Source organism: Lepus europaeus, chromosome 23, assembly GCF_033115175.1.
Source record: "Lepus europaeus isolate LE1 chromosome 23, mLepTim1.pri, whole genome shotgun sequence".
NCBI classification, from domain to species: domain Eukaryota; kingdom Metazoa; phylum Chordata; class Mammalia; order Lagomorpha; family Leporidae; genus Lepus; species Lepus europaeus.
In genome coordinates, this window is record NC_084849.1 from 19,753,060 (window position 1) to 19,890,425 (window position 137,366).

The following is a 137,366-nucleotide window of genomic DNA, read 5'->3' on the forward strand; positions in this document are numbered from 1 at the left end:
GCAGCGGTGCGTTCTGCTGAATTTTCTTGGGGATTCTTCCCCTAATAGTTTCCCACGTGGGCCACGCCCACCGCACTGGGAGGCCGGAGCGCCAATGAGCACCGCCCTTGTGCTGAAGGTGCCCCGTTGCTGCCCATTGCTGGCGCCCCTCCAAATCCCAGTGTTTGCGAGAGACGTGCAGCCCGCCCGCCCTCCCTCCCGCGCACAGGCAGTTATGTAAAAATCAGCAAGAAAATCCAGAGCTCCTAAGATTGACACCCCCGAGCGAGGACATTGCCAGCCGATGAGGATGGAACCACCCCTTGCCAGAGCCGGCTCCCTGGCACGGTGATCACACGTGCCCGGCAGCCGTCAGTCACCGCACCTGCCACACTGCTGGCTCAGAAGTGGGAGTGCTGACGATGGGTTGGAACGAGGCCATGGTGACGTGGAGAAGAACAGGAGACAGGCCCCAAAAAATGCTACAGGGAGGGCGGTGGGAGAGGGGGACCAACTTCAGCCTCATCCTTCTGCTCCTCCATCTTCACGAGGTCAAGTTGACCGGATCAGACAGAGCCCCAGAACGCCAGTGATTTGGCCATCGCCGTTAACCCCTACACTGACACGCAACTCCCTCGGTAGCTCTTCTGTGCTGAACCTGTCACCGCCTCTTCGAAACATTGCTGGTTTCCATGGAAACCCAAAAAGCACTGGCTGGAGGAGCTGCTGGAGATTTCAAGTCGAGATGTCCAAAGCTACCCGCTGCGAGAGATTTTCTAAGACCTGATTGGAAAAGAGACACAACAGCCCGGCTGTGCCAAGGGCACAAAGGAAAGCGAGTGACCCGTAGAGGAGCCGCCTGACCCGGCTGCTGAGAGCCAGCATGGCGTCTGCATGGCGTCCTTTGCAATTCAAGCTCAAGGGAGCTCTTGTCTGGCGCATCCTCGGGGCGCGCATGTTTTTGTTGGGGCCAAGGAGCCACTTGGCTGTCCGCAGAGTGGAAGCATGGACAGCACAGGCAGCCACATGACTGTCAGCAGGCTCGCTAAGTGAACCCAGCTCTCCTGCACGCCAATCTGCCCTCCCACTCTCGAAACTAAAAAAGAGCGCCTCGGCTCCTCTGATTATACAGCTCTTTTATTTTTTTAATCTACTCTGTAAGGCAGGAATGCAGCATGGAAGGTAATAGCTTCCTCCAACAGCTGTCAAATTCGCAGACCATAAGACGAAATTTTAAAAAGCTCCCAAGCAGGACATTTGGATCTATGCTTTTTTAAAAAATTAAATAAATTTATAAAATAGATGAGCCGGACTTTTTTTTTTTCTTTCTTTCTCTGTATCACCTGGAAAAACTTGGAAAGTGCATCCTCCCATTCCAGTCTTGGGGGAGGCCAGTGAATTTTGCTTGGCCCATTAGACAAACATGGTCTCCATCATTGGATTTATCCCAGAATTCAGGCTGACTTCTCCAATTCGGAGCTTGGAAGCTCCATCCTTGCTTCTGGTTACACCAGGTAGAAACGTGGGAATCACCTCCTTCTTCTCCCTCAACCCTTCCCTCTTGCTCATTTTTATCTCTCAACCATTTCTTAAGTTCTCCTGCTCCATCCCACCTCCACCACTGAGCCTAGTCGAGATGATTATCATCTGTTGCTAGAACTATTGCAGTAGCCTCCCAGCTCATCTCTCTCTGCTCCTGAAGTCGCCTTCCTCAAAACCTTATTTTCCAGATACTGAGACCAGGTGGTGCACTATGGAAGCTGGGCATCCTGGGAAGGCGCAAATACAGCCGAGAAAGCCAAGGGGTGGATCGTGTCCCTGACACCGGTACCACCACCAAAGCCGCCACGGCCTCACTGCTGGCTTGCTCCTCTGGGGCGAGGCTGGGGCCGGGCTGCCAACTTCCCTGCGTTCACCATAGCACTAGTCATGGCAGCTTGGTGCTCAAGTTCAAGGCCACCGCAGACTGCTGGTGACTCTGCTCTTGCCATCAAGTCTAGACTTGGACAAAGCACCGCACAGCAGGTCCTGGGAGCTGGCTTCCTCCTAGCAGCTTCTCAGAGGGGCTACTCTTCCTTTGGGAATGTTATGCCCCCAAGCTTTGATCCCTGAGTGTCGAGACCCAGGAGAAAAATCCCTCTCTCTTCCTCTCTTCAACCAACTGTGCCAAGGTTTAGGGTTTCTACACAGCCGGTCCAGAGATGTCGCCTGGGACTGAGCCGCTGGCCCGGAGCCTTTCTGCGGTGCTGTCACCACTTTTTTTTTTTTTTTTTTTTGGACAGGCAGAGTGGACAGTGAGAGAGAGAGAGACAGAGAGAAAGGTCTTCCTTTGCCGTTGGTTCACCCTCCAATGGCCGCCGCGGCTGGCACGCTGCGTCCAGCGCACCACGCTGATCCGAAGCCAGGAGCCAGGTGCTTCTCCTGGTCTCCCACGCGGGTGCAGGGCCCAAGCACTTGGGCCATCCTCCATGGCCTTCCCGGGCCACAGCAGAGAGCTGGCCTGGAAGAGGGGCAACCGGGACAGAATCTGGTGCCCCGACCAGGACTAGAACCCGGGGTGCTGGCGCCGCTAGGTGGAGGATTAGCCTGTTGAGCCACGGCGCCGGCCCATCTCACATTTCTTATGTCGGCTCCACCCCCTTCTTTGACTCATGCCCTGCCCTGTGATCTCCACCTAACTTCTGCTTATCCACCCCGACTCAGCCCAGGTACAGCTTCCTCTCTATCAACTTACCCAGCCTCCTGCTCTCCCGACCCCTCAGGAGAGGTCTCAGTCAAGTGTCCTCTCTCTCTGGGCTTCCACAACCATCTGAATTCTTAAAACAATCCGCTTCGTTGCATGGTCTGCTCCTCTAGGCTTCTCCGTTCGAGCATAAACCCAGAGCAGGGGCCAGCACCTGGCACAGTATCCAGAAGACTCGCTACAGATGCCCGCTGGGGGCGCTCTGTGTGAGGTCTACAGTGGTGGACAGGTTCCTACTGACACGAGATGCTAAAGGCAGGTGCTCCTGGGCATGAAGACAACATGGGCCAGTACCTAGAGGCAGAAGACCAGCGCACAGGGGCTACGCTTGGCCTGGGAGCTAGGGGGTTCCTTGTGAGACCCCTTGACAACACGCTGATGAGTTCATCTGGCTCTGCAGTGGGTAACTTGGGAGCCATAGGAATCAAGTTGCTGGGTTAGAAAGCTTAAACTGTCAGTGATATGCAGGTGTGTGGGGAGCTGTACAGCCTGGGCACTACTAGTTTAGGTGAGAACAACCGCGGCAGCAAGAGAATGAGGAAGAAAGAGCCTTGTGAGGTGCAACGGGCAGGGACTCTCCCAGAGGTAGCAGGCGCCTGCGAGCGAATAGGATCAACGTTGGCTTCTAGGATTCAAAACAAGGGCTTGGGCTGGGACTGGGGCAGGGGTGGTGATGGAGCCAGCAACAGAGAAAGGAAAGGCAAGATTGTTATATGTCGGGCCAGACGGAATGACTGAGAATTGCCAGACGTATTGTAATTAAAGACGAGACTGTTTTCTGTAATACACACACACAGATACAGACACGTGGATGCCATCACATCACCAGCACCACCAGCACCACCACCACATCACCGTCATAACAAGTACAGTCTCCACTAACACCATCACCATCACCACCATCACCATCACCCCCAGCAACAGCCCCAGTGTGGTTGCTCTACTTCCATTCTTCCATCTCCAGAAGAAAACAACCCTTCCACCAAACCTGAGGGCCAGAGCCCTGTGTCCCGCCAGTGGATGCTATAAATGTGAGGTAGGTCGCTGGGGGTGACTGTGTTAGCTCCCTGTTTAGCTCTCTCTGCCAAATTCCATCTCTCTGTGGCCACCTAAACATTTACACTGTGGCATATTCTTCTCAAGGATAACTTAATAAATTCCTTTAGGGACAGGTAATGCTGATAAGTTAGGAAAGAAAGCAAAAGAGCAGAGAAGAAAAATTCAAAGTTACATAACAATAGGAAAATTCCTCTTCCCTTACAGTAGGGCGTCAGTCTCACGGAGAGAGGAACTTGAGATCTGTACTTCCAACGAGCTGCTATTGCACTTATCATCGTTGTTATCATTGTTGTCACATGGGTTTGCTCGGTGCCCAGCTGTGGCTGTTAATTGGTTAATGAGTTACAGCATTAACAGCTGGCACCCGGGGAGATGGAATACTGAAGTTGCCATCTCCGACTTTGATGTGTATTTTCTAAAGTGCAGTTCCAACACAAAGCCTCGGTCAGAAACAGGAGGGCAGAGACTCTATCAGATAACGAACAAGAGAAAGTGAAAAGCAGGTGTATTTTATAGTGTTCGAGCAAGTGGAACATTTGGAGGGCGTGTTGGGGGAGGGCTGGTGTATCAATTTCAGATGGGACTTTTGGAGAGAGTTCTGTCCTCCTTTACATCAATGCAAAAGTGATACAGAAACACGTGAATTGTAGCACAGTGGGTAAAGCCGCCACCTGCAGTGCCAGCATCCCATATGGCTGCCGGTTCAAGTCCTAGCTGCTCCACTTCCAATCCAGCTTCCTGCTAATGCACCTGGGAAAGCAGCAGAAGATGCCATAAGTGCTTGGACCTCCTGCGCCCACATGGGAGACTTGGATGGAGTTCCAGGCTCCTGGCTTTGACCTGTCCCAGCCCCGGTTGTTGTAGCCATTTGGGGAGTGAACCAGCCAATGGAAAATCTCTCTCTCCCCCTCTCTCCTTCCCTCTTTCTCTATAACTCTTTCAAATAAATAAATAAAACTTTGTAAAAACAAATCTACTTCCGAACCACCTGGGCAGATCCCCCAGACTCCGACTCTGTGCGCCAGGGGTGGGGCCAGGGAATCTGCATTTGCTCGCAGCCCCAGGTGGAGAAGCACTGTGGATCTTTCTCCCAGGTCTCCTCAAGCCCATTCATCCCTGTAACAGCTCACACACACTCACTCATGGAGTCAGAAATACCTGTGGAGGCTCGGCTTTGGGCCAAGCTCTGTCCTAGGCACCGGAGGAGCAGAGAAAGCAAGCACGTCCCTGAGCTGTGTGGGAGGGGTTTGTCGCCTGGCGGATGACGTAGATGACAAATGAATCAGCAGACAGTGAGCCTGCGGGATGATGAGGAAGCCCATGGGAAAGCCAGGCAGGGTAGGGGCCCAGGTGTGTCCTCTCTGATGCGTGGCACTTGAGACGGACCCAGTCCTTCTACATCCCCCAAGGCCACCACTGGTTTGCCCGCTCACCCGGTCCTTCCCCCGTCCTCCAATGCACTAATCCCCAACACTTACTAGGGATCTCCTGTGTGCCAGGAACATCTCTCCCCCACCACACCTGCCCAGCCCCACTAGGGATGCTTACTTTTCATTCCCTGGGCTTCTCAGAGGTTCCACCGCGTAGGGGCAGCATCCCATGTCAGAGTGGAGGCTCCAGTTCCAAACCAGCTCCCTGCTGATGCACCTGGGAAAGCAGCAGAAGATGGCCCAAGTAGCTGGGCCCCTGCTATCCACCTGTGAGACCCAGATGGAATTCTGAGCTCCTGGCTTCAACCCAGACGAGCCTTAGCCATTGCAGTCATTTGGGGAGTGAACCAGCGAATAGAAGATTCTCTCTCTCTCTCTCTCTCTCTCTCTCTCTCTCTCTCTCTCCCTCTCTTTCATTCTCTCTCCCCAATAAACAAAGAAATCTTTAAAAATTAAAGAAGTTCCACAGACCCTCCAGATCCGAGGTCCACATACACCCTCGCTTTCCATGAGCCCTTAGCCCAGCCACGTCCTGCACCCCCAGCTCATTGGTCTGGATCTCTGACTTCCCAAATCAACATAGCATGGCAGCCCTCGCGCCCTTTGACCCAGCCTGGCAGGGGCTTGGTGCGGACTTGATGGTGACCAGATGAAGGGAGCCACGAGGAGCAGCAAAGTTTGCAAACAGTGAGGTTCCTCATGTGCACGCAAATTCCTCTTGTGGTTAAGCCGGAACTGAAGCTGGAATGGGCGTCGTGGGGTAGCAGCTTAAGCCTCCACTCGGAACGCCCGGAGTCAAATCCAGGAATGTCTGGGATCCACTCCCACCTCCACTTCCCATCCAGCTCCCTGCAGATGTGCACCCTGGGGAGCAGTGGGTGATGGCTCAAGTCCTTGGGCCCCTGCCTCCCACGTAGGAGACCTGGATTGGGTTCCAGGCTCCCGACTTTGGCTGCTGCGGGCGTTTGGGAAGTGAACCAGTCAATGAAAGATGCTTTTGCCCTCTCTCGCTCTCTCTAGCATTCAAATAAATAAAAATAAACAGATAAATAAGCCCTTTTTGTAAAGATCCTGAAGGCTTAAATGGAAATTCCTTTGAGGATTGCAGAAGCTGAGAACAGAAGGAAACCAAAATGTTCGAGCACGCCTAAGCCAGACTGCCCGGAAGCGATGCACATCTATCGTCTCAGCCAACGCTGCAATAGTACCTCTGGGCTGGGAATCAGCCCACGGCTGCAGGTGGACAGCTAAAGCTCAGAGAACTCGGGAAAGCCACGTCTACAGCCACACGGCTCAAGATGGGCAGAACTGGGATGCGAACCTCCAGCTCCTTGTCTTCTTCCACCTCACGGGGCAAGAGTCTGCAAAGGTTTAAAAATAATATCCTCAGCTGGATGCCTCTGGTCGGCAGAAGTGAGCCAGAGACTCAGAACCCTGACACACAGCCTTTCGATCCTACGTAGGTCGCGTGTGTCCATCAGGGGGTCACGTCGTGACCCTCCCACTCCACTGCTGGGTCAACCAGATAGAACCTGGCAGTGTTGATAAATTACTACCTGAGATAAGTATAAGCAAGCAAGGACAAAATACAGACAAAAAGACCCAAAGGAAGCTTGCAAGGAACAAACAAAAACCCTGAACGAAACCCTAGTGCATCTGATTCAGCCTTTTGCAGACTCCCCCAGTGCATGAGAACCAAATGAATTAATGTGCAATGCAAAGAAGACTTAGGTCCGTGGAGCTCATTGACGGAGCCCGAGTGCCCAGCACTGGGCCAGGAGACCCCACCATGGCCCACGGGTGCTCACCTTGCTCCCTCTAGGAATGGGTCCACCGATGGGGTGACTTCTGCTGCTTTAGTGTCTTCACACTGTCTGCTTTTTTCCCCCAAAGCCAGGAAATTCTGGCTACCTGCAGTGTGCAGATGGCCAGCCAGGCCAGGATGCTGGTGCCAGGTCCCAGGGTCCCTCCCCGGAGGAAACAGATGCTTCTCGGATTGCAGCTGCAGAAGGCGGGGGCGGGGGGGGGGGGCAGGGTGTGCTGTGGAGGCAGCGGTTTGGACATCAGCTGTGTGAGTCATGCCCCAGGCAGCTTTTTACAAGAGTTGCAGATTCCAGTAAGAGCAGCCCAAGAACCTCTCGAGGGACACCCAGCCAATCGAAGGTCCCTTTTGCTCCGTCTCGGCAGTCCGGAGTCAGTGCTGGAACAGCTGGTCTTCACATTGTTCCCGACTTGGATCCCTGGGCCTCTAGAAACCAGGAAGTAAGTCATTCCTCCGCCAAGTTGGAGGGGTCGGGCCGTGTTCCTTGTTGGAGGCACCACACCTGAGCCTTGCTCCCAACAGGGAAGCCATTTCTTTGTTCCACGCCCTGGATGTCAACTCTCCAAGCCACTCTCCAGCCTCCTCCCTGTCCCTAGCCCCTGGGAGGCTGGCAGTGTGGACTCCCATAGTGGGCTTCCTCTTGTTTGGCTTCCAGCCGGGTATAGCCCACAGGGAGCCCTCGCGGGACATGGGAAACAGCAGCAGGAGGTCAGACTCGCTGGCTTCCTCCTTGTGGGGTCACCACGTGCTGACCGCGTCTTTCACAGGGAGAGCACAGCCCCCTCTGGGTGCTGGTGACCACTCCCTCTCTTGTCTGTGCAGAACGAGAGAGCTGACATCCCCCTATGTGACAAGCCCTGGGGCGCTGCACCCTCCCAGAGTGCTCCTTCCTCCTTTCCCAACTCCTTTATTAGACCATCCTCCTGCCTCTGGGCGCCTGACTGATACCCGTAGCTGGAGTCAAAGCAAACCTTACCTGCCTCACTGCTGCTGTGCCAACTGAAGTTTCCGGAACTTTCCAGAGCAAATCTTGGGTTGAGGATGCTTTGCAGGAACCGCACAGCATCCTTGTCATGCCAGCTCCTCCCCTGAGCCCGCTGTCCACAGCCATCTCCCTCCAGGGACCTCCTGACTTCCTCCAACATGGCAAGCTCATCTCCTATCATGTTCACGGCTCCTTCCTCCCGCCGCCTGCTCCCGGCTCCAGGGCGAGGGATTCTCATAGGTTGTCAAGTTTAATCCTCGCCCCTGTAAACTCCTCGAGACAGACGATCATTTTAATTTTTTTTATTTTTTTGGCATCGCTATATTCCGGGAGCTGGAAACTCAAGTGTCTGTGGAACATGGCAGGTCCCATAAACAAGGCGAGAGGCCAAGGTTAATAAAAATCACTCAGCCCTCTTGGTCTGCTTCTTGTTCTCCCACTTGTGACAGAGATGTGGAAGCACAGGAATGTGCTCTTAGCTTAAACTCCGCCCCCCCCCCAATACAATGACAAGGATTGCGGCAAGGGAACACTGACACTGGTGTTGGGGACCACTAGGGCTTGCAACACGCCACAGAGCAGCCCATTTTGGCCAGATAACTGCACACAAGAGAAGCCGGAAAGCGACATTTTTACGTGGCATCACCTAACTTTAAAATGCTGCAAAATTTTAACAACCCTGCACAGAGCACATATCTACTACATATATCTTTGTGCTGGATTTATTTATTTAAGATTTACTCATTTATTTGAAAGGCAGAGCTACAGAGGGAGGGAGAGACAGAGAGACAGAAGACAGACAGACGAGGCTGACGCCGCGGCTTACTAGGCTAATCCTCTGCCTGTGGCGCCAGCACACCGGGTTCTAGTCCTGGTTAGGGCACCGGATTGTGTCCCGGTTGCCCCTCTTCCAGGCCAGCTCTCTGCTGTGGCCTGGCAGTGCAGTGGAGGATGGCCCATGTTCTTGGGCCCTGCACTTGCATGGGAGACCAGGAGAAGCACCTGGCTCCTGGCTTCAGATCAGCGCAGTGTGCCGGCCACAGCGCGCCAGCCATGGCGGCCATTGGAGGTTGAACCAATGGCAAAAGGAGGAACTTTCTCTCTGTCTCTCTGTCTCTCTCACTGTCCACTCTGCCTGTCAAAAAAAAAAAAAAAAAAAAAAAAAGACAGACAAGATCTTTCCTCTGCTGGTTTACTCCCCACATGGCCAGGTCGAAACCAGGAGCCAGGGACTCCATCAGGATCTCCCCAGGTGGCAGGGGTTCAAGGACTTGAGCCATCTTCTGCTGCTTTCCCAGGGAGCTGGATCAGAAGTGGAGCTGCCAGGACTCAGCTGGTGTCGCAGGTGGAGCTTAACCTGCTACGCCATAATGCTGCCTCATTTATTTATTTATATACTTGCTTATTTGAGAGGCAGAGAGACAGATCTTCTGTCAATTCACTCTCCAAATATTTGCAACAGTCAAGGCTGGGTTCAAGCCTGCGTCATAGCTGGGAGCCAGGAACTCCACCCACGTCTCCCACGCAGGTAACAAGGATCCAACTACCTGAGCCATCACCTGCTGCCTCTCAGAGTCTGCATTGGTGGGAAGAAGGAAGCAGAGCCGGAAACTGAGCCCAGACACTCGGATGTGGGCTGTGGGGGTCCTAACTGGTGACGTCCTAGCTAGGCCAAATACCCATCCTTTTGTGCTGGGTTTAATGCAGAGGCTGCCAGCATTCAATGGTATGCAAGGGTTCTTCAAAAAGTTCATGGAAAGTGGAAATCACTGTTCATTTTGGTACAAAAACCTTTTGAAATAAATGTATAGGGGCCAGCGCTCTGGCATAGCAGGTGAAGGTGCCACCTGCAGGGCTGGCATCTCATATAGGTGCCGGTTTGAGTCCCGGCTGCTCTACTTCCGATCCAGCTCTCTGCTATGGCCTGGGAAAGCAGTAGAAGATGGCCCAAGTCCTTGGGCCCCCGCACCTGTGTGGGAGACCTGGAAGAAGCTCCTGGCTCCTGGTTTCAGATCGGTGTAGCTCCAGACTTTGCGGCTGTCTGGGGAGTGAACCAGAGTTTGGAAGACCTCTCTCTCTGTCTCTGCCTCTGCCCCTCTGTAACTCTGCCTTTCAAATAAATAAATAAGTCTTTTAAAAAAAGAAATAAATGTATAGTTTTTTTCATAATATGCACTTTCATGAGCATTTTGAGGACCCCCCCGTATGCGTGGATTTCAATTTTTTTTGCACCAAAATAATCTTTTGATTCCATTTTCCTTGAACTTTTTGAAGCCTCCCCCCCACATTCCAAGGGCTCAGCACTGTATATGCTCCACAATTAGGTGTTGAATGAATGAATGAATGAATGTGGCTTTATTCTTCCTAGTTGATTTCCCAGAGTTCAGAAAGAGCAGACGAGTGGCAGAACTCCCCTAGGGTGGAAATGTCCACGGAGTGGGTTCCGAATCAGAGGAAGCTTCCGTGGCATCAGTGGGAGCTCCAGGCTGTGTCTGCCCCTGCTTGGACCCAGCTCGTCCATGTCCCTTAGTCTGGGGGTGATGGGGGTCTATCTGCACTGAGGTAGCCAAGCCCGATCTTCCTAGACAGCACCTGCTCTGATGGACAGCACCATGGTGAACGGGGGGTCTGAACAATGTTTAGTATCAATGTTAGTAACAATGTTTAGTATCACCCTCCAAATGAGTGCGAGAACGGGAGCCTGCAACTGGCCGCTGTCTGTTACTGCAGGTGGGACGCGACGCATGGCAGCAGAATGAGGGTTAATTCAGTCAGCACCTGCTGAGTTCGGGGCGAGCTTCAGAAAGGGCTTACGCTTGCCAGGAAATGTTGAAGACTGGCAATGTTGCTAACCTCCAGCTCGCCATTCAGGAGACTCACTCATGGGTTTTCTCTCTCTCTCTCTCTCTCTCTCTCTCTCTCTCTCTCTCTCTCTCTCTCTCTCTTTCTCTCTAAGATGTATTTGATTATTTGAAAGGTAGAATGACAGAGAGAGAGAGCATGTTCTTCCATCCACTGGTTCACTCCTCGAATGCCCGCGACAGTGAGTGCTGTGCCAGGCTGAAGCCAGGAGCCAGGAGCTCCATACCAGTCTTCCATGTGAGTGGTAGGGACTCAAGCACTTGGGTCGTCTCCCGCTACTTTATCAGGCACATTAGCCGGAAGTGTTTGAACAAGCACTCCGATAGAGGATGCCCATGTCACTGGCCACGACTTAACCAGCTGGACCTTAACACGGGCTCCACTCAGGGGTTCTCACAGCCACCTGCCATGCCTAGTGTCTCAGACTACTTTCTGTTGCTGTAACAAAATACCTAAGACTGTGACCTTTTTTTTAAAAAAAAAAAAAGGGGGGGAGGGGGCATTTAGCTCACAGTTTCGGAGGCTAAAAGTCCAAGCTTGGGCGGCCGTTGGTGAGGGTCTCCTTGGCTGCGTCACCAATGACAGTGAGAGCACACACAAAGGAGAGACCACTTGGTGAGCCAGGAAGCCAAACAGATTCAGGGATTAGCTCTTTTGCTAGCAGCCTGCTCTAGCAGGAGCTAACAGGGTCCCTAGAGAACTACTTCAGTGCCTTCCACGGACTACAGGACCCCAGTGACCTATCTAGCTCCCAGGTCCCCACCCTTTGAAGTTCCCACCACCTCTCAAACACCGCCAGAGGACCACGCTTCCGGCACACAGACATCTGGGTGGATACACGCAAACCACGCCCGGCGCTGTTCCCAAACTCCTAGAGACCGCGGACAGGCTGGGGGAACTCGGACTCAGAGGAGGACGCAGAGCAGGTGTGGGGTGCACCCGCGATGGGGGTCAGGTGGGAAACAGCCGATGGCTTTGAGTGGAAGCAAGGGTTCCCCAGCATCTCCAAGAGCGGGCTCTGCCCCATAAGCAGAAAGCTCATCGTGTGATCAGACACTGAGTAGGTCCAATTTAGAAAGATGGTAAGGGCGGACTTCTCAGAGCAAACAGCTGGGTGAACTAACACGTTTGTCACCTCACTGCTTCTGTCCCCCTCTGTCTTGCTGCTCCTGTGGAGGTGACGAGGATCCTCAAAGTGGGAACAGATGTTCCTGCACATCTCCGAACAGCTAAGATCATCTTAGCCATGACCTTGGAGACCCATAGCTAGCCAAGCTGCCTGTCTAGTGTAATACTTCAGACACTCAGAGAGAAAACTAGAACACAAACGGACGTCCCTGTCACTCAGCTTTAGCAAAGCTTAACATTTTTCTTTTTTGGCCGGCGCCGTGGCTTAACAGGCTAAGCCTCCGCCTAGCGGCACCGGCACACCAGGTTCTAGTCCCGGTTGGGGCACCGGATTCTATCCTGGTTGCCCCTCTTCCAGTCCAGCTCTCTGCTGTGGCCCGGGAAGGCAGTGGAGGATGGCCCAAGTCCTTGGGCCCTGCACCCGCATGGGAGACCAGGAGAAGCACCTGGCTCCTGGCTTCGGATCAGCGAGATGGGCTGGCCGCAGCGGCCATTGGAGGGTGAACCAATGGCAAAAAGGAAGACCTTCCTCTCTGTCTCTCTCTCTCACTATCCACTCTGCCTGTCAAAAAAATAAATAAATAAAAAAAAAACATTTTTCTTTTTTGCTTTGGCTATGTTTTCTTACAGATTTACTTATTTTATTTGAAAGGCACAGTGGGGGAGAGAGAGAGAGAGAGAGAGATCGTCCATCTGTGAGTTCACTCCCCAAGTGGCCACAATAGCTGGGGCCGGGCCAGGTGGAAGCCAGGAGCCAGGGGCTCCATCCAGGTCTCCCATGCGGGTGGCAGGGGTCTGAGTGTTTGGCCACCACATGCTGCTTCCCAGAAGCGTTAGCAACAAGCTGGAGCGGAAGCACGCAGTGGCCAGGAAACAAGCTGGCTCTCTGACCTGGAACGTGGACGTCCCAAACGGCAGCTTACCCTGACGTCCCCTGGCGCGTTCCTCACCGCTCCGATTAGTTCTAAAGGAACATAATATCACAAGTACTGCCGAAGCCGCTTGACACGCCTTGCCAGATCCATTCCTCTTTCTTCCCCAGACAGAACCTCTATCCGGAATTTGTATTGATCATCCCCAGCAAGATTTCTGCTATTAATTCATATTAATACACACATTCTACCAAGTGGAGAAATACATATACATGCAAAATCCTCCACATACCAATCCGTACTCCGGCTGTTCATGCTCCACGCTACGCTTTGGAGAGTTATCTGTGCTCATGACCTTGGACTGCGACACCATCACAGCCCTCTGCATGAAGCTACGTGTGCAGTTACCGCCTGATAAATGCTCGTAGCCTCCAATTTTTCATAAATTTTTCAATGAGCATTCTTGTACATGAATGCCATTCTGAAAATTCCTCTGGGACAATGGCTTTCAAACTCACCCGACTGTTACCCACTATCAGAAACGCATTTTTTAAACTTGTAATTAATTCATTAATTATCTGATTTTTTTCACAGAGAGAGAGCGAGAGAGAGAGAGAGAGAGAGATCATCCTCTAGCTCACTCCCCAAATGCCTGCAATGCCCAGAACCAGGCCAGGATGGAGCTGGAAGCTCGGAACTCAATCCAGATGTCTCACCTGGCAGGTGGCAGGAACCCAGTTAACCTGAGCTGGCACTGTTGCCTCCCAGCGCCTGCCTTAGCAAGAAGCTGGAATCAGGAGCAGATCCAAGACTCGAACCCAGGCCCTCTGGGAAGGGATGCGGGCCTCCCCACTGGCACCTACGCTAAGTCAAACGCCCACCCGGAAGTGCATCTCACACTGGGACCCAGTGCCGCACCCGCACCTGCGCACACGAGAGTTTCCCAGAACAATGCTCTTACCACATTTCAGAAACACTTCTGAAACACTTCTGCCTTCCGTCCCGAGATGTTTGCATCACTGAGTCATACTGAGTTGTTTCAGATTCTTGTCCTGCACATGGAAGACCATCGTGGGCTTGTTTCCGGTTCTGTGTAATCATTCGTTTTCAACTGGTGACTCGACTCTGCTCTCCTGTAGCCCCGTGGCCACACGATGTTGCCCCGAGGGCCCTGCGCAAGGCTTAAGGGGAAGTCCTTAGCCACCAGCCGCAGGTTTGGGGGTCCCAAGACCACTCTTATTTCATTCCAGCTGGCTACAAATCTGGGGGACAAAAAAGACTCAGGTCTGATCATTCAGGAAAAGGACCCCCAAAACTGGGCAGTGTTGTCCTTTCAATGCCAGCTTTTGTTGACACCCACGAGAACCAACAGAAAGAGACACACCCAGTGAAGTCGAGCAGGGCTCTCAATGGGACCCTCTCTTTGTCCGCCAGGACCTCAAAGCGTAATGTCCAATGAGTATTCCCGGGGCCAGCGCTGTGGCGTAGTGGATAAAGCATCCCATACAGGTGCCGGTTCGAGTCCTGGCTGCTCCGCTTCTGATCCAGCTCTCAGCTATGGCCTGGGAAAGCAGTAGAAGATGGCCTAAGTTCTCGGGCCCCTGCACCTGCGTGGGAAACCTGGAAGAAGCTCCTGGCTCCTGGCTTCGGATCAGCCCAACTCTGGCCGTTATGGCCAACTGGGAAGTAAACCAGTGGATAGAAGACCTCTCTCTCTCTCCCTCTCTCTCTCTGCCTCTGCCTCTCTGTGACTCTGCCTTTCAGATAACTGAATAAATCTTTAAAAAATAAGTGTTTCCAACCAGAGAAGCTCACCTGAGCTCTAATGTCCAGATTGTTAATATTTTGAGTGTGTGTTTATTTTCATCTACTTGAAAGAAAGGATGACAGAGAAAAAGAGAGAGAGAGAGAGAGAGAGAGAGAGAGAGAGAGATTTTCCAAATGCTGGGTCACTCCCCAAATACCTGCAACAGCCAGGGCTGAGCCGGGCGGAAGCCAGGAGCCTGGAGCTCCCCTGGTTCTCCCACACAACTGGCAGGGGCCCGAGTACCCCAGGCTCATTGGTGGGAGCCTGGAGCAGCCAGGATGCAAACCAGCTCTGCTACACGGGATGTGGGCCTCCGAGTGATGGCTTACCACATGGCACCACAACACTCGCTGCTAGAGTTTCTACTGAGTGTTCATTACACAGACACAATTCGTGGAATCAGGGGTCATGGGGTTGAACTACATTCCCAACCCCTGTCGCCTCCTGGATACGTGGCTGGTGTGTCCCCCAGCACCAAGCCCAGCCCTCTAGGCACAGGGCTGGGCAGTCCCCACCCTGAGGGGTTTCATTAGCATAACTGTCAGCTGGGGCTGCAGGTGTTCGGAACAAATACCGAAACCCCTCACCGTTAGGGGAATTCTGAGTTTAGGGGTTGTGTCCCAGGGACTGGGGACCCAGGTGAGCCAGCGTCTTCCTTACACAGGGGGCTGTGCTTTCTAACCGTTGCTGGATGTGTTTGCTAAACTGTTGTTAAGGATTCCTGTGTCTGTATGCTTGACTGTTCATCTGGAATGTGGTAGGTCTTAAAAGGCCTTTAAAAAAGGGTTTATTTATTTGAAATACAGAGTTACAGAGACAGAGAAGGAGAGAGAGAGAGGAAGAGGGGTCTTTCATCTGTTGGTTCACTCCCCAAATGGCCACAACAACCTGGACTGGGCCAGACTGAAGCCAGGAGCTTCTTCCAGGTCTCCCACGCAGGTGGCAGGGACCCAAGCACTTGGGCCATCCTCTACTGCTTTCCCAGGTGCATTAGCAGAGAGCTGGATTGGAAATGGAGCAGCTGGGACTTGAACCGGCACCCACATGGGATGCCTGCCCTGCAGGCAGAGGCTTAGCCTACCACGCCACAGCGCCGGCCCTGACTTTGGGGTTTAAAGGCCTGCATGATCTGGGGAGCCAAATCTCATTCCACCCATCGTGATGTTGTCAATCTCCTTTGGTTTACTAGTATGATTAATCCTGTTACGAGATACTCTGGTGTGCCTTCTCTTAGGGACAGTCTTTGCAGGCCACATGTTAAGCCGGAGAATGTCCTAGCATATTCCTCTAGAACATTCCTACCCTGCTTTCATATCAACACAAGCGGATTTGCTAATTTTCTGTTCCTATAACAAAATACGTGAGGCTGGAACACTGATAAATACAAGAGGTTTATTCTGGTTCGTGGTCCCAGTCCACGGTCCAGGGGCCACCCTGGGCCATGGTCTCCCTGCTGGCAGAGTTCACAGGTGATGCAGGACAGCCTACAGCCATAGACCTGGTACTGCTTGAGTGTGAGTCCCTTCTGCTCTGTCTCCCTCTCTCCCTCTTTTTGGAAAGGCTCCAGGATTCCACCATGGAGCTCCCACCTCGTCCTACCCTGCTCAATTCCCAAGCCCCTTGCCCCAAACACCATAGTCGGATGAAGTTTCTACACTCTTAACACCTCGCTATGGGGATCAAAAATCTCAACACACAAACACTTGGGGGACACGCTCAGACTGTATGCAAGCGATAGCAACATGTACAACAGTGCACGCATGTGCACGTTAGGTACAGGAAACCACCGTGCAGGGGTAACTCTGATCTTTTTGCTCTATAATCTGTTAGTTGCTTTCTCCACGTCATTCATTAATGCTCCTAGCTCCTCCTTTTCATAGCTTTACAGCTTTATGTACAAATCATGAAAACACAACGATGCCATCATCCAGCCTACAACTTCCCTAGGACAGTCAGAAAGCACCGACATTGTCCATTCTTACTGCGAGACGCTACTTCAAACAGCTCATGGAAGATGGAATTTAAGTTTACTTTTGGTGCAAAAAAAAAAAAAAAAAAAAACTTGAAATCTATACATGGAGGGGCTGGCGCTATGACTCAAGGGGTTAACCCACCATCTGCAATGCCAGCATCCCATATGGCACCGGTTCAAGTTCAGCTGCTCCATTTCTGATCCAGCTCCCTGCTCATGCACCTGGGAAAGCAGTAGAATTGGCTCAAGTGCTTGGACTTCTGCACCCATTGGGAGACCTGGAAGAAGCTCCTGGCTCCTGGCTTTGGCCTGGCCCAGCTCCGACCATTGTGGTCATTTGGGGAGTGAACCAGAGGATGGAAGTTCTCTCTTTATCTGTGTAACTCTGCCTTTCAAATAAACGAATCTTTTTGTAAAAAAGAAAGATAGCAACCTGTGCTTTTTTCCAGGCTATGCATTTTCCAGGAACTTAGAGGATTCCACAGTCTACACATTTACTGTTTGAACAAATACTACCACGCTGTTCCCCAGAGTGGTGACACCAGCTCTTTTAATGCACCCATCAGGCCATTCCTCCAGTCTCCACAGTGCCTGCCGCCTTGCTGTGACCTTGACGGAACGGGCATGTTCTCCCCGGGTCCCGGGTGCCTGCCTCTGCAGGCGGAGCGAGCTGGGTGGACACCCCGGGTGCATGAGCTGGCGTAATGATAGGTTGTGCGGCTCGGAGTGGGCCGGGAATGACTGCCCTGGAGAAGACAGAAGAGGGGGAAGAGGGCGCAGGTGGCAGCCACGTGGAAGGCAGGCGACCGAGATGAGCTTGGATCTCAGCTCGGCTCCTCCATCAGCACAGCGGTCATCTACCTGGGCTGTCTCCCTGGAGTCCCTTCTGTGTGCCCGGGGATCCTCTCCTGCAGATCTCATCTCCTAGGGCCGCCCAGAGGCTGGCAGAGCCCCAGGTCATTTCCATTTTTTTTTCTGAGACTCCCAGAAAATTTAAAAGAGCAGATGTCCAGCAGGGTGAGAAAAATATCACCATGGGAGCCGGCGCTGTGGTGTCGTGGGCTAAGCATCCGCCTGCGGCACCAGCATCCCATATGGGCACTGGTTCAAGTCCCAGCTGCTCCACCTCCAACTCAGCTCTCTGTATTGGTCTGGGAAAGCAGTGGAAGATGGCCCAAGTGCTAGGTCTCCCTGCATCCATGTGGGAGACCTGGAAGAAGCTGTAGGCTCCTGGCTTCAGATCGGCGCAGCGCTAGTCTTTGCAGCCATTTGAGGAGTGAACCAGTGAACGGAAGCTCGCTCTCTCTCTCTCTCTCTCCCTCTCCCTCTGTAACTCTCTCAAGTAAATCAATCTTTAAAAATTGCCATCAAAAAAATAAATACTCTTAACAAATATGGAGCAGTGTAGTTGCATTGGGCAGAGTGACTTACAGGATTTGTCAAAATTAATGGAGGGTGTGGTCCAGGTCGGTTCACAGGTGGTGCCTTGCCACAAGGCGACAGGAGAGCCATGCTCTGAACGGGAGACAGGTCCAGTGGCCTCCGCCTTCTCCACCCGCCCCAGGGGCCACCACCCTCAGGCAGTGTTTCTAAATCCGAGCCTTGTGTTGATTAGCCACACCTGGAGCAAATTTAAGTGCCTTTTATGGCTTCCCAGCGTTTGCATTGTTTGTTTCAGTAGATCAGAAGAGGAGAAAACAGGTTCTTCCACCTTTGGAGTTGAGAGAAGGGAAGAAACCACAGGGGTGAGGACAGGGGTGAGGCGGCCGCGGGGACATGCGGACAGAGAAGAGGTGGACTCCGGGGCAGGGCTGGGTGGTTCTGTCACTCTGGGACATCGTAGAAGGTTCCGGCACAGGGAGAAGGTCCTGGGCCACGGGGAAGGCCGAATGGTCCCTGGACGCTGTGACAGGGGCTCTGGGATGGGTTCTAACACAGGGGAAGGTGGCTCCGGAGCAGGCCCAGGCGGGACCCGGGACAGGAGGAAGGTGGAATTTGGGGTAGAGCGGAGGTGGGAGGTGGGTTCCAGGGCAGGGTGGGACGGGTTCTAGGCCAGCAGGAGTCAGGCGGAGGCGGCTTCTGAACCACTATGGGGATGAATTCTGGGACACAGCAGAGGTGAGCCTGGGCCAGGGACAGCCGGCTGGTGGGCAGGCCGGCCCACGCCATGCTGCCAGAGCCCACCCACGCGTGGTTCTCCCCGACGCCGCCCATCGCCACCTGCCTTCTCTGTCCCCCGCGGGCCCTGCCTGGTTCGCGCATCACATCCCCCCCGGGCTGGCTCCCCGGGGCCGCCGCCCCCGCCTCTCACCCGCCCGGGACCTGGGACCGCCGGGGCTGCGGCCGGATCCCGGAGCGCAGGGCCGGGCACGGAGGGCGCCGGGTGCCGGCTGGAACGCGTCGCCAAGGAGGCTCCCGCTGGGCGATTGCCTCCCCAGCGCCCGAGGGGCCTCGGACGGCGCAGGCTGAACCCCGCGCACGGAGGGGCGCGCGCGAAGAGGCAGCGACGCGGAGGCCCGGGGAGCGCGACCCGCGCCGGCGGCCCGAGCACCGCCCCGGCCCCGGGGAGCCACCGCCCGCGCGCACCCTCCGGCCGCACGGCGCTGCGTCCCGGGGCGCCGGGCCGGGCCCCTCCGCAGACAGCCGGCGCCCCGCGCGCGCAGGTGCGGCGGCCTCGGGGGTCCCGGCCCCGCCCCCACGGCCCGGCCCCGCCCCGCCCGCGCCCCCTCCCCGCGAGGCCCGGCCGCGCGCGGCATTGTGGGAGTTGTGGTCCTCGCGGCCCCGCGGAGCGCAGCGCGGCGTCGGCACCGGTGGGGGCACCGGCTCGGCTCGGCTCCGGCAGCGTGGGCCGGGCAGCGGCCGGGCGGTGGCTCGGCGGCGCGGGCCGGGGGGCGTCCGCGTGTCCGCGCCCTCGGGCGGCGGCGTCGCCTCGGGGCCGGCTGCCGCCCCCGCCGCCCGCGCGCCCCGGGGCGCAGGTAAGCGGCGTCTCTGCCGGGGCTGCCCGGGCGGGCGGGCGGCGCGGCCGGGCCGACCCTCGGGAAGCGGGCTTGGGTGCGAGGCGGGGGTGGGGGGTCGGGCGGCTGCAGGCCCCGTGGTCCTCGCCGCGCGGCGCCGCCACCAGCGCCGAGGATGCTCCGGGACGCCTGCGCCCGCCTGCGTCCCGCATCCCGGCCGGGCCGAGGGGCCCCGCGCCGAGCGCTCCCTGCGTGCCGAGCGCCGCCGCCTCGGCTGTGCCGGCGGCCCCGGGGCCGGGCATCACCTCCTCCCTGCCTGCCGCCCCGCCCCCACCCTCCTCCCTGCGCCCCCCCCCCCCCGCTCTCCCCCTCCCCCAGCGTCGCCCACTTCTCGTGTTTGCTGTGCTGACCCTCCTCCCCTGTCCCGGGACTAGCACGCGCCATAAAGCTCCTGGGCCATCGCCTACTTTCCCTGGCTGCGCTCACCTGACCGTAGCCCCATCCCCCTCCTCCCCTGACCTCCTGGTGTTCACCATCTGTGTTTACCCATCCTCTGTCCGCCTCCTCTTCCCACTGTCCAGGGCCTGCGGAGAGTGAGCCGGGAGGGCCCCCCGGGGGCGGCGGCCCCTGGCAGCTCCTGGGCACAGAGCATGGCGCGCGTTACCCGCACCTTGCCCCACTGGGGCTGCCCCCTGGGGCGCCTCCGTGGCTTCATCCTGAGGGTGCCGAGCACTGAGCAGCCTCTTGGCGCTGGGCATCTGAGCTGGGCCCTGACCAGGTCGGACTGAGTCTGTCTCCCCAGGTGTGTGCGGTGGCTGAAGTCACCTTTGGTTGCATTTGAACCCGGGTCCCATTGCCCAGCGCCAGCTGGCCTGAAGGCAGAGCTGCAGTGAGCCGGCCCTGGTCCGGCGGAGAACAGAACAAGAACAGACAAGTGCAGGGAGCCGGGGGTTACTGTGGTCCCTGAGCCCAGGGAGCTGGAGGTGGGTAGAGGGGTTGTCCCCAGTGTGCGAATCAGTGCTTGGTGAGCTGCCAGCCCCCTACAGATGGAAGGGTGTCCTTTGTTGTCACATCTGGCCCTGAGCGGTAGGTCCACCTCTGGACTTGAGCTCTCCCTGTTCTCAGAGGATGCTGTGAGAAGGTTTTTTGCTGCCTTTGGTTCTGCTCAGCCTTGGGCGGGGGGGGGGGGGGGGGGAGTTGGGGGCCGTCTTTGTGCAGAGTGGGGCTCCCACCTGGGGTCAGGATTCCCCTGGCCTCTGCTCTTGTTTTCTGTGCCTGGGGTTTGATTGACTTGAACTTGAGTGATGAGCCGGGGCAGACTGGAGCTGCTGACACTTAACAGGTGCTTGTTAAATTCTCAGCCTCTCGCTCTGGAAAGCTGCTGCGAAGGGAGCTGAGAAGTTGCCGCCGCCGCGCAGGCTTCGCTCAGCAGATGGGGGAAATCCCGTTAGCCAGAGTGCTTGGGATCCCACAGGTGATGTTTGCCCAGGGACCTGCGGCTCTCCTGGGCTCGGGCACGCCTGGGCAGACACACACCTTGCATCCCCTCTGCGCCCAGTTTCTGCAGCCCGGGGGGGGGGGGGGGTCTGTGACCGCCAGTGAGTCCCACCTTTCTCTCTCCTGCCCCTGGGGGGAAGTGGAGAACTTGTGAGGAAACATGGAGCTTCTCACCTCCTGGCTCTTGTATTTTTCCTCGAAACAGAAAAAAAAAATCCCTATGAATATTCAGCATGTGCGTCTCTGACTTACTAAACATTACAGTCAAGTGATTCTTTATTCCGCTGAAGCTGGGCGGAAGCCAGGAGGCAGTTAATGAGCACCTAAGGTTTCCCTTTCATCTATAGCTTAGCACGTCTGGGGACCGGAAAAAAAAATCACTTGCATCCATGGCAATGCGAGTGCCCGGGATGCACCATTAGGGGTTGGGATTCTGAGTTCTGAGATAGCTTTTGCCCACGTGTCACCTTGGGTTTGCTGGCTGCCACCTAACAGTCACCCAGCCGGTAGTAAGTGACGTCATCAGAAAGTGGTTTGTATCCATCATCATCCAGTGGGATGGACTTCAGCCACGTTTTGTCCCCTCGGTCGTCTTGAGCACACCTGGCCTATCCTGGGTTGTGCTCTTGGCCATGACGGAGTGCGTTAGGCTGTGCTAGGACCAGGCCTGCCTGTTCCTGGCTTCGAATCAGTGGGATGGGCGGGGAAGCAGAGCCGGGGCCTGGTGACTGGGGCAGCGTGGTGGCGGGGCTGTGCTCTGACTGTGAGGCTGGCGGGGTGATGGGGTGCCAGATGCCGGCCCTAGCCCTCGGAACGAGGCTGGCTGTTGGGTGGGGGAAGCCAAGTCAGAGGCCTGCGGGGGTGGGGGGACTTTAGTTCCCATCAGCCCCCTTGTTTCACTGCCATAACCTGACGGGTGGGGCCGGGCAGACAGGGACGATCCAGCTGCCTTTTCAGTTCGGTGTGGACACGGCCGCTGTCAGGAGGGCGAGGGGGATGGAGTAAGAATGGGAGGACAGAGTGGAGACCCTGCCGTCCTAAGGATGTGTCTGAACCCAGAGTTCTTCCTAACGGGCGGTACAGGGGTTAGGGGAGAGGGAGCGCCCATTCGGCACCTGCTATGAAATGGATAGACACGGGCTTGCAAGCTGGGAGAGTTTGTGACCCGTCCCTTGCTGTGTGATTTGGGTGGGTCTCATGGCCTCTCTGAGCCTCGGTATCCTGAGCTGTTCCTGTGAACGGTGCAGGTGACGCACGGTGGCCTCTTGGGAAGCAGAGGTGGTGATAAGAAGGGGAGAGAATACCCAGGATTGCCATGTGTGCCCCTCCCCACAGCGACCTTGCGAGATGCACTGGGACTCTACGTTCCAGGCAAGGACAGTACCAGCTGCCCAACCTAATGCGGGCTTTTTCATTTTTCTCTTCCTCCTCCTAGGTTTGGAGTCCCTAAGTCATCCTTTGCCCTCCCTAGCCGATGTGACGTCACCAGCTCCCTCCCCACTCCTGCAGTGACTTTGGCTGGGAGTGGAGCAGAGCGGTGGGCCCGGCCAGCCACCTCCTTCACCGATGCTGCCCCCGACAGGGTCCAAGGGACAGTGGCAGCCATGGCTCCCCCTGCCCCAGCCCCTCCTTTCGTCCTGCGCTGACCTGCGAGGCGTAGGTACCCTCGGGACCCTGGAGGACTGACTCTCCGAGCCGGCTTTGCACCGCCCCTCCCCGCCCCCAAGATGTCGCTGGAGTGGCTGGTGGCCTGGAGCTGGTCGCTGGATGGCCTAAGGGACTGCATCGCCACCGGCATCCAGTCCGTGCGGGACTGTGACACCACCGCGGTGGTCACCGTGGCCTGCCTGCTGGTGCTGTTCGTGTGGTACTGCTACCACGTGGGCAGGGAGCAGCCCCGGCCCTACGTGTCGGTCAACTCCCTGATGCAGGGCGCCGAGGCCAACGGGCTGCAGAACGGCCTTGTGTACTGCCAGTCCCCGGAGTGCGCGCGCTGTGCCCACAACGAGGGCCTCAACCAGAAGCTGTACCACAACCTGCAGGAGTACGCCAAGCGGTATTCGTGGTCGGGCATGGGCCGCATCCACAAGGGCGTCCGCGAGCAGGGCCGCTACCTCAGCAGCCGGCCCTCCATCCAGAAGCCCGAGGTCTTCTTCCTGCCCGACCTGCCCACCACGCCCTACTTCTCCCGGGACGCGCAGAAGCACGACGTGGAGCTGCTGGAGCGCAACTTCCAGACCATCCTGTGCGAGTTCGAGGCCCTGTACAAGGCCTTCTCGAACTGCAGCCTCCCGCAGGGCTGGAGGCTGAACAGCACCCCCAGCGGGGAGTGGCTCACCTTTTACCTGCTCAACCAGGGGGTGTGCGTGGCCAGGAACTGCAGGAAGTGCCCACGGACGTACCGCTTGCTCGGCAGCCTTCGGACCTGTATTGGCAACAATGTCTTTGGGAACGCGTGCATCTCCGTGCTGAGCCCCGGCACCGTGATCACGGAGCACTACGGGCCCACCAACATCCGCATCCGTTGCCACCTAGGTAGGTTGCGGTGTGGGCGCGCCTGGCGCGTGCGCGGCCACTCAGGGAGCCGGGGGGTGGCGCCTTTGCGTGGCTTCGCTGTGCGTTGGGTCTGCAGAGTCGGAGCCCGCAGGAGCTCCGTGCTGCAGCCTGGGAACATTCACCGCCCTCATTGGCCACAGGTGACCCCTGAGGGCTGGGGCCGACGTTTTGGGCACGTGCCGCCGAGGAGTGAAGGTGTCAGTTCCATTTAAAGAGCTGCCCATGGCTGGTGGCAGCCGGACGGGCATCATGCTGATGACCAAGGCCCGCGGTGGCATCCAGGAGGCTGGGGCAGGTGCCGGGGGATGCAGGGATCCTCTGGACGAGGCTTGTTTCATTCGAGACTCGAGTAAGCTCAGGGAGACGCGCCTTGTGTGTGCACGGCCTTGGTTGGCTTCGTGGCCGTGGCGCGAGTTAGCGTGTGGTCAGCCTGGATGAGTCGCTTGGCCTGTGTGAGCCCCCGTCTGCTCATGTGGAACATGGAGGGGAAAGGCCGCCCTCTGCGGAGCTGTCCTGGGCGCTCATCAGATCCCGCGTGTTGCAGAGTGGCCATGCGCTCAGAGCCTGACAGGGAGCAGGTGTTTAAGGGAGAGGCGTGGAGACGCACGGTCACGAGGGCTGACGTCTCCAGCGCACCTTGTGCCCAGAGGCAGTGGCCTCACTGGTCCCCTGCTGGACAGTGCCGAGTCAGACAGCAGGGTCCAGCTTTAGGCGCTGCCTCGGCGTCCACGTGGAGGAAGAGAGGGGCAGAGGCATCCCTGGGGCGGGCACTGGGGGGGGCAGTGGGCTGAGCCATCTCGTGGGGACACCTACACCCTTAGATTGAGTCCCACCTCCGCTTCCAGGCCAGCTTCCCGCTAACACACCTGGGAGGCAGCAGATGATGGCCCAAGTGCTAGGGTCCCTGCCACCCACGTGGGAGACCCAGATGGGGTCCCTGGCTCCTGGCTTCAGCCTGGCCCAGCCCTGGCTGTTGCAGGCATTTGGGGAGTGAGGCAACAGATGGAAGATTTCTCTGTTTTTCCCTGTCACTCTGACTTTTGGATGAATGTATTAATTATTTCAGAGTCCCATACGCAGGTTGGGGCCGGGGGTTCTGAGGAGGAGACCGAGCCGCCCGGCCCAGGCCCTGCACCTGCTGCAGCCCTGCTTCTGCTCTCTGGCTGGGGCTTCTGAGTCACGTGTGGCTTGCACAGAGGGCCTAGTTACTTTAAAAAGACAAAAATAATTAGCTCTGTGCATATGGTGGGGGTCCCAAGAGGCCATGCAAGGCAGGGTAGGCGTCTTCAGAGGAGGTAGCCTGGATTTGGGGTCAGGCGTGGGGCTGTGGGCCAGAGACCAGGTCTGTCTGGGCCCCAGTTCCTCCCCTGTAGAATGGGGAGGTAGCGCTTGCCTCCCGGGACTGTTGAGAGCATGGGACAGGTAGCGTCGTCACGCGGCCCGCGACGGCATTTGATAAGTGTTAGCTGGCAGCCGTCACGGGCAAGCCCTGCCTGTGTGTTGGCGTGACAGAGGACACCTAGCACGTGGGCTCCACCCTCCGATCCGGACTCAGGCTCAGCCCCGTTTATTGCACGTCCCTGGGCAGAGCCCTGCAGCGCTGGGCTTGAGCGTGGAGGTAACACTGAGGACTGGAAGGTACGTGACAGAAGTTGGCAGGTGCAGGGCAGTGAGATCAGCCAGGTGACGGCCGTGATCGATAGAGCCGCCGGGCAAGGTGCCAAGGCCGGGGGAAGCCGGGCGGCCGCCAGCGCACTCCACAGAGAGGAAGCGGTCCCCCCTCGGGAACTGGGGGCGAGTTGGGGCAGAACCACGGAGGGCCCGGGGCCAGGCTGGGTGATGCAGGCTGTGGGTGGTGGGGAGCGGCGCTTGTGTTTGTGGAAGGTTTTCCTGTGCATGCTTTGTGCAGCTCAGAGATTGATGTGGGAGAAGTGCTGGGACACGTGTGGAGTAGCCACAGAACCCGGGGTCTGCACACTGTGTGTTAACGCCTGGTGTGTGCCTGTGCAGTGTGTCTCTGTGTGTGTGTGAGTATGTGACGTACGCCCACGTGGGTCCTCCCTGGGGCCAGTCATCCCCTTCTCAGCCCCGCCAGTTCCATGCTGGAGAAGTGGATGTCCCGTGTTCCTGTGCATGGCCTGAAGCCTGGGGCGTGGCTGGTGCTCCGACCATGGCGGGTCCATGGTTGGTTTTCTCCGTCTGTCCATCCGTCTCCACGCCGCCGGGCCCGAGGCAGTGCCTGCCCAGGAGGGAAGCAGGGTTCCTGTGGCCCTGTGCCTGACGGGGAGTCCCAGGAATGAGGTCGGCAGCGGAAGAGGCCTGGCACGCACCTGGTGGCCTGCCCTGTGCCCCGGCTGAAGACAGAGGGGGCACCTGCGGGTGCCAACCTTTGTCCCCTCGCTCTGCCTCCTATCCGGGCTGTGACGAGTGCGGTTGTCACTCTGGCCACGGGAGCCCCAGCCATGTGCCCTGCTGAGCCCGCCCATCCCCTGTGTGTGCATCTGCTGGGCCTGCTGTGAGCGCGCGACAGGTGGCCGCGGCCTGTGAAAAGCGCCACCTCCCCCCCCAGCATTATGTTTGGGACTGAAATGTTCCAGTCACACTGCTGCCAACTCCTAGCAAAGACCCTGCCGAAGCCCCTCTGGAATAAACCAGGCAGGGGCCGTGGGGAAAGCGCCTGTGTGTGTCTGACAGATCGTGGCGCGGCTGGCCCGGGCCTGCGCTCTCCATCTCCAGGCAGGATAGCTGGGGGTTGGTGCGGCATTGTGTGGCTGCGTGCCTGAGGGCCAGGCAACGGCTCCTGGTGGGAGGGGGCCGCTGAGGACTGAGCCCCTCACTACCCTTCTTCCTGCCTTTTCCGAGCCTTAGACGTGCCTGTGCCAAAGGGGCCTGGCCGAGGCCACCCCCAGGAGCCCCCACCTGCCCCCTCTTTGGACAGGCATAGCTCATTTGTCCAGCCCAGCTCAGGCAGGGTCTCGGGCAGGAACCGTGGCCGCAGGGAGGCTGGAGCAGAAGGCAGGAGGGTTGTTGTGGACCCAGCAGCCAGGCCATGGCAGGGGGCGTGAATCACAGTGGCCGCCGGAGAAGGGGAGCTTCCTTGTGAAACTCCTGGGGAGGCCCTGTTGCTAAGGGACTTCTCCGGCAGAGGGCGGGGTGAGAGGAGCTGGAGGCCGTGGCCCAGAGCGGGGCGGAGGGTCTCCCTGAGCTGGGCAGCAGGAAGCCCCAGAATCACTTTGGGGGCACTGCTCAGACCGTGACTGGCGTGCACCCAGGGTCCGGTCTCCGGGGCCACTCGGTCTCAGCGAGCACTGAGTGTGGACTTTTGAGCAGATCCCCTGAGTTCTGCCTTGGCCCGCCTGGAACGCGGCAGGAGCTGTGTCTGAAACGTTTACGGAGCACAGAGCTGCACGCAAGCTGGCTGGTGCCAGGGACGTGGGACCACACAGCGCCAGCCCTGGTATTGACTATTAATATACTCTAATACTGCAAGGAAGTTTAGTAAGTAGACAGGAGGATGACATTCTTTGTGATCAAATACCCCGTGTAGTCTACCTCACTTTCCAGCGCGCTGGTGCGTAGGCTCTCGGCTGCCGGAGTCCCGAGTTATGGGTGTCTGGGGGCGTGGCTTTCATCGGAGAGGTCCTGCCCCCACGCCCCCTGGGCTGTCAGCCTGTATAGGTCGCCGCCTCTCCGGTTATGAGGCTCACGTCCACGGTCATGGTGCCGGCGGCTCAGCCTTGGTGGGGGAGGCTCCTGCTTTCTCGGCGGTACCTGCCTGCCGTGTCCCCCCGTGGTGGCCGGCGATGGTCTGTCTCGCAAGGACCGCAGTCCCATTCATGAGGGCAGATCTCCCAGAGGTCCTGCCCCGCCTCCCCCGCCCTGGGATGTCCAATAGGTGAGTGCGGTGGGCACGCGGCGTTCAGAGGCGGCTGCAGCGGGGCGAGGGGGAGGTGTGGGCGCAGGAGGCCGCCCGCTCCCCCCGGCCAGCCCTGGCCCCTGCCTCCCCTCACTGTCTGTCCTCTGCTTTCCCCCAAGGTCTGAAGACCCCCAACGGCTGTGAGCTGGTGGTGGGGGGCGAGCCGCAGTGCTGGGCGGAAGGGCGCTGTCTTCTCTTCGACGATTCCTTCCTGCACACCGCGTTCCACGAAGGTGAGCGCCTGCCGGGGGCCCCTCCCGCCGACCGCTCGGTGGCCTACCTTGTGGAGGGGCTTGGGGCTCCCAGAGAAAGCGAGCAGAAAGGGCCGGGTGTACCCCTCACAACACCCCCGCCCCTGCACACAGGCCTGGGACCCACAGTGGGTGTGTGTGGCCCCGGCACTGCTGAGACGTCTCTTACCAGGACCCAGAGGCCACCGCCAGCGCCCTGGGGTGTCCTGTGGGCTCTGACAAGGGGACAGTGGCGTGTACGTGCCACGACGGGTCACGGTGTCACAGGAGCGGTGCGCACCCCCTCCCCATCCCTGGCTGCTCTCACTCGGGAAGCCACGGTCACCTGTGCCCGGGGCAGGCTGGGGCGCTCTGACCCCTCCCCTGCCCACCACAGGTGCAGTGGAGGACGGCCCCCGGGTGGTGTTCATGGTGGACCTGTGGCATCCCAACGTGGCAGCGGCCGAGCGGCAGGCCCTGGACTTTATCTTCGCTCCGGGACGATGAGGACGCGGTGCGCGCTGGCGTCAGCGAGAGGGGCCGCGGCGAGCCTGCGGGGCGAGCTCTCGCTGGGATCCCTGCGTCCCGTCGGAACCGGGACTCCTCCGCTTGTTTCCTTAGACCGTTCTCCCCTCCCAACCATTGGCTCCCGAGACCCCTTTCCGGCCTCCGCGCACGTTCCTCTGACCGCGTGAGCAGAGCCTCCCTGCCCCCTGTGTTCTGTTGCTACCTGGTTTTCTCAGTGCTCTCACCCAGAGTGACCTCATGCTCTCTGTCCGACTGTCCTAACGTGAACCTGTCGCGGTCACCTCCAGAGAGAACCACAAAAACCGAGCGAGTGAGCTGCAAACCAGAGAGCTGGGGCATCGGCCTCTGAGCCCGAGAGGGCACCCCTGGCAGGTGGAAAGGTACCAGACACCGCTTTGGGAGGCGGGGAGGGGAGCGCCCAGCGGCCAGGCCCCAGGGACACCGGCACCCCCGGCTCAGCGCACCCAGACCCTGTGGGGCCCCTGACGGTGCCGCCTTGGGCTGGTGGGAGTGGGGGCGTTCCTCAGACACAGCTCTTTATAGACCTGAGGGCGGGGCTCCCCCGGGTCAGCCGGGCCGTGGTCCACTGCCGGTTGGCACCTGGTGGGATGAGACCGCACTCGTCCAGTGACACCGCGCGGAGGGCCTCTCCCGGGCGCGGCTGGAACCACAGAGCCCACCAAAGTGTCCGTTTCGCTTTGGAGTTTCTGCAGCCCGTGGCTTCGCGTCTGTTTCTTCCGTACACAACACTGTTCAAACGCGCTCTGCCGCCCTGTGTCTTTGTCCCCACTCAGGGTGTGCACTCAGGGCCAGTGACCCAGGCCCGGCCTGTGAATAGGGAACGTGGGGAGGCCTGCAGAGCCCCAGGATCGCCGTGTGGCTGTTTGCAGAAGCGAGGGCAGAGCTGGCTGGAGGCTGTGAGTTAGAAACGGGCTGCCGTCGGCTGGTGTGGGCAGCGGCGGCCTCCTGCCACCTGGGACCGGCCTGAGAATGTCACTGTCAGGTGTGTGAAGTCCCAGAGCAGCGTGGGATGCGCAGCTCGCGGAAGGCAGCCGCTTCCTCGGGGCCCAGCTGTCAGGAGGAGGCTGGGCGTGCGGCAGGCCAGCTGGTCACCCCCATGTGATGTCCACCCCCGAGCAGGGCGTCCAGGCAGGTCCTCTCCAGCCATCAGGCCGTGGGAAAGGGCGGGCGGTGCGGACATGCCCGAAGGCCTCCTCTTCCTCCAGCGTCTCGTGGGAAAGTCGCTGGGGTGCATGATGTCCACACGGAGCGCCCGCTCCGCCCTGCGGTTACAAACCCCACAGCCCCCACGGGCACCTGGCCGCCTGTGCTCACGTGATGTGCTCGGGGAACAGAGATAAATAAAGGATCTTGCTGAAAACCAGGGTGCGGCGGCCACATCTGTTGCAAAGAAAATGTGCCCAGGGCCAGGAGCCCCGGGAAGGGCACTGGGATGAGTCTGTGGCTCGTTTGTGGTTTGCTTTTCGGTTGTTTTTATTTTTTAATTTTTAAAAATATTTATTTATTTATTTGAAAGTCGGAGTTACACAGAGAGAGAAGGAGAGGCAGAGAGAGAGAGAGAGAGAGGTCTTCCACCCGCTGGTCATTCCCCAATTGGCTGTAACGGCTGGAGCTGTGCCGATCCGAAGCCAGGAGCTTCTTCGGGTCTCCCACATGGGTGCAGGGACTTGGGCCATCTTCTACTGCTTTCCCAGGCCACAGCAGAGAGCTGGATCGGAAGAGGGGCAGCCGGGACTCGAACCGGCACCCATATGGGATGCTGTGCTTCAGGCCAGGGTGTTAACCCGCTGTGCCACAGCACCGGCCCCAATTGTTTTTAAATTTATTTTTATCCACTTGAAAGAGAAATCGCTCCTCATCCTGCGGTTCACTCCACAGATGCCTGATGAAGCCAGGACCCAGTCACTCGCTGCCTCCCAGCTTGCACGGTAGCAGGAAGCTGGATGGGAGGTGGAGGCGGGACTTAGTCCCAGGCACTCCCACGGGGGATGGAGGCATCGTCCCAAAGGCTCTAGCTGTTGCACCCCTGGCTCTTGACTTGTGGCTCGCGTCCTGGGTTCAGGCAGAAGGGGTGGACAGTGAGTGGGGCAGATTGCTGTTCTGGAGTCCTGGAGTGGGCTGGGGAACCAGCAGCCTTCTAGAACCTTCTGGGGCTGTCACTGTCCACCCAGGCAAGGAGCAAGGAGTTCAGCTGCAGAAAAGCCGAGGCTTCTGCACGCAGTGTCGGGAGCCTGCTCCTCTGTAGAGCACCTGGCACCAAAGGACACCGGCAGCAGTGTTGGCTTCCTTTGTGCCGCAGCTGAGACGACACACAGGTGATGGGGGACAGAGAGCACTCGTGAGCAGCAGTAAGGGGGCAGCCGGGAGCCGTGGGGACTTGGGGTCGTCTCTGTCTGGTCACAGAGGAAGATAGCTCCCATTTGCAGTGTTCCCTGTGATTTACGAGGGGGGTGGGGGCTAGGGGGCCAGGAGCAGCCGGGCTGCAGGGGGCGTAGTGCACGCAAGCCTGCCTCCAGCCAGCAGTCCCAGCAGGAGGGAGAGCGCCAGTCCCTGGGGCCCTGATGCTCCTCACCCTCCCTGTGTGTGTGTGTGGCTTTGATGCTTCTCACCCTCCCTGTGTGTGTGTGTGTGTGTGCGCGCGCGCGTGCAAGTGCCTTTGCCAACCAGGCAATTGCTAAAGTCATTTGCACGTTGTAGCAAGGGCTGCTCAAGGTGGGAATCCCCCCTTCCACCCGAGCTCCAAGGCCCTTTGTGCCTGTGCAGGGCAGGGCAGGCTGGATTTGCACACGGATGGGCTGGGCTGCCAGCCAGCGGGGCAGGGCAGGGGGCTCCTGACTTCCACGGCCGCCTTAGTGCCCCAGGAGGGCTGCTGGGAGACACGGAGGTCAAGTGTTAGACTCTGTTTTTGAGGCACACAATGCCTGCTGCCAGCAGCCGGGCCTCGCTAACCAGATGTAGACCCGGGGAGCAGGACAGAACAAGGCCACGCAGTTCAGAGCTGCTGACAGATGGCAGTGGACGACTCAAGCAGATTGCAGCGCTGGGTGGCAGGAGGCGGCCTGCGCGTGGACCCTGAACTTCACGCCTCCTGCCCGGCCTCACGCGGCGCTCCTGACTTGTGGCTCCCCGGGCTGGCCTGCGTTTCCCCCCCCTTCCCCGGGCGAGAGCACCAGGCCTTCCCTGCCTTGTCCCTTGCAGCACCTGCAGTCACAGGTGGAGGCTGGAACCAAGCGGCCAGCTCCCGGTGGCCGGGGCTTCCTGATCTGCGACTCAGGTGGCCCGTGGATGGAAAATACCGGGGTGTGTGTGTGCGCGCGGGGGAGTTGCGTCTGAACTGCGCGTGTTTGCCCCAGTGTTCCTATCGCTTTGGGCGTTACGGGCCCTGTAGAGATTAGAACACCGCACAGGGTGCCCCCAGTCCTACAACAGGAGGTGGCCGGGCTGCAGCCTGAACCCAGCCCTGCCCACAAGGCCCACGTGCTGCACTGTCGTGGGAAGCAGCAGCTGATGGGGAGAGCGGGGTAGGGGCTGGCCCTGGTAAAACTGCCCTTAGCGCTCTTTTTTTTTTTTTTTTTTTTTTTTTAAGATTTATTTATTATTTGAAATAGAGTGAGCTTCTGTCCACTGGTTTACTCCCCAGATGGCTGTAACAGCCGGGGCTGGCGCAGTCTGCAGCCAGGAGCCAAGAGCTTCTTCCAGGCCTCTCACGTGGGTGCAGGGGCCCAAGGACTCAGGCCACCTTCTGCTACTTTCCCAGGCCATAGCAGAGAGCTGGATCAGCAGTGGACTTGAACCAGCGCCCATATTGGATGCCCACGGGGTCCTTTGGTTCTTGACAGGGTTCAGAGGGCTCTCTGGGTTTGATTCTCCTCCCAGGCTCAGACATTCACATCCTGAGCAAATCAGCTTCCCCTGGTTTTTGCCTTGAAGCCGTTGGAACTGTCACGGTAAGTCAAGCAGTTCAATGTGTTGGGGAAAAACACACAGGGACCTCATCTCCCCCGCATTGGGGAGGGTGAACGCAGAGTGTCTGAGCCAGGACAAGCGAGCATTGATCTTACGCCTGCCCGTCCCAGGCTCCTCACAGCAGGCAGGGTGGAAAAGCAAAGCGGGGGACAGGTGCTCCCTCCCCTGCAGCCCAGGGCTGGTGTTGTGTGCGTGTGTGTATGTGCACATGCGTGTGCTGGGAAGGCTGTGAAGATCCGTGGTGTGGCCGGTGTTGCGTGGCCGGTTAAGCTGCCACCTGCAATGCTGGTGTTCCATGTGGGCGCCTGCGTCTGTGTGAGGACAGAGCTGTGCACCTGCTACAGGCTGCAAAGCCGAGCCCCTTCCTGGCCTCGCCGGCTGCTGGTGGCTGCTGGCTTTCCTTGGCTTGCGGCCATGTCCCTGCTGCCCCCTCGCCTGGCCCAGTGCTCTGTGTGACTCGTTCCCCTCCGGCCCTCTCACAAGCACATTCGTGATGGCCTTTAGGGCCCACGTGGCTAACCCAGGGTCACCTCCCCATGGCAAGAGCTTGAATGCAGCCACACCCACCCACGCCAGCACAGGAGGTCACACACATTCCCGGCTTCCCGGGAGTGGGACCTGATGGCTCTGCTGGCAGGGGCCCGCTGCAGAGCCCCACGGGAACAGGAGAGAGGCACGGTGCCGCCATGCTGCTCAGCGGGCGGGTGGGGGTGGTGGCAGGAGCACAGGGACCTCATCTCCCCCGCATTGGGGAGGGTGAACGCGGGGTTAAACACGCGAGAGAAGGCAGAGTGGCTTCTGCGCTGTGGCTGTGCAGGGCCAAGCTGTGCCCTGGACAGGGGTCTGCTGAGGCTCCAGCGAGCTCCTGGGCAGCAATGGTCTTTCCCCCCGGGACTCTGATCGCCGCTGCTTAACCACAGGCGGTGCCTGGTGCCTTTTGGTGCACGAGGTGGGGACTCCTAAGGTTCCATCGCGGGAAGCAGAACAAAGGCCCTGCCACACCGACATCCCGCGGTCTGCTCTGCTACTGGTCCAACCCAGGGTGGCCTTTGGGGGGCTTTCTGGAGCCACAGCAGAGAACCTGGGGCCTGGGTGGGGGTGGGGTGCTCAGTGCTCCTTGAGGGCAACAGAAATGTACCCACTGTCCAGGCGGATCCCAGGTTCCTGAACCAGAGAGGTGAGAGGGGCCGCCCACCCCTTCCCACCCAGCGCTGGAAAGACCAGCCCCCCACCCCAGCCCACAGGCTTCCATCCCCGGTCCCTCCCCAAGAAGCTGGGCACAGGGGACACAGCTGGGACTTGGGGCGCACTCTGGGGAATCCGTGCTCAGGATGGGGGTGTCTTGTGGTAGAAACATCTGAAGAGCAGAGAGGCTGGGGCAGGGCCCAGGGCAGAGGAGCAGAGACCTGCCTGGCCGGCCTGGGCTGGGCGCACACGTTGTGTACTGCGCAGCCCGGTTCCCCAGGGCAGGGATGCAGACGGCTGGTTTCGGAACTGCAGCTCTGTGTGCACCTGTCCAGCGTGTGTGGTCTCATCTGGAGGCTTGACCAGGGCTGGAGGACCTGCATCTGAGGAGGCGCCTGTGGCTGCGGGCTGCAGGCCTCCGCCCCTGGCCACAAGGTCCTCGCAGTAGGGCTGCTTGAACGTCCCGTCTGAGTAACGAGTAACTCCAGAGACAGGCGGAAACGTAACAGCCCAAGCGAGGGCACACAGGTTCCTCGTGTGTGGCAGTCTGGGGGACATCCCATCCTGCCGCCCTTACCACAGGTTCCTGTTTGCCTGGCAAGTTCTAAGTTGGGGTACAAGCCTTAAAGGGGGGAGCACCGGGCTGCCCACAGCAGTCATTCTTAGAGACAAAATCATTTTTGTAGTCAAAGCATTTTTAGGTTCAAAAGCAGCCCTGTGGCGTTCAGAGAGGTTTCTGAAAACAAAGCAAAGCTGCCCGTGGCTCGGCCGTCCAGGAAAGGGCAAAGGTGGCTTCCTGGTCCAACCGAGCTTGCTTGGAAGTCCTTGAACATGGACGGCTAGGTGCGGCCCCCGCGGCAGGGGGCCCCCAGCACGTGACCGGCTGCAACCTCATGAGGTTCGTGGTGCTGGTGGTGGGGAATTGTGACGCCGCTCCGTGTGGCTGCGTAGCCGTGCCCACGACAGAGGCGTTCCATCTCTGTGTGCCACGCCGAGGGCCCTGAGGCTGGCCCAGGAGCTGGCGGGGCGCTTCCTGGGGAATGTAGCAAGGGACTAGGACCACCCAGGTCCACCCTGGCTTTGGGCAGCTCCTCCTGTCTGGGCGTCACAGCAGCAGGAGGGACCAGTGTCCAGGACCAGCCACGCAGAAGCAGTGGGCTGCCGCCCCGCACCCCGACACATGGTGCCTCCTGGAGAGCTTGGATCCTCGCCCAGCCAAACCAGGGTGGGCAAAGAGAAATGTGCCCGTGTGAAGACATGTGTGGACACATGTGTACACACAGCTGACCCCTGAACAAGCGGTGGTTAGGATCCATATACAATGGTTGAGTCCCCCAAACCTCAGCTGCTAAGAGCCTGCAGTGACTGGACGCCTCACTGGTCAGAGTGGACTGGCAGGTATTCTGCGTTCCACACATTATATATGGTGAAAACCACCAGCCGGCCACGAGAGCGATGGACTAGAGGAAGCGCTCACGTGGAGCTGTGCGACCGCGACGGCGTGTGGCGTGGATATGGCAACGTGTGCAATCACCAGAACAGCGACAGGAGGTGGCTAGGAAGTTGTCAGCCCCAGTATATGCTGGTTGATTGTATGTAATAAATGTTTTAAGAATATATTCGAGGGGCTGGTGTTGTGCACGGTGGGTTAAGCTGCTGCCTGCAACAGCATCCCATGTGGGTGCCTGTTCAAGTCCCTGCTGCCCCACTTTTTTTTTTTTTTGAGAAATGAAGTCTTTATCAGGCTCAGACCAGGAGTCCATGGGTTCACGAGGACCTCTGTGAATTTGCTTTCTCTTCGTTCTTTTCGGCCTGTTTCCATAGCCTTGTGTGCTCCTGGGAAAGCAGCAGCAAACGACCCAAGTCCCTGGGCCCCTGCGCCCACATGGGGAACCTGGATGGAGCGCCAGGCTTCGGCCTGGTCCAGCCGCACTCACGCAGCCTTGTGGGGAGTGAACTCACAGATGGAGATGCTCTCTATCCCCCTCCCCCACCCCCATAACTCTGCCTCTCAATTTTAAAAGATTTCTGTATTTGAGAGGCAGAGTTAGGGAATGACGGAGAGAGAGAGGAGGAGGAGGGGTGGGGGAGAGAACCCGCCCACTGCTTCATTCCCCAGATGCCTATGACTGGGGCAGCTCAGCCTGGCGCTCACCCCAGGTCTCTCACAGGGCAGCAGGAACCCAGTGACCCGGCTGTCCCCATGGCCTCCCACGGTGCAGTTGCAGCTCCTGGAGCGAGCAGTGGAGCCAGGTGTGGAGCCCAGGTACCCGAGTGGCTCCCGCGTCTCCACCTTCGGTGCACATGCATGTGGGTCGACAGATGTTACTGTGTTTTATTTTTTAAAAAGATTTATTTATTTGAAAGTCAAGAGTTACACAGAGAGAGAAGCAGAGAGAGAGAGGTCTTCCATCTGCTGGTTCACTCCTCAAATGGCCACAATGCCCAGAGCTGTGCCGATCCGGAGCCAGGAGCCAAGAGCTTCTTCTAGGTCTCCCATGTGGGTGCAGGACTTGGGCCATCTTCTACTGCTTTCCCAGGCCACAGCAGGGAGCTGGATCAGAAGCGGAGCAGCCCAAACTCGAACCAGCGCCCACATGGGACGCTGGCACTGCAGGCGGCAGTTTTACCCGCTACGCCACAGTGCTGGCCCCCGTTACTGTTTCAGACTAGATCTGTGTGTACTCCGTGGGGGCAAACAGTGAAATAGCCCGTTCTCTCCATGGATTGTACGCCTTATCTGAGACCCTTTTCTGAATTCCTCTGGCATTTCTATACTCGCATTTCACCTATCAATTTTCCAATGGCTATAAATCCCCACCCTTCAAAAACACGTGCAGGTTCACACCGTGTTGCTCCTGGGACCTCTTAGTGCTCAGAGCTCAGCGTGACCTCGGCACGAGCAGCAAAGGCATTTTCACTGGTTTCGGTTGTAGCCCTTGGCGACTGCTTGTAGACAAGACAGCACGCCAACATGAGATGCCTGTTCCCGGAGACGACACTGGTGACCCCGCAGCGGCCACCCGCCCGCTGCCCTCCAACGTTCTGGAATGTTCTGTTAAACGTTTTCGTCCAGTGATGCCCAAGGGCGGAAGCCCGCAGTCCACATGGCTGCCCACCAAGGAAGGGCAGTCTCCTGAAGACTCCTGCCTGGGGCCACAGCTCAGGGGGGACGAGCCGCACAGCCCATGTCCCAGACAGGGGCCTGGCCATCACAGCCCTTGGCCCTCCTATGGCACCGGTTTCTGGCAGCCTGAAATTGTGCGGCACCCGTGCAGGCTAGGAGGGAACGGTGAGGGAGAACAGCAATCCCTCGGGCTCAGCAGAGCGGGGACACTACCGGACCCTGGGTCTCTTGGGGACATGCAGCCCAGCACCCACCTCAGCCCCAGCCCCGCCAGTCTGACCAAGTTCTCTATCTGGTGCGGGGTACACGGCCCCACCCCACAGCCCCATCTGCGGGAGCGAGGAAGAGCCTGCGGTGTCACCGAGTCCCTGAGAGGGACTCTTGCAGCACGGCCCCCGCCCGGAGCGCCGCTCAGAGCAGGTTCACCCCGTGCCGCAGCAGCTTCTGCTTGGCTTTGCCAGAGAGGCTGAAGGCGCCGTCCTGGGGGTTGGGGAAGCCCGAGCTGGGCGCGGCGGACACCAGCTGCTGGAAGTAGGTCTCCTGGGCGGGGTTGCAGCAGGCGTACACTGCCGTGGAGGCGTTCCTGCGGGAGGGCAAGGAGACAGGCTGGCGGTGCGGCCCACACAGGCGCGCGGGCCAGCCGCTGGGGCCCAGGACCTCCTGATTCACCCACAGCGCTAGGGGCTGTCCTCCCTTCCTTGCGGCTCACTGGGGACCGCCCGGTCCAAGGGGCCTCAAGCTCTAATCACCGAACACCCAGGCTGAGCGCCTGCTCTGCTGACGGCTCCAGCCACGCAGCACGCCTCCCGTGTGGTCCCAGTCTACTCGCACACGCCTCGTGCTCTGGAGCCGGAACCCCATCTGACAGGCAAGGGCCTGGGGCCCAGCGGAGGCTGCATGTGAGGAAGGGATCAGACGCCTCCTCCTTCCGTGTGGCCAGGAGTGCTGGCAGGTGGCGGTGGGTGTGAGTGTGAGTGTGTGTGTGTGTGCGCTGCAGGGTGGGACACAGACACTGGGTGTGGCTGTGGGCCCCAGAGGAGGAGCCACCTGGGAGGAACCAATACTAGGGAGAGGGTGCCCTGGCTCCTGGCCCCTCCCTGTCTGAAGCAGTTCTCCACCAGGCCTGCTTCCTCATACCTAGCGTGAGGGTGGGCAGAGACCGCCTGGCTCCCTCACCCAAGTGTCTCCTCTAGCTGCTCTCTGGGACTTTGAGGGGCGCCGTGGGCTTCTGATGGGCACAGGGGAGGCACGTGGCCTGAGTAGCCGTGAGCCTGGGTCTGGGGTCCACATCCCAGCCCCGTGCTTCCAGCTGTGTGCCCTGGGTTGCGTTACTCAGCCTGAGTCCCGGCCTTCTCGGCACACCTGCTATGCCACGAGTGTGCGCCCTGGTGAGGAGGTCAGCTGAGCAGGCTGCGCATTGCTGGCGGACACCTGCTAAGAGGTTGCGGCATGGCGGCTGCTGTCTCTGTCGCCCGCACTAACACAATCTCGCCACATCCCAGCACTGGAACCCTGCTGGCCCCCAGGACCATGGAACGCCGCGACCGCCGGGCAGCTGGCGGGGAGCAGACGCTAACATTTCCTGTGCTGCCACCCCGCACGCCCAAGAAAACCAGGCCCAAGCCACACCCAGGCGGCCAGCCCAGGGCAGCTCTGCACGGGCGCAGGAGCAGACCCATCTGGGATGGAGCGAGGCACCAGCAGACGGGGGCGCGCGGTGTGGTAGGCCAGGCTCACTGCAGCGGTCCCCACCACCAGGGCTCTCCCGTGTCTGTGTGAGCCGATGCATGGCCCTCCCACCACGCACTTTGCAGCCAGGGAGATCCGAGGTCAGACCTTGGCCTGGCCACGTCCTAACAGCGTGACTCTGGGACAGACACGTGCCTCTGCGTGCTCGCCTGTGAACTGAGGACCAGAAGGTGCACGAGACCCGGGAGTGGTGAGGGCCGGACAGAGCAGCACGCACGCCTCGGGCACTCCCTGCCTGGCTTCCTGCTACCGGCTTCACCAAAGAAGCATGGGGGGGGGGGGGGGGGCAAAAACCAGGATCTGACTGGTTACATCCTGTAAGTCAGTCACAATCGTGATTCACTGAACGCACCGCTACCAGCACGGGTGAGTCCAAGAGGAGCAGCGATGGCAAAAGCCAGCTGCCGAGTGCTGGGACCTCATTTAAACCATGAGAGGAGATAAAGGTACCAATCATCTAGGTTCTATGTACGAAAATAAAAATCCCAAACCACAAAACCTGCGGCTACACACACACAGACTCTGAGTGTGGGTCTGCTGGGCTGTGATGGGTGTGCAGGACGTCTGCCCCGGTAGGTTCCGGCAGTCTGCCCACTGCTGTCCCGCTGGGGGCACTCAGCGCCTTCCTCCTTGGGGACGGTGTAGCTCCCCCAGGGAGGCCCACAGGTCTCTCCTCTGTGGGACCCCAAGTGGCTGAAGCAGGAAGGGACCCAGAACCCCAGGCCATGTCAGCATGTGAGGGGGCAGACACGAGGGCCTGGCAGGGCTGGTGGCACAGCACAGCGGGTTAAGCCGCTACCTGTGACTCGGGCATCTTAGATCTGAGCACTGGTTTGAGTCCCGGCTGCTCCACTTCTGACCCAGCTCCTTGCTAATGTGCTAGGGAAAGCAGCGGAAGATGGCCCAGCGTTTGGGTCCTGCACCCATGTGGGAGACCCGGATAGAGTTCCAGGCTCCTGGCTTCAGCCATTGCCGCCAACTGTGAGTGAACTAGCGGATGGAAGATCTCTCTCTCCTCTCTCCCTTTCTGTAACCCTGCCTCTCAAATAAATAAATATTTAAAAAAAAAAAAAAAACAACAAACAGATGAGCTAGAATTTCTTCACTGAGTGAAGAACCTGGCACTGCCTGGCCCCCAGGAGGTGACCGTGTGCGCGGGGCCGGGGACAGCAGCCGGGGACAGCGCTGGGGCAGCTCACCTGACAGTCATCTCGTACAGCGCAGGCAGCTGGGCGAAGTCAGAGTGCATCAGGCTGACGGCCTGGAGGAAGCGGCGGTCCTGGGCGGTGGCCACCTGCGGCAGGTTCGCTGGCAGAGGACACGGAGCGTGAAGAGCAGCCCCCACCCTCCCTGCTCCCTACGCCAGGGGAGCCTGGCAGGGGTGCGGGGCCCTCCTGCTGCACAGGTGGGCGGCAGACCTCACGGACACCCGAGCACAAAGACCCACAGGCAGAGAAGCCTGGGCCAAGCCAACTCTCCACTCCCTTAGCCGCGGGCGCCCAGCCGTGCAGAGCAGCGCTGCTCGCCTCCTCCCCCTCCCGGCGTCTCTGCGGCCCACGTGGGCTGCTCACCTGTCAGCATGTTCTGGACGCGGTCGTAGTGCGTGAAGTTGTAGGTGCTGCTGGCGGGGCCGGCCTCGTCCGCAGGCAGCGTCTCCTGCAGGTGCACCTCCAGCCCGTTCAGCGACGCCAGGCTGCTGTGGTACTGCAGAGCAGAGGTCGGAGCCGGTCACGGGCTGGCAGGACGAGCCCGGGCAGGCCCCGGGAGGGCTCTCACTCCGACTGCGGACGCAGTGAGAAATGGAGCGTCTACAGAGCGTCTCGGAGGCTGCTGGATTTAGCGGGACGGGCTGGGAGCAGCACTTCCGCCCATTTTTAGAAAAGCATTAATCTCCACCCTATACACTAATGAGCTCAACAAAGGATTACACGGTAGAAAAATGCAAAAGGCAGAGATGAGCAGAAAAATAAATTCAGAAAGGGGGAAAACGACCCGGAGTCCCAGCAGGCAGTACCAAAGGGCTATGTCCCCCTCACCGTGGTGGGCTCAACAGCACCGGCGGCCTGGGACCCCCCCACCCCCGTCCAGTGCTTGTCAGCCAGGCCTGGAGGGAGGCGGCCGTCAGAGGGTGGAATGAGGTAAGAGGAGGTATTCTCGCCCTGCTCCTGGGAGAACAGTTTTCTGGGCTCAGCGGTTCAGAGGGCTGTCAGAGGGGTGAGGGCCTCTCTGGAGAGCAGTCATGGGTGGGCAAAGTTCAGGCCACCGCACTGCACTGCGGGCTTCCATTGCTTCCTCATGGAAAGAAAGGGACTCAGCCCGCGGGGTCTAGCTGCCCCCTGGAGCGTGAACGACCTGCCCGTCCTTACTCTACATCGCCCTCTAGTGGCCGTGCGGTTATGGTGCGCCCAGACAGCAGCCCCGCTATGACGGACTCTGTCTGAAATGGGGGCTCCCTGCTCTGTCCCACTGGGCCAAGACCGCTCTTCCCAGGCAAGTGAAGGGCACCCGGGCCTGGCCTCCTAGCTGGAGACCAGGGGCAAGTTATCGACCTCTCTGGGCCTCACTGCCCCACTGGCAAAGGGAGCCCCACAGGGCTGTGGGGCGGACGAAGTGAGGTGGCGCACACAGGAGCCCTCGGTCAACGTCAACGCTACACTGCTGCTCTGGATACCGCCGCGGAAACAACGCGGTGCTGCCCCCTGGTGTGCGGACGGCTCTGCCACAGCCGGGCAGGAAACGCGCGGCCGGAAGCCCGTGTGGCATCTCTGCAAGCGTGCTGGGTGCTGGGGTTGAGCTCGTGTCCTGCAACGTGGACCTTTCATTCATAGATCCAGTTGGCTTTTTAAGATTTACTTACTTATTTGAAAGGCAGAGCTACAGAGAGAAGAAGAGACAGAGACAGAGAGAGAGAGAATCTTCCATCGGCTGGTTCACTCCCCGGATGGCCACACAGCCAGGTCTGGGCCCGGCGGGAGCCAGGAGCCAGGAACTCATCTGGGTCTCCCACATGGGTGCAGGGACTCAAGCCCTTGGGCCACCCTCCTCTGCTTTCCCAGGCTCAGTAGCAGGGAGCTGGGTGAGAAGGGGAGCCGCGCGGACTTGAATGGGTGCTCATGTGGGATGCCAGTGTCGCGGGCGGAGGCTTAAGGCTTAACCTGCTGCACCATAGCGCCAGCCCCTAAATTAGTTTTTTTTTTTTCCTTTTTTTTTTCCCCTCAGGCAGAGTGGACAGTGAGAGAGAGAGAGAGAAAGGTCTTCCTTTACCGTTGGTTCACCCTCCAATGGCCGCTGTGGCCGGCGCATCGTGCTGATCCAAAGCCAGGAGCCAGGTGCTTCTCCTGGTCTCCCATGCGGGTCCAGGGCCCAAGGACTCGGGCCATCCTCCACTGCACTCGCAGGCCACAGCAGAGAGCTGGCCTGGAAGAGGGGCAACCAGGACAGAATCCAGCGCCTCAATCGGGTCTAGAACCCAGTGTGCTGGCACCGCAGGCAGAGGATTAGCCTATTGAGCCGTGGCGCCGGCCTACATTAGTTTTTTATCGACTGTCCTAGAGTTGACACTGAAAGTTGACAGGTCCGACATTGAAGGTTTTATCTTACACAATCAGAGTAGCTGAATCCTAGCAGACACAATAAATTTGTAATAAACGGAGTCAAGGAAGATGCCCGCGGGCAGGTGCTATGGACGTCGAAGCTGTGTGGTTTACTGTGGGGGTGTGGCTAGGGCTGAGCGCAGGCATGCACGGCCCCTGACGTGTGTGTGTGTGTGTGTGTGAGCACACAGCGGCACCCACCAGCACTCTCCAGGAAGTCAGGCCACAGCCTCACCGGGAGTTTCTGGACCCCAGGAACCTAGCATTTGTCATTCCTCCCACTCCAAACCAGAGCCCCGGGCAAGGGACGGCGGTCAGACTGAACAATGCCAAAACTGCGTTTCCCTGACAGGCACCGAGCTCAGCTTCCAGAATCTTCTACCCAGTCACCTCACTATGAGGACACCGCCAGCCACACTCTTCACTGACTTAGACAAGCAGCCAGCAGCCCACAGCCCGGGGAACAAACCCAGCAGGTCTGTTATGCAGATTGAGAGCTATGAGCCGCCGGCCAGGGCTGGTCCGGGCTGAAGCCAGGAGCCAGGAACTCCACCCGGGTCTGCCGTGTGGGAGGTACTGGCCAAGCACTCCGGCCACCCTCAGCTGCTTTCCCAGACGCATCGGCAGGGAGCGGGCTCAAAAGCTCAGCAGCCTGGACTTGGCCGGACTCCACATGGACGCCAGCAGGCGGCACCGTGAGGCCAGCCTGAGTCCCACGTATTCTTGTCTGGGGAGAACTTCGTGACACGTGCAGGTCGGATGAGGCGCCAGTGCCCGTGTCCCTAAACACAAGCTCTGCCTGGACACAGCCGCACCCGCCCCCTCATCTCGCCCCAGGCAGTCTCCTACCCCAGCAGTCAGCCCACGCTGACAATGGGGCCCCTGCCGGCTTCCAGTCTGCCAGCCCCGACACATGCCATGTGTGGCCCCGGAAGAGGCAGGGCCGGGCTAGCTCCTGGGTCCCCGGACTTCTCTCCTGTCCCACAGCACACGGCAGGCGGCACGCTGCACGGCACACACTCAGGAGCCCAGGGACACAGCTGAGGGGAGGAGCTTCCGCATACCTCGTGGTAACGCGCTCGCACAGCCGGAAGCCGAAGCCACGGCCCACAGACGGCTCCATGTCCCAGTGTGGCAGTGAATCACCGATCTGATCACTGTAGTTCAAGGCCAACGACAGGATCCTGGCTTTTGGAGTCTGGGACTGGCAGTGGCTCTATGCTGCCCCCTGGCGTGAGCCTACTCTGTTCCCAGCTCAGACCTTCCAGGCTGCTCCCCCAACCCGTGCTGCGCCCACCCCTCACTCCTGGGAGTTGGGATGGGGAAAGGACGCCCTGTGCCCTTTCCTGTAACTGTGTGTGACAGAACCAAGGCCGCTTCAAAGAGGGGTCGTGCTCCCGGGCCGCCCGGCCTGGAGCTGCCCGTGCTGCAGGGATTCTGGCTCTGCAGCAGATGGGCTGCGGGGACATTGGTCACGCACTCTCCACAGGCCTGCACAGAGAGGCTCACTAGAGACCCCTGCTAATCACAAGCAGACTTCGGGTCTGGTGAGCGCAGCTGCTCTCAGGCCCACACGCTCCCCAGGCTTGGCGACGCCCTGCTCTTCTTGGGCAAAGACGAGCTTTGTGAAGCTGGACTCCACCTCACAGGCCTCGCTGGCACCAGGCCCCGCTTTCCCCGGACGCCCACAGAGGCACGGATGGGCCTGGAGAGACCAAGCGCTGTGGTGAGAGCCACAGGAAGCGGCCCCCACCCACTTCCTCAGGGGGAGGCACACTAGGGAGGGTGCAGAGAGGCTGGGGCAGGGCAGTGAGACGAGAATTCTGGGCCTGCCACCTGCTGGGTTCCGCCTCAGTGAGGCTCAGTTTTCTGATAATAAAATGGGGGTGACAGTGCCTGCCTCCCGGGCGTCTTCCAAGGCGTGGCTGAAGGAACAGAGGTGAGGCAGCACGTGCCCCAGGGTGCGGAGGGTGCGGAGAGCCACGTTCCGTACTCTTGCACACTGCGCCCGCAGGGTGCACTAGGGAGACTCAGCACCGTACAGAGCAGACTGAAGCTCCACGCGCCGCCACGGAGAGGAGGGGCAAAGCTGCAACCGGAACTCCCCACGGGGCTCAATGGAGCAGGGGGACGCGGCCCCTCAGAGCCACGGCGAGGACGGCGAGTGAGGACAGAGGCCGCGAAGGGGACAGGTGTGCCACACGGCTCTGGAGAGGAGCTCTGTGGGCGGGAAGCTGTGGGTGGCCTTCCCACCTCAGGGCTGCAAGGCAACCTGCTCGGTGACAGGGCCACAGGCCCTGCATGCTCACGGGACCGGCTCAGAATAACATAGATTTAAGAATAAAAACAAGGCAAGCCCAGGACACCACGGGCCCTGCAGCCATTCCCACCTGCTGCGCTTTCTGCTACGGCTGTCCCTGCCAACTCCAGCCAGGCTGTTACCATGGAGACCGCATCTTAGCACCACCCGGCCTCCGGTCCTGGAGGTAGTCTACCCCTGGGAGTGGGGGAGGGGCCCCCCCAGAGCCAGTGTGCGTCTCAGATGAGTGGGGCCTTCTGGAAAGGAACTGCAGACTGCGGGACGCGCTGGGCTCAGACAGACACACAGGTTCCCTGGGGAGCTCCCAACCCGGGCTGGGCCACGCTGCAGTGCATGGGGCTGCAAGGCCAGGCCGTGGGGCACGGCCATGCGTCACTGTGCTGCGTCTAGGCCCACCCGTGGGGTGCTGGAGTCGGGCTCACAGGGCCAGGGCTCGAGGGCAAGCCTCCCAGGCAGGTCTTCCCTTGCTCTGAGAACCGCAGAGGACGGGAAGCAACTCAGGCCTCTAAAGCAGGCCCGGGGCGTGCCCTGACTTCCTCTTCCTCACTCCCACACAACCCACGGAGGTAGGAGGTCGGCCCTGGCCTCCCCCGCGCGCTGTAAGCGAGGGCGTCTGGCCCAGAGGCGCAGAGCCGGAGGCCAAGCTGGCTGCTCCATGCTTCCAGGAGGCGGGAAGAGGGCACAGAGGGCCAGGGCAGCCAGGGACACTCACCACCTCCTCGATGGCCGCGCCGTCGGCCAGCAGCGGCTCCTCGGCCAGCAGGGACAGCACCAGCCCTTTCACGCTGTGCGTGTACAGGTTCATCCGCACGAGTCCCACGCAGGGCCCTGCTGGGGGCAGGCTGGAGTCGATCTCGTCGGCGGGGCCGGGGCCTGATTCGCACTGCAGACCAGGCGTGGGGGGGCACTCGTGGGTGCCGTCCAGGGCCTCGCCCCAGCCTCGTTCCCTCCCGGGAGGCGCACTTCCTCTCCGCCTGCCGTCTGGGCAGGGCAGAGATGAGGGCCAGCTGCTCCTCCTGGGGAGAGGGCCGCTGTCGCCTGGGCGGTCCTCACGCTGCTCCAAGGCTCCGTTCAGGGTGAGTGCCTCGGGAGGAGGTGGGGGGAGAAAGCGGCCAGCGGCTGTGTCCTCGGGCGGCGTGGGTGCCAGGTCACCGGACTTGCTGCCGGATTCCTGGGGACGAGGCACTCCGCTGTCTGGGGCACACACAGGGGGGACGGCGAAGTGACCCGGGGCGGTCCCTGTTTCCTGAGCCCCTGGAATGTGGATTTCAGACAAGTCCAGTGCCTTCTCCGGGGAGCAGCTGAGGCCGGGCCCCCGGCCCCGGGCAGTGCCGTGCAGTCCCGCAGGCCCCAGGTTCCATGGGTGCCCGTTCTCCCCCTGGACGTCTGGCCGAGCTTCATCAGTGGATGGGGGCTGCAGGGTGGTGGCCAGCGGCCAGGCCACAGATCCCACACGCCCAGGAGAAGATGTGCTGTCGGGCTGGGGAGGGCGCTGGGCTGAGCCGTCCCGGAGCCTGGCTGGAGGCGCAGGAGGGCTGCCAGGGGAAACAGAGACGTAAGGAAGGGCAGGCACATGGGCTTAGGGCAGGGCGAGTACCCTTCTCCCGGGGGACCACGGCGCGAGCCCCTCAGAAACACAGGCATCTGGGACAGGCGGCTGCCTGGGGCCGCACAGCCTGAGGCCACCGTGGCAAGACCCGGCGTGAGAAGTGGGCAGCGCCTGCCCACGGGGCTGCAGGCGGGGGTGGGGGTGGGGATGCGTGGCCTTCTGAACTCGGGGCTCAGAGTCACCCACACTGGAGGGCGCTGAGCCAGGCCTGTATGGGGGCCAGGCAAATACTGTGCTCAACTCACATGGGAACCCATGGAAGAGATGCTGCTGGGTCCATTTCACAGATGAGAACACTGAGTCCCAGAGAGAAGATGGGCTTGTCCAAGGCCACCAGACTGGTAAGAGAGCTGGGCCTGACACCTGCTCTTCCTTACTGGGCCAAACCGCCTCTTACCAACCTCCTGCAGGCCCGGATGCCTGCCTTGGGACAGGGTGTGTGGGAGATGGAACCGAGGGGCGAGGGGCCACGGGAGAGGCCGCTGACCTGCAGGGGGCTCCTTACCCAGTGCTCCGCTCTACCGGGAACTCACGGAGACTCGCGGCTTCCTCTCCGGTCAGGAACACAGGGATGACGCGGACGCTGGCGGGCAGCGCTGCTCCTGGAATTGCAAGTCAGCGTGGGCAGGGCTCCCCGCAGGTCAGAGAAGACGAGGGGCGCTAACTGCTCTTGGGGGTGGGTGTCTGGCCCAGCGGGGAAGATGCCTGCACCCCAGAACAAGCGCCTGGCTCTGACTCCTGACCCCAGCTCCCTGCTCACACAGACCTGCAAAGCAGCAGCTGATGGCCCGAGTGCTGGGCTCCCTGCCACCCGCACGGGAGACCTGGAATGAGTTCCTGGCTCCTGGCTTTGGCCTGGCCCAGGCCTGGACCCTTGTAAGCGTCTGGGGCAGCAGCTGGGGGTGCCCTCTCTCAACACAGTAAATTAAGAAGGAAATACTGTCAACGGAACTGCACTGGCTGCGCCTGCGCGACCCAACAGCACAGCACACGGTGGTGTTAGCGCCATGGCGGGGCTGCCCGTGGCTGTGTCCCCTTGAGCATGCCCAGCACCAGGAGAGAGGGCCATACTGGGTACCACTGGCCCGGGAGAGGAGCAAGATTCAAAACCGCAAGCATGGCTTCTACGGAACGTGCATCGCTTTGGCACCACTGTGAGGTCAAACGATCCCAGTGGAAGCATCCTACGAAGAGGGCTCTCCTCATTGAGTTACGGGGACCTGAACGCAGGCTCGGTGAGGCCTAACATCGTGCGTTTGGGATGGGAGACTGTCCCTGAAGCGCCGTGACGTGCCTTTTCGTTAGGAAGCGAGGCAGTGAACATGTGGCCCGCACTGCCTTTCGCCTGGCGTGCATGGGGTGGGGAACACTGCGGGGCCCCGATGACGTACCTGATGCCGGCGGGGCGTCCCTCACTGCAGGCAGTCTCTGAAAACAGACACACCAACAGTGAGTGCCTAACTGCCAGGAATCACCACGCATCCATCCACCAAACAGCTGAGCCCGGAGAGCGCTTGTCCCGACCCCAGGCCCAAGGCCGTGCAGAGGCACAGGCTCCCACCATGGCTGCGAGAAGCCGAGGCCCCACCTGAATTCCCACCACAAGCTACGTTCTACTTCCCTGTCTGCGCTCGGGGAGCAAATGTGAGGATCCACATTCTCTCCGACGCCTTCAGGAGAGCTCCCTGCTCTAGAATACTGCCACGCCTGTCCCGGCCCCTGTCCCAGAACTCACGTCAAGCCCACCCCAGCACAGCTGTGGGAGTCCTGGGACCCTCATCGTAGCGGATCTGACCCGAACAGAACACCATGCCGGATCGTCCTTACGGACCCCGGGTCACAAGCGAGGCTGGAGAGCTCAGCACCTTCACAAGCCGGGGGTCCCGAAAGGGCCTTCAAAACAGAGCCGAGGCCGAGCAAGCAGCGCGCTTCTGACTGACACCTTCCCACTCCTATAATGATCAGGGGTTGCCTTTGTCTTTGGGGCTTTTCAAAATCATGTTTTTGTTTACTAAGTCACAAGTGATCTTGTAGGCTGGCACTGTGGCCTAGCAGGCAAAGCCGTCACCTACAGTGCCAGCATCCCATATAGGCGCGGTTCGAGACCCAGCTGCTCCACTTCCAATCCAGCTCTCTGCTGTGGCCTGGGAAAGCAAAAGATGGCCCAACTCCTTGGGCCCCTGCACCTGCATGGGAGACTCTGAAAAAGCTCCTGGCTCCTGACTTTGGATCGGCATAGCTCCAGCCACTGTGGCCATTTGGGGAGGGAACCAACGGATGGAAGACCTCTCTCTGTCTCTGCCTCTCTGTAACTCTGCCTTTCAAATAAAATAAAGAATATTAAAGAAACTTATCTTACCCTAGAAACAGACACACACACAGTCCCTCACCCCCACAGCAATACAGTTCACCCAGGGCATTTTCCCCATCAGTCTATTCACTGGGGCCAGCCATCACGGCACAGTGGGTCAAGCTGCTGCCTGCGATGCCGGCATTCCATATGAGCCCTGATTCTTTGAGTCCCAAATGCTCCACTTCCTATACAGCTCCCTGCTAATATGTCTGGGAAAGCAGCAGAAGATGGCCCAATTGTTTGTGCCCCTGCCACCCATGTGGGAAACCCAGATGGAGTTCCCATCTCCTGGCTTTGGCCTGGCCCACCCCTGGCTGTTGCAGCCATTTGGGGAGTAAACTATTGGATGGCAGGTCTCTCTCTGTCTCTCCCCCTAATTCTGCCTTTCAAATATTTTTTAAATAATAATTTACTGCTGGTTTTTTAACACATTCTTTAAAAATCTTATTTACTTGAGAGGCAGAGTTACAGAGAGGGAGAGTCAGAGAGGTCTCCCATCCATTGGTTCACTCCCCAGATGGCTGCAAGGGCTGGAGCTGCGCCGATCTGAAGCCAGGAGCCAGGAGCTTCTTCCGGGTCTCCCACATGGGTGCAGGGGCCCAAGGACTTGGGCCATCCTCCACTGCTTTCCCAGGCCATAGCTGCAGTGAAGAGAAACTGCCGGGACTAGAACCGGCGCCCATAAGGGATGCCGGTGCTTCAGGCCAGGGCTTTAACCCACTGCACCACAGCGCCAGCCCCCATAAATAAATCTTAAAAATCAAACAGTCTTTGCATTTTTCTATTCTTCTAAGACCACATTGTGTAAAATTCCCCTTTTCTGCTTAAACAGGAATTCGTGTCACTGAAGCATCTCTGGTCATTTTTAATGGCTCATGAGAGCTGTGTGAAGTTCCGGCAGTCAGGGTAAGTTAACCAGTTCCCTGTTTTGCCCAGCCGTCAGCCAACGTGCCCTGCAATGGGAGAGCTGCTGACACCTCCGGCTTCATAACCCACATGGTCTCTGCCTCGTGACCCGCTCTGCGGGGTTAATGGACGGCCGGGCCACACAGCTCTCCTGGAGGCAGGTGGCTCACACGCAAGTTTGCCAGCCCCTGCCTGCGACACTCACATTTTATCCGAGTGTTCGCTTTCCTGAACCAGGCCGTACGAAAGTCCGGAGTCCAGATCTTTCCAGCAGTCGTCTCCTTGAGACAGAGTCTAGAAGCCAGGTTACCAGGAAAAAGGAATGGGCTCCCTAACTCTGGTGACAAGACAGGCCGGTCTGGAGACTGACAGCTCCCCCTCTGGTGGGCAAGAGGGCTGCACAGAGCCCACCAGGGTGCAACGTCCCCTGATTTGAGAAGCGCGAACAGAGAGCCTTATGATACAGGTGGAAGCACACTTCCGCATCCTCCGCACATCATGAACACAGGAAAAGCGGATGGGACGGAACTGGCCGGGGCGAGCAGGGCTGCCTTCAGGCTGTCGACTGGGCAGTCTTGCCCTCGGTGAGCACGGGGATGACTTTTCATTAAAAAGCCAAGTGAGCACAGAATGGAAGTACCTTACCGAGCTGCTGTTTCCCAAGGCTTCCTAAGATGCAGCCCTGGGTGTAGTCTCTGGGAAAACCAAACGTCTGTTTGACTGACAGCCCGCCTGGTGGGCAGTCAGTCTCAGCCCTCCCCTCGGTGTGGAGAAGAACCAGCCCCCTACGCCGACCCCGTGCAAGAAAGTGGCATCTCCCAGCCTCGCCAGCGGGGTCTGGACGCGATGACGGAAACAAGCGCTCCCGATCCATAGTGTGCACGGGGGCAGCCCTGCCGGCTCGGAGCGCCCAGCCGAGCAGGTGCGCTTGACCATACCTGCTCCCGGGGTGCGGCGCTCTGCAGCAGGACCTTGGCAGTGATGGAGGGCGGCAGCTGGGTGCTGACGATCCTGGGGTGACACAGGCACAAGAGCAGTGTGAGGAGAAGTGCGCCGAGGCCTCTCCGTCTCAAGGGGGTCTGGTGTCCCCTGTGGCGGAGGATCCGGGGGCAGGACTGCTGGGAGTTTGAAGGGAAGGCACTCTCCGTTCCCATCTACGCTCACTGTGTCTGAGGCCTCTCAGCGGGCTTGTACCCGGATGTATGCACGGAAGAAATGGGCAAACACGCGGTGGGCACATGGGCAGCAGTTAAGACACCACTGCCATGTTTGCATTGGCGTCCCGGCACCCCCACTTCCGGTCCAGCTTCCTGCTAGTGCACGCCCCAGGAGGCAGTCGATGACGGTTCAAGTACTTGGATCCCTGGCACCCGCACGGAGACCTGGATGGGGCGCCAGGGTCCTGGCTTCGACGTGGTCCAGTCCTGGCTGTTGGCAGGCACTTGGGCAGTGAACCCGTGGGTAGAAGATAGATACCTCTCTTAGAGAGATCTACCTATTTTAAAAAGTAGAGCTTTATAATGAAAATGGAAAAAAAATACAAAAACAGGTCTTTTAAAAATTGGGCCAACAACCCAAATGTCCATCACAAAGAAAACAGTGAACCAGATCGTGGCAGAGCCAGCGCACCACAACACGTGCGTTCTGTCCACGGACAGGTGTCACCTCAGCCTCCCCTGTGGGGATGTCGCCGAGGACTTGTACAGTCCTGGGTGCCTCCACTCGCAGGTCCAACCAACAGCGAGGGCCAGGGAGGGCTGGGCTACTCAGCACACAGCAGGCGCTGGGGATGGGGCCTGAGAGCCGGGGACGGAAGGGGGCTCTCCAACGTGCTTTCTGTGTCTCTCTGAGGTTGCGGTTTTAGTAATGAGAACGTGGTCATGCGTTAGCTGCCTAACCTAAAACACGCAAGCTAGGCAGCATCAGGAACGATGCTGTGCGTGGGCCACAGCCTTGGTGCTGGAGACGCCCCACAAGCCGACGCAGCGGCACCGTGATGGGAGTGGCGGCAGGGAAGGGGCGCCGCCACGCAGCAGGGCCCGTGCCTGGTCCCTCCACACCGCCTATCTCGTTCCAGTGGCCACAGAGTCGCGCCCCTTCCCAGAAGACAAGGCTGAGCTTGAGCAACTTGCCCACAGCCGCTCAGCCGCTAGGAAGGAAGTCAGGGCTGGGCTCAGCCTGTTGGGCCCACGGCCACTCAGCCGCTAGGAAGGAAGTCAGGGCTGGGCTCAGCCTGTCAGCCCACAGCCACTCAGCCGCTAGGAAGGAAGTCAGGGCTGGGCTCAGCCTGTCGGGCCCACGAGTGCCCGCACTCAAGAGCTCTTCCCGAGCAGCCGGGAGCACCCGCGCAGCGGCACAGGTCATCAGTTAGCGGGGAGCTCTGAACAAGGGCCCTGGCTGCCCCGAGCCTGGGAGAGAACGCCCTCCAGGAGAGAGGCCTTGCGAGGTGCATGGAGTGGCTCTCAGGCACTCGGGCTCACAAGGAGGCCCTTCAGCTCTGTGAAGAGCCCGGCGAGTCCTCGGAGGCCCAGCAGAGACATCCGACTGCGGGTGAGAACGGCGTACCCGACAATTCCGCGATCCCTTTGCGTCCCTCACGCGTCTCTGAACCGAGCTCTCATTCCCCAGTGTGGCTCCAGGACAGGTACACTCGCTCAGTCCCATCTCAGCCCCTGACATTTGCCCAGCGGGGCCACTCGGGACCGGCCAGAGGCCAGGCTCCCCGCCATGGCATGGAGGCGGCTGGGCCCGTGAGCTCTGCAGCGGCGGGAGGTGGGCGGCGGGAGGCAGTACTTACAGTCCTTTATAGAGGATGCAGCCAGCCAGGATGTGAGGTGCGCGCTGGCAGGTCTGCAGGATGAGCGCTGCCTTCAGCAACAGCAGGGGCTCCACCTGTGCCGGGCAAGTCACACCACTCAGGAGCACGCTCCCGGTGAGCCACAAGTCACCTGCACTCAAGAGCACACTCCCAGTGAGCCGGGGAGAGGGGAGGAGAGGGGAGGGGAGGCACAGGACAGACAGGCTCTGCACAGGCCCAGGGAGAGGAGCAGGTGTGGGACTGCCCCGCCTCTCCACCCTCGACCACTGACACGACAAAATGGCCCATTCCTGGAGTAAGGAGGCCTCTCGGCCGCTGCAGGTGCAGCCAGTGTGGCATACGGCCGTTCCTGGGGACAAAGGAGGTCCCCCAGGAGATGCTGACTGCCAACATGAGTGCGTGCCCTTCATACACGGGTTTCAGAGCCAGGGGAAGTCGATCCCCGATCTCCAGCTGCCTTCTGAGGCATGAGCCCCCTGACCGTACAGCAGCTGGGTCCCGTGAGTACCCTTAACATGAAACAAAGCATCAGGCCTTCCACTCGGGAAGACCCGTCTCGCTCCCACATTACCTGGCAGGAGACAGCTGCCCAGAAGCCTCCACGAGTACAAGGAGAGCACCTGACCCTGGTCAAGAGTGGGCGGTGATGACCAGCAGCCCCTTCATCTCTCCACCTGCCTGCCAGGCACGACTCGGCATTCACAAAGCCAAGCTCTGGAGCTGGGGCCGTGTGAAGAAGTGCAGTTCATGCTTCCGCAGCCCCGGACGGGGCCCACTCCCAGCCGGCCACTCTCAAAGGCTCAAAGTCCCACAGACAGGAGCAGCGAGAAGCCCGCACTGTGTCTGGCAGAGCCCTTCTGCGTGGCGACCGAGGCCCAGTGCCACACCTCACAACACTGGTGACACTTGCAGGGTGCGTCCCCTGCCCAAGACACTCAAGGCCCCTTCCTGCTTCCTGGGAGGGCAGGGCCAGCCACACAAGCAGCTGGTGCCTCACTGTCAACGGCAGATGGAACAGCTCACAAAGACACATCCTGATCACTCTCTGATACAGCAAGATGTCACAAGAGAGAAAGAAACCTTGAGAATACTGAGTCCATCCTTGGTAGCATTTGGCACAGCAATGAAGTTGCTACCTGGGACGCTGGCATTGAACCCCGGAGTGTCTGGTTCGAATCCCAGCTACTCTACTTCCAACCCAGCTTCCTGCTAGTGTGCACCTCTGCAGGCAGCAGATGACGGCTCAAGTGCTTGGGCCCCTGCCATCCACGTGGGAGACCGGGATTGAGTTCCTGGCTGCTGGCTTTGGCCTGGCTCAGCCCTGGCTGTGGGCACTCTGGGGAGTGAACTGGCAGATGGTAGATCTTTCTCTCTCTGCCTTTCAAAAACAAAATAAAAGTAAATACAATTTTTAACCAAACCAATTCTAGGCAGCAGCTGTCCTGACGCCATTTTATGAGTGCGGTGGCTGTGAGGGCTGAGCTGACGCGCCCGGGTGTGCACCGCTGAGGGGCAGCAGCCTGGGGCTCAGGCGCAGGGCTTGACAAGGACCCTGCTGAAACGACGCCCTCTGCTGGCCTTTCCAGACATCGCTCCCGTTAGTAGCGCTTCTTCCAAGCGCCCAAGCTCTCTCCTCATAGAAGCAGTGAAGAGGAGGAGGAGAGGAATTTACTTTGGTTCGGTCCAAGTTCCAGAGGGAATTGAAGATCTTGTGCAGGTCGCTGGTGTTGTGCAGGATCTGCTCGATGAAGGAATCCCAGGCCAGGCTCAGCTCATCCCGAGAGCAGTTCTGAAACACAACCGCCGGGGTCAGCATCTGAGATTCCGAGGGACAGGCTCTTTGGCAAGGATCCCAACTACCAGGAACAGCGCCCCTCGCCCAGGAGAGCGGCCACAAGGAGGGGCCTTCTTTGAATTCCTCCACACCCGTGAGCCCCCACCTCCCATCCAATAACCGTCCCCAGCAGATCTGCCTGCTCCTTCGGACCATCCTGGGGCAGAAGACAGGGCGACCCAGCTGCGGACAAAGGCACCCCACAGGGCACGTTTGCATCAAGAATCTCAGATCCCAGGGTCCATACCATGGCACAGCGGGTTAAAGCCCCAGCCTGCAGCACCGGCATCCCATAAGGGCACCGGTTCAAGTCCCGACTGCCCCACCTGTTGATGTGCCTAGGAAGGCAGCAGAGGATGGCCCAGGTCCTTGGGTCCCTGCACCCACATGGGAGACCCAGAAGAAGTTCCTGGCTCCTGGCTTTGGATCGGCTCAGCTCTGGCCGTTGCAGGCATTTGGGGAGTGAACCAGCAGATGGAAGCTCTCTCTTTCTCTACCTCTCTCTGTAACTCTTTCAAATAAATAAAATAAATCTTAAAAAAAAAAAAAAAAAAAAACCACAAAGAATCCCAGATCTCAGAGTGGGGGCTGGGCTGTGCGACCCTGTGACAGCTGCTGAGGCCCAACACAGGGCTCCTCCAGGGACGCGTTCATACCTGGTAAGCCAGGGCAACGGGGCCATGGTAAAAGTGAAAGAATCCAATGAGCTGATCCAGAAACCGCTGGCAGCTGACATCCGGGAGCTCCACGGCGCAGCCCAGCACCTGGCACGAGGGAAGCCGGGAAGTTGAGCATTTTCCCTGCCCTGAGCTCTGGCCCCCAACCCTGGCTTCTTGGGCTCTCGCCCACTGAAACTCACCCTCCCCAGGCCCCGAGGCACCCCCGTCCACCCCTGCCCGCTGCCCAGGCCGAAGTGCTCTCTTCCCTCCTGTTCGTTCGTCCAGGCCTTGCCCAGCCCCTCCGGGGCCCAGCCCAGATCCTGGCACCTCCACAATCGCTGTTTGGCCAGCTCCAGACCCTGTGGACCTCTCTTCTGGCCCCTGCATCATTAAGACCGTCACCTGGACGGGGCCGTGAAAGGCGCGTTTCACTACAGACTCTCCAACTGCCCCGCGGAGGGCCACGCTGTGCCTGCAGCTGGACCAGGGCCTCTGGGCCAGAGCCGGCTGAGTCATCACGGTTCTCGGCCGCCAAACTGCTGAGCTCGGTGCTGAGCTCCACGGAAGACAATGCTTGCTCAGCTGGGAAGCCAGCTGGCCACGTGCTCCACGGGCCTGAGAAAAGCTCGCGTTCTTGAAGCCAGTAAGCTAGCTCCAGGAACCTGCCCTAGGGAATCGTCAGGAACACAAGCCATAAACAAACCCGGGCAGAAAACACATTTAAAAAATTCCCGGGCCGTGGCTACAGTTGGACAAGGCTGTTTCCTGTGGTCACCGACGTAAGACAAGGGCTCGTACCGGCCTGGCTCGGGGCAGTGCTCACCCACCCCACCCCACCCCCCGCTCATCTGCAGGCTGAACGCAGCCCCAGCCGTAACCCCTGGAGCTCCTCTGCGGAAGCTGACACACTGACTCCACAATGGAAACACAGAGGACCTAAAAGAGCCGAAGCTGTCTTAAAAAAAGGGAAAAAAAAAAAAAAAAAAGGACGGAGAACGTAGACTGTCCGGAGTTGAGACGCGTTACAAAGCTACAGGAATGGAGACAGGGCGGCACCTGCAGCGATTCCCCAGAGCCCAGACAGAGCCATGCCCCAACGGTCACCAGGTCTGTGACAAAGGAGGCAAAGGAGTCCCAAGTGAAGGGAAAAGTCTTTTCAGTTCTGGGACAACTGGGTGTTTGTTCAGATGGAAGAAAATGACCCTTGACCCCTACTCACACCATTCAGAAATAGTAACCCAAGACGGATTAAAGGACCTGAGTTTAAAATCAGAAACTACAAAACTCTTACCAAAAAAAACAAAACTAGAGACTATCGTCTCCAAAGCAGTAGGCAAGGGTTTCCTGGATAGGAAAGCGTAATCATAAATGCTAAAACGGATAAATTAGACTCCATTAGAATTAAAAACTTCTTCTCAAAAGGCATCATTAGGAAAATGAGGAGGGGGCAGGCTTAGTGGTGCGACAGGCTTAACCGCCACAGAGTGCCTAGCTCAAGTCTCGCCTCCACTTCCCATCCAGCATCCTGCTGATGCGCACCCTGGGAGGCAGCAGGTGACGGTTCAAGTCCTGGGTCCCTGCCGCCCACGTGGGAGACCTGGATGGAGTTCCTGGCTACTGAGAGAATGTGGGGAGTGACCTGAAGGATAGAGGATTCTCTCTCTGTCACTCTACCTTTCAAATAAATAAAAATTAACAGAAACAAGTTTAGAAAAGAAAATTAAGGGTAAGACATCTGGCTAGCAGAAAAGACACGGGTGGGGACATCCATGCCTCACATCAAATATCTGACGCCAGCACCGATCCCACCGTTGAACTCACCCAGAGGTGATCCCCGTCAACCTTCACGGCAAACTTCAGCTTCCGCAGACGAACGAGGGCCGGAGGAGAGCCGGAAATGTCGGAGACGCAGCGGACAACGCCGGCAATCTGCCCGCAGAGCAACTCCTGTTGGTCGAGCAGGGTCTACGGGAGAGGAGCAGAGCCCAGGGCCAAGGTGAAGTTCGGGAACTCCTGGGTCGTGCCTCAGACTACAGGAAAGCCTGCAGGCCCATTCTGCTCTGCAAGCTAAGAATGGCTTTCGTGGATTCTCAGGGTTGTGACAACCAAGAGGAAGACGCGCTGGAGACCCTGCGGGTGAGATACTTCCTGTCTAGCGCTGGAGACCTTGCAGGTGAGATACTTCCTCTCTAGCCCTTTCCAGCGCTGCCCAGCCCTGCCTGGGCTGATGGCACCGCACAGAACACCCAGAGCCGACCCCGGAAGACCATGTGGAACACTAGTTCTGTCGCTGGGCTTACAGCACGAGCTGCAGCAGAGGCACGAGCCTTTCGTTCCCACTCAAATCCCCGGCACGGGGTGGCTCCGGCAGTGGGATGAATCCCCGCTGCCCACGCAGGGGCGCAATCTGCAGACTCTCCCAGCCAATCCCAGCCCTGGCTGGCCGTGGGATGGGCAGGCACTGCGGGACGCGGCAGGGACTGTCCACGCTCCCTACAGAGAGTTCTTTCCTGAGCGAACCAACCATGAACCCAACGAAGCTCTGGAGCTTACAACTACTTTGAAGGAAATACAATGCGTAGAAGACACGAAGAGGCGGTGCCATGAGGCAGGGAGGAGGCGAGTCAGAGTGTGAGGCATCCCGCGGCAGACGGGCCAGCTTCTTCAAGCACTCAATGGCCTGGGCCAGGGGGACGCTGGATGGGGAGGTGAGGAGGGACCGAAAATACAGAATGGGGCAGGGGTTTGCAGAATATGTGGGCCTCGTTTAAATCTTAGTTAGGAAAAAAAAAAGACAGAAAGAAAGAGGGGAAGGAGGACAGACTAAATAACATCGACAATAACAAGATAAAATTTAAATATAGTCTAGGGACCAAATGATATTAAGGAATTACTGTTCCTAATTATTGTAACTTCTGTTAGGTGTGACAATGCTTAAAACGATGTCCTTTCCAGTTAGAGATGTTACTTGACACTGGTGAGATGACACAATGTCTAGAATTTTCTTCAGGAAAAAAAAATAGGGAGTGGGAGGTTAGGATAGAGCACAGGAAACTGTCCACGAGCCGACACCCGTGGAGTCAGCAGTGATGCGGGAGGGTCCACGGACTCCCCCCCCCCCCATGTCTATGCAGGTTCAAACCAAAGCTTTAAAGGCCGGCGCCGTGGCTTAACAGGCTAATCCTCCGCCTTGTGGCACCAGCACACCGGGTTCTAGTCCCGGTCGGGGCACCGATCCTGTCCCGGTTGCCCCTCTTCCAGGCCAGCTCTCTGCTGTGGCCAGGGAGTGCAGTGGAGGATGGCCCAAGTGCTTGGGCCCTGCACCCCATGGGAGACCAGGAGAAGCACCTGGCTCCTGCCATCGGAACAGCGCGGTGCGCCGGCCGCAGCGCGCCTACCGCGGCGGCCATTGGAGGGTGAACAAACGGCAAAAAGGAAGACCTTTCTCTCTGTCTCCCTCTACTGTCCACTCTGTCTGTCAAAAAAAAAAAAAAAAAAAAAAAAACCCAAAGCTTTAAAAAAAAAAAAAAAAACAACCTTGATCAAAAACCCAGGGGGCAGGGGAGGCAGCCAAAAACCATGACGTCACAACAGGAGGGAAGATGGAGACGCTGAGCCGCCTGGGAATTTTAAGAGCAGAACAGGAAACAGCACGACTAAGAAGGCGCCAGCAGCCCCGCACACGCCCAGAGCAGCCACCAGTGACGGGCCTGTGCTCCCTGACACAGCGCCCGGCGGAGGCCGCGGGACGCTCCCTGCAGTCACCGCTACCGCTTACCTGCGAGGGATAGAAGTAACAGATGCCAGCTCTCGTCGGATCGCCTTCTTCCTTCACCTTGGAACCATCGTAAAGAAAAAAGTAATTCCACCTGGCGAGAGAGCAGAACGGGGCCGCGCGTCCTTTGACCCGGGGGCCGTGGCGCTCCAAAGGCAGCGCCCGACAGCCCAGCCCGGGGAGGGCTCGAGCCCTCCTCTGGAGGCCCCCGAGGGGAAGGAGCCCGGCAGCTACGCAGAGATAAAACCGTCCGCGAGGGCGGGCGCCCCACTAGGAACAGGGCCCTCCCCAGCCGGCACGCAGGCCAGCTGCCCGGAGAGGCAGCAGCCGAGCAAACGCCGGGTGCCCACCGGACAGCTCGTGCCAGAGACATTCGACCTGGACGACGCAACCACACCGGCTTCTAAGGCTCGGATAGAAACGTCCGGCCGGGGCCACAGCGGCGGCAGTGGGGTCTCTGCCAACAGCCCTTCCGGCGGGAGCTGGCCGCTCACCTGGCACGCCTGCAGGGGGCGCGCGCCTCGCAGCTCTGGTGCAGGTGCAACACACTCGGAGATCCGCGACGGGAAGAGCAGAGGCCTCCCGGTCACCGAGGACACCAGGCTCCTGGCTGCTCACACCTCACCAGGCCTGGGCCTCTGAGGGTTACGCAGACCCTCTCCTCACTCACTCGGCCACGAGACACCCCCATCCCCGGGATCTTCCTAAGCCTCTGTTCCCCAGGTCTACGCTGAGATACACCGTCCTCTGTCAACGTTTTTACCCGATTACTTCTTTAAGGCCACAAGGCAAACTCTCCAAAGTCTGGGACTCAGTTTTATCCCTTAAAAAAAATGTAAAAACCTTTTTTTTAAAAATGCTGAGTGAGAGAGAGAGAGAGAGAAACTGATCTTCCACCTGCTGCTCACTCCCCAGATGGCTGCTGCAGCCAGGAGCCAGGAACTCCATCTGGGTCTCCCAAGTGGGTGACAGGGGCCCAAGTACTTGAGCCACCATCTGCCGCCTCCCAGGTGCATTGGCAGGAAGCTGGATCTGAAGCAGAGCAGCCAAGACTTGAACCAGCGTTCTGATACAGGATGCCAGAGACCTGTCAGCTTAACCCCCTATGCCACAATGCTGCCCCCAAGTTTTACTCTTAAAATCCCGAAAGCACCCCTGGTCGGCCTCTGGCATGAGCCTTGTCAGCAGCGCCCTCTGCTGGGGATCTCCACCCTCGCTGGCTCCCGCCACCCCTTCCTGCTCCATCCCTAACTTGCTCCACTTTCCTGGGTCCTGGGGCCGGAGATGAAACTCACTGTATGGCAAGTTGATCAAATATCCCCCAAGGCGCTGCAAAACCACCCGGGAAGCCCCACAGTGGGCCTGCTCCTCGCTCCTCCCTGTCCCCACACGCTCAGGGAAGGCACTCCTGCTCTCCAGGCACAAGGCAGGAACTTGGGTGTCATGGAGGGGGGGACTCCCCGCATGTAATGAGTCAGCGGAGCCTGCCAATTCTAGTTGAGTCACGCCTCTCACTTTCATCTCTCTGATGACTGCCTGCTGCACTGAGGTAGGAGAGGGATTAACCAGCAGACGCTGTGCAATGCCCTGCACCCCCGCTCACGCCGCTCGGTCCTCAAAGGCAGCCATTCTTTGGCTCTGCAGAGTGAAGACCCCAATGCCTACATGACCATCAGAGAGGGCTGCCAGGGGCAGCTGTGGCTTTTTTTTTTTTTTTTTTTTTGCAGGCTACCAGCAATACCAGACTGTCTGACACGGCAAGAGCTTTGCAAGCTTCAAACACACTCGCTTTCGAGAAACATGCCCCACGTGTTTGATTCAGCAGTTCTGGGGAAAACGGCTTAACATTTTATTCTTAAGAAAACCAAGATGGAGCAGGCTGTGCGGCACAGTGGGCTAAGCCACCACGTGGTATCGAGTCCCACCTGCACTGCCAATCCTCCAGCTTCCTGCTCATGTGCCTGGGAAGCAGCAGGTGACAACCCAAGGACCTGGGCCCCTGCCACCCACGTGGGAGACCTGGAAGGAGTTCCTGGCTCCTGGCTTCGGCCTGGCCCAGCCCTGACCCACCCACATTTGGGGAGTGAACCAGTGCATGAAAGATCTCTTTCTGTCTCTCACTATCTGTGTCACTCGGCCTTTCAAATACATAAACGCTTTTTTTTTTTTTTTAAGAAAGAGAGAGAATCAAGATGACCCAGCTGTGGACTTTCAATTCACTCACAGATGCACCCAGCTGCCCAGCGCGCGGCCTCACGGGCTGGATACTCACCAGGAGTTCGCCTTTGTCTCCGCGGCCGGGGTGGCGGCCATCTATTCCCCAGGGGCCCTCATCCCTGTTCTCCAGGGTCACTTCCGTCGCCCCGCGGTCCCCCAAGTCCGGTGACTCCGATGTAGCAGCTTTTTGAGTCTTCTGTCACACGGCCACGTAGTTTGTGTCCAGCACGAACGCGTCTTTTCTCTTCCTTGCCAAATCTTCAGTTCCAAATACCTCTCCGTGCCTTAGAACTCGGTGAGCACACGAGACAGGACTCTACCGGAGAAGTCACTGCCGCGGTGTGGTACCGGGAGCCTCGGCGTGGCTGTCTACGCGGTGGCCTCTCCCAGCTGCTCCCCAGGAAAAGCCCGACGGGGCAGATGCATGCTGGGGCAGGATTCTGAAGGCACTCGGAGCTCCCGAAGTCCGGAAGCTTCCAGTCCAAACATCAGTGCCTCGGCTCTGGAAGGAACACAAGGGACTGATTATTTCAGAAACTCCCCAGCGAACATGTGACCAGCAGAGTGAAAACAGAGGCGAAGTCTTCAAAGAGCTTCCTAATGCGAGAAAATCATGTTTCAGGCTTTAAAAAGGGCGGGCGAGACTCTGAGCCAGGAGCCTGAGTTCCTTGCACAGTCAACAGCGGATAACCACAGACCTCACAGACGTAAAATGAAACAGTGAGAGTGCAGAAGGCGCTGGGTGTACCGGACAGCCAGACAGATCAAGCGGCGGCTGTAGTAAGAACAGAACCCGAATTAAGGAACTGGACACACACACACACACACACACACACCCGCCGCCAGCCCCTAAGTCATCCGAACGTGGCGAAATCCAGGGCTGAGCAAGGCTTCTTCGACAAGCAAAGAGAGAACTGGACCAAGGGGCTTCCAAACTCCCACAAGACAAAGTGGGATCCGGCTCTGGCATCACCTGCTCTGATGCTTGAACCCGCCTCTGATGTCCTCAGGTCGCAGGGTGCAGCCCCCCTGCCCCCCGCCGCCGGTGACCCCCCTCACCGGGCTCTGCGAAAACATCAACCCGGGGTCACGTCTAGGGGACATTCTGGGGCAGGGACCTTGTGCCACCAGAGGGGACTCGGCATGGCTTGTTAAATTCGCCAGCCTGCACCGCAGCCCTCAGATCTGTTGAGCTGGGCCCCTCCCGGGGTCATCCCCACCGGATCTGCGTGGCGTGGAGGGACCCAGGGACAGCAGCGTGAGCCCCCCACCGCCACCCCCACGATGCCTAGCTCCCAGAGCTCCCGGGCCCTACCCTGCGAAGGTCCACTCTGCGCTCTCGGGAAGGCCCAGGAGACGCGATCACGGCCGTGGGTGGGGGGAGGCGAGCGGACGACTCGCGGGAGGGGAGGGTCAGGAAGTGGCCAGAAAGGGAAAACCGGGGGGTGGGGGGCCGCGACGGCGGAAATGGCAGGGCTGACAAGGGGGCCGCGAAGGGGCAGGGAGTCGCCGGACGCAGCCCGCGGAGCTCAGGAAGCGATAGCAACCAGCAAGGCGTCCGGCCTCCGTGCCCGGGGCGCTGGGAAAAGGTGGGCAAGGGGCCCGGGGCTGCGACGGGGCTGGGGTCCCGCCCCCCTCGGTGTCCCCGCGCCGCCCACCCACCGGAGTACACAGGCAGCCCGGAGCTCGAGCTTCTGGGGCTCTGACCCCGGAGTGCGGACGGCGGCGGCGCAATCGAGGGCTCGGGCCAGCTTCACCCACGCGCGGCGGCGAGGCCCCGGGTCACGCGCCGCCCCGCCCACCGCAGCTCCCGGCCGGCCGGCGCGCGGTGATGACGCACGGGCCGCCGCGTCGCGCCGCGATGGCGTCACGGGCTCATGGCGGCGCTGGACGCGTGGGAGACTGCGGCTCCGCGGAGGAGGCGCTCGGGCGCGCGGCGACCGCGGGCACGGGCGGCGGCCCGGAGTCCCGAGGCGGGGCTCGAGGCAGACCCTGGAGTCGTGCTTCGTCGGCTCCGGGAGGCTGAGTGAGTGGGAGGGCGGCCCTGGCTCTGATGATCCCCGCGCGCGGGGGCACCGCACTGCGCGCCTTGTAAGCGGTGCTGGGGCGCGGGGTTCCCCCGGGGCACGGAGCGCGTGGCGTGGCGTGGCGGGTCCGGGGCGGAGTACGCGCTCAGCAAAGACTGCCGTTCCTGGTGCTGTGGGTGCGATGGCTTGGACTTGGGCAGCTGGTAGACCCCGCGCCTCCGCCGTCTGGTTTGTGAGCCTGGGGTACAAATGGCAGCCACCTAGGATTATTTGGGGGGACCCGTGAGCTTTCATGTGGAGAGGGAGAAATAGAGGTCTTCCACCCACTGGTTCACTCCCCAAATGGCCACAATGGCCAGGGCCGTGCCAGGGGGCAGCCAGGAGCTTCTTCTGGGTCTCCCACGCGAGAGCGGAGGTCCAGGCATTTGGGCCATCTTCTTCCGCTTTCCCGGCTGCAGCAGCAGAGAACTGGATCGGAAGTGGAGCAGCCGGGACTCCAACCGGTGACCATATGGGATGCCAGCTCTGCAGGCGGTGGCTTTACCTGCTATGCCAGGGCGTCTGCCCCTGTTTAGTGTTCCTACTTTGTTTGCCGTCTTGCAGCTCTAGTTAGCCTTTCTGCATCTCAGCCTCTGAAGGGCCATCACAAAGGAGAGCGAATAGCCTGCTTCTGTGTGCTCCTCTCCCCTGGAATCAGGGGCGAGAGGCAGTGGGGGCCCAGAAGTTACCTCTGAACAACAGGTGGCGGCCCGAGAAAGAAAGAGCAGGACTAAGATGTTAGAGGGTGTCTGTGTGTCTGTCTGTGTGTGGGGAGGGAGGATTGGAGAACTCTGAAGTCACTTCCCCTAACCCTTGACCTTGGACCTCTTTCCCCAACATCCACAGCGTCTCCCAGGAGCTCCCTGCATCTCCTGGTGCCCCTGAGTGTGGTGTGGTCTCCCCGCCGCGAGGACAGAGGGGCCTGGCACTGGATGGGCTGACCAGAGCACTCTTTTGCCCTCCGTGGGGAACGCGGGAGCAGCCTTCGAGCAGATTTTTATTTTTTATTTTTCCCTTCCGGCCTCCTAAATACTGTCCCTGGCTTGAGGTGTGTCCGTCCGTCCATCCAAATCCCGTTCACTTTAAGTCCACTGTTGATGTTGTTTTGCTCCGGCCATTTGGAAAGCAGTCGACTAGAAAGCAAACCCAGGCGCTTGGCGTTGGTGTCTTGGACTCTGCCGCTTTGCACTGTGGCCTCGCGCCGAGTGGTGACTGTTTAACCTCCCCTCCCCCCAACCCCTTGTGCTAGATGGGATTCTCCCCCCCATTTCAGCGGTGAGGCAGTTACAGCTCTGAGAGCCCGAGTCTGAGTCCGCAGCGGTCCACTGAGCTGCAGCCCTGTGTGCGCTGGGGACCAAGGATACGGAACAGGCCGAGACCTGACCCTGGTGATCAGGGTCGCTGTCCAGGAGGCCTCCCTGAGCCCAGCAGCATGTGCTCTGGCTCTGGCGTGTTCACCGACTCTGTAGCTTGCTGGGCTCAGGGTGCCCGGCACGGTCGGGGAGGTGAGGCTTGTAAAGGCTGGGAGACCACCGCAGTTTTTCTCTCCGCAGGGGAGACCTGCTCCTCTCGGACTTCTGGAGTTCAGCACTAGGTGAGCCTCCCCTGCCGTGGGGAGGGCCGGAGGACTGGGGAAGAGCCGTGAAAGGGAACAGGGAAGGAGTCCGATTCCCCCGAGAGGCATTTTGCTTCCCAGAATGGTGTAGGTGCCGGGTTCCAGTTCTGCCTCCGCCTCACAGCTGACAGCCACTTCCTTCCCTGTGACACAGGGGCTAAGGTGCATAGCCTGCAGTGTCATTCTGAGAACTAAGTGACTGTTTAGTGCTTAAACAGTGTTGCCTGCTGCCTAGCAGGAGACCTTAGTGTCATCCTTACGGAACCTTAACATGCCCCTGCTCTGTGCCATCGATGTTACACCGTAGACAGTCTCATCTCCCGAATGTGTGGCCATATAGTTACACAGGGAGTGACTGGACCATAGCTAACTTCATTGACGAATGTTTACATTTTGCCTTTATCTTTGATCATTACACCTGACTTCGCAATGAGCACCTTACGTGTAAGGTGTTTACCAAATAGAGGGGGACCTTAGGATATATTCCCGGCACCAGAATTCAGTGAGAGGTGGTGGCCAGCGTGCTCTCCATTGTCAGCTTCTCCAAAAAGCTTTTTGTAGCAAGGACCTCAAGAGCCAATTCCTTCGTGGATCAGTTTCTAGCAGGAGTGGGTGTCTTAGTTAACAGTCTGTCTGCTGATCTGATACGTGGCCTTTTTGTATTGCATGCGATTTTTCAACTAAATTAATGACCAGTGTGAAAAAGGCAGACAGCAGCTTTTTCTTTGAGCTTTTTATAATTAAATACTCCTATTCCTTTTTTTTTTTTTTTCTTAAGGTCTTTGTTTACTTGAAAGGCAGAGTTGGAGAGAGAGAGAGAAAGGGGTATTGCTGGTTCACTCCCCCAAATGGCCGCAACAGGCAAGATTGGGCCAGGCCAAAGTCAGGAGCCTGGAACTCCATCCCTGTCTCCCATGTGGGTGCAGGGGCCCAAAGACTTGGGCCATCCTCCGCTGCTTTCCTAGGTGCGTTACCAGGGAGCTGGATCGGAAGTGGAGCAGCCAGGACTGGAACCTCTCTCTGAAACATTGCAGGCAGCAGCTTACCCACTGTGCCACACCAGTCCCTCCTCCTCCCGTTTATAGTGATTTTGAGAGCTCTCCTCCGTTGTTTGCTGTAATAAAAAGCAGGTGTTTCACTGATGAAACCTTTACCCTACATCAGAGTGGCTTCCCATTCAGATGGAAGCCTGTTTTGTTTAGCTGGAAGCCTTCATTGGGTTTGAGGCCGTGGGAGCCCTTCTGTTCGTGGTGGGTGTGGCGGCACAGCCCAGGACCTGCGACCATGAGGCCAGCAGAGTGGAGGGCCCCACCCCGTGCTCCCTTTCTCATAGGGTCTCGGGACTTGGGTGTGGGGATGACTTGCGCACGCCCTCTGACCCCATCTGGGGGCCTGCTTTTCCAGACACTGTTAGCAGGTGTCTTACAAAACATCAGGAGCAACTGAAGGCCCCGGTGGGGTCTCTCTCTGGAGCCCTGGGAAGGCTGCATCTGACTGAGTCAGCGGTGGCCCCTGGCTCTGCGCCGGCAGACGCGGTGGCCCCCGGAGCCTGCCAGCTCAAGTGTGTGTGCTACGGCCTCGGCAGCTTTGCCACGTGCGTCGTAGCGAGAAACCAGCTAGCGTTTTTGCTCCTCCTCCTGGAAAAGTGCCAGGTGAGGTTCCGGATTCGTCTTCACCCCCACGCCCCTGAGCGCACACAGACGCTGGCACTGAACTAGTGGTCTTCCCTTTCAGATTCCCAGAAGCCACTGCTGGGTGTATGACCCTCTGTTCAGCCCACTTGAAACTGCAGTTCTGAACCGCCTCGGTGTGGCTGTTCTGAGCGAGAACGAGGTGCGTGCTTCCGGGAATGGAAGGGGAGGGCCGGGCAAACGCTGACCACGCTGGGCCCTGGCTCTGCCCGTGGACGGGTTGGCTCAGAAGTGGTGGACGCTCCTCACCACTGCTTGCCTGCCCTTCCCCGTGCTGTGCTCTGTGGCTCGTCCAATTACCTCTGTGTTGGCGTGTGTTGGGCCCATCAGGAAAACGTGAATTTCACACACAGAGCGTGACCCTGGTCCAGAGTCAGGAACAAGAGATGGGACAGGCTTTCCCCCTGGACTGGAGCACCCACAGCTCCCGGCCGTGATGTGGACAAAGGCCCGGCGTCCCCAGACAGATGGGATTTGCTGTTTCTGAGCCCTGCGGCTCATAAGCACAGGGCTGCAGCCACTGGGAACAGACACCTGCGCGTTTTGTTTTGTGTTATTTGGGGACTGTAGGTTGTTCCCAACCTTCATCAAACTGCTGAGTAAGCGGCCATGCGATGAGGCCCAGCCGAGAGAGGCCTCACTCCCCGGTAGTGGCCAGCTCCAAAAAGTCTGTAGCTTCGCTCAGGTCAGCTTTGCCTCTGCTTGCTCTGTGCCAGACAGGGAGCTTCTGGGAGACCAAGAGGAACTCAGTCCCAGTCTTCAGGGGCCCCACGGTCCCATCGGGGCATTTGGCCTGTTAACCATAGATGATGGATGTCACTGTCAAGTGGCACCGCGTCCCCGGAGCCGCGGCAGGGATCCTGGTCTGAGCTGGGATCTGCAGGCCCACCAGGGATCTGCCCAGGCTGCAGGATCAGGCCTGGGCAGCCTGGCTGGCTCCGCCCTGGCAGTCTAGTCTAAACGAAGCTGCCAGGGAGAGAGGCGGCCAGGGGCAGGCAGGTGCCTACCAGCAAAGAGCCTGCAGACCCGTGATTCTCGGGAGGGGGTGACTGCCCCTGGGGGACAGCTGAAGGGGCCTCACTTTGATGAAGTGGGCAGGATTCCAAATGCCATACGTGGGGACCACGACTGCCTTACGTAACTGTAGGATCTCCACACGCTACTGAGGTCCGTGTAGAGATCACAGCCCTGTGCAGCCTGGGCCTGTCCCACCTCTCCCCCGCGTGCTGTTCACACCTGTCGCTGCTGTGCCCAGGAAGGAAAGCGGAGCGTCGCTGGCGAGCCCACCCTCTTCTACATGGTGCACTGTGGGACGGCCCTGTACAACAACCTCTTGTGGAGGAACTGGTCTGTGGACGCGCTTTCCAAGATGCTCATCATCGGGAACAGCTTCACGGGGCTGCAGGAAAGGTGAGCCCGAGGCCGCCGGGGCCTGGCCGGGCCAGGGCGACGCCCGCATCCCCCCAGACAGCCTCCAGCGGCCTGCCTCTCTGTGTGCATTCCCCACTCAGGCATGCTTCTCCGTAGGGGCCTGGGGAGGAGGCCATCCAGAGAGGTCAGCAGGCTCTAACCAGTATCACCTCCCTGCCGTTATGCACACAAGTGTTTCTAAAAACGGGAGAAGGCAGCTGCTGCTGCTGCTGCCTAGGGCCCCACACCCTGTGTCCGAGTCACTCCCGTCTCGGCGAGGCCGGCAGGACTGGTTAGCCTCTCTCACGTCCCCAGTGGTTCTCTAACTTCTTACTACACTGAAGGCATCTAGTGTCCCGTGTTTGATGTCAAACAGGACCACTCTTCCACCTGGTAATCAGGGCTCCTTTATTTGCAGGTTGTTGACAAGGACCCTGCAGAAGAGCTACTCCTACATTGCGAAGGTATCTGTCTGAATACAGACAGGGGTGTGACATGTCACTGCTGTCACCATGCTGGCAGCTCCCTCCCCCCCCCTCTCCCTCCAGGGGTTCCACTGACCATCCCTGCCCCTCAGGGGCACCGTCCAGCACATTCACTGGCCTAGGGGCTTCCCATTCATTGCACAAAAACATTCCAATCAGATTCCTTGTTTTGTAAGACTTAAATGGGAATGGAAGCCAGAGCAGGGCCGTGACCGTGGCCATTCAGTTTGTGTGTTCCAATGTTTGCCCAGGTCCTGAAGGGACTGGAGGAGCTGGAGTTCGCCCAGACTGCCCAGTACATGGACACCTTTAACGACACTTCTGTCCACTGGTTCCCTGTGCAGAAGCTACAGCAGCTCTCCACGGAGGTCTGGACGTTTCGGGAAGAACCCGAGTATCAGGACTGTGAGGACCTGGAGATCATCAGGAAGGAGAGACAGAAGAGCCCGCAGCCCCTGAGCTGAGCTCCCTGGCAGGCACGCGGTGTGAGCGGAGGGACACGCTGCCAGGGACCACAAGGCTGGCCGCCGTGAAGGGCAGGCCGAGGGCCCCTTTCTTGGCAACGGGCTGCATTTCAGAGAGAGGAACAGGAAGTGCCTCCACAGGGCCGTCCGATTTCGAGGACGCCACGGCGTGTGAGAACAGATGAGGCACATGTAAGGCAGCGTGGCCGTGTCTTCTGTCCTGGAACAGGCACGGTGCACAGTGTCTGTGACTACAGAAGGCACCCTTCCTGGGGCACTCGCACGCCGCCTACTTGGCCATGTCGATCAGGCTCTGCAGCGAGGTGGGCACCCAGGTCTTCTCGCCCTGCACGAAGACCACCCCGCGGTCGATGTAGATCACAATGCGGCCAAAGGTGTAGAGCTGCTTCCCCTCGTGCCGCTTCCCGATGACGGGCATGAAGACGATGTTGTGCTCCTCGGCCTTGGTCTCGATGAGGTCCTTAAAGTTCATGGGCACCGAGCTGGCAGCCGCGCCGATGCCCCGCTGCGCCATGTTCTCGGCCTCGCGGCGCTCCTGCATGGCCTCGTACTGGAAGTCCTTCCTCCGCTCCGTGTGGGTGAGGTAGGCGATGTTCTCCCGCGCGCCTGGCTGCATGTAGGCGCCTGCGGAGAGGGGGAGGCGGTCAGGAGCCGACACCCTGGCCTGGGGGTGCCACAGCGCCTGGGACTCACAAGGGCACTGAAGTACCACCACACACACATACAAGATGGGCAGCTGGCTGTCATCACGTAGACTGCTAATATCAAAGAACCAGAGATTATGGGCTGTCCTGCATAAAAATGGGCTTTAGCCTTTCAGGGCTGGAAACCTTGGCAGTCATTCCCATCTTCCTTTGTGGTTTCCACTCTGCTCTGCCAAACACGCACCACCATCCAGGACCCTGAGAACCCTGGCCCACCCTGCTGTGTTTTTAACCCACTCCTACAGGGCCCTGCCTTGGGAGAATTTCACATGTGTTGGGGCAGCAGAGACGTGGGTGTTTAAGGGGTAAGGCGGGACCACAATGCCAGGTGTTGGGGGGCACCGACAGGGAGCAGTCCTGGGAACATGGGGCCGGGCGGCTGGGGGAGTTCCTGGAGAGCACGGAAATGGACACAGCCCTTGATGGTCTGGGGAGGCATAAGAAGTGGACACGTGGCTGCCTCATTAAACACAGTGTGTATTTACGTAAGCTACAGCTCCACGTGTTTGCATGTAATAAGCTAGAGGTAAAGACGCTGCAGGCCCAGCTGCCACCCTCGAGCTGGGCGACCCTGCACAGCTCTGGCCTCACTGAGCGTGTGTGTGAAAGACTCGTGTCCCAATTCACTGCTGGGAGTCGGCGAGCTGGCTGTCAGATGTCGGCCTGCTGTAACACGAGCCGGGCTGACACACGCTCTTAAATGTGGGCCTGCATACCTTCACCTGGGATCTAACACGGGACCGACCTGGAACCAGGCAGCTCTGCCCGAGATGCCAAAGCCACACATACTCCTACCCCCTGCTGAGCACCCTGCACAAACGAGCTCACCGAAGCCCCACTGTAACCAAGTAGGCGTTACTGTTCTCAGTAATGACCGTGGGACTGAGGCTAAGTGAAGCTCCCACCAAGCATCAGCCTGTCTGTCCCAGGCCCCGCCCAGGACTGGCTGGGAGAGAGGGCTTGTCAGGGGCTTACACTGCCCTGAGTTAGACCCACATCGTCCTGGTCCTGCTCGTCTCCACTCAGGGAGACGCCCCTCCTGGTCTCGGCGGGGGTGGGCAGTGTGTGCAGGAAGGAACAGTGACCTGGGGTTCGGGCAGCCTACGGGACCAGAAAACCAGGTGTGCGCCGCCTGTGCGCTCAGAAACCTGCACAGGGCCAGGAGCCTTCGCTTACCAACGTTCGAGGACACCGCCCTGTTCATGATGTCAAGGGCTTCGTTGAATTTGTCCTTGATGGACGGATGCGCCAGCACCTGGTCTGAGAACATGGACTTCCAGCCCAGGTACCACTTGGTGATCTCCTCGTAGTTTGGGCTGTTACTGAGCCAGGAGCACAGCACCTGCCGAGAAGAAACAGGAAACTTGGATCCAGAGGGGCAAACCAATGGGGCAGAATTAACAAAAGGGAGCTGGTTCTGATGGGATCCTGGCCCTGTGAGCTGTGGGAGCCGAACAGCCTGGAACACGAGAGTGTGGCTGGGGAAGTCAGACTGGCAACTCCGTGTCCTGGCCACCGTGTCCATCCTCCTGCGGGGCCACAGTCCCCGTGGCGCTGCTAAGAGCAGCAGCCATGACTCCATTCACTCAGCCCCACCTCAGCCCACGGTGCCCTGAGCCAGGCCTGCATGGAAAGGCAGTGCTGTCCCCGGCCCGAGCACGCACCTGCAGCCACTTGGGGAAGAAGTGCTTCTCAAGGAGCCCCACGAGGCTGGAGACGGAGATCATGCCCTCCCAGTCGATCACCCAGTAGAAGGCATCCATGTGCTGCTGGTGGGGGTTGATGACCAACTCGCCCAGACACATTCCTGCAAGAGAAAGCCTGGCTCGGAGGGGGCTCGGCTCCTGCGAGGCCGCAGCAGCCACAGGGTGAATCCCCACCAAGCTGCCCGGCCGACCATTCCCAAAGATCACTTTGAAGCCTTGATGTAACAATTCTTAAAAGGCGTCTTCTCTAACCCAGAACAAACTCCTATTTAGCATGAAATCCCACAAAAGCTTGAGAACACCAACGGCCCAGCCCAGGCCAGCTGCTCGGGACATGCACAAGGCACCCCGAGTCCAGCGCCGCCCCTGCAGACACGGCAGACGACCCCGCGAGGTTACGTTCGGCCCCTGCGCACACAGCACAGTTCTCACAACGAGAAATAACGTGTGCTATGCATTTCCACGCACTCAGAGGCCAGGGCCGCAAAGCCACCAGACACAGAGGTGTGTGGCCCGCGTCCTCACCCAGCTTGGGCACTATGTTCTTGACCATGAAGGCCTCCCAGGAGCCGGGGGTGAAGACGTCCTTCCAGGGCTGCAGGATGAGCTTGGCAGAGGAGTCGCTGGGGTGCCACTTCTGCAGCGCACTGGACAGCTTGCTGCGGATGGGCGAATAGAGCGGCTCCAGCCGGGCCTGCATGAGCGGCAGCCACGGGTGGATCCAGGAGTGGATGGGGACGGTGTCCGTCAGTGGGTTCCAGTTCTCCACCTGCGGATGAGTGGGGAGACACGCTTCAGAGAGTGTGGGGCGGCTGTCTGACACCGGCAGACTTAAAGGCAAGCGCTGGTCCTGGGGGAGGAGGCCTGGCACTCTCCTGGCCAAGGCCCAAAGCCTTTGCCTGTGGATGGAGGACATGGTCTCTCATGGGCAACTCTGTTTCCCCAGAGACGCTGCTGACCCAAACACACACGGCCATGCAGCTGTGATAACTCTGATGATGGCACAGTTCTAACTGGGCAGGATGGGCAGAAAGCAGTGCCCCGGCAGGGGGTGTGGGGGCAAAGCGGAGAAGTGGGCCAGGCTAACAGCGCAGACGATAGCCGCGCCGGCAGGGCCTGCTCAGTCCACACGTCCCCACGGCGCCGAGGTAATGAGCAGAGATGCTGGCAAGCCCCCTGGGCACCGGCGAGGGCCTCACCTCCTTCTGCAGCTTGGGGAAGATGAGCTGGTCCAGGATGTTATCCAGGATCCACACGGGGATGATGTGCACCCAGCTGTCCAGGAAGTCCACCATCGGGTCACAGTTCCGCGGCTGCCACTGGTTGACTATGTTTCGGACAAAAGGCATCCAGACCTCCCATATCAGCCTGTGGGGAGAGGCGGGGCGGGCGGTGAAGCGCTCGGGACACTCGTCACCACCCACCCCCAGGAGAAGGGAGAAGACCCAGCAGGGAAAGCTGGTAGCCCCAGGAAACCGCGCTGGTCGGCTGGGCCCGCCTCTGGGCGCTCTCCGGCTGTCTTCACCTCCTCGTGTCCTCGGGGATGTCTGCCGCCGGGCAGGGCAGCTTCAGGACCACAGGGCCCCCACAGGCCACCTTCCCCCCAGGCCCCCTCCCCAGAGCTGACATCTGTCTCCGGGTCACAGCTTAAATGGTGCCCCTCTGGGGGAGGGGCTGGCCCCTGCTCCTCCGTCACTGGGAACAGTAAGCACCCTAGGTCTGCACTTCCCCATCTGCCCTCCGCCCTGTGCGCTGGACTGCAGATGGGGGCTGCTCCTGAGTGCGCCCAGCACCTGGCACACGCGTTGACCCAAAGCCAGCTGAATTTGTCGACGCTCCTGGGCCCCTGGGCCCCCGGGCCAGCAGCAGGAGCGCGGAGCCCCGCCCGCAGTACCTGTGGAAGGCGTCCGCCGAGAGGTCCTGCCCGCCGTGGGACAGGAGCTGGTCATTCTCCAGGAGGCTTTTCCACTTGGAGATGATCTCGGTGCCGTACGTGCAGTCCTAGGAGGAGGGAGCAGCTGAGGGGCAGGGCCAAGCCGACCCTGGCCCTCGGCCCGGCCTCCCCACACGAGGGCGAGGGTGGGCAAGGCTGGGCTCCATGGCGACTCACCTTGAGGGGGTCCCAGTCCTTGAAGTAGTCCTTCATGAGCGGGTAGACGATGGCCACGGCGAGGTCCACGCGGTCGGACATCCGGTACTCCTCGTAGTACTTGTCCTGCAGGGTCTGGAAGACGCGGGCGCACTCGTCCAGCGTGAGCGGGTTGCTGCAGGCCGGCTGCAGGCGCCGCGCGCACTGCTCCACCAGCTCCAGCACCTTGCTGAGGTTGGCGATGGCGCGCTCCTCGTGCTCCAGCACCTCGGCCATCTTGTCGAGCTCGTGCGACAGGTTCACCACCATGTCCCGCTCGTACTGCAGCTGCCGGTCATTCTGGATGATCTCCTGCTCCGTGAGCTCGATCAGCAGCTGCAGGTTGTGCTCCAGCTCGGGCAGCGCGAAGCCCGGGGCCCTGGCCTCCTTGCCCGGCGTGGGCAGCGGCTGGGCCTGCAGGGGCAGCCCCTCGTCGGGCACGCTGTGCTTGTGGCTGATCTGGCTGTAGCTGTAGTAGACCTTCTGCTCCCGGCCCGTCATGTCTATGACCTGGGGGGACGGGGGAGGCAGAGGGGCGTGGGTCAGCATGTGGCTAAGCCTGGCCGAGTGTGAGAGCCACGCTGCTCGGCAGAGCCGGAGCGGGCAGTGTTTGACAAAGTGGGGTCCGCGCGGTACGAGACTGAGGAGACTCGGGGACAAAAGGAACGACGCAGCGAGCGGTTCTAGCCTGCATCCCTTTGGACAAGCTGGACAGAGGATTCTTGGGAAGCTGAGGAAATTTCAATAGCAACTGAGTACCGGTGATGCAAAAGTGATCTGATTGGAAAAGTAGAGGCTGTACTGTGTCACACTAGGCCCCGATGGCAGCAGGCAGTAAAACATCTCACTCTGCTGAAACACACACGTGCGCATGGAAGCATCGAGAAATATGGACAGGGATGTGCGGTAAGGAGTTAGCACCTGCTCACGTTAGGTCAGGCACTCCCTGCGGCGGTTCAACTGCTACCTGGGACGCCCTCATCTCCTACTCAGAGTGTCTGAATTCCAGTCCAGGTTCTGATTCCAATTCTAGCTTCCAGCTAATGCACTGTGTAAGGGGGGGGGGGGGGGGGGCGTGACCTGGGTCACCACCACTGTGTGTGATGGAGGCATGACCTGGGTCACCCCACTGTGTGATGGGGGTGTGACCAAGGTCACCACGACTGTGTATGATGAGGATGTGACCTGGGTCACCACTGCTGTGACGGGGATGTGACCAAGGTCATCACCCCTTGCCATGAGGAACGACTGACGGAGTGTAACTGGATGATCATACTAAACCTAGAGTAACAGAGCAGCGTGGCGCTGTCACGGGCCACAGCAGGAGCACCACTGTCTCCACGCATGAGGCCCCGAAGCCCCAGGGAAGCTCAGGCACAGGCAGTGCGGGGCGGCCTCTGGGCTGTGGGACTGCTTTCTGCGGTTCTGAGCAAGCCCTGAACCCGATGTCCGGAGCCCCCGTACCTTGACCTGCGAAATCTCCTTCTGGGGAGCACTGAGTTTCTTGCTGACCCTGCCCTTGGCCTTCAGCTCTTCCACCGTCTTGTAGGAGTATTTGGGCTTCTTCTTGCTTCCGCTGGGGTCTTTCCGCCACTGGCTCAGCTCCTTCTGAAACTCCTAAACCCCAAGGAAACACTGGTCACCCAGGAAACGGCACTTCCCACAGCCTGTGGGACGAAGACCACTGACGCCACGGGTCAGCCTCTCTCGTTCACCCCACCTCCACACCAAGGCTGTGACGCTGCAGCCACCCAGCCTCCTACAGACAAGAGGCTCGGGAGGTGGGGCAGCAGCCCCACGCTGCCGGGACAAACAGACCTAAAGGCCCCCTCCGCTGGGCATCACTGTGGGCAGGCTCTGCTGGTGTGAAACTGAGCGCGTGTGGAACTCAGAAATGCAACAGAAAGGACCTCAGTCAGGAGTACCCCAAGCCTCGGTTCTGATTAAAATGATAAGCAAGTCTCAAGGTGAGAATCCCTCTGCAGGGAGAGCTGGAGTGAGGAAGCAAACCGGCCTGTGGACGGCACAGCGCCGCCCTCAGAAGCTGACGGCGTGGCTGTCCCTCCACTTTTCTCACGCTGGTTTGCACACGTAATTTATTTTCTCAGACACTGTCTGGACGTCTGCTGGCTTTGGGGGAATCAGATCAGGCAATCCGGAGCTCGTGTTGTCACGGCAACGAGTGCCTAGCGCCGAAAACAAACAGCAGCCTTCCACGATCCTCAGCTGTGTGCCCGAGTCCCCACCACCCCCTACAGCCTGGCACCTGGCTCGTGGCGTGCACTCCGGTCAGCTCTGAAGCCTGAGAGCCCGACTCAGACCTGTCGCTTCCACACTGTGCAGCGTCTCCTTGCTCACGAGGAGGCCGGTGACGACACGAGCGAGGGGCTCCCCAGCGGTGCCTGCTTTCCCACTCTCCGTGGAGAGCCGCCCCACCCCTTCTGTGAGCAGCAGAGCTGCCAGCAGGTGGCTCCTCCTGCAGTCTGGGTGAAACCCAAATGCCCCCAACCCCCGCCCCACCCCCGTTTCCCTCCCTGCACCTGCACCTGCGCCGCCCTCCTGCTACAGGTCTCCACGGTGTTGTCGTCACCAAGCTCAAGCTCCTCCGCCACACCTCCGGCCTCCACCTGCCCCGTGGCCGGGCCCTCTCCTGAGCCACATCTCAGTGGGCCTCCTTCCTTCCGTTCCAGCCTGTGCGGTACACTTGGGCCACGCCCCTTCCCTGCCCCCACCTGTCACCTCGGCATCTCCCAGCACAGCCTGCATCCCTAAGCACGTGGAGCCGCTGGCTTATTGTGTGTCTCCGTCCAACGGGCTCGAAGCCTGGCCTGGCAGACAGCACGAGGCCTGACAGAATGCAGGAGCAGACGGCCACCCGCCACGGCACAGGACACCGAGGCCTGCCTTCGCTCACCTCCTCGGCTTCCTCTTCTGAGTCCACCACGGGGAAGTCCTGCAGGGACTGCGTGGTCCGCTCCGAGCCGTAGGCCCCCACAGCTCCCTTGCCCTTCCTCTGTTTGGCTTCGATGGGGTTTATGATGCCTGTTGAATGTCAGAAGACAGAGAGAGCTCAGACGGCAGCAATTCGTGTGAATAACCCACTCGGGACGTCACGCGGCCTTGCCCTCAACAGACAGCCCTGCCCTGCCCTGCCCAGGCCCAGGCCGTTGGAAACATCCAGTACTCATGCAATCACACAACAGCCTGCTGACCTCATGTAACTCATGTCTCGACCACAGGCTTGTACCGTGGACGGGAGAAAGCACAAATTACTTATCACAGAGAGCGCTGGCACACTCGATTCCCCACTTCACTCCTCTGGAAGCTTCCATCAGGCAAAGTGCAGGGGTTCAGGGGACTCTGACTGAAGTACAGGTGTACTTCATTGAGATGTGGCATTTATTTATGTAAATGACAGAGAATGACACATCTTCCACCCACTGGCTTACTCCCCAGTTGACTGCAACGGCTAAGGCAGGGCCAGGCCAAGGCCAGGAGCCTGAAACTCCACCTGGGTCTCACACGTGGATGGCAGGGGCCCAGGGACTTGGGTCACCTTTTGCAGCTTTCCCAGGCACATTGGCAGAGAGCTGGGCTGGAAGTGGAGCAGCCAGGACACGTGGGATGCCAGTGTTGCAAGCAGAGGCGTAAGCCTGCTCCACAACGGCGGCCCAAGACGCCACCCCTACTGCACTTCGTAGCTGAGGGCCCTACATTTAGCTTTTCAGAAACACACTGAAGCCCCAGAAATACTCGTGCAGGTTGTTTCCCTCCTAAAATGATTTGCAGACAGGATTACAACTTTTCAAAAACTGCTCCCCTCCTCGCTTCCCACCTAGCGCTGGGGAAGTCTCACTCTTCCTCCCAGTCACCAGCCCTGTCACTCACGCTCGTGTTCTCAACACAACACGGATTTACGCCAGCTACTAAGAAGAGACTGGAATCGGAACCACAGGCTTCACTCTTAATTACAGCCTTCGGTCACTGCCCAGGGGAAAAGTTCTTGCAGGAAGAATCCAACTGCTTATTAGGGTGGCTGTGCAACCCAGGAACTGCGAACGTGCGACGGGCTGCGTCACAGTGGGGCGGGCTGCGCACCTGCGCTACAGGCCGCGTCGCAGTGGGCCGGGCTGCGCACCTGCGCTACAGGCCGCGTCGCAGTGGGCCGGGCTGCGCACCTGCGCTACAGGCCGCGTCGCAGTGGGCCGGGCTGCGCACCTGCGCTACAGGCCGCGTCGCAGTGGGCCGGGCTGCGCACCTGCGCTACAGGCCGCGTCGCAGTGGGCCGGGCTGCGCACCTGCGCTACAGGCCGCGTCGCAGTGGGCCGGGCTGCGAACCTGCGCTACAGGCCGCGTCGCAGTGGGCCGGGCTGCGAACCTGCGCTACAGGCCGCGTCACAGTGGGGCGGGCTGCGCACCTGCGCTACAGGCCACGTCACAGTAGGGCGGGCTGCGCACCTGCGCTACAGGCCGTGTCGCAGTGGGGCGTCTCAGGGCTGACCCAGCAAACCACTTCAGGCAGAATCCAAGGTTCTAGGCGGATTTTTAAATGCTGGCAACCCATTCACTTTTCCGAAACACGGGTCAGGCCGACACGGAACACTGTCTGCACCCTGCACCCCTTCTCCTCCCGCTAGGACGCGTGCTGTGTCTAGGGCGAGTTTTGATAAGGAGAGGGCGCTGAGAGCAGCGCGCCCTGTGCCGGCGGAGCCGAGGAAAGCCGAGACACAGCAGTGCCCGCCACGGGGCGCGGTACCTTGTGCGTTCTTCCCGAGGCCCCTGCCGGGCACGTAGCCCATCTTCTGAAGAAGCTTCTGCCCAATCCCTTTCGTGTGCCTTTCCCAGCTGCCGAAGTCCATGAACGACTTGGTTCCTCCTGCAAAGCCTTTCTGGCTGGGCTTAAAATTGCCACCCTGCAAAGAACAAAGGCCAGGGCTCAACTGCAGGGAAAAGGAGAAAGCAGCACAGCCTGAGGCAGCCTGGCCCTGGGGAAGCGGCCCGGCAGTTACAGGGCACCGGGGGAGGTGCCTGCGCCCTGCCAGGATGCAGAGACGCGGCGCGCCCACGCCTCACGCACCTGCGGCCACAGAAACCCACGTGACCAGGTCCCCCTGCCAGGAGACGCCACCGCGACCCAGCCCCACGACGGAGACTCTACCGTCTTCAACTTCTTGGGCCCCAGATCCTTCGGAAGCTCCTCCTGCTTCCCAGGCTTCTCTTCGTCCTCAGAGTCGTCCAGCTCCGCCTCCTCCGCCGCCCCCTTCTTGAGGCCGGCGCTGATGAAGTTGACCGGCGCAGAGTAGTCCCGGGGGCTGTGGGCAGACACGGAGACCGGGGTGAAGGCCCCTCCACAGCCGCCCTGCCAGACCCTGGCCTGTGCTAGGAGGTGGCCCCACGGAATGCCTCTGAGGAGCAAAGTCTACCTCAGAAAGTCCATGGCAAGGGGGAATTCAGGGAAAAGTTTATTTTCACATACACACACACACACAAAAACCCTGAAATGTATGCATAATTCTTATAATATTAATTTTCCATGAATATTTTCCATCTCCTCATATATCAGAATATCAACATTGCTTAAAAGGATTTATTTATCTGTTTAAAGGCAGAGTTACAGAGAAAGAGACACAGAGAGAGATCTTCTATCTGCTGGTTCCCTTCCTAGATGGCCCCAACAGCCAAGCCAAAGCCAGGAGTTTCACTTGTATCTCCCACATGGGTGGCAGGGACCCAAGTACTTAGGCCATCTGCTGCTGCTTTCCCAAACACATCAGCAGGGAGCTGGATCAGAAGTGCAGCAGCCAGGAGTTGAACTGGCGCCCATATGGGATGCTGGTGTCGCAGGCCGTGGCTTAACCTGCTGTACCATAACTGCTGGCCCTAACACTTAACATTTTTTAAACTGACATGTTCAATTCAGATCTATCACTAAAGAGTTCACAATGCCGATGCAGAGCTTATTATAAATTCCAAACATGCAGAGTGGGTGTCTGGTCCAGTGGTTAAGATGGCTGCATCCCACACCGGAGAGCTGGGTGTGCTGATCACTCCCAGTTCCAGATTCCAGCTTCCTGCTAGTGCAGCTCCTAGAAGGCAACAGTGCCCAGAGTTCCAGTCCTTTCACCCTGCGGGAGACCGGGACTGAGTTCCTCACAGCTGGCCTGTGCCTGGCCCAACTCCTGGTCATTACAGGCACTGGGGAGTCAAGCAGAGGAAGGCAGCTCTCTCTGTGCATCTCTGCCTTGCAAAGAAAAAAAAAAATTAAAGAAAATAAAAGTTTGTCCTATAAGTAAAAAACTAATCCAATTTTCATTTTACATTAAAAAATTAATTTAGCTCAAAAAGCATTTGTTCCAAATACTATTTTAAGTACAAAATCAAGAGTAGAAACTTTGATAAAGTCATAAGTGAAATCCAAGGTTATCTGAATGTAAAGTATATTAACAACTATGTTAATCAAGCTCAGAAGCAGTTCATATCCACTGTGTATATGAGAATGAAAACTAAGATAGAAAGCATAGGAGAGAACTGTGACTGAGCTGTGCTCTGTGAGCCTGACCTAGAACACTAGGACACAGCTGTGACTGAGCTGTGCTCTGTGACCCTGACCTAGAACACTAGGACACAGCTGTGACTGAGCTGTGCTCTGTGAACCCCGACTTCTTCCGAGCAGCCTTCACAACTAGCCGCTAACCTCAGGAGCCCTCCTCTGTTAGCTAAAGCTCATTTATTTCCACTGTTTACTTAAAGGAACAGAGTGGGCAGAAAATCCAAGGAAAACCCTAGGCAATACTACAAAATGGGGTAAGCCTTACAAAACGACCAGCCGCGTCACTCAACATCCCCAGGGCAGTGTGCACCGAGGGACCTTTTCCCTAAAAGACGCAGTATCTGGCGCCCAGGAGCCCGAACTCCAGTCAGAGAGGTCCAGTTTGCAAAGCTAGCACAGCACGGGACCTCTGGCTTCAGTTCCTTAATCTGTAAAATGGGGTGAGAATGGTTCCTTTCTCCTCCCAAGACCCGGCTTGTGAAGTCCCCAGAAGCAAGCAGCCAGCGCACGTGGACTCTAACTGCAGGATGATGAATTCCTGATCCCGGACACATGGCCACCCAGTCTGAGGTCTCCCTGCCGATGCCAGGAGGCTGAGCTGACCCTCCCCCCCCAAATCTCCTGAAGCCTCCTCTGTGAAAAGGCCATGTCACAATGGGCTGGAGCCGGGGGCTGCAGCAGGGGCACAGAGGCAGCCCCGTCAGCCACACACTGGTCGAGTGGCTGCAGCCCGCACACCCGTGAAGGGGGCTTCTCAAATATAACCCCCCCAACCCTTCTCACACCATGCTCCCCTTCCTCTCGCTGCTCCAGCCCCCAAAACCTTCCTGATCCGTGTGGGTCTCCTGCAGCCCCCCACCCCGCCCCCGCCCCAAGGGCCTCTGCGTGCTCACACCTCTCCCACCACCCCGCAGCCTAGGGTTGCTTGTCCGGAAACATCCTCCCTGGCCCCCGGAAGACGTCAAGCACCCTTCCAGGCTTCTGTGCTCTCCTCCATGACCCAAATCCCGGTCCCAGAGTTCAGTGGCCCGGGCCTGTCTCCGTGCACTGGAGTCTGGCCTCCAGGAAGCCGAGCGCTGGGTCCACAGCACAAGGCCTGGACCACAGGAACTGCTTGGAAGCAGGACTGGCGGTGAAGCAGCGAACGAGCAGCACTCCGGCCTCGGGAGGAAGCTGCTGTCCCAGCCTAGGGAGTCCCTCCGGAAGGTCAGGAGAGGCGGCCACGTGTTGGGTCCTCTCCCCACCCCTCTCCTCCGTGAGACGAGGGCAAGCTGCCCCAGACCAGGCAGTACCGTTTGCCTCCGAAGCTGGGCCTCTCATCGTCCGAGTCGCGCTCCGCCCACACCCCGTAGGTGGCCTCCTCCTTGGTCTGCCAGTGGCGCTGCCGGTTGGGGTTGAACTCGTTCTGCAGATCCCAGTCGGTGATCTCGAAGTTCTCCCGCTCATCGTCGTCATCGTCCACGCGGCCTTCGCCATCCCGATACAGGTGGGACAACGACATGGCCCGTCACTGAAGGGACAGAAAGGGCACGGCGTCTGCTAGGTCCTGGGGGCAGCAGGAAGATTCTCGCTGCCCCCAGAGCTTCCTCCAAATTCAAAGTCCGTCAGGACCAGTGTTACCAGTCAATAAAGCAGAAACCGGAGGTGTAGGTTAGAAAGCGGTCGGCCCTAACACGGGTGAAACAGGAGACAAGTTCCACGGCCATGCGACTCAAGGTCACTGCCTGCCCTCACCAATGCCATAAACACCGCACACGTGCACACACACATGGATACACGCATGGACACGCAAACACACCTCCCGGCCTTCCACGCATCACTGCCTCAGAAACTGGGCGGACCTCTTCTGGGGTCCCAGATGCCACTTTTTTGCTGTAACTGTTTGGGGAAGAGGTATCGCTCCACCCCTGGCCGTCCCAGGGGGACTCCCTCGCCCCTCCCAGTATGCTTTCTGAAACATCACTTGGCAAGACTCAGAGACGCCTGCTCTTCCAAAACACGGATCTCTTCCTTTGAGCCGGAAGGCTGCAGGAATTACGATTACATAATTCAGTAAGGTATCTGTGGGTCAGAATAGAGAACCCACTTCTGGGAGGTGGAGCTGTCTAAACTTGAGATCGACAGCTGTCGCGACCCTGGGCAGTGCTTTGCAAGGATTCCCTAGGAGGATGCTTAAATCGCACAACAGCTCCTCCCCAAGTCCCATCGTTAGGTTCATCATCATCATGACAGCCCCGCTAAGACCGCAGCCCGAGTTCAAACCCCACCTCCGCCAGTCGCACAGCGCCAGGCACGTCGTGCCGCACAGTGAGGGTGGCTGTGGCCTGCGTGTAGCAGGAGCGCCAAGCAGCCTTTAGGGACAGGAAGCTCGCTGCTTCCACGGGCAGCTCCGACAGCAGGCAGGCCGGGGGAGGCGGGGGAGCAGAGGGTCCCCGTGTTCTCGGGGAGGGGGTCCCAGAGACGTGGGATTACAGAATGCCGCCGCTTCCCAGGGCACGGGGCACGATATTCCCAAGAGCAGCGGCGAGTGGGGGTCCTCACTGGGCGCTCAAGCCGGCCGGGGACAACGTTGAGACCCTTCTTACAGGTACCGCCGACGCCTCCATGCAGAAAGGTAAGCAAAACGAGGTTCCAAGACGTTAAAAGCAACTTGCCCTGGGGCGCCCTGCTGGCCGGGCTCACAACCCGAAGCCAGAACTCCAACTTCTCTCTCTCCCCTGCGCTCTAGGCTTCGCGGAGGCGGCTCCGGTTCCCAACCCGGCGGCCCGAAGTGATCGCCACCGGGACCGCCCCGCGCCGGGCTCCCACACTGCTGCGGGCAAAACGGAATCCCACCCGGGCTAGGCCGAGGCCCGCCTTCCCCGACCCGAGTCCCCAGTCCCACGGCCCGGCCTCACTCACGTCTCGGAGGCGGTCCAGCGAACCAAACACGGCCTCACACTCCGCGCAGGTAGAACGCCGCTCCGGTGGCCGGAACCCGGATGTGGCTAGGCCGGCGCGCCGGAAATGACGTAGGCCACAGCGGAAGTGGCTCGCCGGTTGCCATGGCAGGGAGGCGCCACGACGGGTTTGGCGCCAGAGTGGCAGGCTGGGTAACTGAAAATGGAGAAGCCGATTGGCAGGGCCGGGAGTGATTGGAAAGTGACTTTTCGGTCGTGTGGCCCTGCTTCGCCCCGATACGCCCAGACAATGGCGACTGGTGTGGCGGGCGCTGAGCCACGTTGGCCCGACAAGCCTCCTCTGCTCTGTGATTCTAAATCTGCGACATGGGGCTGGGGCACTGGCTCAGAGGACCGCCGTGAGGAGACTGGAGGGAGCCAGGGACGTGGCGATCGACTGAGAACAGTGAAGTCAGGACGCGCCGTGGCCGGCGCACCGCGCAGGCGGGCACGGATTCCAGAGTCCCCGAGTGTTCTCGCGGGGAACAGTGGGTAGACCAGCTCACTTGCTCACTCGTGTGGTTAAAAAGGGCCGAGTGCCTGCACTCACAAAGGACTCGGTGAACAAAAGAGGCATGCCCCGGGCCCCTCCGGGGGAGCTGTCAGCGGCCGGGGACGCTGCGTGGGCCTTGAGGACACACACGTGGGTCTCGGAGCTGCAGCCTTCGCTCTGTAATCTACCCGCCGCCGTGGAGCTCGGGCGAGGCGTTGCATCTCTCTAAACCAGGGATGAGGAACCTTTTTTCTGCCAAGGGCCATGCAAAATTACCGACAAAATTAGCCTGCTGTAGGTTTATTGAAACAAATAACCTTTTTAAAAAATTTTTATTGGAAAGGCAGAGTTACAGCGACGCGGGGGGGGTGGGGGGTGGGGTGGGGCCTTCCATCCGCTGATTCACTCCCCAAATGGCTGCAACGGCCGGGGCTGGGTCTCCCGTGTGGGTGCAGGGGCCCAAGAACTTGGGCCATCTTCTGTGTCTTTCTCAGGTGCATTAGCAGGGAGCTGGAATGGAAGTAGCCAGGAAGTAGCCAGGACTCGAACCAGCGCCCATATGGGATGCCAGCACTGCAGGCAGCGTCTTACCCCCTACGCCACAGCGCCAGCCCTGGTTTATTGAATTTCCAGCCCCACCTGTGGTTGCCTTGGCAGGGCCAGAGCAAATGATTCCCCGGGCCAGCGGCTCCCCACCCCTGCTGTAAACCTGAGTTCTGTCTGCTGTGAAATGGTTGAGGAGTGAGTGAGCTGAGACATGGTGGGGCTGAGGAAGCGCCGTCAGTGTCGGCGTGTGGTCTCTCTCCCTCCTGTGCTCACACATGGAAAGACCCAAGAGGCTACTGTCACAGTGTAGAAGGAGCACTGTGCCATGAGTCAAGGCTGGGCTGTACCCTTACGCAGTCATCATGAATCAGACAGTCCAATGCAGGTTTTTCAGGGGCTTCCTGTTCTCTGCACTGCTGGGCTTGTCAGACAGCAGGTGCTCAGGAGAGAAATCAGAGTCATAGCAGAGGACCAGGTCAGGAGAAGATCTGCCAGACTGCGGGCTCCACCAGGAAACAAGGAGAAACTGAGCCAGAACCAAATCTAAGGCAGCATGGCCCTCCGTGGCCACGTTTATGGGGCTGCAGGACAGGTTGGCGCTTGTGGACTTGGGTTACCAAGTGGACCTGGCCAGGTGGCTTCTGCAGAGGGTTGAGTAAACTGTCGCAGGGTGACTCAAGGGTGTAGACCTGCAGCCACTGTGGTGACGTAGTGGATAAAGCTACCACCTGGATGCCAGCGTCCCATGTGGGTGTCAGTTGGTGTCTCTGCTGCCCCACTTCTGATCTAGCTCCCTGCTAACGGCCTGGGAAAAGCAGTGGAGGATGGCTCAAGTGCTTGGGCCCCTGCACCCACATGGGAGACCCAGAAGAAACTCCCGGCTCCTGGCTTCGGCCTGGCCCACCTCTGGCCTTTGCAGCCATCTGAGAAGTGAACCAGCGAATGGAAGATCCCATCCTCTCTGTCTCTCCTCCTCTCTCTGTAACTCTGATTTTCAAATAAATAAGTTAAAAAAAAAAAAAAGTGCAGACTCCAGGGCAGGCACTTGGCCTGGTGGTTGAGATGCCCACGTTCCGTATCAGAGTGCCTGGATTGAATTCCTGGGTCTCCAGTTCTCCAATCTGAACTGGGGACAAGGACATGGCTCTCGAAGGGTTATTTTCTTAACAACACCAAGAGCTATTGGACACACAGAAAGCTAGAACACTCAGGGTTTAGTAAATGACTGTGTCTGTTTTCAGCTCACAGCCCAATGTCCTATCTCTGTGCTGCACGCCTCGGCACCTCCAAGACCAGGGGGCTTGGCCGGCGCCGCGGCTCAATAGGCGAATCCTCTGCCTTGCAGCGCCGGCACACCGGGTTCTAGTCCCAGTCGGGGCACCGATCCTGTCCTGGTTGCCCCTCTTCCAGGCCAGCTCTCTGCTGTGGCCCGGGAGTGCAGTGGAGGATGGCCCACGTGCTTGGGCCCTGCACCCCATGGGAGACCAGGAGAAGCACCGGGCTCGTGCCATCGGATCAGCGCGGTGTGCCGGCCACAGCGTGCCTACCGCGGCGGCCATTGGAGGGTGAACCAACAGCAAAAAGGAAGACCTTTATCTCTCTCTCTCACTGTCCACTCTGCCTGTCAAAAAAAAAAAAAAAGACCAGGGGGCTTTCAGGATTTCTGGGCTCGATTGCCCAGCCTTTGGAAAAGCAAGGAGAAAAGGCAACAAGAGTTTTAGATGCAAAGGCTCATATCCACCCTGATCTCCCGTCACTTCCAAGAGGGACCCTTGCTCTGGGACCTGGGGACATCCAGGCCCATGTTGAGATTCCTAGTGAGGTGCTCAGACATGTGGCCATCCCAGCAGGGGTTGCCAAGCAACAGGGCTCCTCCACAGGAGGCAGGCGGGGCGTGTGACCCCGGTCAGTCCACCCCCCTCCTTTCACAGCCACGGCGACGGGAGGCTATGGCAGCGGGGGAGAGGTCAGTGACAGTTGAAGGACTGAGCCAGGCCTGGGACCCAGGACTTCAGACTTCCAGGCTGGTACTTTCTTGGCGACATGACATGTGGGGTCCTAGGTCATTTCTATTGGCTTATTTGAGCTAATAGAGGGAGTGAGTCCTGTGTGTGCAGGGGCACACGGCCCAGTCCTGTGCAGGTATCATCTCTTCCACTCCCCCAACCTCCCTGGTAGCCCTTCATCACCACCTGAGTCCACACAGGGTCCAGATCGCCTCCAGATCTGGGGGAACACGTCCTCACTCGGTTACAACTTTAAATAGGCTGGTACCATAGAAACAATCTGTAAGTGGCATTTCAAAGCTGGTGTATTTAAAGTCTAGCACATGTACTTTTTCCAGGAGGGTGACATTATACAGGCGCACATGGCTTGTTCTTATTTTGAATTTTGTCGCAAAAATATAGATGGCGTCCTGAACTTGGCGGAATGATAAGTCCAGATCAGCTGAGATTAGCAACGCTGTCTTCCCTCTAAATGTTCCTTCCAGATGGTTTCTACCCTACTTATCTTTTTAAAAATTCATGCGGACTCTTTCCATAGCAAGCTAGGACTGAGGCCTAGCACCATCAGTTAACCCAGCACCCTCAGAAGCACGCAGGTAAGATGGGGATGTGCGGGCTCCATCGTTCATGCCCGTGCTCATCTCCAAATATTTGATGAGTACCTATGTATTTTTTTTTTTAAGATTTATGTTTTTGAAAGGCAGAGTGATAGAGAAAAGGGAAGAGACAGAGAGAAAGAGATCTTCCATCCACTGGTTCACTCCCCACGTGGCCACAACCACCAGGGCCAGCCTGAAGCCAGCAGCTTGGAACTGCAGGTGGCAGGGGCCCAAGCACTCAGGTCACCCTCCACTGCTTTCCCAGGCACGTGACGTGGCTGGATGGGGAGCAGAACAGCTGGCACTTGAACCAGCACTTCAGTACGGATCCTGGAGTCTCAAGTGCTGGCTTAACCTGCATCTATCCGGGTAGGAGTTTGAGTGGCTGACCTGGGCGTGTCCAACTCTGGATCCCTCACAGGGCTGCAGGCATCCCCAGGGCTGACCAGGTGCACGGTCCCGCGGCTGGCGAGCTGGTGCTGATGACCCGCAGGTCTCAGCTCCTCACCCTGGGGACTTCGCCAGAAGCCAGGCGCGTGTCTTCACCGCTTAGCGGCTGGCTTCCTTCACAGTGACCCGAGAGACAGCAAGGCCGGAGCCACAGGGTCCTTTATGACCTAGTGTCGGAAGTCACTGTCACTTCTACGGGATCGTACTGGTGACATGGTCAGCTCTACCCCGGGTCGCCAGATTTAGCAAGGAAATTTCACTGGATGCCTCTCAAATAAATAAATTAAAAATCTGGGGAACAAAAGACTCTCAAGTAGTTTGCTCAAATGCATCTGAGACCAACCCAGACTGCCACTCCTATGCATGCTGGACATCACCGACAGCAGCCCTCTGTGTCTGTGGGGGGCTGCCTTCAGGACCCCTCTGTGGATAGCAGACTGCAGCGATGAGCTCAAGTCCCCGCCGCGGAGACAGCGTGGTGTTCACCTGTCACCGTGCCGCCCTCCGGTCTCCCTTCAGTCACCTCCAACGCCTACTGCCACATCAAGGCCATAGCTCGTCACACTGTTCTCCTTGGGGAAAGCCGGCCAGGTTTAATCCAGAGCTGATGTTTCTGGTGGACCATTTTCCATCTGCAGTCGGTTGAATCTGTGGATGCTGACGTTGAAGACACGGAGGCCGACCACACTGTGTATGGAAATCTACAGAAGCCTGGAAGCCTAGGTTCTAGACAGAAAATGGTAGCCTTGCCTTTAAGGAAGTAAGGAGATGTTGAGAGGAGGTACAGGCTGGGCCTCTTACACTCTGACTCGACTCTCAGGCTTGCATTTTATAACGGACTACTGTTGTATTCTAAACATCTTGACAGATCAAACCGGGGGAGATGAGGGGCCAGTGTTGTGGCGCAGTGGGTTAAAGCCTTGGCCTGCTGCACCAACATCCCACATGGGTGCTGGTTCGAGTCCCGGCTGCTCCACTTCTGATCCAGCTCTCTGCTATGGCCTGGGAAAGCAGCAGAAGATGGCCCAAGTCCTTGGGCCCCTGCACCCATAGGGGAGACCTGGAAGAAGCTCCTGGCTCCTGGCTTTGGTCTGGCCCAGCCCTGACCATTGTGGCCATTTGGGGAGTGAACCAGCGGATGGAAGACCTCTCTCTCTCTCTCTCTCTCTCCCTCCCTCCCTCCCTGTCACTCTACCTTTCAAATAAATAAAATAAACCTTAAAAAAAAAAAAATAAAAACAAAAACCCAGGGGCGATAAAACGGGTGGGTGCTCAGCCTAGGTTTTGCAGAGGATGAGGCCCAGGCCCACCGCCTGGGGACTGGGAAGAGAACCTGCTCCTCCTCTCTCTCCTGTTTTTACACTCGCAGTGTTTTCCCAAGCAGTTCTGCGAACATCGTCTTCACGGATGGCTTCCCATAGAAGGCGCGAACTCCTAGAGCCAGACTTCAATGTCTTCTCATGGAGGAAGGACACTCAGCCGTCCCCAGAGTCCCAGAGGCACAACCCATCCCTTGGCAAATCAAGTTGGATTTGTAGAAATGACTGCGTGTCTGAATAGAAGCCTAAGCGACACCCCACTGCAGTTCCGGGACAAGGGGAGTGGGCTCAGCACGTCGCAGGCCAGTTGCCAGTGTCAACTGTTAGCCACTCCCACCCAACAGACTCCCCCACGTTGGAAGCGAAGGGTTGAAGAGCTGGTGGGTCACCTGTCTCCTCAAAACCCACGCCCTCAACACTGGGGGCCTGGAGGGTTATCCTGGGGTCAAAGGTAATGGTGGGGTGGGGGTAACACCTTCACCCTGAGAGCTACGGGACTGATCCTCCTGCACCTGGGACTGTGCAGCACAGGGTCCCCCCAGCAGGCTCTGAGTGGCTCTGGTGGCTCTGCACAGCACCGCGTGGTCAACGTGGCAACAGTGGGGGGCCTTGGGCCTGCTGTGTCCCATTGGCCTCTGGGTCACATGCTTGCTCCACTCCTATGTGATTCAGCCTCCTGTAAGAAACATGGACAGCGAGGCTCCTGGCTGGCCGCACCGTGCACCTGCTGTCACAAGGCACCATGGGGGAAAATGAAACATGGAGCACAGAGATTCCACTCTGTCCTGCGTGGCTCCCATCTTAACCCGCACCCTCTCCTTGTAACAACGGGAACCGTGAGCGAACAGCCCTTCCGAGTTCTCTGAGTCCCTGTGCGTGGCCATGGGGGACCCCAACACGAGGGACGGACCTGCCCTGTAGCCCCTGCTCATCCCCAACACGAGTGACGACAGTGGACACGGACAAAGATCTGCCCGCGGCGCAAAGCCAGGCACAGACAAGTGAGACTCTGTTCACTTTATTCAAACAATCTCCCCCGCCGCCGTGGAACTGAGCAGAACCAAGGAGGAGAAATCCAAGAAAGCCTCATATATTAAATTCTTAAATAGATTCTCTGAATTCCAGGTCAGGGGTGACAGGAGAGGCACAGGTGTGGGCCTTGTCCCAGCCAGCAAAGCCGCCGAGGCAGCCCTGTGAATTAAGGAGGGTGGCGAGTCCATTTCGTACAAAAACAGTTCTGGAGGGGAGAAATTAGAAAATACCTAAGTTTCAACACGGGCTACTTCCCACGCTCTGCTCTCCGCCCTGGGAGCAAGGCCCAGGCCACAGGGTTCCAAGGCTAGCCCTGGGTGACTCTGCTTTTGCACACATATGCAAATACATTCCTCATTAGCAGGCCCGGATTTTTTTTTTTTTTTTTTTTTTTTTTTTTTGGCGATTAATAGCAAGCAATATGCTTGGATTAGAGGTCCGATTCCCACTCGAATGCAGTTTCCCGTCTTCTTGGCAACAAAGCCGTTTGCAGAGATCTGAAAGGAGGGGGAAGGAGGAGAGCGAGTGAGGCCCAGAGCAACACATTCTGAAACAGAGCTGTTCTGTGTACACGTGCGACGGCAGAACGGGTGGCCTTCATCCGCAGAAGCGCGCCTGCTTTTAGAGACGCACCCCAGATGGCCAGAGGGAGCGTCCATCTGCCAAGGAGTCCTGGGCTCGTGCCCGCATCGGGACCCGCAGCCGCCTGACCCCAGAGACAGACTCATTTAGAAACAGCAAGTGAGAGCAACCACGTGATCAACGCCCACGGCTTTTCTGGAGGCAAGGGAAGGATTAGCGTTTTGCCGGAGGCCAAGGGAAGCACCCTGTACGCGATATCTCATTTAAACGGCAATGGTTTGGTGAATGAGAAGGACTCTGAGCGAGTTAGGGAGACAGAGAGAAGGGCTCTCTTCCAGGAAAGGGTTCTTGCCTTTGGAATTCAATAGAACACCAGGATCTTAGCCCAGCTCAAGACGGAAACCCTGACGGCAGCACAGTCAGATTATCCCCAGCCTGGCGAGTTGTTGCAAAGCAGATTAAAAGGAAAAAGTTTAAAGTATGCTGATTATCCAAAAAAGTAAGACAGGAGACAAAAACAAACAAACAAACAAAAAAAAACAGAGTCTAGGCCACAGCACTGCTTCAGTCTCAAAAAGCAGGCAAAGTGCAAGCGGGGCCCGGTCTCCCCACGGGCTCCCCTCGGTTTCCCTGACCCGGATGAAGAGAGAGAAAAAGAAGCCGTCCACGGGGAACCTCAGCTCCAGTGCCCAGGGCCTCAGCGAGGGTCCAGCTCCCTCCGTCTCACAACCACCCCCGGGGGTGAGCGCTCAGGAGTCCCCATGCTCCAAATGTGGGTGACCGAGGCTGGCACAGGTCAAGCCTGGGGGGCCTCAAATAATTGAATTCCCAAGTTCAAAAATCCCTTTCCAGGGGCCGGCATTGTGGCACAGTGGGCTAAAGCCCTGGCCTGAAGCGCCAGCGTCCCCTATGGGAGCCGGTTCGAGACCTGGCTGCTCTACTTCCAATCCTACTCTCTGCTATGGCCTGGGAAAGCAGTGGAAGATGGCCCAAGTCCTTGGGCCCCTGCACCCGCATGGGGACCCAGAGGAGGCACATGGCTCCTGGCTTCAGATTGGCACAGCTCCGGCTGTTGCGGCCAATTGGGGAGTGAACGATCAGATGGAAGACCTCTCTCTCTCTCTCTCTCTCTCTGCCTCTCCTCTCTCTGTGTAACTCTTTCAAATAAATAAATAAATCTTTAAAAAAAAAAAAAGTCCCTTTCCAACAGTACTTCAATGGGCAGTTTTTCTATCATATGCATTTTCCACAAACTTTTTGAAGACACCCATATGCATGAATTTCAAAATTGTTCCTTTCTGAGACAGAGAGACAGACAGAAAGAGGTCTTCCACCCACGGGCTCATTCTCCAAATGATCAGGATGTCTGGGGCTGGGCCAGGCCAAAGCCAGGGGCCCAGAACTCAATCCAGACCTCCCACATGGCAGGGGCGGGACCCGACTACTTGAGCCAGCACACTGCCTCCCAGGGTCTGCATCAGGAGGAAGCTGGAGGCAGGAGCCTGAGCCAGGAATCGAACCCAGGGACTCCCCTGTGGGCAGCAAACATCTTAAACCACTAGGCCACGTGCAGGCTCGCTAAGCTTAGCTTTCTAATTCCATGTTTTCCACAAACTTTCTGGAATCGCCTTGTTGGAATGGTGAAACCTGCCCCTGAAATCACTCACTGGAAGCACACCCTGGGCGAGACGGCTTCTGGAGGGTTTCCACCACCTGATGGCCGTGTGGCCCTGGGCAAGTCGCAGCTTTGGGAGACGGGGCATTGTGCCACCTGCCTTCCAGGGCCACTGAGGGTTAAAGGAGTAACACACGGGAGTCCTTGGCTGGGTGCCTGGAGGTTATTCTTACTACAGAACTGCACGTGGCTATTATTAGAACATTAATTGCTTTGGCCAAACCCCCATGCTGTTTATAGAAGGCCGGCTGGCACACTGCATTCCGTGCAAAAAAATGGCTACAGAAGTCTCCCCGACTCAGTGGTCCTGCCTGCCCCTCCCCAGTGTCGGAGGAGCCTCGTTCTGGTGAGCTCAGCACGGATCCCTGCCTCCATCCCTGGTCCACAGCCAGGAGACTAAGCCACCATTCTATAAATAGCCACCCCAGCCTGTCACCATGGAAACCTCTGCGGCGGGGCGCGGGGGGGGGGCTGGGTCAGCCCACCTGGATGGACACTTCTCCCCCAGGGAGACTGCAGAGGACAAGCATTTGGGAACAGTGGCTCCCAGGCTCGGACTCGGAGGCGGGCAGGAGCCCCCGGCAAACTCCGCAGGCCTTACCTGGAAATCAGGAGCTTCCTAGGTGGGAGGAGGTGCTGTTCTGGTTCACCTGGAAAAGACAGGGCGCAGAGATAGCGGTCACGGCCAGGTGGGAGATGCCATGGTCTCAGTGCCCCGAGGTTCATCTCGGCATCACCGAGTCTCACCTGCACGGCACACCTGCCAGGCGCCAGGTGCCGGGGACAGCGTGGTGAGCACTGCCCCCCCCCCCAGCCCCATTCTTACGAGGCCTCCATTGCAGTAGAGAGCCTGTCCGACACCCACGGGGGCGGCTGTGAGTGACTGCTGTCAGCGCTGCCTCTGACTCCCATCCAGTGGTCAGCAAAGGCCTCTGCGAAGCGACAGCAAGGCTGCAGCTCGCTCTTCCTCCCGGGCTCCTGGCACACAGCTCCTGAGCACCTGGCAGACCTCTGGGCGGACAGGAGTACCTCTTGCAAGCCGATGACTGCTGGCTGTGGGAGCCCCCACAGAGGTTCGGATGGGGGAGGAGGAGGATGGCTCAGAGCTGGATCAGAAGGACCCAAGCAGGATTACAGGGCTGGAACTTTCGGCTACTGCCCCACCCCCGAGCCAGGAACTCCATCGGGAGCCCCCACATGGGTGGCGGGGACCCAAGCACGTGGGCCACCTTCCACGGCCTTCCCAGGCGTGTTAGCAAGGAGCTGGAGTGGAAGCGGACCAGCACTGATGTGGGATGGCAGCATTGCAGGCAGTGGCTTAACCAACAGTGCCATAGCTCTGGCCCCACATCGCCTCTTTCCCACTACCCTCTGGGGGAAGGGGAGGGGCTGGAGGTGGAGCTAAATCACCAGTGCCCAGTGATGTAATCCACCAGACCTGCAGAAACCCTAGGTGACAGGTCTGAGGGCTTCCTGGTGGGTGAGCACACCAAGGAGCTGGCAGGGCGGGCCACCGGAGAGGACATGGGAACCATGCCCCCCACACCTCACCCTAGGCGCCTGCTCCCCACTGACACTGCACCCTTTCCAACAAACAGGGAACAGCAAGGAAAAGGGTTTTTCTGAGATCTGTGAGTCCTTCCGGCAAATTCTCAAGCCAGAGGCGGAGTCCCGGCAGCCTCCCAATGTATAGGCACCTGGGCAGAACAGGGAGTGGCCTGGGCACCCCTGCCTCCCATGCATTGGAAGTGGGGCTGATGCTAACTCCAGGAGTTAGTGCTGTGGCGTAGCAGGTAAAGCCACCACCTGCAGTGCCGGCATCCCATGTGGGCGCCGGTTCGAGTCCTGGCTGCTCCACTTCTCATCCAGCTCTCTGCTATGGCCTGGGAAAGCAGTAGAAGATGGCCCAGGTCCTTGGGTCCCTGCACATGTGTGGGAGACCTGGAAGAAGCTCCTGGCTCCTGGCTTTGGATTGGTGCAGCTCCGAACATTGCGGCCAGCTGGGGAGTGAACCAGCGGATGGAAGACCTAGACCTCTCTCTCTCTGCCTCTCCTTCTCTCTCTGTGTAACTGACTTTCAAATAAATAAATCTTTAAAAAAAAAAAAGAGAGAGAGAGAGAGAGAACTGAACCACTGATCGCCCTGTCGCCATCCTGTTAGTCACAGAATCAGTTGCTGGTGTTGGCAAATGCCCATCTGGTACCTGCCAGCATGCACTTAATACTTTCCAGTCCTGCACCATCCCAAATGGCTTCACCTGCCCGAGAAGGCCACTGCAGGAGGTGAGGGCAGGAGGCAGGGGTCTGCTGGGGTCACAAGGCGGCTTCCCGTGGGAGAGCTCGGGCCATCCCCTAGGGCTTCACTCCCGGGTCAGTGCCAACAGCCTGCATATCCCATCCCCGCAGCACAGCGGGAACTGGGAAGATAACCCCTTTCGTGACTTCCCGCAACTGGAGCCCTTCCTTGCACAGCTACCCCATGGGAATGGCTGGGTAGAGCTCTCTTACCCCAGGGGAGAGAGCCAGAGTGCATGACAAGATGCTGCAGAGCTGGGAAACACTCTTAGGGCAGCAGATATACGGGAGGGGTGGAGGGGGCAGGCACCTGCCGACAGACAGAACTACCGCCCATGCACTGGTTCCCTCCACAGACGGCTGCAGCAGCTGAAGCCGGGAGCCAGGAAGCCCAGCCAGGACTCCCAAGTGGGTGGCAGAGGGCCAAGCACTTGAGCCGCCACCTTCTCCTTCCCAGGCGCATGAGCAGGGAGGTGGATCAGAGGCAGAGCAGCCGAGATTCAACTGGCACCCCGAAATGAGGTGCTGGTGCCACCAACAGTGGCGGCTTAACCCGCTGTGCCCCAGCATCAGCCCCTACATCATCGTTCTAGGTTAGAACAAACAATAATCCAGCACCCACTACTTCCGGTTCCCAGGAAGGGGACCCGCTGCACAGCCGAGGTCCCCGGAGTTCAGACACCATGCAGGGGTGAATCCGGGGACCGCCCGCCTTTCATTTTGCCATATTAAATAAAAACAGGTGCACAGACTAAAACTGCCAATCTTAGCATCACCCCTGCGTTTCAAAGGGGCCCCTTAGAGCCCAGAGGACAGCTACAGTGTGGGCAGAGGGGCGGTCCATACGGCCAGCACTGAGAAGTGGCGCGTCAAGCCAGTGGCACAGCCAGGAAGGCAGGTTTCAGAATTCCCCTGGAGGTTGCTAACCTGAACATATCCTTTCAGATTGGCTGGTGTCTTATAGTCCCCTTTCAAGACCTAGGAGAGAAGAGAAGAGACATCACCGTGTAGAAGTGGCCAAAAACCAAAACTTCTACTCTGAAACATACACACGCCCATGTACCCCTCCAGCCTCCCACCCTCCTATCTCCCCGTCTACCCACACGCCCATCCATCCATCCGTCCACGTATTCATTCACCAGCCAGCTAAAAGCCCTTAAGGATATGGGACGGACTCACCCCTCTTGTAGCTCTGTCCACCGCCCACCACCCTTCTCTCCCCATCCATCTCCATCTGTCAAGCTCCTTGGTCCCAGTCACTATTCCAAGCCCCGCGGGGGACACTCAGATTCCCATTCCCCTGGAGCTCCCGCGAGACGACACGCACGGAACAGTGACCACGTCCAACCACAGGGGTGCCGTGCAGACGGTGAAACAGAGGGGTGCGGTGAGCAGGGCCTGGGGCTGCTTCTGGCCTGGGAGCTGAGCCCCGAATGACAAAGTGTTCCTGGCAGAGGAGAAGGCGAAGGCAAAGGCCCCAAGGAGAGGCCCAGGACGCTCCAGGCCTTCCCACCCTCTCTGGGCCCGGAAGCCACAGGACTGGCTGCTGTTGTCGGACAGAAATGTAACGTGAATCACCTACGGGATGCAGCTTTCCTGGCAGCCGCATGATAAAAGTGAAACGAGGGGGCCGGCACTGTGGCGCAGCAGGTTAATGCCCCGGCCTGCAGTGCCAGTATCCATATGGGTGCAGGTTCGAGTCCCGACTTCTCCACTTCTGATCCAGCTCCCCGCTAATGTACCTAGGAAAGCAGCAGAGGATGGCCCAAGTGTTTGGGGCTTGGGTCCCTGCATCCACGTGGGAGACCTGGAAGAAGCTCCTGGCCCAGGCCTGGCCATTGGGGGAGCAAATCAACAGATGGAAGATCTCTCTCACTTTTTCTTTCTGTAGGTCTTTCAAATAAATAGTTATAAATCTTTTAATATAAATAAATAGGGGCTAGAGCGGTGGCACAGTGGGTAAAGCTGCCGCCTGCTGTGCTGGTATCCCCTCTGGGCACTGGTTCGAGTCCTGGCTGCTCCACTTCTGATCCAGCTCTCTGCTGTGGCCTGGAAAAGCAGTAGAAGATGGCCCAAGTCCTTGGGCCCCTGCATCCACGTGGGAGACCCGGAAGAAGTTCCTGGCTCCTGGCTTTGGATTGGCGCAGCTCCGGCCATTGCAGCCATCTGGGGAGGGAACCAGCAGATGGAAGACCTCTCTCTCTCTCTCTCTCTCTCTCTGCCTCTGCCTCTCTGTAACTTTACCTTTCAAGTAAATAAATCAATCTTTAAAAAAACCTTAAAAACACCCCCCACACACACAGGCACATGCACACACATACACACGCACACACAGGCACATACGTACACACACACAGGCTCGCTGACACCGCCTCTGAATCGGGGACTTAAGTTCACAGACACAGCAGAACCACGGTACGGAATAAACAGGGCGTCTGGCACTGGCTACGACGCATGCGGTAGCCAGGGAAGAAACCTCTGGAAGGAACTAGAGACTTGGTCTGCTTAAAAGAAGCAAAGAAACAAAGTTCCAAAGAGATCAGGACCATCAGTGCCCACAAGAACTCTCCAGGTTTCCCATAACACAGGCAGGCCTCCCGCGGGGGACCTCTGACCCCAGCCTGGGGAGAGCCAGGGGCTGCCACCTTCGCAGAGAACCCAGAGGAGCCGCTGCTGTCCCCACGGTGCCCCGGCCACCACTTCTGCAAAGGCCTGCCATCGTAGGCTTCTTAATCTAGTACTGTTATTATTGTAGGCAAAATAATAGCTCACTGTTTATTTACTTTGGCTTTCATTAGTTTTAAAATTTCTTATTTTCACGTGAAAGGCAGAGAGACAGAGACACAGAGAAAGTTCTTTCGGCCACTGGTTCTCTCCCCAAGTGCCCGCAACAGCCAGGGCTGGGCCAGGCTGCAGCCAGGAGCTGGGAATTCTATCTGGGACTCCAGGCCTGCTAGGGGGTGCGTTAGCAGGGAGCTGGATGCAAGACTGGCGCCCCAGTGTGTGAGGCAGGCACCCCATGTTCCAACCACTGTGCCACACGCCCGACTCCTTTTTGGTCTTATTTTGTTTTCAACTGACGCATAATGCTTGTGTTAAGTTTATGGGGAGCAGCAGTCTTTCAACAATGAATTTGTACAAGCATAGCGCATGCACGGCACGTATGCAGAACACGTAAGATACCAGAGAATCACTGCGATTGTTAGGGAATACTAGTAAAGTCAAAGTGCCCGGGATCATCTAGAATACAAGCGAACCGCACCGCAGTTCTGGGCGCCTGCACAGCCGGCACGGCTGGGCACACTCCTCGGGTCTCCGTCAGTGAGTGTGGGCAGAATCCACTGCTGGGCGCCAGGCGCTGGCTCAGGGCCGGGAAACCGTTAACAAGGGAGATGAGCAAGTGCAGAGAGGCAGCAAGGAGACCCTGCCGGAGCCGACCCAAGACCTACAGGGGAACCGGGAGAAGGGCTGGTGCCCTGGCGGCCCCACCAGAGTGCGCAAATCAGCGCCTGCTCAGACACGCTGAGCTGAGCTGTAACTGAGACTGTGGGTCTTCCCAAGGTCAAGGCTAGGGGGACTCCGGCTTAGACCTGGGTCCCCCCCCCTTTTTTTTCCTTCAAATATTTCAGCTAACTTAGAGCCATGAAGGCAGTTAGAATCCAACAGCCAAAGTAAACCAGAAGCTGATCAGCACCAAGGGGACAAGACCGTGAACTGGTGAGCTATCCTACCCGGGAGGTGTCTGCTTGGCGGCCTGGACTCAGGACAAAGCGCAAAGGGATTCCAACGGCCCCGCGCTCACGTGTGTTTGAGAAATCAACAGGAAAGCAAAGCTTACAAGCCAATCAAGGGACCCACAGTTTGTTCAGTGGTGCCCAACCGCAACAAGAACTTGAAGCGCTTTACAGACAGGAAACGGGAAGAGAGAGTGGAGAAGAGAAACAAGAAGAGATGAGCACACCCGTGGGTCTGCTGTGAGATGCCGCAGAGTAGGAGGGGCAGGCTCCCAGCTGGCTCCGAGCTTCCTTGCAGCCTAAGCAAAGGCGGAAACCCGAGCAGTCACGCCACGCCCACCCGATAAAGGAACTGAGATGCCCCGGAGAGGCTGTGAGCTCGCGCACACTCACCCGGTGTGTGTTGTTGATGACGATGGGGTCCGGGTTGCCGTAGTTGGGGGGGTTCGCGTAGGGGTCGTAGCCGAGCCGGGCCAGCATGGGGGCGATCTGGGCCATGTCCCGCACCACGTCCCCAGGGATGTGGCCGGTCCACTTGGAGAGCGCCTCCAGGTTCACAGGCTTGATGACCTGGTCCGTGGAGCGCTCGATCCTGGGGAGAGAGGAAAGTTGGCGGGGGTGGGGGCGGGCAGGAACGGGGCAGGCTCCCTGCTCAGCCGCTCTGGGGGCAGCAGGGAAGGCTGGGGGGACCCGCTTGCCTCGTCACGCCTCCTCTGTGCAGTGGGGCTGAGAGCATTCCTCGCGATGCATACTGTTGGTGCATAAACTCTGCTCCCTTGACTCCCCGACTGTTCAAAAGTCACTTTTTTTTATGTATATAAATAATATGAGTATTTTGAGCTTGAAAAAAAAACCATGAAGCCCAAGGGGCGGCCACCACTTGCAACACCCACATCCCACACAGGAGTACCGGTTCCAGCCCTAGCCACCCTGTGCTTCCAATGCAGCTGCCTGCTCACGCATGTGGGAGGTGGCAGAGGACGGCCCAAGTCCTTGGGCCCCTGCCACTCACACGGGAGACCCGGATGGGCGTCCCTGGCTCCTGGCTCCGGCCGTTTGCAGGCACTGGGGAGTGAACCAGCAGATGGAAGATCTCTCTCTCTCGCTCTCAAATAGGTAAATGAGTACATCTTTAAAGAGAAGCGAAGCCCTAATGGTAACGGTACCAACCCGGCTGAGCACCCTGGGAGCCTCAGTCTGCTCATATGGAAATGGCAGCAATCCCAGTCTCACTGGGCTGCTCTAACAAGTAAGGGAGTGAATCCACACGAAGTGCCTGGGAGAAGACGGCTCTGCACACGCGCTGGAAAGTCTACAGTTCTGCTTGCCGTTGTTAAAGCAAGAAATCGTGTCCTGTACGGCTCTGGTCCCCTGCCCTTTTCCCTGCTGAGTTCGTCGTTCTTTTTGTCAGCCATGTAGTATTCCACGGCGTGAGCACACCGCAGCTCTCCCCTCCCTTCCTGCCTGTTTGCAAACATTCTGCTGTTACGCATGCATCCCAGGCCACGTGCGATCCCGGGACCTGGTAGGACTGGGGGTGGGGAAACCCCAGGATCAAGGGTGTGTTTCTAGAAGCTTCTGTCTTGACTGAGAGATGACATGAGGGAGGGAGAACAGAAACAGACGGGCCTGGGAGAAAGAGGTGGGGAAGGCGCAGGAGTGCACACGGGCAGGAAGGCCACACTCCGGGGTCTGTGGACCAAGACTTAAAAAAATCTCAGCTCTATCCAATGCACCAAAAACGCTCAAGTTCGCACATGGTTTGGCTATCACCCGCGTGTCTCTGGGATGTCACAGCATCAGAGTGACTTGGGCAGCTTCCCAAGAACACGGACGGCAGCGTCAGTGCCCAATACATGTCGATATCGCTAGGAATAACCTATGTGTCCAACGGCAGGGGACACAAAGCAGAAAATGGGACTCTGTGCAGGGGAACGGTAGGCAGCCGCACAAAATGACGTCCGGAGCAAGCGCTGGGTGCCACCCGCAGGGGCCCCTACACAGGGGAGCCGGCTGCAGAGCCTCTTCACCAGGGTCCAGTTTTCTTAGCTCACATGTCAAAATGCGGGTCTGGGGGCTACAGGCAGCATTTCCTTTCCTACTTGGTGCATGCTCCCTACGTTCTGTAAGAAAGACATACGCCATGGCCTGCGCTGTGGCTTAACAGGCTAATCCTCTGCCTTGCGGCACCGGCACACCGGGTTCTAGTCCCGGTCAGGGCGCCGGATTCTATCCCGGTTGCCCCTCTTCCAGGCCAGCTCTCTGCTGTGGCCTGGGAAGGCAGTGGAGGATGGCCCAAGTCCTTGGGCCCTGCACCCGCATGGGAGACCGGGAGAAGCACCTGGCTCCTGGCTTCGGATCAGCATGATGCGCCGGCCGCAGCGGCCATTGGAGGGTGAACCAACAGCAAAAAGGAAGACCTTTCTCTCTCTCACTATCCACTCTGCCTGTCAAAAAAAAAAAAAAAAAAAAAAAAAAAGACGTACGCCTTTGGCGATCTGATTCTGTCGCGATAATCTGCAAAAGCTCAGCTCCCGCTGCAGCTGGCTGGGGTACCCGGCACGCAGATGCCTCACCCGGGGCTCAGGGGCTGCCAGGGTGTAGCTGCTGTGGGGGAAGACGAAGAAGGGCCCGACCAGGAGGCCGCACACCCTGCTCCTGTGCTGGTCAAGCTCTCCTGGGTGTCTGCAGAGCGTCGGTGACCTCAGCAGAAGCGGAAGGTCAAGGTCAAGGGGCGGGGCAGGGGAGGGGCAGGGAGGCAGGAGGAGGGGCCCTGGGCGTGAGGGCTCAGAGCAGAGGCTCTGGAGTCCAACAGCCTGGACCGCGCCTCGCTGGCTGTGCCGCCTTAGCTGGGGAGTTCTCTCTGACTTGGCTTTCTCATGTGTGAAATGGGGAGACGAGGGGCTCGCACGCTGTCAGGCTCCTGTAGGGGTGAGGGGGTGAGCATAGGGCCTTACCCCAGGGCTTGACACAGCAGGTACTCACTAAACAGAACGACCATGGGCCTGACCGGTATTCCAATAAAAGCACCAACAGGGCCGGGGCTGTGGCCCAGGGGCAAAGCCACTGCCTGCAACGCCAGTAGCCCCTGCATCCCATATGGGAGCCGGTTCGAGTCCTGGTTGCTCCACTTCCGATCCAGCTCCCTGCTATGGCCTGGGAAAGCAGCGGAGGATGGCCTAAGTGCCCAGGCCCCTGAACCCTCATGGGAGATCAGGATGAAGTTGGCTCCTGGCTTTGGGCAGCCCTGGCTGTTGTGGCCATTTGGGGAGTGAACCAGCAAATGGAAGACCTCTCTCTCTTCTTCTCTCTCTTTCTCTCTCTCTCTTCTTCCTCTCTCTCTGTAACCTCTGTAACTCTGCTTTCAAATAAATCATTTTTTCTAAAAAAAAAAAAAAAAAAAGGCAACACTAAGACGCTAACAGTAAAAATAGCACCCAAGCTGAATTGATGTGTGGCTACTTAGACACTTCTAAGTTATGGAGCCAGGGCCAGAAGCATGGAGGGGTGCAGTTGTATGTTCAAGGCCACCCAGGTCCGAGGCAGTGGGGGGGGTCCCTGAATCTGTGCTCTGACCGTCACCTGCGCCTCCACTGCTGTATCACAAGGCACCTGCACAGGTTAGGACTCCCTTAGGAAAAGACGGGAGTGACCGGTCCCGTCGCGGCGGCTCATCGGTGTCCTAGTGCTTCCCGGCCGGGCGGGGCAGCCGGCTCAAGGCTCCGCCCTTGCCCGTCCCCTTCCCAGGTCTCCCCCTCCCCCACCCGTCCACAGCAGAAGAGGCCTCTGGGCTCACAGGGGCAGCAGGACTTCCGGAGAGGCCACACAGCTCGGCAGGGTGCCCAGACAGACAGGGTCGGGGCGCCACTCACTTGGACAGGGAGACACCGCCGGGCTTGCCGATGAGGTCTTCGTGGTGCAGGACGGCGTCGCTCCAGGCGATGCCCAGGAAGTCCAGGATGAGCTTGAGGGAGCGCCTGGGGTGCAGCACCAGCTGCTCGTAGTACACGGGCAGGCACTTGTCGCGGCCCACCTCCATGCACTGGGCGTACATCACCTCGATGGCCTTGTTCCACTTGGTGAGGCAGTCGCGGTAGCTGCTCAGGTCGAAGCCGGCGATGGTGACCTTGCGCGTGATCATGGAGTGCACCGAGGCCCGGCCGTCGCGCACCATCAGCAGGAACTTGGAGTTGGGGAAGAGGCGCGACAGGTAGACGGAGGACTTGAGCGTGAAGGGGTCCTTGTTGCAGAGCACGCGCGCCGGCTCCCCGTGCTTGGCGATCACCTCCAGGATGAAGGCCTGCATGGCGGCGTCTAGCACCTCGTCCGTCACGCCTGCCTCGTCCAGCCGCAGCTTCTCCCGGCCGGACTTGGACCAGGCCTGGCGCATGGCCAGCACGCGCGGGATGATGCGGGTCTCCTCGCCGCAGCGCACCTCCGGGTGCGCGTCCAGCATGGCGCGCATGAGCGTGGTGCCGCTGCGGGGCACGCCGCCCACGAAGATGAGCGGCATGGTCTTGCCGTAGCGGTACTCCACGCGGTCGGCGCCCACCACCACCAGCTCCTCCTGCTCTGGCCGCATGGCCCGCCGCGCGCTCCGCGGGCCCCCCAGCGCCGCGCGGCACTCCAGCACCTGCTGTCCCAGCTGCACCGCCAGCACCAGGGCCAGGGCGCAGCCGACCGCCAGCAGCGCCCTCCGCACGGACAGGCGCATGCTGGGCCGGGGACGCGGCAGCCCCGGCCTGGGCGCCCGCTTCAGCGATGGGTCAGCCGGCGGCCCGCCAGGCTCACGTCTGGGGAGAGAGAGGGGGGACGCACGCCATCAGGGAGGCCTGCGCGCCGGGGCCGTCACAGCACAGACCCCAAGAAGGGCAGAGGCGTCCACCTGACCCACCCTAACTCCCAGGATCCTCCCGCAGTAATAGGGAGTGGTCCGGCTATTATCACCCTTTCAAAGGGCTCTGGAGACAGACGCCGGGTTCTGACCTTACTCCCTGCTTGCCGGCGCTGGGACCTTGGACAGCTCCCAACCTCTCAGTGGCTCCCTCCTGGGACAGGTGATTGCTAAGTCCCTGATTGGGAGGCCCATGTCCCATACTGGAGTGTTTGGGTTCAAGTCCCGACTCCGCTCCCGATTCCAACTTCCGGCTAACATGCACCCTGGGAGACAGCAGGGACTCTGGCCTGGCCCAGAGGATGGAAGAGCTGCCTTTTAAGTAAATAAGTAAAATACTGGGGCTGACGCTGTGGCGCAGGTGAAGCCTCCATCTGCAGCGCCGGCATCCCACATGGGCCCTGGTTCGAGTCCCGGCTGCTCCACTTCCGATCCAGCTCTCTGCTAATGCACCTGGGAAAGCAGTAGAAGATGGTCCAAGTGCTTGGGCCCTGCACCCATGTGGGAGGCCTGGATGAAGCTCCTGGCTCCTGACTTTGGCCTGGCCATTGCGACCACTTGGGGAGTAAATCAGCAGATGGAAGCTCTCTCCACCCCCCCCCAACCCTGTAACTCTGCTTATAAAAAAATAAATAAATTTTAAAAGTTCCTGTGCCTCAGTTGTCTCGTCTGATCAATAGAGACGCTATAACCATTATACAGTTTACTATCAAAATGTGGAAAAGAGGAAGCCGCAGGCATGCCAGGGTCCAGCAGCAGGAACTCCCCAGCAGGGCGGGGGTTTCTGCCTGTTATGTTCAGCACTGTGTGCTCGGCTTAGCCCAGCCCTGTGCCTGGGACGTAACAGCTGCTCGGCCAATACCTACAGCCTGCGCCCGGGCTGGCTGAGCCGAGTGCTAGGAAATCATGCCAGTGGAGAGGCACAGGCAGGCTGGGAGGTGGCCAAGCCAGGGTCCAGGGGTCAGGCCCAGGCCGGCCGGCTCCAGTACTGACCGGGATCCACCGCCCTGTGCCGCAGCAGAGACACTGCCTGCGGGGAAGGCTCAGCACGTCCTGGCCTGGAATCTTCCAGAACTGTCCCCTCTCGAAGTGATGACTCAGCACTGAGAGGCCAGGCACCAGCTGTCCCCGACAGCAGCCCAGACAGCCTGGAGCCTGACCTCGGGAGGCCGCATCCTGGCAGGGGACAGACAGAGGTGTGTCTCGGAGCCCCTTCCCTCCCCTTCCAGAATCTAAGTGCAGGCCTGAGCTGTCTGCATGAGCTTGGGCAGTGGGCTCAATTTCTCCATCTGTGAAATGGGCCTTAGAATGTCAACTTCGCAGGGCTGCCGTGCACACGAAAGGAACCTGCTACAGGAGAGTATTGACGAAGGCCCCCAGCACACAAGCAGCACTGGACAGAATCTTAGTGGTTTTTACCATGACCGCTGCTTCTTCATTCATCCCAGCACTTAATGAGCGCCTGCTGTATGCTGGCGGCTGGGTTACGGAGTGAAGACCTGGGGGAAGAGGCATCCTCACAGGGGCGGGGGGTGATGCGTAGGGGAAGGCAGGCTTCCTGTAGGAGGCTGCCTTTGGGACAATGGGTAGGCACCAGGCAGGCGAGCAGCAGGGTGTTGCTGGGAAAGCAAGTGGCCCAGGCAGGAAGGGACCCAGCCTGAGAGGGGTGGTGCAGGTGGTTTTTGCTGGATCCAAGAGGGGAGATGGTATCCCTGTTCAGCCGTGACGGTGTCCGGGAGACGCCAAAGGGTCCAGTGTGCAGCCGGTGCACCGCCCCCACAGGCTTGGGCTGCAGCCAGGGGAAGACGCACGTCCAGGCTGGGCGGACACTGTCTCAGCCCCGGGGGGAAGCTGCGGAGGCCCCGGCACTTCCTGGCCTCGGCGCTGGGAGAGTCACTTCCCCCATCTCAGCCACGGTTTCTCAGCTGTGGGCAGGGCTGCACTGCCGGCTCGGCTCGGAGGAGCGCCCGACAAGGTAAAAGTGCGAGTCTCCCCCGGGGGCCATAGACCACCCAGGCCTGATTCATTCTGCTTACAAGATCAGGGGTTCAGGGCCGGCGCTGTGGCGTAGCGGATACAGTTGCCGCCTGCAGCCCCAGCATCCCATATGGGCACTGGTTTGAGTCCTGGCTGCTCCACTTCTGATCCAGCTCTCTACTGTGGCCTAGGAAAGCAGTAGAAGATGGCCCAAGTCCTTGGGCCCCTGCACCTGCGTGGGAGACCTTGAAGAAACTCCTGGCTACTGGCTTCGGATCTACCTAGCTCCAGCCACTATGGCCAATTGGGGAGTGAACCAGCAGAAGAAAGATCGCTCTCTCTCTCTCTCTCTCTCTCTCTCTCTCTCTGTAACTCTGCCTTTCAAATACAAAAATGTTTGGAAAAAGCAAAAAGGCTGAGTGCTAACTGGTGCCCCGGATTCAAGGGCTCCAATGGGGAAGTGACCCCAGGGCTCCTACAGGCAGGGAGGCAGCCGCCCCGGGCATGGGGCCGCTCCGCGATCCCGCCAGGGAGCCCTCGGCTTCTCTGAGTGCCTGTGAAAGTCTCCCTGGTGGCAGCCCCGCGACTCCCAGTCCTGCCAGCGGAGACCTCAGCTGTCAATCTCAAGTGCTGCCTTGGACGCGCCAGCATTCTGAGCTGAACAAAGGCCTTGCGTGCGCCCTGTCTGCACGAGCCGAGCGTGCACTCCCGGCACACCGTGGCCCACACACGGCCTGGGCTCAGAGACAGGCAGCCACCTGCCCCAGGTGACCCTAGAGGTCAGCCAGGAGGAAGCAGCCCAAGGCAGGCAGGGCAGGGAGGCTGAGGACAGGGTTGACTTTGTAGACAGAAAGGAGCTGGGAATTCATTCACAAGGCATAAGGGGGGCGGCTTCCTGGCACCCCGGGTCAGAGGGCACATGCCAGGCCCAGCCCAGGGATCTGAGCGTGCTGTGCACCCCACACCTTGCTGGGCCCTAGCACAAGAGGTACCCCGACCTCCGGGCAGTGATGATGGGGGCAAGGAAACACCTTGAACTTGGAGCCCTAGGTTCCAATCCTGCCTCTTAGGTGAGGCGCTGAGCCAGCTCAGCCGAAATGCTAGCATGGGTACAAGTGGGCTACAAGGGGACCTGGGGTCCGGCTGGGGCCTGAGTCTACACAGTGACGCCAGACGAGTGCCCTGGCCACTGCGGTCTCAGCCTCCTGTATCCTAACACCAGGGGCACTGTTGGTTCCCACGGCACAGGGGGAGTGCAGGCCTGCTTTGTCCACACCAGGGGGCTCCAGCCTGTTTTGCTCATGCATCTCCCCTGCTGGCTGCACAGAAAGCAAGCTGGCCAGGGGCCTTGGCCCAGGTCCGGGCAGCCGGGACCCCACGGGGGTCTGCTGGGTGTCCTTACCTCCCCTGGGGACTGGCATCTCTGGGCTCCAGCCTGCGCACCTGCTCACCACGGCCGTGTGCCAACAGAGCCCTGCAGAGGCGAGAGAGACGCTGCGTCAGGGAAGGGAGCAGCGAGAGGGGCCGGCCCTGCCCCTAGAGAGGCAGAGGGGGTGCTGGGGTGCCCAGGGCACCTGAGAGCAACACTTGGAGAGAGGATGCAGCTGGGGTTCAAACTCACCTGCTCCTACAGAGAATGAACCGGCTCCCTTCACAGACAGCGAGAAGGGGACTAAGTTTGGGTGAAAGCCCAGCTGCCTCAGGGAGCCCTCGAGTCTCCGGTCAGCGAGACCTGCTCTTGGCCTCAGGACCTTGGCCTTCAGGAAAACTAACCACAGCAATAAGCAACGAAAAGCATCACTCCACTCCTGTCCCCACCTGCGAGTGCTGCACAGTCAATCAGGCTGTGCACTGCGCAACTCCAAAGGGTACCATGTACCCAGACTAATGAATATGGGTGCTCCCTGGGGCTGGCCAGCATCCTGCCACCACCCCCTAACACTGACCAAATGCCCATTAGGTTTAAACCCCAGGAACAGGAAAACTCGGTGTTCTGGATTTTATAGCTGGGAACACACGCACACGGGAAGAGGAGGAAGTGACAGAACCAGTTTCGCCATCCAGATCCGCGGCTCCACTGCCCGGCTCTTAACCGGCTATAACTGTGCTACAGGAATGAGGCCACGTCCGTGATGGGGCCTGGCCGGCGGCCCGGGCCCCGCTAACGTGGAACCAAGGAAATCCTTGCAGCTTGGAGCGGGGAGCGGGGTGCACGCATCTCAGGGCTGCGTCCTGTTTACAGAGTGGTCCAACGCTCACCTCCCCCCGTTACAGATGGGACAACTGAGGCCCACGAGGGGCTGTCACTCCCAGACTTGCATGCTGAGTGTGCGCTCGGCTCCACCCCCTGCTCTCAGTTTCAGGAGCCGAGGGCCGTACACAAGGCAGCTCTGCCCTGGGACAACTTCTGATTCCAGGAGGGATCTTCAAAAAGTTCCTGGGAAAATGGATTTAAAAGAAGACCTGCTTTTGGGGCTGGCGCTGTGGCGCAGTGGGTTAAGCAGCTGCCTGCAGTGCCGGCAGCCCATCCAGGCTCGGGTTCGAGCCCAGCTACTCCACTTCCAATCCAGCTCCCTGCTAATGCATCTGGGAAAGCAGCAGAAGATGGCCCAAGTACTTGGGCCCCTGCACCCACGTGGGAGACCTGGAAGAAGCTCCTGGCTCCTGGCTCTGGCCTCACCCAGACCTGGCCATTGCAGCCAACTGGGGAGTGAACAAGCAGATGATGGAAGACCTCTCTCTCTGAATCTTCTGTCTGTAACTGTTTCCAAAAAAAATTTTTAAAAAAGAGGCCGGCGCCGCAGCTCACTAGGCTAATCCTCCACCTTGCAGTGCTGGCACATCGGGTTCTAGTCCCGGTCAGGGCACTGATCCTGTCCCGGTTGCTCCTCTTCCAGGCCAGCTCTCTGCTGTGGCCCGGGAGTGCAGTGGAGGATGGCCCAAGTCCTTGAGCTCTGCACCCCATGGGAGACCGGGATAAGCACCTGGCTCCTGCCATCGGATCAGCGCGGTGCGCCGGCCGCAGTGCGCTACCGCAGCAGCCATTGGAGGGTGAACCAACGGCAAAAGGAAGACCTTTCTCTCTGTCTCTCTCTCTCACTGTCCACTCTGCCTGTCAAAAAAAAAAAATTAAAAAAAGAAAGAAAAGAAATAAGAGGAGTCTATTTTTTGGTGCAAAACAATTTGAAATCCATGTGGTTTTTTCATAATATGTATTTTTTGTGAACTTCTGGAACACTCCCTCCTATGCATTTATTTCAACATTTTTTGCAACAAAATAAACTTATCCTTGAATTCCATTTCCCATGACCTTTTTGAAGTCCCTTCACGTGGAGGAGTGCTCCTCGGAGCCTCAGCTTTCCTGATCTGTAAAATGGGCTATGGCGAGGTCTCGGGACTCTCGGCTGTTGCTGCTATGTATGCCACAAGGGAAGTGAGCCTGGCTGCAGGCTGCTGTCCATCTCTGTCCTCCCTTCCTTCCTATGGGCACCAGTTTCATCTACTCCCCAATGCCAGCCTGGGTAGTACTTCTAGACCCTGATGGGGGGGGGGTCCTCAGGTGTTTTCATAGCAACCAGCACCCGCATCCCCCACTCCACCCCAAACCACAGAGCACTCAGGCGGAGCGTTGCTGGGGTGTGGGCAGCTGCTGAGTCCAGGCCTCCCCCTCGGAACAAAGAAAACCCATTAGCGTGGGGGCCCTCGATGCTCTCTGGGGGACAGCATGGCTCGAGCCCAGCTGCCCGGGGGCGGCCCTTGAGATGCCAGTGGGCCCGAGAGGCCGCCAGCTGCACGGCTCCCACGGCCCCGGGGCCTGGCCCCTCCCCCCAACCTGCCCCAGAGAACACAGACCCCTTCTGGGCGAGGGTCCTCCTCGGTCGCTCACCGCCATGTGCCGCGCACGGCTCCTTACGTCCAAACTAAGCACAGTTAAAGGAAATGCAAAGAGCAGCTTCCCGTCCCCAGCGGCCACACTGCACATGCTGGTAGCCAAGGGTGGCCGGTGGCCACCCTCCCGGTACCCCATGTACGGATACAGATCCAGAGAATGGTGGGCGAACCACGGCCGGCCCCTGGGCCACATCCAAGCCCTGACCACGGCCCCTGAGCTGGGAGCGGTTTGTCCGGTCAGCCTTGCAGCCTCCCCCAGCGTTGGAGAGAGAAGCATTGGGAAAACACGTGTGCCTTGTCTTTCCTGCCAGGACTCCCAAGACCCCACAGTCCAACAACGACCATTGGAGGGACTTCGTGCAGCGGGTAACATGCACTCTGGAGCTACCGGAAGGCTGCGTGTGGACGCCATCAGTGCAGACCCCATGCCACGTGCCCCAGGGAGAACCTGGTAGCCACAGATCTGGGGACCCTGTGATCTGTCCTCTGCAGACATCGAGGGAAGACTGGACATTTTGCAGGGGGAAGTGGGGAAGGGAGGAGGAGGAGAAGGAGGAGGAGGAGGTACCGCGGCAGCCACACCTGTGCCACAGCACCCGAAACCTGCACACTCACTGCAGGTTGCCACCCACTGCTCTAGAGAGTTCTACGGCCGAGCATTCGCTTTGGGCACAAACGAGAGGCCGAGTGCGGGTTAACAGTCCTCTTTCTCTTACAAGGAATAGCAGCTAGCATTTATTAAGCACCACTGTTTACTTCACATCAAACCAAAGACTTCCTCAGACCTCGCCTGGTTTCGCTCTCACACCAACCCCCGGGAGCAGCAGCAGGTGCCACGGTGTCCACTTCATGGATGAGAAAGGGCCACGCAGGAGCAGGGTGAACACAACTGTAGCACCCAGCAATGCGGCCACCACATCAGCCGGATCCAGCGGTAGACAGAGACCACAGCCAAGGGGCCGGCACTGTGGCACAGCGGGTTAAATCACAGTTTGTGATGCCGGCATCCCATATGGGCAACGGTTCAAGTCCCAGCTGCTCCACTTCCAATCCAGCTCCCTGCTAATGCACCTGGGAAAGCAACAGAGAGTGGCCCAAGTGCTCTGGCCCCTGCCCACCCACGTGGCCTGACCCAGCCCTGGCTGTTGCAGGCACCGGGGGAATGAACCGGTGATGGAAGCTCGCTTGCTCTCTCTCTCTCTCTCTCTCTCTCTCCCTCTTCTGACAGACTGGGCTGCCCTTCTCTGTGACAAACTAATTTAGAGTGACTTGTAGTTGTTGAGCTGCATGCCAGGCATCGAAAGTGCCCAGACTGCTTCGGTCCAAACGCACACAGCACCTACACCTGCACCAGCTCTGTGAGCTCGGGGAGTGACAGAGCCTCTCCGAGCCTCAATCTCCTCACCTGTAAAATGGGGATAATGACAATCCCCACAAGGAGGCTCCCATGAGGCAACTGGGCACTGGAACCGGGGCTGGGAGAGCCAAGCAGCACCTTGCTGGAGCCGGGAGAGGAGGTGGGTCGGCGTCTCGGCGGATGGCCAGTGGCAAGCATCACCACCCCCTTAGGTACCGGCCCTCGTTTTCAGCAGGACCGGGCAAAGTGGGCATTCTCGGCCCTCTTTGTTAAGTGAGAGATGACGTCACTGGTAGAAGCCAGTTGGCAAATTTGGCTCTGTCCCCAAGATGCCTTTCTTGGCATGGCGTCACATGACCCAGAAATAGGGTCGGCAGGAGAGAGGACCTGGCTCCCTCTTCCCTCACCCATGAGCTACCTGAAGGCTGCTGGGAGGGGAGAGGAGGGGAGGGGAGGGGAGGGGAGAGAGGAGGCAAGAGGAGTGGAGCTCCCCTAGATCAGAGTCATTCATCCCACAAAGGTTTCCTGAGCACCTACTATGTGCTGGGCACTGCTTAAGCTGCTGGGCTCCATCGTGGAGCTGACACTTCGGCAGGGGACAAGGACACCAGCGCGTGCCAGGACTCCAGGGGTAAATGCTCACAGAGGCAGGTGCAGGCCTCCCATGGGGGTCAGAGCAGGAGGTGACAATGACACTGAGGCCACGCTGGTTCAGGCTCAAACTCATCCGCACTGTAAAGTCTGCATCTCTCTGCACTTAGTAGATCTGGAGGTTCCCAGGGAAAAAGTGGCCAGGGGAGGGGCTGGGTGGTGGAGCAGGGAGCTGGTGGCACACAAAGCCGGCTAAGGAAGCATGTCGCGGCACCACGTGGCGGCCTTGGAGGGAGGCCCAGCGCTCCCGCTCCGTGGGAACCACCTCCCAAACATTCCATCGCCATGGCCGCCACTACCCGCCCGCCATGCCCTGCGTGCCCCATGCAGAGCTGGGGAGCCCACAGCGCTCTCTCGTGCAGGTCCCCTGGGAAGCAAATAGCACCCTTTGAGCCACATCCGGGAAAGCCAGCCAGACTCCCAGGGCGCGAGACGGAGGGAGAGTGAGCCCAGGGCTCTGAGCACAACAGCGCCCGAACTGGGTCAGCAGCGGCTCCCTGCCCTGCTTCACAGACCTTTCCCTAGAGGACATCAGGGTCCCCACACGTGGTCCCAGCCCTCCCCCGCTCCCAGCCGAGGCTCAGTCCAGCTGGGGGTGAGGAGTGATGAGGCCAGCAGTCCTGTCCTGGCCCCCTCCCAATCCAAGGTCGGGCATCCTGGGTCCAAAGCCTCAGTGTTCGTCTCTGAGAAATGGGAATGGCACCTGGAGCAAAAGGCATCATGAGGAATTTTGGGACTTCCATTAAGACAGTGTGCAGGGGCCGGCGCTGTGGCGTAGTGTGAGAAGCCCCTGCCTGCGGCGCTGGCATCCTATATGGACGCCGGTTGGTGTCCCGGCTGCTCCACTTCCGATCCAGCTCTCTGCTGTGGCCTGGAAAAGCAGTGGAAGATGGCCCAGGTCCTTGGGCCCCTGCACCCACATGGGAGACCCGGAAGAAGCTCCTGGCTTTGGATTGGCTCAGCTCTGGCCATTGTGGCCATTTGGGAAGTGAACCAGCAGCTGGAAGACCTTTCTCTATCTCTCCCTCTTGCTGTCTGTAACTCTACCTCTCAAATAAAAAACAAAAATCTTAAAAAAAAAAAAAAAGACAAATTGCAAAAAAATGAACGTGCTTAATCCTCTGATCGTGGCCATCGATGCACGTGGAGGATGAGTGGGAGGGACAGAAGATAAGGGGCGCGTGGCCGGGCGGGGCGGGGCCTGCGGTGACTTCTTTTCCTGTACCCGTGCCCCAAACTCTCTAGAGCCCGTTCTACCGTCTTTATCGGGGATGGCCAAAGCTTCCGTCTCTGGTTCCGTGGGCCAGTGGTCTTTGCTGCGAGCGCTCAGCGTGCCCGTGGTAGGGCAGAAGTGGCCACGGACGACACAGACGTGCACGTACGTGGCTGGGTGCCAGGAAGACTATTTGCAAAGACAGGCGGGGTGAGCGAGATGTGTCCTGGGGGTCACCGCCCGCCCACCTCCTGCCCTGCAGTGTGGGACAATGCTAAGCGGATCCCAGGCTCCCAGGGCAACCTGATTTTAGTTCTGAGGCTCGGCTCAAGAGAGCCAGAGGGGAGAAGACCCAGGGGGTCAGCTTCGGTGAATACGAGAAAAATGGGGCATGCCAGAAAGCAAAGCGGTGTGGGCACGGCAGTTCTATGCAGCTTTTAGGAGGCTGGGTGCCAGCATTAGCTCCATTTTACAGAACGGGAACACTGAGGCTCGGAGAAGTGAAGTGCTACAAAGTAAGCAGCTACCCAGTTCGGAAGTGCCTGGGCCCGAGCTGGACCCCAGGTCCATCTGATGCCAGAGCTCCGGTCACAGATGGGGAAGCTGTCTGCGCCCAGTCCGGCTGCTGCTCTGGGCAGGGACTCCCTGCTGTGCCCCAGCCGCTGCCACGGGCGTCCTGTGCAGCGACACATGAGGGACTCCGCCCGGTGAAGGTCACAAACAGGAAACAGCCAGGTGACCTTGCAGGGCCGGGGCTTCCTGCACCTCGCTGCACGCGTGCGCGCGCACACACACACACACACACACTCCTGTCTCAAAGTTGTCCGAGGCCAGAGAGCAAGCACAAAAGTGCTAACCGCCGGCCTGGAGCGCGGAGTCTGCGGATGGCTGGCCAGGCAGCCCCAGCGCTGGGTAACGTGCATGCTCCTCCTATGGAGGCCGTACATCAGCCCCGGCGCCTGGTGGGTGACTGCCCAAACGCTCACGCAGAGAGGAGACTGAGTGAGGAACCGAAACGTGCTATAAAAAGACGCCTAGCTGCTGCGGGTGGCCCAGGTGCTGCCACCACTACCGTGACCTGGCGTCCCGCGTACACACCGGGGCAGGGGGTGGGGGCGTCAGAGGAAGTGCCCATCCAAATTCCTAGGCCCCTGAAGGTGGCCCGGGGCCTCTGATCAACAAACCCCTGCCAGCCCCTGGGGACACCCAGGTGACAGCTCTCAGGGGCAGGGGGCTGGAAACATCTCCCTCTGCCCACAGCAAGCACAAGCCAGGGGAGGAACCTGCAGACAAGCTCAGTGGCGTATTTGGGAGCAAAGTGTGGACGCCTGAGGGCCAGGGCCTTCCTATGCCACGGTAACCTGCACCCCTGCTTCCTTGCTACCTTGCTTTGGCTTCGGTGTGATATAGCTTTTTTTTTTTTTTAATGTATTTATTTGAAATGCAGAGTTAAAGAGAGAGAGAGAGAGAAACAGTCTTCCATCTGCTGGTTCTCTCCCCAGATGGCCCAAACTGCTGGGGCTGGGCCAGGTCAAAGCCAAGAGCCAGGCGCTTCAACTGGGTCTCCCACGTGGGTGCAGGGGCCCAAGCACTTGAACCCCATCTTCTACTGCTTCCCCAGGCAGGGAGCTGGATCGGAAGTGGAGCAGCCGGGATTCGAACCAGCGCCCACAGACAATGCCGGTGTCACAGGCAGCGGCTTTACCGGCCGCAGCACCAGCCACATAATCTCTCTCTTCCCTGCCAGTTTTCCCAGAAATGAACCAGCCCAGGAATGCCACAGACAGCAACGCACACAGCTAGGTGCCACCACGGAGGGCCAAAGTCAGCCAGTGAGGATTCGAAACTTGTGTGCACGCCCAGTTGCTGCGGACTGACCTCGGGACCGCTGGAAGGCTGTGGAAAACACACTGTGTTTGTGTTTTTTGGCTCAAAGTCCGCTTTCTGGGACCCAGAGACAATCAGCGACTCCCCTTTCTGCAGTGTCTGTCTTATGCTGAAGAGAAAGCACTGGGCAAAACTGCTGACGTGTTTTGGTTTTTTTCCTGCACTGTCTCTAAATATCCATCCTGCCGGGGTTCGGAGTCTGCCTTCTGGACATGAAGTCGGGGTTGATTCCACGGAGCTGCTCGGGATGGTGCACGGCTCTGGGGGGTCTGTGAATGTGTCCGCGGAAAATGAAAATGCTTTTCAGGGCAGTGGGGTGACTGGAATTTACTAACCGTGTACCTCTGTTCCATAACAATATCACGTACTCTAAAATAAGTAAATGAAAGGGGGAGTTAAAAAACCATTACAGGGGCCGGTGCTGTGGCGTAGCGGGTAAAGCTGCCGCCTGCAATACCAGCATCCCATACGGACACCGGTTCGAGTCCCAGCTGCTCCACTTCTAATCCAGCTCCCCGCTAATACTCTCGGGAAAGCAACAGAGGATGGCTCAAGTGCTTGGGGCCCTGCACCCACGTGGGAGACTCGGGGGAAGCTCCTGGCTTCAATCTGGCCCAGCCTCAGTCGATGCAGCTATTAGGGAAGCGAACCATGGATGAAAAAAATTCTCTCTACTCTGCCTTTCAAATAAATAAAGAAAATATTAAAATAATAAAAAAAGTATTACAGAAGCAGCATGCCTTCTGTCCATGCTGGCCTCCCACACTGGCACGTACATGATCTTGAATTTTTAGCTCAGGTCAGGACCGTGGTGTGCGCTGGGGGCAGGAGTGACCTTGGCCATAGATATGGGCGCAGGGCCCCAGGGGAAAGCAGGAGGAGGTTCTGCTTCTCAGCTGAGCAGCAGTGGATGAGGGGGGCACAGGCAGGTGCACAGAGCCCAGGTGAGCCATCAGCTGACGTGGGCGTGCACCTGCCTCTCCCCCAGACCCTCCGCAGCGTCACGGCCACCTCGAGCCTCAGTTTCCTCATCTGGAAATGGGCTCAGTGGCTGCTTCTCTGAACTACTGTTCACCGTATGTGTTTGTGGGGCACAGAGTGACAGGTCCATCCGTGTGTGAGGCAGAGTAATCAGATCAGGGTTACGGTGCCCGTGCATCTCATCATCTATCGCTTCTTCGTGCTGGGAACATAAAGTCCTCTTTAGGGCCAGCGTGTAACCCAGTGGTCAGGAAGTGGTTAAGGCACCTGTGTCCCTCGTCAGAGCACCTGGGTTCAAGTCCTCCTCCTGGCTCCTGATGCCTGAAGGGGTTCACGCCTGACGAATTAATGATTACAGAAGGTGTCAGTCCCCGTGACTGGACCGGGTAGAACCCACTTGGGACAGAGTGACACCAGCCGGTGCCCGGAGGAGCACCTGGCACAGGCCACGCCTCCCAGGGACTCAGGTGGTGCAGGTGACCTAGGATGAGGCTCCTAACCTCCCGGGGCTCCGGATCCCTTCTCCAGGTTACGAGCTCCTACACGCTAAATACCTTTACGGATGGGACAGCACCATATCCGGCAACCCCCAGAAGTGCCCTGGAGGCTCGGGGACGGCCGTCTGGGTCGCGCACACACACACACACACACGCGTGGCTCACTGAGTTCCTGCAGGCAGGTGCGTCGCCGGCCCTAGAGGGCTGTTCCAAGCATTCTGACTTCTAATCGGTCTTCCTCCCTTTCCCGCCCAGCACCCTGCCTGCCTGCCCGCCCCCAGGACGCATGGCAGTAAGAGAGCACAGGGAAACAAGCACAGGTCACAGGGCCCAGCGCTCAAGGGCCCAGGGGCCACCAGCGGCTCTGCCGAAGACCCGGGGCAGTTTAACTTCAGCAGCCTCAACCTGCTCATCTGTACAATGGGACTGCATCGCCTGCCTCAGAGGGCGGCTGCGAGGGGTGATGAGCGAGTGCCGGGGGCGGGACTTGGCAGCAGGAGCTGTTCCGTAAACGCCAGCCATTAATTTCTCATCATCTCTTAATTAGGGAATAAACAGCGCACATCGCATAGCATGGGTGTAGACAGGCCCAGGCAAAAGCACTCATTATCCAGGGTCAGAGGTCAGGGGATGAACAGGTTATCTGCTCCATTCTGGTAAAGATGTTGGGAGGAAGAAAGAAATCTCTCAAGAAATACCCTAGGATACAAGCTGGGGCTTCCGGGCAGGCGCTGGCCCTCGAGGCTCGCCTGGCTCCACTCCCACGTCCAGCTTCCTGCCCGCGCACACCCTAGCGGGCAGCAGGCCAGGGCTCAGGTCCTCCAGGCCCTGTCATCCACCTGGGAGCCCTGGCTAATGTCCTGGCTCTCAGCCGCAGCCTGGCCCAGACCCAGGCCTCGCAGGCATCTGGGAAGCGAGCTCTCTGTCTCTCTCCCTGTGTGTCTCCCAAATAAAACAAATGCATTCATTACTGGATAAAATGTATCCTGGGGCTTCATACAAGGGTACTGCAAAAGGTTCACGCAAAATGGAATTAAAAGATAAGTTTGTTCTGTCGAACACATTTTTGAATTCTATGTATGATTCTCCCCCCATATGCATTTTCTATGAACTTTTTGAACTTCCTACACCCCCCCCCCATTTTCTGAATTTGCCAACGATGCAGTAGTAGCTATACCAACCGTGTGGTACAGAGAAAGAGAACAGAAAAACAAGATTGGGGTGACATCTCGGTTTGTTACGTCACTCGCGACCTTGGGCCCCAGAACGGAGCGAGCTGTGGCCTTGCGGAAAGCTCTGGGAGGGTCCAGGCAAGGTCAGAACAAGCCCCGCCCTCCAGACCCCCAGCCCAGCTGCCGCCTGTGCTGCCAGGGTCACTTCTGCTGGCAAGACCAGGCAGGACACCTCCTGGTTAAAGATGGTTCGAGTCCTGGCTGCTCCACTTCCGATCCAGCTCTCTGCTGTGGCCTGGGAAAGCACTGGAAGATGGCCCAGGTCCTTGGGCCCCTGCACCCATGTGGGAGACCCGGAAGAAGCTCCTGGCTCCTGGCTCCTGATAGGCGCAGCTCTGGCCATTGTAGCCATCTGGGGAGTGGGCCAGTGGATGGAAGACCTCTCTCTCTCTGTCTCTGTCTCTGCCTCTCTGTATCTCTGCCTTTCAAATAAATAAATAAATCTTAAAAAAAGTCGGCGGCAGATCCCGGCTGTACCACAAGCTCGGGGACCGTGGGCGAGACACCCCACCTCCGCGGGCATCGCTTTCCTCATTTGCAAAATAAGAAGAAGTGCAGCCACTTGGCTCTGGCAAGGATTCAATTAGATATCGCACACGAGATATTTAGCGCCAGGCCCGGCTGCCGGCAGGTGCTCCAGCTCCTCCGATCACAGCCAGCTGTCACACGGAGAGTCTTTTGTAGGACACGCGGTGCTAACCCAGCGGGCACAGGAAGGCAAATTTAGACTGAGGTTCTAGGGAGCCACGGCAGATGTCTGAGCAGGAGAGAAGCTGCACGGGGCTGGCCGTCAGTGCCCACCTACAGAGACCAGACCTGCCAAGGTCCCCCCGTCCCAGGCTCCCTGTCCCTGGCAGTCTTCCCGGTGCTGTCAGGCAAAGCCACAGCACAACTCCCACACAGTCTGCCCCCTGCCACTTCCCACCCTGCCCGCTTCCTGGTGGGTGTCAGCCAAGCTGGGGCGGGGGAGGGCTGGAACAGTTCACCCGGCCTCAGGGCACAGGTGTGATGGCCAGGAGGCCCAGGAGCCCAGCCAGGGCTGCAGGTGGCAGAGGAGAAACGGCCCCTACTTGAGAACTTCTGGTCCGAGGTTCGGTCCTACTTTGCTGTGTGGCTCTGGGCAAGTGCCTCTTGGTCTCTGAGCTCCAGCCTGCACACACAGAGTCTCAGCTGCTTCCACCTGGGGGGAGCTGGGAGGATGTAGCAGCACCACGATGGGCTCCAGCTACGCTCCCACCGCGAGCCAGGTGCCGACCTGCACACTCTGAGTGCACGCTTACGTCAAATCCACACAGCTTGGGGCCAGCCTGGGTTTCACTCCCATTTGAAAAATCCACTGAACTGCTTCGCTCGTAGCTACGATCTCCACATTAAACGGAACAAGCCAGGGGCGAGCGTCTGGTACAGTGGTTAAGCTGCCCAGGGCGCCTGCGCTCCAATCCTGGCTCTGCTTCCGGTCCAGTGCCCTGTTCACGCACACCCTGGGAGGCAGCAGTGACGGCTCAAGTACTTGGGTCCCTGCCACCCACGTGGGAGACCTGCATGGAGCCCATAGCTCTTAGATTTGACCTGGCCCAGCCCAAGCTGTTGCAAGCATTCGGGGAGTGAAGCAAACTCCTCTCTCTCTCTCTCTGTCTCGCTGCCCCCCCCCCCCCTTTTAAAGATTTATTTTGTTTATTTAAAAGATAAAATGACAGAGGCCAAAGCCAGGAGCCTGGAACTCTGTCCAGGTCTCCCACGCAGGTGCAGGGGCCCAAGCACTCGGGGCCACCTTCTGCTGCTTTCCCAGGTGCATTAGCAGGGAGCTGGATCTGAAGCGGAGCAGCCGGGACTCGAACCAGCATTCTGAAATAGGATGCTGAATTCACAGGTGGTGGCTTAACCAGCTGTGCCACAAGGTGGGGCCCACCGCCTTTCAAAGAAAGAATAAAAATAAAAATAAAAATAAATCAGTCAATAAAAAGGACACGAGAAAAGCTTTAAGTCTCTAGAGCAAAACCTCCAACCTGTCCTCTGATCCCTTTTCTTTTTCTTTTTCTTTTTTCTTTTTTTTTTTTTTGACAGGTAGAATTATAGACAGTGAGAGAGAGAGAGAGAGAAAGAGAGAGAAAGGTCTTCCTTCTGTTGGTTCACCCTCCAAATGGCCGCTATGGCCAGTACCGCACTGATCTGAAGCCAGGAGCCAGGTGCTTCTCCTGGTCTCCCATGCGGGTGCAGGGCCCAAGTACTTGGGCCATCCTCCACTGCACTGCCAGGCCACAGCAGAGAGCTGGACTGGAAGAGGAGCAACTGGGACCAGAACCCGGTGCCCATATGAGATGCTGGCGCCGCAGGCGGAGGATTAACCAAGTGAGCCACGGCGCCTGCCCCTTGTCTCTTTTCTAAGAGGTGGCCCCAGCTGGCCCGGTCGGACAGGAGCCAGGCGCACCTGCGTTCTCCAAGAGGTCACAGCCAAGTGTCTGTCGAACGGGAAGGACGCGGGGCCTCACCCTCCTTCCACCCGCCCGCCAGCCCATCAAGCAGTCCCTCAGGGGACAACGGACGGTATCCAGAGACAGTTTAGATGACCGGGGGCTATCCGACGGGCAGAGGCTGGGGATGCTACTATTATCCTACGGGGAGCGGGCACCTCGCCCGGCAGTTAGGACGCAGGTAAAAGCACCTTGGAGCACCCGGCTTCCACTCGCAGCTCCCACTCCCGGGAGGCAGCAGGTGATGGCTCCCGTGATTGCTTCCCGCCCCCACGTGGGAGACCCGCAGGTTGGGCTCCAGTCCCGCTCTGGCTGCCGCAGGCATCCAGGGAGCGACCCAGCGGCCGCGGGCTCCATCTGTCCGTCTGCCTTTCTCGGCCGCCCCCCACCCACGATCACAGAGCCCCAGATGTCAGCATGGCCCCCGCTAAGAGGCCCTGCGTTGTTCCCCCACTTCTGAACCTCGCCTGCTCCCCTCACCTAGAGGCCCTCCCTGTCACCCTACGTGTCCCTCCAGCCAGGTACTTGAGCACCTACTCTGTGCCAGGCCCTGTCTAGCACGGGGGCCACCTTGGTAAATGCAGGCAAAGCCCTAGCACCCAGACAAGCCCCATCACCAGGCCGGACCCCCGTGGCTCTCCCCCTCTTTTAATTGCTCCCCAGCAGCCCCGGCAGCAACGGGGCACCTTCCCCCAGCCGAGGCCTCCCTGACAGACGCCTAAGCTGCCAGCCACGCACCCTTCTATCTCGGCAGCACACACCCCCAGACCCATCCCCCAGCACTGGGCCAGCGCCCCTTCAGCACCCACTCCGCACTGGTGCACCTCACCATCTGTGCTACACTGGCGATTCCTCCCATTTTCCAGATGTGGTGAGTGAGGCTGAACGAGGCATCCAGACAACCAGCACCAGGGACCAACTCCCTTCTAAGGCCTCTCCCAGCTCCGACTCGTAGGATCTGGCCCTGGCTTGGGCCACCTTCCTGGCCAATCGCTCTGTTAGAATCAGCTTAGAGCAGGAAGGTGGATGGGTAAGAGCTTACCCAGCTCGGAAGGACAGTTCCTGAGGGAGGGAGGGAGGCGGCTCGTGGGCACCGGCACGGCTACTCCTGTGCCCATTCATGTCCAGCCATGCAGGACGGATGCCTGGGTTGGGCACCGGGCAAACCCGCTCTGCCTGTGTGCAACAGGCACCTCCAGAGAGCTGTGCGGTGCAGGCCAAGGGCGCCGGAGCCAAGCGGCAGTGGGACCCCAGCAGCAGGTGGCATGGCTTAGCCTCGGTTCCCTCTGCTGATGAATGGGCTCATAGCTCACGCCATGGAGGGCTGCAGGGAGGGCTCCCAGGCAGATCACTCAATGAGCCTTGGGCACCGCTCAGCACCCAGCCCATTAGGCAGATGCAAAAACTGAGGCACGGAGAAGCGCAGGACCCTTGACCGAACACGGAGATACAGCCCAGGGAGGCGCGGCCTTGCACCTGCAAACTCAGCATTCCTCATCCGAATTCTGCCTCTGCAAAGCTGTGTGACCCTGGGCAAGGCGCTTCACCTGGGCCTCGGCTTTCTCAGCAGTGAAATGGGACCATAACACAGAGACCGGAGAAGCCACCCACAAACCCAGAGCGCCATCTGCACGGTACCAGCTAGGTCTCCGCCGTGCCACCCCCAGGCCCCCAGTCCAGGAAGACCTGTCACCGGTGGGCATTTCTGAGGTTTCCTGAGCACCAGGCATGACAGGAGTAAGGCCGGGCTAAGCTGGCAGCCCCCAGAGATGGAAAGCTATTCGCTCAGGGTCACACAGCAGGTAAGGGGGGTGGAAAGGAGGGCCGGCAGCAAGAGATGGGGCATCAAACCTGGGCTGGTGCAGGACACTTGACCGAACACGGAGATACAGCTCAGGGAGGCGCGGGCTTGCACCTGCAAACTCAGAAAGTGGAGCAGCCGGGGAAGGGGAGGGCCAGGCTGGGGCTGGCAGGTGAGAGGGAGCAGCGGCGCCCGACGTCTCTCCTGCTGTTATCTGGCCGCAAGGGCTTTGAAGGAGCGGTCAGCCTTGGGCCAGTCCCGCCTCCCCTGAAGGCTCCTCCTTCCCCTGGGTCCAGCCTGGGCGTTCACCCGTGGGTCGGCGACAGTTGGGACACCTGGGGCATCCAGGCTCCTCTCCACACTGCAGCTCAGCCTTTCTATTCCAATCTCCCTACGGGCGCACTTGCACACCCAGCTCAGACGTCCAACCACGGGGCTCCTGCCTCAAGCGTCCCGTGACGGGGCCAGCACTGTGGTGCAGCGGGTTAAGTCACTGCCTACAATGTCAATATCCCATCCTGGCGCCAGTTCAAGTCCCGGCTGCCTCACTTCCGGTCCAGCTCCCTGTTTATGTGCCTGGGAAAGCAGCAGAGGATGGCCCAAGAGCTTGGATCCCTGCACCCACGTAGGAGATCTGGATGGAGTTCCAGGCTCCTGGTTTTGACCTGTCCTGGTCCCAACTATTGCAGCCATTTGGAGAATGAAGCCAGGACTGAAACCCAGGAGCTCGGATGTGGGGTGTAGGCACTCCGACTGGCATCTCCTCTCTGAGGCCAAACACCTGCCCCCACGGCTGTGCTTGCAACGCCCAGCCCAGAGCCTGGTATACACTAGGTGCTCGATAGATGCCTGCAGAACTTCCCTAGAAACAGGGAGGACTTTGATGAGAAAACCCCACTGGGCCAGTTTTGCCCATTTTAGTTCAAGGCTTTCTCATGCCAGCAAAGGTGCTAATCAAAGCCACAGACAATGGGTTAACGTTCTGCAGGCTATAGGAAGGAAAACTGAGGCTCGCACAGGGGATGGGCTTGCCCTGTGCTCAAATCAAGGAGTCCGAGGCTCAGAACTCCTACTTGTTCCTCTTGCTGCTCAACAAAGCCACAGGCAAAGGAGACACTTACAATACCCATCAGACAAAAGACCTGTATCTGGAATATATAAAGAGCTTTGAGAAATCAATAAGAAATGGGAAGTCTGAAGAGATAGTTCACCAAAGAGGTTATCTGAACAGTCAGTAAAGTGTTTGGCAGGCTGCACCATCTCACTACCCAGGGAATAAATGCAAACTAAAAGCACCTGGCCAGGGAGGTGGCTGCTTGGTAGGGCGGTTAAGCTGCTGCACGGGGCCCTGTGCCTGGCTCAGAGTGCACGGTTCGAGTTCTGCTGCTTCTGCTTCCAATCCAGCTCCCTGCTAGTGCACACCCTGGGATGGCTCCAGTACTTGGGGCCCCGCCGTGCACATGGGAGACCCGGATGGAATTCCCAGCTCCTGCCTGGCCCAGCCCCAGCTGTTCGTGGGCATTTGGGGAGTGAACCAATGAGTGGGAGATAACTCTCTCTCTCTCTGCCTTTTTAAATAAATCCATAATTTTTAAAAGCTCACTATGCATTGACAAAAGGGAAGCCAACCCCGAGTGCCAGCGAGGCGGCGATGCAAGCGGACCTTAGCTGCCCTGATGCTGGGAGGTTGACCTGGCGCCGGCCTCCGGAAAACCTGACGGCAGCAACTCCACCCCTGAGCGTTCACCAGAGCACAGACGTCAGCGCGACCCCAGCGGCGCCACCGCCCCCCCAACCGCTGGGGACGCTCTGACGCTCGTTCACCGAAGGGTAGAAAAATAAGTGAACACGACGGCTCGGAGACGGAGTCAGACTGGACTGACAGCAGCAGAAGTCGACGCAGAGCGACTGTGGTGCGTGGTCCTGGGGACGCCAGGGCCAGTAGAGAGGGGCGGGGCAATGAGTGACTGGCAGCCCCAGGGACTGGAGGGGGCACGGGACGCCCTGGTGCAGGGAGGGCGCGGGCTGGGTTTCCTTTCTAGATTTGGTACTGGTCCCAGGGACACATCCGTCTGCAGAACCCCTCGAGCTGGCCTCACGATGCACACCCTCCCCCGTGGGTCAGTCTTGGAATTGCGCTGTGCCCAACGCTGCCACCCACACGCCGTCCCTGGCTGCCCCGGAGGGACACACCATTCATTCATCCATTCCATCCGCACTCCCCGGTGGCCCTCTCCCTGCCAGCGCAGGGAACACCCAGGCCGAGTGAGCCTCGGCCGCACGTGCCAGCCACGCCCCAGCTGCTGGCACCCACGACCCCCAGACCCGCACTCAGAAAGCTGGCAGCCGGGCCGGGCTGGCTTGTGCACACACGGCCAGGAGTGAGGGCGGCTCGGCTCTGCCTCACTCGCTCTCTGCCACCCCGAGGTGTGAGAGTGTTTACAGGGTTTTTCCTTAGGCTGGGCCAAACCCAACCGTCCCAAGGCCTCCCAGCTGTGAGACGCGCCCCAAGGGCCCCTCCAGCCCAGCTCTCTGCCCCCAGCAGCAGAGCCAGGTGTTGGCGGGCGGTGTCCCCTCCCGGTCCCAGCAGCGCCACCCTTTCATCCTCGGGCCAGAACCCCTGAGGGCAGCGCTGCTGTTTGCCTTTCTCTCCTACCCCAACGGGACCTTTCAGACACAGCCATACCCTGTCTTCACCACTGGCTCGGGTGGGCGTGCTCCGGGGGCCACCCTGCTCCGCGGCCCCTCGCCTTGGGCACCGCAACTTTCTCCGGTCTCCCTGCTCCCCTCCGCGTCCCCTGGGTCTGTTTGCAGCGAGCATCAGGAGCGATCTCGGGAAAGGGGAAGCCAGGCCCTCCTGCCCCTTCCTGGGCTCCCACTTCATCAGGAAGGCCAGTTCTTGCACGCCCTACCTGCCAAGGCGCCTGGGAAGGCAGCAGAAAAGGCCCAAGAACGTGGGCCCTGCCACCCGTGTGGGTGGCCAGGGCGGAGTTCCAGGCTCCCGGCTTCAGCCTGGCCCAGCCCCAGTTCCTTCAAGAGTACAAACAGGGGCTAGCACAGTGGCCTGGAGGGTGAAGCTGCCGCCTGCAGTGCCGGCCGCGGTTCGAGATGCAGCTGCTCCACCTCCCATCCAGCTCCCTGCTAGTGTGCCCGGGAAAACAGTGGAAGATGGCCCAAGTGCTTGGGCCCTGCAACCAGGTGGGAGACCTGGAAGAAGCTCCTGGCTCCTGGCTTCAACCTGGCTCAACTCCAGCAGGTGCAGCCATTTGGGGAGTGAACCAGCAGATGGAAGACCTCTCCCTTTCTCTCTCTCTAACTCTACCTTTCAAATAAAACAAGTAACTTAAAAAAAAAAAAAGGCAGTGTCGTGACCCACAGGAGCACCTGGATACAGCTGTACCTGAAGACAATGTACCTTTGAAACTTCCCATGTCCCTGGGCCAGGTCACTGCTTCCCTTCCTACCTTCGGTCACTCTGACCCACCGTGTTGCCACTCAAAGGCTGACTCCTAAAGGCGCACAGTAGGTTCTTTTTGACCTCAGCATGCTTCCTGTTTACACAGTCATCTCCCAGCACCAGCGTGACTTCGGAAGTCTATCTCAGCAAAAGTAAGCCACATGTGTACCCAGAGTCTCAACGGAACACTGAGGCTGCCCGGGGCCACTCTCCCTTCCGCCCCCTAAGATGCAGATGTGAGTTTCCACTTGGGAAGAAGATTCCAGAATATCTTGGCAAAAAGGTCAGAAGGTGATGAGATGCCTGGTGCTTAGGAAGTCTCCGGCTGCCTTCCCCTTGCCCCCCCCCCCCCCCCCCCCGCCCCGCCGCCCAGCCGCCGGCACTTCTGATCACACCGCCTTCCACGACTCCATGGTGGCGGCTTTGCGCGTGGCTGCCGGCCAAAAGGTGGAAAAGCTTCACCAAGAACAAAGCAAGCAACTAATAAATACTAGCTGCATGCAATGTTCCGGGCTAGACGGGCTCCATCTTCTCTTGTAGTCCATCCAAGAGGCATTAGGCTGCCGTCCCAGGGACACCGTGGGCGCATTGGCAGGGGACAGGCTTCAGGTGGGGGCTTGAACGGTGTCATTTCTTGGCCCCGTTCCGAGGCGGCCCAGGCTTGTGACTCTCATCTCCTGCGGGCATTAACCCACCCCTCTGTTCCTGCTGGAGAAACCAGCAGAGCCTCCTCGCTTGGTCCTGGAAGCAGGAAGAGCTTCAAAGGCCTCCAGCGCTGCTCAGAATGAGAACACACACACACACGGACACATGAACACACACACGGACATACGTGTGCACACACAGGCATGGACACACACACATGGACACACAGACACACACATACAGATGGGCACATGAACACACACATGGACACACACGTGCGCACACAGGCACGGACACACATACAGATGCACACATGGATACACATGCACACACATGCACACACAGACACATACACACGCGCACACACACAGGGAGCAACTGAGGCAGGAGAAGCGGCAGGTTCAGAATAAGGGAAGAGCCTTGGGCTGGGGGCTCCGAGGGGGCCTGGGATCTTGCTGGTGGCCAGTTCCCTCTGCAGACTTGCCTGGTCATGTCCAGGAAGGCCTTGAACTTCTGAGCCTGTTCATCTGCAAAATGGGTTTGGAGGAGCTGCTGGGTGCTTCTGTGCACCAGGTACCACGGCAGCCCTGAGATGGTCATTGCTATGATCCCTGTTTGAGGGAAGTCGGGGGGACTCACTACCACAGAGAGAACACGTGTGTAGCCAGAGGTCTCAGGTCCCACAGCTCAAGCCCGAGAGAGCTGCAGGTCTTGCTCCAGTGTGCCTGACCCAAGAGCTCCCGTGTTTCCACTACCGGGGGCCCCTGCTCGATGCCTGCAACCCAGGTCACCATGAGCTTCCAAGGCCTCTAACAGACAGAAGCCCAGACACAGCCCCAGGCACCTGTTGGTTCAGCAACGGCCGAGTCGGAGGTTTACCAGATGACCGCCGCAGGCAGCTACAAGTCCTTCCTCCTCGGTTCTTCCTGTCCCTCCCCCCTCAAGAGTGCAGGGCCCCCGCAAGCAGAGGTGGAGGAAAAGGCAGGAGGGAGCCACTGCTTCCGTGTGACACAGGCCATGCACGGGTCACACGGTGCCGTCGCCTCCACCCACACCACACCCCGCTCCCAAGGGTTCCATCCTCCAAAGCCTCCATGATGCCCAAGGCCTTAGTGTGCCCCTCTGGGGAAGGACAGGGCTGGACCCAGGTTCCAATCTCATTTTTCTCCCCAAAGCTCTTAGCCAAGAGGCACCCCTGGCCTTCTGTGCGCTATGGGCAGGGCAGCGAGCAGACAGCCACAGAGAGAAGGCAGATACCTCCTGCGTGCAGGTGCGGGGGTCCTCGGAGGCAGAGGACCTGGCCCCCCCCAGCCTGCCTGCCGACTGCCCTGCTCTGGGCCCCAACGCAAACCAGACCCAAAGCGGCCCTGCCACCCGCTGCTGCCCGCCCAGCCTTCCTTCCTCTTCCCCCCCAAAAGCCCTGAGGCAGGCAGGGAGGCCCTGCAGGCATGGGACACACACAGCCTCGGGCACCCAGGGGCCCCACCTCCGTCCTCCCCCCACGCCCCAGGGGGCCCTGAGCTGGTTCCAGGAGGTTCTGCAGCAGAGGTCACTAGCAGCCAGGGGAAGTGGGGCAAGCGCGCCCGATGAGTCAAGGAGGGCTGTGCCGCTGCCTGTGTGCACGTGAGTGTGTACGCTTGAGTGTGTGTGAGTGTGTGCACGTGTGCGCCTGAGTGCGTGAGCATGTGCACGCATGAGTGTGTGCACATGTGAATGTGCGCCTGCGTGTGTGCACGAATGTGTGTGTGTGAGTGCGTGTGTACATGTGTGTGTACCTGAGTGTGTGTGAGTGTGACTGTGCCTGAGTGTGAGTGTGCACGTCTAAGTGCCTGAGTGTATATGTGTGCGTCTGTGAGTGTGTGCGTGCACACGCAAGCATGCACATGAGCCTGCGAGTGTAAGGGCGGGGAGGAAGGCAGCAGGGGAGCAGGGACAGAGAGAGATGAGGAGACACCAGCAGAGGAGAGAGCCAGCGGGCAGAGGAGGGAGACAGAGAGGAGCAGAGACACAAGCGGGGAGATGGCGTGGAAGGAGACAGAGACGCAAGCAGGGACCAAGACAGACGGGTTGGGCAGAAGCAGCTGGAACAGGGCCTCAGCCCCACCATGCCCTCTGCGCTCGCCCAGCCGCCTCCCTCAATGGCTCCCGCGGCCTTAGGCAGGCAGCTGAGCCCTGGCAGGCACAGCACTGCTGGCCCCGCCCCTGTCCCAGGGCTCCCCAAACTCCCACCTGCTGGGTGCCACCTGCTCAGCGTCAGCCCCTTGGAGCTTGGGCTGCTGGACTGCCCATGTGTAAAACCTGTTCTCAAAGCAAACTATGCGGGGCTGGCGCTGTGGCACAGCAGGTTAACGCCCTGGTTTGCAGTGCCAACATCCCATATGGGCGCCAGTTCAAGACTGGGCTGCTCCACTTCCGATCCAGCTCTCTGCTATGGCCTGGGAAAGCAGTAAAGGATGGCCCAAGTCCTTGGGCCCCTGCAACTACATGGGAGACCCGGAGGAAGTTCCTGGCTCCTGGCTTCAGATTAGTGCAACTCCAGCCATTGTGGCCAACTGGGGAGTGAACCAGCGGATAGAAGACCCCTCTCTCTAGCTCTGCCTCTCTTCTCTCTATGAAACTCTGCCTTTCACGTAAATAAATAATATCTTTTTAAAAAAAGATATTAAAAAGCCAGTTCACTCCCCAAAAGACATTATTTATTTACTTGAAAGGCAGAGGCAGAGAGAGAGCATCTTCTACTGCCTTCCCAGGCCACAGCAGAGAGCTGGATCGGAAGTAGAGCAGCCCGGTCTTGAACTGGCGCCCATATGAGATGCCAGCACTGCAGGCAGCGGCTTTACTCGTTAAGCCACAGCACTGGCCCCACCACAAAGTTTTATAACATGAAGGGGTCCAAGAGACAAGCGCCAAGAGCCGAGAGCAGACAGCAGGCCCCAGGGTCTCCTGCCCCACCCCGCCCCGGTCCAGGGCACGCTAAGAGAGCAACAGTAAGTAATGACATAGAAAATGAGTGAGACGCAAGAGCACGGGTCAGGGGTCCTTGTGATGTTAAATAAGGGTGACCCGAGCACCGCACCGACACAACACGGCACGGCACCACGACGGCAGGCGGCGCAGGCTCCCCGACTGCACAGGAGAGGCGGTGCACGGCTTCCAGCTCCCTCACACTCCTCACTCCGTCACCGCGCACTCTGACCTTCTGGAATTTTCCATACAGTATTTGTTGACTGCAGATGCTAGGGGTTGCTGGCTGCAGCCATGGACGGGGCACTGCTGGTCTCCACTCTGCTTCTGTGATACGAAGGCAGCCACAGCCAGGACACAACCAAACGAGCGTGAGATCCAAGAGAACGCTCTAGAGAAATGGGGGTGGGCAGGCACGGCCCCGTGGGCCACCCTCTGTCACCTGCTCGTCGGGGCCTTGCTATGCCAAACTGCTCATCAGCTGAGCAGGAACGGGGTCCCCTGGACGCTGGTTAGAAATGCAGTCTGTAGCCAGCACTGCGGCTTACTAGGCTAATCCTCCGCCTGTGGCGCCGGCACCCAGGGTTCTAGTCCCGGTTGGGGCGCCGGATTCTGTCCCGGTTGCTCCTCTTCCAGGCCAGCTCTCTGCTGTGGCCCGGGAGTGCAGTGGAGGATGGCCCAAGTGCTTGGGCCCTGCACCCCATGGGAGACCAGGAGAAGCACCTGGTTCCTGGCTTCGGATCGGTGCAGCGCACCAGCTACAACACACCGGCCACACGCGCCAGCCATAGCGGCCACTTGGGGGTTGAACTCACTAACTCTCCTTGTCAAAAAAAAAAAAAAAAAAAAAAGCAGTGCAGTCTATGGCTCTCACCCCAGCCTGCTCCCGTACCTGCTCTGCACCGAGACCCCCAGGGGCTTTGAGCACACACTCAGGCTAGGGAGGGGCACGGACCCCGATTTCTAGGTCACCCTCTCAGATCAGAGTCGTGACTGGCTCTTTCATCACTATTTGCCAGGCACACAGACAAGGGAGCGAGCTTCTGTCTGCTGGTTCACTCCCAAATGCCAGCAACAGCTGGGGCTGGATCAGCCCGAAGCCAGGAGCCTGGCACTCCATCTGGGTCTCCCATGTGGATGGCAGGGACCCAAGTACTTGAGCCGTCACCTGCTGCCTCCCAGGAAGCTGGATTAGCACACAGCCGGGACTCGGGCAGGAGCCAGAAACCACAGGCTCCTGACCCAGGGAGTGTGGGATGACGGCGAAGGCCGGGTGTGTGAGAAGCCTCAAGGGTGGGGCCAGCACTGCCATGCAAAGGTTAAGCCGCCACTTGCAATGCCGGTTCGAGTCCCGGCTGCTCTACTTCCAATCCTGCTCCCTGCTAATGCACCTGGGAAAGCAGCGGAGGATGCCCCAAGTCCTTGGGCCCCAGCACCCACGTGGGAGGCCCAGAGGCAGTTCCTGGCTCCTGGCTTCAGCCTGGCTCAGCCCTGGCGGTTGCAGCCTTTTGGGGAATGAACCAGCAGATGGAACAGTTCCGTCTCTCTGTTTCTGTCACTCAAATAAATAAATCTTAAAAAAAAAAAAAAAAAATCCCCAAGGCACCAGGAGGCCTCAGCCAGCCTCCAATGTCTAAGAAAAGCCGAGCTGAACAGGCTCAGCGAGAACATCACAACCAGTCATTTAAAAAAAAGAACTGTTTTCCGAGCACTGGAACTGCCTGTTCAAGTGGCACCAGGCAGGCTCAGGGCGTCCTCTCAGCCCGGCAGACGGCGCCAGGCCAGGGGGCGTCTGAGGCCACTCGGGTCTTGCAGGTAACAATGGGGAAGGGGCACGGATCAACTGGGCCTGAGTGCCCGAGTTTCTGAGTGACAAACTGGACTTTCTTTCCAAAATGTTTGAACGTTGTGGATGTTAACACACACATGGGGCCGGCGCTGCGGCATAGCGGGTAAAGCTGCCACCTGCAGTGCCGCATCCCATATGGGCGCCGGTTCGAGTCCTGGCTGCTCCACTTCTGATCCAGCTCCCTGCTACGGCCTGGGAAAGCAGAAGAAGGTGGCCCAAGTCCTTGGGCCCCTGCACCTGCGTGGGAGACCTGGAAGAAGCTCCTGGCTCCTGGCTTTGGTCTGGCTCAGCCCTGGCCATTCCGGCCATTTGGGGAATGAACCAATGGAATGGAAGACCTCTCTCTCTCTCTCTGGCTCTACCTCTCTCTGTAACTCTGTCTCCCAAATAAATAAAATGAATCTTTAAAAAAAAAAACTCTCTCTCTCTCTCTCTCTCTCACACACACACACACAGACACCCTCCACAGGAACTAAACGAAAACCATGTTGCAGGCTGAATTCACCCATTTAACAGGTCAGGAAACTGAGGCTCAGAGACGGACCGTGCCTTGCCCCATGCTTACAGTGAACTGGAGAGTTGAGACTTGATTGCTGATGAGAGTGTGGGAAGTGGGAGGGTGGGAGGGCTGGAGTCTGCATTTCACGAGCCAGACCCCTCTCTGCTGCCCACCAGGGAGGGGTGTGGCACAGGGACTTGAGAACGTGTCCAACAACTGCCATTTGCTACCTGCTTCCTGTGTGCTGGGCATCGGGAAAGGCATGGAGGTGCAGCCACATGGTACACGGAGAGGGCAGGGCCTGGGTTCAAATCCTGCCTCTCCCACTCCCAGTCTGGGCGACCTTGTACAAGTCACTTCCCCTCTCTGTGCCCTGGCTTGTTGGTCGCTCAGGGCTGTGGGGAGAGGGGAAGGGGTTCAAGGACACGGGGAGTCTGAACAGTGGCTGGCGCCTCCTAGCGTATTCAGGATTAGTGCTTTGACAAACGGGGACGTGGAGGCTCCCAGGCGGCCCAAAAGCTTGTGTGACACCTCAAATTCCACCCGGGACCAGGAGAAGCACCTTACTGCCAACGCCCTCCCGTCCCACGCCCACAACTCCGCCGGCGTGAGAGCGGAATCCCCGGGAAAAGCAGCCAGCCCGTGCGCCCGCGTACACTACAGGCCTGCTCAGTCTGCCCGCTGCACGCTGGCTCGGCAGACGGGCTGGCCGCCTGCCACCTGAGCACACAGGATGAGATGGAGCCGCTTCCCCGGGGCCAAGTGGGCACTGCCCTCAGAGGGCCTCCCCTGCAATTTCTGGGGCTTGGCTCGGCCAGCCCGCAGCCTCCTCGGAGTGAATCATTCCCAAGAATCCGCCCAGGGGTGGGGAAGACCTGCAGAGGGGTGGAGGAGGGGGCGGGCACCCAGAGCTGCCCCAGAGACAGGGCGGTGGTGGGGAGGCTACACAAAGAAGCTTCCAGCACGCCCCACGGCAAATCACAGCCACCCGAGCCACACCCGAAGCTTTGGAGAAGGCACCCTCCAGTCACGTACTCCTCCTACCATGCAGCTGACCTGCCACCATGGCTACAAGTTCATCTACAAAGTCACACCCACTAACAAGTGCTGGCCCCAACAGCTTCACTGACTCCGGGGTTCGGACAGGTCTATTCCCATTCTTCAGCGAGGTACACTGAGGCCCGGAGAAGGACAGCCCCATTCCCCTAGGCTGCGTTTCTTTTTTTAAGATTTATTTGTTTATTTGAAAGGCAGAATCATAGACAGAGAGATCTTGCATCTGCTGGTTCACTCCCCAAATGGCCACAACGGCCAGAGCTGCGCTGATCCGAAGCCAGGAGCCAGGAGCTTCTTCCAGGTCTCCCATGCAGGTGCAGGGGCCAAGGACTTGGGCCATCTTCTACCGCTTTCCCAGGCCGTAGCAGAGAGCTGGGTCAGAACATGAGCAGCTGGGACAAGAACCAGCGCCCATATGGGATGCCGGTGCTGCAGGCGGAGGCTTACCCTGCTACACCACAGCGCCAGCCCCTGGGCTGCATTTTTTTCCTAGTGCACAGGAGTTCGGGATCTTCAAGGGACAAGGAAGCGCAAGCATGCAAACACGAATAAAGGCAGGAGGGGCCAGGGAGGTGGGGCTGGAGGTGTTGACGTCAAGCCCCACGCAGAGGGCAGGTGCCCAGGCGAGCTGCGGCGTGGCGGCTGGGAAGCTGGACCATGCGGAGGTTGGAATTCCTGAGCCGGCAGACCACAGGGTAACCTCAGGAGAGCTGACTGCCTCCCAGGAACCCGGCACCTCCATGGAAACCCCGCATCCCGCTCTGACCCGGAGCTCTTGACTTCCCCGAAAGCGAGAAGCAAGAAGCGAGAGGGAAAGTGTGTGAGTCTGGGGTGCCGGCGTGTTTCAAACTCTGGACTGCTCATCTCAGGCCTGGGACTGGCTCCCTGAGGCCCCTCCCACAGCCGTGGCCGTGAGGCACGGGCAGGACCAGGCTTGATGGCAGGGCCGAGGGGCAGGGCTTTGCTGTGGGCTGTGGTCTAGGAACCCCTCCCCACGGGCCTCGGCGTCCAGGGGACTCCAGGATGGCCTGGGGCTGGAGGATCTGAGCAGCTTCCGCCTGTCCGTCACCTCCTCCTCCCCCTATGCTGGGTCCCGGGGAGGGGGGCTCTGTGCACCCCTGGCTCCCTTGCATCAGCAAGGACTTGGCATTGTCACAACAGTGCAGCGCACGCAAACCCCGCCCACCCACTCAGCAAGCTTCACCTCTACTTCCCTCACTGGGAGTCCCAGGCAGCACAGGGACACCCCTCATCCTGCTAACGAGGTGCTTGACCTACTGTGTATCAGGAAAGCGATTACGGGGGCTGGTGTTGTAGTGCAGCGGGCGAAGCCGCCACGGGGTGACGCCGGCATCCCCAGTGGGAGCGTCGTCGGTTCCCGTGCCGGCTGCTCCTCTTCAGGTCCAGCTCCTTACTAACGCTCTTGGGAGAGCAGCAGATAATGGCCCAAGTGCCTGGGCCCCTGCTACCCACAGACGAGACCCAGATGGAGCTCCTGGCTCCTGGCTTCAGCCTGGCCCAGCCCCCACTTTGGGGAGAGAACCAGTGGATGGAAGGTCTCTCTCTCTCTCTCTCTCTCTCTCTCTCTCTCCCTCTCTCTCCCTTTCAGACAAACAAATCCTAGGAAACCATTTATAACTAGCACATCTAACCCAGTGACCTCAAGGACGACATTGGTGTCAGAGGACGATGACCGAAGCCCTCCTACACTGCCCATGGGGATACACCACAGGGTCTCCACTTTGGGAAAGAGCTCCCCTGGGACCCACAATACAACCACACGTCCATACTGAGACTGACACGCATTATTTACAACAGCCAAAAAGGAGCAACGCCCCGATGTCCATCCACTGATAAGTGGATAAATAAAACCATGTCAGTCCACACAGCAAAATAGTTATCAGCCATAAAAAGTAACTCAGCACCAAATAAACAAAGAAGCACGCGCGGATCTCTGTGACAACGGGATGGACCCCGGGAGCAGCACCCTACAAGCAAAGGCTCCGTCTCCAAACACCACGTGACACACAGGCCCCACGGACACAGACGCCCGGCCCCGCGACATGCATGCCGAGAGCGGGTGAGTGGCTGCCAGGGTCTGAGAAGTGACTGTTAATGGGCACTGGGTTGCTTTTGGGGATGACGAAAATGTTCTAAAATTAGATGGTGGTGATGGTTGCACAAGTTGGTGAATATCCGAAAAGTCACCGAATTGTATACTCTAAAGGGGGCGACTTGTGGGCCAGGGGAATCGTCCGCTCAACAACACTGATGGTAAACATGACCGTGACAGGTGCTGGGTGTGGGGCATAGCAGTGAACGCGGCACCCAGGAAGCCCGCACCCCGTCAGAGTCCCGGCTTTAGCTCCTGCGAACCTGCACCCCGGGAGGCAGCAGGTGACAGCCCCAGCAGTCACCCACCGGTCACAGATGAGCTCCCAGCTCCTCACCCAGCCCTGCCTGCTGTGGGTATCTGGTAGGGGGGAGGGGGGGAAGGTGAACAAAAAAGATGGAAGATTTCTCTGACTCTCAAATAAAATGAATTCCAAAAATGTTTAAAATGACATGGTACAAAAATACCTAGTAAGTAAGCAATAGCATAAATGGGGTTCAATAGGGGAGGGTAAAATGATTCATGAATGATGCAACAGTTAGGACTGAGGCTGGCGCTGTGGCGTAGTGGGTAAAGCCACTGTCTGCAGAGTCAGCATCCCATATGGGCGCCGGTTTGAGCCCCGGTTGCTCCACTTCCGATCCAGCTCCCTGTCATGGCCTGGGAAAGCAGCAGAGGATGGCCCAAGTGCTTGGACTCCCACACCCACATGGGAGACCTGGAAGAGGCTCCTGGCTTTGGCCCGGCATTTGCAGCTATCTGGGGAGTGAACCACCAGATGGAAGCTCTCTCTCTCTCTCTCTCTAACTCTACCTTTCAAGTACATAAACAAATCTTAAAAAACAAAACAAATTCCTTTAGCTAGCACAATGCAACAAACCCAGGCTCAGCCGTGGGGGCAGTGACTCGCTCAGGCCACATGGCCACTGAACTACACCACAGTGACTCACGGCCCCATCTGTCCAGATCCAGGGGCCTGGCCTAACCATCAGGCCCCCTTGCCAGAATGAAGGGTGCATGAGCTGAGACACCAAGACATGCAAAGGGGCTCCCTCTGTGGGGTTCAAAACAGGAAGCACCCAAGCCCGCCTGGCCACATTCAGCGGCGGCTTCCAGGGCGAGTGGGAGTCCCCGGGCCAGCCCTGTTCCCCAACACCCCTGCAGGACATGCAATGCGGGTGGGGGGCCCGTGGGGGTGGGCTGAGTCCCAGCTCTGCCATATCCTAGCTGGGGGGTAGGGTGGGGGGATCCTAGGGCCACAGGCACCTGACCTCGGGGACCTTTTGCAAAAGTGGAATGGAGGAGAGGTGATAGGCTCGGAAGAGGAGGGCTCCCACCCGGCCCCTGCGGAGTGGGAGAGCCAGACCTTGACCTCTGTCCCACATACTGGCCGCCAGGTCCCAGGCGCCCACCCCCTCTTCTCCACTACCACGCTCCCAGCCCCAGTTCCAGGAGGCAGGTCCGGGTCAGCCCACGCGGCCAGGGGGAGGCTGTCCGCCGTGGGACGGGGTGGCACCTGGGGCCCAACGGACTCCAGCGTGACCTCCAAGCAGCCCAGGGCTCCCCGTGCCCATGCGCTCAGCACCCACCTCCCCATCAGCGATCCCCGCCCCCCACGCCTCCCAACTCCGCGGCGGGCGGCTCCAAGTTAACTTCCACGCGCCCGGGCGGCCGCCGGGGGGTCCGCGCGCGCCGGGGCGGGGCTGGGGACTCCGGGGGCGGCGGCGGCGACACGCGGGCGCCCCCCGCCTCAATCTCTCTCTCTCTCTCTCACACACAGACCCCGAGCGCCGCCGGATCCCGGACGAGCAGCGCGGTTACCGGGGCCCCGGCAGTGCCGCACCCCGCCGAAAGCGCTCGGGGCGCCGGGCGGCTCTGCGGGTCCCCGCCCGCCCGCCTCCCGGCTCCCCGCCGCCGAGATGGAGCAGGCGCGCCGGGCCCCGGGGGCAGACGCCGGGACCAGAGCTCCAGGGCGCCGGAGGCCGCGCGCCCGCAGCCCGACGCCCCCCGCGCCGCCGCGGGGACACCTACCGTGGCGAGGCGCGGCCAGGCGGCCCCGCGCGCCCAGCGACTCGCGGCTCTCCAGCCGCCCCGGCCGGGCGGGGAGGGGGGAGGAGGAGGAGGAGGAGGAGCAGGAGGAGGAGGAGGGGGGGGAGGAGGAGGAGGGGCCCGCGCGGGGGCGGGGCCTCGGCGCCGTGACGCGGAGGGGGCGTGTGCAAGCGCGGCCCCGCCCGCCGCCCGAGCGCGTGGCGAGCCGGGGAGGCCCGGGGCTGTGCTCCAGCCGCCCGCGTGCGGGGCTGCCACCTGCGAGGGCAGCGCCCCGCGTCTCCTCGCTGCCTGGAAGCAGGGAAGTGGGATGCTGGCCCCAAAGTGGCGTTTTGGTGATGGAAACCAGACCCGGAGCGGGGTGCACTGGTGCTGCCGCGTCTCCTACATGCACATGCATTAGTGAGAGAGAGAGAGAGAGAGAGAGAGAGAGAGAGAGAGAGAGAGAGAGAGACGCCGCTCCGGGATCCTCTCCCCCACCTTCCTTTCCGACATCTGACCTCAGCTGAGGACTTTTTGGGGTGTCACTGCGCGGGGCAGCTTGTGGGTAGAAGCCTGGGGTGCAACTCGGTAGCCCCCAGAGAGGCACGGGACAGCCCCACCCCCTCCAGTGCGGAGGTGGCGAAACCCCGGAATAAATAGGACACCAAGCTGATAAGCCACAGACACACAACCCCTCTGCTTCTTGGCGCCATCAGTAATGCCTGCAGGAAACGGAGAGAAAGAAATATACAGGCTTATTTTTCACCGTGAACTTTTGCTTTTGTTCTCTTTCTAATCTGTTTCAGCTGTAGCAGCAGCTATGACACGCACACGTGTGTAGGAAAACCAAGTTGGGGCTGGCTTTGTGCTAAGCTGGCATCCGTGTCAGAGTGCAGATTCCAGTCCCAGCTGCTCCACTTCCAATCCAGCTCCCTGCTGATCCGCCTGGGAAAGCATCGGAAAATGGCCCAAGTGCCTGGGCCTCTGCCGCCCACCTGGGGGACCCAGATGGAGCTCCTGGCTCCTGCCTTCAGCCTGATCCAGTCCTGGCTTTTGTAGCTATTTGGGGAGTGAACCAGCAGATGGAAAGTCATTTCTCTCTCTCTTTCTCTCTCTCTCTAGCTCTCGCTTTCTCGCTCTGCTCTGCTCTGCCTTTCAAATAAATAAATCAATCTTAAAGAAGAAGAAGAAGAAGATACCAGGGCACACAGATAGTAAGTGATTTGCCCCTGGCCAGCTATGTGTCCATTCAAAGCTCATTCATTAATTCACTCGGGTGTCTGATAAATGGTGCCTTCCACATGGAAGGTGCAGGGACTGGCAAATCGAAACCCACTGCCTTCGCGGAGCTGGCAATTACTGGTCTGGAGACAATAAAAATATTAGACAGTGTTTATTGGGTGCCTATTAGAGACTTCCTATGACTAATCTGACGGACACACAGAATAAACGCCAGCTGGGTGTTGTGCAAAGTCCTGCTGTGGGCGGAGAAACGGAGATCAAAGGAAGAAGGCGGGGCCGGGGCCTGTGTTTAATAACAGCCCCAGTACTCAGTGCTGTGTGCTAGGCACTGGGAATCCACAGGTAACAGCAGGCCAGGGCCTGGAGCCAGGCCCGCCAAGGGGGTCCCTGTGGCTGGCCAGCCAAGAGCTGGGAGCTCTGGGCAGGAGGGAGGGCCAGATGTGTTTACACTGAGGCCAGAGGCCTGATGGGGAAGGGGGTGGAACCGTGTGGCAGGCACCGGGAACAGCAGGTGCAAAGGCTCAGCAGGTGGGGGCGGGGCCTTGCCCGCAGTGCGGAGTGGACAGGATGTGGTGGTGAGAGATCAGGGGGCTTCCTGGCCTTGTGGGCAGGGGTCCAGGTTTTGCCCGCAGCCACGCCGAGATGGAGAGAATCCAGGACGGGGTGCGGCAGGGGAAGGGTGTGGTTTGCCCAGTTGTCTGCAGAGATCCCCTGATGCTGCCTGGAGGCCGGGGAGGAGGCAGGGGAGGTCAGCGGAGCCCAGGGAAGCGCCGAGGGCATGCAGGGAGCGCTCTGCATCTGGAGATGTTTGGCAGGCAGCATTGATGGGCAGGTGTCAATCCCAAGGCCAAGGAGGAACAGCGGAAGGATCCTCTGGTCTCTAGATTTCACCTTCTCCCCTCAGTCCGCAGCCCTGCAAGTCTTCCCGGGGCTCCATCTGGGGGCCGGCTCCTGGAGGGAGCCTAGGGCATCCTGACCCATCAGTCACGGGACCGCACAGCCCGGGAATCGGACGTGGCCTTGTAGGCAGGTGAACAAGTGAGCTCCTTCTTGTCTGCTCCCCCAGCCTGGGCACACCCAGGGCGGGGCCTGCTGCTTGTCTTCTCCCAGCAGCGTCTAGACAAAGCGTGCCACTTAGGAGGTCTACCATCCAGACTTGTAGAAAGCCGGAGACAGACACGGAGCCTAAGCACATCGATCCTGAAACTCGGTCAAGAAGAGGCCACTGATGCCAGGTCAATAACTACGCGTTATCCAGGTGCTTGCTGTGTGCGGAGCCCCTCATAAATATTAAATCAAGCTGCTCATTTGCTTCCTCCCCCCTCCCCCCGCCATCACCTTCTGAGGTTTTGTTATCATTACTCCTGTTCTGCAGAGGGACAACCGAGCTAACACCCCAATGCTCTGATTCGCCGAGGACAGCGGCTGCAAACCGGCCGAGCTGGAGACCAAACGCGGGTCTCGCTCACGTCTTCCAGTGAGCTGGCGGCAGGGGATGGCTGAGAGGGGACAGGAAGCCCCGGGCGGATGGGCGGCTTCCCTTTCCTGGTGGAAGGGTTTGGAGGCACCCTTCCGCGCTGGGGAGCCAGGCTTTACAAAGCAACCTTTGATCTGGCCTGTCTCAGCCAGGTAGCTGACTGTATTTCAGGAAAAGCCCGTAAGTACACAGGGCCAGCTGC

The 137,366-nt window shown here is 59.0% G+C and overlaps 5 protein-coding genes across 5 annotated transcripts; 2 read left to right on the forward strand and 3 right to left on the reverse strand.

Annotated features, from left to right (window-relative positions):
* Positions 1-19,598: 19,598 nt before the first annotated feature.
* Positions 19,599-29,709, forward strand: ASPHD2 (aspartate beta-hydroxylase domain containing 2). Its single transcript, XM_062182255.1, has 4 exons — positions 19,599-19,634; positions 22,546-23,645; positions 27,702-27,815; positions 28,210-29,709. The coding sequence occupies exons 2-4, from the start codon at positions 22,838-22,840 to the stop codon at positions 28,317-28,319; spliced, it is 1,032 nt and encodes a 343-aa protein (XP_062038239.1). The 5' UTR covers positions 19,599-19,634; positions 22,546-22,837; the 3' UTR covers positions 28,320-29,709.
* A 4,342-nt stretch (positions 29,710-34,051) lies between these two features.
* On the reverse strand, positions 34,052-62,248 carry HPS4 (HPS4 biogenesis of lysosomal organelles complex 3 subunit 2). The gene is made up of 14 exons (XM_062181961.1): positions 62,135-62,248; positions 60,528-60,974; positions 58,259-58,349; positions 56,302-56,445; positions 54,478-54,585; positions 53,660-53,776; positions 51,967-52,061; positions 50,108-50,180; positions 47,302-47,338; positions 46,416-46,512; positions 45,014-45,836; positions 39,960-40,092; positions 39,588-39,696; positions 34,052-37,222 (listed from the first exon to the last, which is right to left on the reverse strand). The coding sequence occupies exons 2-14, from the start codon at positions 60,566-60,568 to the stop codon at positions 37,051-37,053; spliced, it is 2,040 nt and encodes a 679-aa protein (XP_062037945.1). The 5' UTR covers positions 60,569-60,974; positions 62,135-62,248; the 3' UTR covers positions 34,052-37,050.
* A 261-nt stretch (positions 62,249-62,509) lies between these two features.
* SRRD (SRR1 domain containing) lies at positions 62,510-68,203 on the forward strand. Its single transcript, XM_062182661.1, has 7 exons — positions 62,510-62,563; positions 64,092-64,132; positions 65,558-65,805; positions 65,888-65,986; positions 67,100-67,254; positions 67,673-67,718; positions 67,991-68,203. The coding sequence occupies exons 1-7, from the start codon at positions 62,526-62,528 to the stop codon at positions 68,201-68,203; spliced, it is 840 nt and encodes a 279-aa protein (XP_062038645.1). The 5' UTR covers positions 62,510-62,525.
* Positions 68,204-68,492: 289 nt separating this feature from the next.
* TFIP11 (tuftelin interacting protein 11) lies at positions 68,493-82,304 on the reverse strand. Its single transcript, XM_062182660.1, has 13 exons — positions 82,214-82,304; positions 80,605-80,822; positions 77,921-78,074; positions 77,519-77,675; positions 75,677-75,804; positions 74,227-74,379; positions 72,745-73,272; positions 72,529-72,635; positions 71,834-72,002; positions 71,160-71,403; positions 70,593-70,735; positions 70,105-70,270; positions 68,493-68,848 (listed from the first exon to the last, which is right to left on the reverse strand). The coding sequence occupies exons 2-13, from the start codon at positions 80,811-80,813 to the stop codon at positions 68,493-68,495; spliced, it is 2,514 nt and encodes an 837-aa protein (XP_062038644.1). The 5' UTR covers positions 80,814-80,822; positions 82,214-82,304.
* A 6,362-nt stretch (positions 82,305-88,666) lies between these two features.
* Positions 88,667-134,518, reverse strand: TPST2 (tyrosylprotein sulfotransferase 2). Its single transcript, XM_062182340.1, has 7 exons — positions 134,449-134,518; positions 105,256-105,327; positions 100,855-101,775; positions 97,376-97,574; positions 94,176-94,226; positions 91,555-91,603; positions 88,667-89,193 (listed from the first exon to the last, which is right to left on the reverse strand). Exons 3-6 carry the CDS (start codon positions 101,694-101,696, stop codon positions 91,562-91,564), a joined length of 1,134 nt encoding a protein of 377 aa, XP_062038324.1. The 5' UTR covers positions 101,697-101,775; positions 105,256-105,327; positions 134,449-134,518; the 3' UTR covers positions 88,667-89,193; positions 91,555-91,561.
* Between the last annotated feature and the right edge of the window lie 2,848 nt (positions 134,519-137,366).

Excerpts from the sequence above, each read along its gene's own strand:
- SRRD (XM_062182661.1), top strand. The coding sequence starts at position 62,526 with ATGATCCCCGCGCGCGGGGGCACCGCACTGCGCGCCTT. Across the intron at positions 65,987-67,099 it reads CTGTTCTGAGCGAGAACGAG|GAAGGAAAGCGGAGCGTCGC; the intron begins GTGCGTGCTTCC and ends TGCTGTGCCCAG. Across the intron at positions 67,719-67,990 it reads GCTACTCCTACATTGCGAAG|GTCCTGAAGGGACTGGAGGA; the intron begins GTATCTGTCTGA and ends ATGTTTGCCCAG.
- TPST2 (XM_062182340.1), bottom strand. The coding sequence starts at position 101,696 with ATGCGCCTGTCCGTGCGGAGGGCGCTGCTGGCGGTCGGCTGCGCCCTG. Across the intron at positions 97,575-100,854 it reads GGCGGTGTCTCCCTGTCCAA|GATCGAGCGCTCCACGGACC; the intron begins GTGAGTGGCGCC and ends CTCTCTCCCCAG. Across the intron at positions 94,227-97,375 it reads TCATCAACAACACACACCGG|GTCTTGAAAGGGGACTATAA; the intron begins GTGAGTGTGCGC and ends CTTCTCTCCTAG.
- TFIP11 (XM_062182660.1), bottom strand. The coding sequence starts at position 80,813 with ATGTCGTTGTCCCACCTGTATCGGGATGGCGAAGGCCGCGTGGACGAT. Across the intron at positions 74,380-75,676 it reads CAGAAGAGGAAGCCGAGGAG|GAGTTTCAGAAGGAGCTGAG; the intron begins GTGAGCGAAGGC and ends CTTGGGGTTTAG. Across the intron at positions 68,849-70,104 it reads GGCGGTGTCCTCGAACGTTG|GCGCCTACATGCAGCCAGGC; the intron begins GTAAGCGAAGGC and ends CCCTCTCCGCAG.
- HPS4 (XM_062181961.1), bottom strand. The coding sequence starts at position 60,568 with ATGGCCGCCACCCCGGCCGCGGAGACAAAGGCGAACTCCTG. Across the intron at positions 50,181-51,966 it reads TGCATCCTCTATAAAGGACT|GATCGTCAGCACCCAGCTGC; the intron begins GTAAGTACTGCC and ends GTGTCACCCCAG. Across the intron at positions 39,697-39,959 it reads CGTCCAGAACATGCTGACAG|CGAACCTGCCGCAGGTGGCC; the intron begins GTGAGCAGCCCA and ends GTCCTCTGCCAG.
- ASPHD2 (XM_062182255.1), top strand. The coding sequence starts at position 22,838 with ATGTCGCTGGAGTGGCTGGTGGCCTGGAGCTGGTCGCTGGATGGCCTA. Across the intron at positions 23,646-27,701 it reads CCGCATCCGTTGCCACCTAG|GTCTGAAGACCCCCAACGGC; the intron begins GTAGGTTGCGGT and ends CTTTCCCCCAAG. Across the intron at positions 27,816-28,209 it reads GCACACCGCGTTCCACGAAG|GTGCAGTGGAGGACGGCCCC; the intron begins GTGAGCGCCTGC and ends TGCCCACCACAG.